At 39.1% G+C, this 127,139-nt stretch overlaps 2 protein-coding genes across 2 annotated transcripts; one reads left to right on the top strand and one right to left on the bottom strand.

Annotated features, from left to right (window-relative positions):
- Positions 1-40,497: 40,497 nt before the first annotated feature.
- Positions 40,498-118,898, top strand: uxs1 (UDP-glucuronate decarboxylase 1). The gene is made up of 15 exons (XM_017704673.2): positions 40,498-41,547; positions 54,575-54,599; positions 56,142-56,190; positions 59,540-59,583; positions 64,973-65,033; positions 66,845-67,025; positions 72,933-73,037; positions 74,417-74,476; positions 86,991-87,112; positions 103,783-103,902; positions 104,755-104,798; positions 116,561-116,621; positions 116,984-117,041; positions 117,188-117,291; positions 118,092-118,898. Exons 1-15 carry the CDS (start codon positions 41,457-41,459, stop codon positions 118,221-118,223), a joined length of 1,257 nt encoding a protein of 418 aa, XP_017560162.1. The 5' UTR covers positions 40,498-41,456; the 3' UTR covers positions 118,224-118,898.
- Positions 118,899-119,149: 251 nt separating this feature from the next.
- On the bottom strand, positions 119,150-126,526 carry ecrg4a (ECRG4 augurin precursor a). The gene is made up of 4 exons (XM_017704674.1): positions 126,374-126,526; positions 125,427-125,474; positions 124,665-124,828; positions 119,150-121,487 (listed from the first exon to the last, which is right to left on the bottom strand). The coding sequence occupies exons 1-4, from the start codon at positions 126,441-126,443 to the stop codon at positions 121,338-121,340; spliced, it is 432 nt and encodes a 143-aa protein (XP_017560163.1). The 5' UTR covers positions 126,444-126,526; the 3' UTR covers positions 119,150-121,337.
- Positions 126,527-127,139: the final 613 nt, after the last annotated feature.

Genomic DNA, 127,139 nt, shown 5'->3' with positions numbered 1-127,139 from the left:
CATGACCCTGGACTGTTTCAACCATGACCCTGAATTTGCCCAGAATAAATCTCGCTTTTCTCAGTGCATGCGTCCGCCTCATCGCTACGTGTCACATGGAAAGAGTTTAAAACAGCTGAAAAACAACACACATCACTAATGGCCAACTTGTATGCAGAATACATAAAGGTAAAAGAATTACATTAAAACATTACACTACATTAGCTGAGATTTTGTTATACTGTAATACAAACTCTTACCCAAAGAGGAACAAACACTGAACAAACCAGTCAGACAAAAAGGGGAGCTTTTTTAGATTAAGTAGAATTAATTGCCAACATAATTGACTGATATCTGAGGAAGGCTCAGATGATGAATCACTATAAATTATACAAATTAATCAATAAAAACCAGATCAAAAGCTTGCATCTCTTGTATGTTGTGTAATAAATATGCTGCTAAATGGTCTTTGAAGTGTTTAGATTTAGAGTGAATAATATCACAAATACGTCAGTAATTTACTTTAGTACATCTGTAACACAAGCTGTTTTGGTTAATTCTCTGTGCGACAACAAAAGCCTACAAAGAGTCTATATTTGAGCTAGCATTACTGCTATTGTTGCATAGCCTTTGGCTAAAGCGGCTTATTTTGCTTGGAATCATCCACCCAACAGCACAACCAACAAAATAAGACTATTTGTACAAAGTCTTCAAGTCGACATTCCTCCATCTCTTTTCCCAGGTTCTGATGGCCAATGGTGGTGCTATGATGTGCTGCTAGTTAGCCTAGCTGAGGAGTAGCTGTCCAGAGTCACTGCTTTACTCACAGGAGCTGTGGGCACAAACCTGTTTTGAGAGGCACATGCCGTTTCTGGGTGGCAGTTGTCACTGGCGAATGGCCCTAACTGAGTGGCATGAGTGGCAATTTAGCAGTTACCCATGACAGGTGCTATAGGAGACCAAATCCTACGTCCAGTGAGGCAACAATTATTTCATGCCATTGCCGATCAATGATCGGTATCATCACATAAGACAAGATGCCTTTATTGTCATTGCACAGTACACAACTAAATTGAGCAGCAATCCAAAATTGAGTGGCAATTTAAAATTAAACATAAGGCTAAAATAAATATATAATAGTATATACATATATAAACTTGCCTAAAAAAATAAAGAAAAAGACTGTAAAACTATATATTATACACAGACAATAGACAGTAGGCAAGTGAGGTAGCATTTAGTTATTGCACATTCCTTGGATAGCTAATAGAGTTTTAATATTGTACCTCTTAAGAATTATTGCACAGAAAGAATATATATTGCATACTTGAGAACAAATAGTGAAGTGAATAATAAATAGAATAGAAGTGGAGTGGAACACTGGAACAGTGTACAGTGTCCTATGAAGTCAGTGCCAGTAAAGAATTGTAGTTGTGTTGAGTTCACTTCTACTGAGCACAGTGTTCTATAAAAAGTCCTTGTCAGTGTGTGTGTTTGGAAGTGTCCAGTTCCCATACGGCTCTGGGGTAAAAACTGTTTTTAATTCTGTTTGTCCTGGATAGGTTTAGACCTAAAGCATTTACCAGAGGGCAGCAGGTCAAACAGATGATATCCCGGGTGAAATGTGTCCTTCAGGATGTTGGCTGCCCTGCTGAGGCAGCGGGAGCAGAACAGGCCCTCCAGGCAGGGCAGTGGGCAGCCGATGATTGTCTAGGCTGTGTTTATGACTCCCTGCAGTGCTCTCCTTTCTGCCGCTGAGCAGCTGCTGTACCACTTTGAGATGCAGTATGTCAGCAAACTCTTGATGGCAGAGCGGTAGTAGGACACCAGCAGCTTCTCCTGAAGGTTGTTTTTCCTGAGAATTCTCAGGAAGTAGATCCTCTGCTGCACCTTCTTGACCACTGCCATGGTGTTGGTGGTCCAGGAGAGATCTTCAGAGATATGTGTGCCCAGAAATCTGAAGAAAAGGACTCTTTCAACACAGTCCTCATTGATGTACAGCGGTGTGGGGGCAGTTCCTTTCCACCAGAAGTCTATAATGAGGTCTTTTGTTTTTGAGGAGTTCAAGGTGAGATTATTCCCTGAACACCATTCAGTCAGTCCCTGGACTTCATCCCTGCAAGCGGTCTCATCTCCTCCAGAGATAAGTCCAACCACTGTCATGTCATTTGCAAACCTTACTGTGGTGTTGGAGGAGTGGGCGGGGACACAGTCATAGGTATACAGAGCACAGAGAAGCGGGCTAAGCACGCACCCCTGTGGTGCTCTAGTGCTGAGTGTAAGGGTGGAGGAGTGATGGAGACCCAATCTTACAGACTGGGTGCGGTCTGTCAGAAAGTCTTTGATCCAGAGGCAGGTGGATTGTGAAAGTCCCAAGTCTGTGAGTTTGGTCACTAGTCTGTGGGTGATGACTGTGTTAAAAGCTGAGCTGAAGTCTACGAAGAGCATCCTCACATAGCTCCCCTGGTGCTCCAGGTGTGTGAGTGCTGTGTGAAGAGCAGTGGTGATGGCATCTTCTGTGGACCTGTTTGCTCTGTAGGCAAACTGGTGTGGATCAAAGGTGGGTGGGAGGATGGCTCTAATGTGATACAGAACCAATCTCTCAAAACCCTTCATTATGACCGGTGTGAGTACGACCGGATGGTAGTCATTGAGGTTGGTGACAGTAGTCTTTTTTGGCAGTGAAATGATGGTGGCAGACATCAGACAAGGTGGGATGATAGATTTGGACAGGAACATGTTGAAGATTTTTGTAAAGACCACAGAGAGCTGGTCTGCACATACCTTCAGCACCCTTCCTGTCACACCATCAGGACCAGTAGCTTTTCTGGGGTTCACTGCCCTGAGCACACGTTTCACCTCATGCTACTGCACAGGAAGATGTGGTTGTGGGAGACTGGTGGAGGCCTTGTGTCTGTATCTGCTGCTTTCACCTCATAGCGAGCAAAGAAACAGTTAAGTTCCTCTGCCAGTGAGGTGTCACCCTTAACTGTTGTGCAGCTTCTGGTCTTGTGGTTGGTGAGGTGCTGAATGCCCCTCCACACCAATTGTTGTTGAAGTGATCCTCAATTTTCCTCATGTAGGTGGTCTTAGCCTCCTTGATGCATCTTTTCAGGTTGGTTCTGATGTTTTTGTCCACTGTAACATTGTCCACACAGTTTTTGATGTAGCAGAATACAGCTGATGGTACTCCTCCATGTCCTGATCCTCAAAGACATATAAGTGAAATATAAACAGCAGTTACCATGACAACCGTAAACTACAGAGGAAGATAAAAAGGCCTGCATTTAACTGTCAAGTACTCCAAATCAGATGAACATTGTCTATCAATGATTTTGGCATTACTGCAGCAGCTGTTCTGGATGTAAATGCATAAGCCTCTACCTTTGATTTACTGGAATCTTTGTTTCTGTCCCAGCGAAACGCTGTGCAGCCTGTTAGCTCAATGGCTACATGTCTCTTTTCCCAGGTTCTGATGGCCAATGGTGGTGCTATGATGTGCTGCTAGTTAGCCTAGCTGAGTAGCCGCTGTCCAGAGTCACTGCTTTACTCACAGGAGCTGTGGGCACAAACCTGTTTTGAGAGGCACATGCCGTTTCTGGATGCCAGTTGTCACTGGCGAATGGCCCTAACTCAGTGGCATGAGTGGCAATTTAGCAGTTACCGATGACAGGTGCTATAGGAGACCAAATCCTACGTTCAGTGAGGCAACAATTATTTCAATAATTTAAAATGAAACATAAGGCTAAAATATATAAAATAGTATATACATGTATAAACTTGCCTAAAAATAAAGAAAAAGACTGTAAAACTAAAAAAAAAAAAGACTGTAAAAAAAAGATTTACTGGAATCTTTGTTTCTGTCCCAGCGAAACACTGTGCAGCCTGTTAGCTCAATAGCTACATCCGGGATGAGTGAGTGCAGTCACGTCTCCATAATGACCAAAATACAGCAGTCATCAATTAATTTGTTTACGGCAAATCAGCAGATTCAGTTCGTCCAGTTTGTTGGTGATGGCTCTGGAGTTGGTGAGGAAGAGTGCTGGCTTGTGTGGTTGTTTCTTTAGCCTAGCCGCTAAGCCAGATTGGCTCTACCTCCACCGCCTGCCAGAGCCGACAATAAACCACGGAGCGGCCAGTGTCCTGGCTATGTCCTCCAGTATACTGTGTGCGTGCAGACATTCACTGATAATGGCCCGATTATGCAGTAATTTGATACTCAGAAGATCCTGCCGGCTGTAGATAGGATTTGCGTTACTAAATGTGATAAACAATGATTTGTAATGAACAAACATATAAACAAAAACACAAAAGAAAAGCACCATAATGGAGAGCTTCGAGCCGCTGCATCTGTGCATGCCACCATCTTGTCTTCATGTCTTTGTCTTCACATAGACAAAATAAAAGTCTCTACCCAGTGGCTAGAGGTGTTATTTACGATTTGGTTCCCTGTAGTTTTATTACCATGGCGTGAAGGCGGCATTTAGACACACTTTGAATTTGGACTATTATGACAATCATGACATAAAAATCCCTTCAAGGAACAGGCAGGTGAAGATCGTTTACTTGGTACGACCAACAAATCAGGGGAAAAGCCAGCTGGCTGCAGTTAGGGTTAGCAAGCTAGCTGATAACCCTTCTGTTACAGGCCAAATTTTCTAACTGTTGACTTTAATATTATTAACTTGACTGTAACGAAGTGTTTGCACACAAGACTGGCTGGGTCCCACAGTTCACCATCTTCATCCTCTCAGCGGATGACCTGAAGCCACAGATCTCTCCTTTTGCTATCCTTCACTCTTGAGGAAGTAAAGACATTTGTAAAATAGTTTTTTTATTCTTAGATGTGCAAAATGCAACCCAACAACTTCCAGGCATGCTGCCATTAGTATTTCCAAATTGACAGGTACTCTGACCAGGTTTATTTTCTCCCAAAAGGGGGTGTGATCACTCAGACAACAAGGAAGTGATGCATGCCTGCCCTCATCTTTTACAAACTACACAGAGACAGATCAACTGTGTGCCAGTTTGACCAAATAAAATTTTTTGGCTGTTGCTACTCTAAAGGTTCATGATGAACAACCATTAAAAAATTCTCCTTGGGGACCAACATTCAACAAGACCCCCACCAAGCAGGGATGGAAATGAACTTTTTTGACTGTGGCTGGTTTATACCAAAATCTAGGTTTTTAGTGAAACTATTAGGTTCTGCACCAGCGTGTTGCCCCGGAATAGAATATTGTTAGGCTTTTCTCCTTGTAAACTAACTGATGACACGACTCCCCACTGACAGCTTTTCTTGACTTTGTCTCACAGGGGGTTAAAGTGTCTGAGTGAACAAGCTGACTGGCGATTCAGTCTGCATGTGGAATTTCACAAATTGTGTCTCACTGTAGTGCTGAGAATGATCCATTCAGGCATTTTCAAATGATGTCAAACATTTAAAAAAGAAACTGCTTGATAGGCCTGTATATTCATGACATTATAAAAGTGAACATAAATACAGATTTGTGTATTTATTCATTCTGTCCTATTGATTCACATTTTCAGATTAACTTTTAAAATAATGTCTGGGCAACTAATGCCTGCAGGCTAAAGGACTCAAATATTCACACTGAATATCTTCCCCATTATTCTTCCTACCTGGAACTTACAGTCCCGGGCTATTTTATGAATAACACCTTCCATACAGGTATGCTTATGATTACTGACTGTAGGCCACTGTAGACAGTTTATCAACCCCACCACCCCATCCATCAGCAGAAAAAGACCACCACAGGACTATTACTGACTAGTTTTTAAACTCACAAGGACTGAACTGAAACCCCCCTCACAGACATACCCTACACTCACACACAAACACACACACACCTATTTTTGAAGCTCTACTTGCACTATCTGGAACATTGCTGCTAAATCATTTTTCTTTCAGAGTTTCTGTTGCAACTATTATTTTTTCCGTTTTTCAAGATTTAATTGTAGAAAATTTTGTGACATCCACTGAGAAATATCTAACATACAGCTGTTTAGTCTGTCTACAGGGTCTTGATCTTTAGAAGGAAAAGAATTGTATAGCTGGGTATAATCAGCATAGCCATGAAAATTTATGCTATGCTTCCTAATGACATTACATTACATTTAGTTGTTTGAAAACAACTTTTTCTAAGACTTCTTAGAAAATGTAAGTGTAAAACTGGTCTAAAATTATTTAGTACAGAAGGATCCATGCTACTCTTTTTTAGCAAAGGCTTCACCAAGGCAGTTTTAAAAGCATCTGGAAAAACACCTGTTGACAGAGAACAGTTTATAATAGTTAAAATATCATTGTGAACACAATCAAAAACCATCTTAAGGAACAAAGGGTCAAGATCACATGTGGGTGAACTTAGTTTGTTTAAAATAGTTGTTAGCTCCTGATAGTTGATAACAGAGAAAGACATCATTACTTATATAGGTGGCATATCAGGAACATTATAGGAACTTGTTTCAGTCATTTGAGTTGTATCAGGTCTATTTTATTTTGAAAATGAATAGCAAACTCTTCACATACTTTAGAAGATAGATCATCATGAGACACACTAGCGGACAGGTTATACTGTTAGAAATAAAGATACCATGCAGGTACATGATTCGTTCATCAAGGTACAAACAATGTAATCGTTCCCTCAAATGTACAACAGTGGTTTTAAGGTCCAATTGTGTACCTTAAATAAGTTTTTCCTTGTGGAAAAGTAGAAATGTGTATCTTTTATAAACTAATGTTTTAAAACAGAACTATTTAATAAAAAAGCCTGGAGGCGAGATAGGGTGTGTGGAGTACATCTTAGAAAATATAATTTCAGTGGATTATCATACAGTTATGTTCCCTGAGTAATGGTACAGAGATTGCCACCACAGTGACAAGAAGGGTACTGCCCCAGTGACAGTGTCGTACCTTTTTTTCTGAGAGTGTAGGGTTAATTAGTCATTCTATGGGAGAAAAAAGGATTTTGGTATTACCTTTGTGTAATTAGACTGGAAGGGTATGACTGTCTTGATATTTTCATAGCATTATTATAGACTGACATCTGATCTTTGAGAATATCATAATGTACCTGCAGTTTAGTTTTCCTCCATAAGTGCTCTGATTTATGACAATTTCTCTTAAGCTGGTGTATTTCATTCATGGATTTTTAAGAGTGTGCAAGCTTTCTTTTTACTGGAGCAAGAATGTCAAGGGTTTCCCATAATCTAACGATTTGATTGGAAACTAGATCATTACAGGATGGAGTCAGATCTGTAATTGCTGAGCTATTATGAACAGTTTTAAACTTCTCTACTGTTTCCATGTAACATTTTTTTAAGTAACTTTCAGGCACTTTCTTGTTTACTTCTAAATTAATTTGAAAGAAAATACAGAAGTGATCTGATATGAAAACATCAGAGATTTGGCACACATTTGTGTTTAAACCTTTAGCGATGAACAGATCCAGGATGTGACCTAGCTTGTGGGTAGGGCTGCCCATGTGCTGATTCAAATCAAATGTCTCTAGAAGTCTAATGAATTTTAATGCATTACTATCTGAAGGACTATTTATATGTAGGTCCCTAGAGAGATGAATCGTAATTTGTGGGCGAAACTGATAATAATTCTACAATTTCTGACACAAACTTACTACTTTCCTTTGGAGGTCTGTATATCACGATTTCTTACACAGGCTTTTCATTAAAAAGACATGAATTCACAAATAGTAGTACTTTTGCAGTTAAAGTCACTATTATAAATGCAGGCCACTCCTCCTCCTTGTCTACCCTATCTTACTGCATGCATAAATCTGTAGTTTTCAGGAGTGGTTTCAAGTAGAGTTGCTGTGCCATTGTCAATAAGCCAGGTTTCTGTCAGAAACATAAAATCTAGCTTATGCTCTTTAATAAGATCTCGAATCAGCAGGGTTTTCTTATTTAGTGACCTTACATTGAATAGAGCAAGGTTTAATTTTCTGATAGTTGTACTATGTATTTGGGGGGACTGGTCTTTTTAAGGTCTATGCAAATTAAATTATTATTAAATTACATAGCTAGCAGGCTTTAGTTTTAAGACAGCAAAGACAAAGGAGAATGGTAGCAATTAAGGGGACACTGTCTATATCATTAAACGGCACTTTTTTACTTGTTGGATGAGATAACAGACCCACGGCAGCTTGGGAGGAAAAATGCCCATCGTTCCCAGAAAGCACCAGTTGCTCACATAGTCAATGCCATTGTTCCTACACCAGCAGTGCAGCATGTAGAACCTGCTGAATACCTCGCGTCCTAGGTGGTAGGTGTGCAGCGGTCCCTAGATGATGTTCCTGGCCTTGGTTCTCTTCTTAACTGTGTCTGAAATGCTCCTTGAGAACTTTGCTTTGACAGGATGAGATGTCATTCACCCCCGCGTGAATTACTATGGTACCAACGTCCCCATGTTTGCTCAGAACCATTGGAAACCGCTTGGAAATACCCAAGACCCGGGCGCCTGGAAAACAACGAACAACTGAATTACTTCCAGAGCAAGCTACTTTAAGATGTCTCACTACTGAGTCTCCAATTATAACAAAACTCACCTGACTCTCTCTCCAAGGCACTGAAGCAGCAGGGCTTCGAAGCGGTTATTGGAGGTAAAATCCAGTGGGGGATGAATTGGTGAAAACCTTCTCTTTCACCAGCCATACTGGCATTCCCAGCTCTGCTCCAGTGTGGGCATGAATATGGGCAATTCCAGTTTTAACTGTGAAAGTCACACTCCATCCAGTGGAATATAAGTTGCCACTGGGCTTGGCCAAGAGCCGTGTACGACGTGTCCCGAGCTGCTTCCAAAAACATTTTCCACACATGGAGCTCAGTCTGCTGCTTCAGGAGAACCCTGACCCAACTGCTGCAGCTCCCTGCTCAGCGTCTGGAGCTTACATTCAGTGGCGGCTGCCATTTTGTCAGCATCTAAACAACGAAATAAAGGTTAGTTTAAAACTAAAAACAAAAACTATGTTGTAAGGGTGCAGAAACAAGTTGAAAAATAAATATTCAGTTAAAGAAAGTAACTTGAAAGATTAACAACAACATAAAAGCAAAAAATAACAATCAGTGAACGAGCAAAAAGAAATGGTGACATTTCATTTTGAGCAATCTTTTAGATGAAACAAACACTCAATGCACTCTCAGTAACATGTCAAAAACATATGAGGGTTAAGGTTAGGTTTTGGGATGAGGTTGGGTAAGGTCAGGTTTTGCTCAATAGTAGTAACTATTAGTAGTAGTTTTTATGTGAGTGTCCTGAAATCAATCAGTCTGCTTACCCCTGTGGTTCTGGGCCCTGCAAATGTGATGAAATAACGTAAATCTAACTTAAGCCCTTAACCTACTTCTTCTACTTTTACAAGTTGAAAGTAATAACATTAGACTGAACAGAGGAGTGAGGAGTGATATATAAAAGTGATCAGTCCAGTAATTGCACTCAAATGAGAATGCACTCATATCACATTTGTATGATTTATCCAACTCCATTGTGTACATATTACTACATTAGTTTAAGTGAATAAAACCCAAAACATGAAAAAAGTATTATTCATCTAAACCAAATTTTACCTCGCATTTTATCATTCAAATTATTTATTTATGTGAAATATAATGGGATGAATTGCTTGTTACTACATTGTGTTTTTTTTCTGGGGAGAACAGTGATATAATGACAGTAGAGTGACATCACTGCTGCTTGAAAATTTCCAAGTTGACACGGGCTGCAAGAAATGATTGTTGTTTCTGTATGTTACAACATACAGTCTTGGATAAGGAAGTTTTGTTTAAGATTCCAAAATGATTAATTTTGGAACATTTTAATCCACATTCATAATCATATTTGAAGCTGAAAAGTGGGCCTTCTGTGCTGTCCATCATATTTTAAAAAATAATGTAGTGGAATGCATTAACATGAGCTTGTCAGACGTCAAAAACATTTATCTGTAATTCAATCAGCGAGGTGTGGTGTGCTTCTATAATACTCAGGGGCTATGAAATTGGTGATTGAGTTAATCTGACACACCAGTAATGATTCATGGTCTAAAATGACTGGTGATCTGCCATATCTGGCTTCTAGGTCTAACTTGGGAATGCTTTGGGCTATCTGATCAGTTCCAATTGCATCTTTCAATCGCCAGCCTTTTATAGAAACCCTGAAGGCTAACCTGTGTATTCATGGTACTGAGTTAATGTTAGTGCTGTCGGCAGAGCATTGTTCCCTGATCAGGGTTAGCTGAGTGGCTGTCGGACCACATGCATCCTCATAGTTTTCACACATTGAATAACTTCAGCATCACTGCCAGGACAAGATCTCCGTTTTTGTTGTTTTTAATTTTTTTGGACAAAATTTGAAAAAGTCTTTTACATTATGACAAAATTTCATGATGAACAGAAGTTGTCTAAAATCCCTTATTCCAATTCCATAATTTTTCCACTCATTTCCAATAAAAGTTTCTTCCTTGTCCTGGAAAGCTATTTTGCTGTTCTGAAAACTTTTGATTTAAAACAAATGTGGAGGTTTTGATCACTTGAACGTAGGCAGAAACAACCCAGTGTAGGTAATAATAATAATGTTTAGCTCCATGTCACAATTTGATTGGTTGAGAAGCATTTTGCAAGTAACAGCCCAGATAAGAGCATGTTTTTCTTTGTGATCACTATATTATCACTATTATACTGAACACCAGACACTAAGTAATCACTCACTTTACACTGCAGTTAGCTGTTACTAAATTTCTACTTTAGCACATACAAAAACAGAAAATGGGCAAAATGAATAACCAATAACCTACAAACTGTTCTTAAAAACAACAGCCTGACTGCAGGTCTACATCAAATTCCAAACCTGTCATTGCCTCTAAAAAAGCAGAGGTAGTTTCAAGTGTCAAGTTTATTTGTCATTTGCACAACATGTCACGACATTTCGACATTTATGCATTGAAATGCTTGTCGTGAGGCTCAGGTAATCACTCTACAGAAAATAAGTTTTAAAAAATTATATATATATATATATATATATATATATATATATATAAATTTAAATATATTAAATATACACAACCTCTCCATGGATCACCACTTTATCGTGGTGGAGGGGTTTGTGTGCTTGAATGATCCTAGGACCTATGTTGTCTGGAGCAAAAGCTCCGGGTATGGTCTCCCATGGCAAACTGGTCCTAGGTAACAGGACAGACAAAGTGTAATCCATAATCACCCCTATGAAAACAAGAAAGCAGGATTACCGGGGCCCCACCCTGGAGCCAGGCCTGGGGGAGGGGCTCGACAGCGAGCGTGCACGGCCAGGCCCAGCCCGAAGGAGCTACATGAGTCCCCCCTCCCATAGTAGTAGGGGTTCGGTGCATTCTGGATCGGGCAGTGTCCGAAGGCGTGGGCCTTGGCGTTCTGATCCTCGGTTGCTGAAACTTTTGGAACTTGGAATGTTACCTTACTGACGGGGAAGGAGCCTGAGTTGGCGCACAAGGTTGCACTGTAGATGTCAGTGCAACAGGGTGGTAGTCATTCAGGCAGGTGACAGACGATTTCCTGGGGACTGGAAAAATTGTGGTTTCCTTAAAGCACTTTCGAATCACTGACATTCTTAAGGAGAGGTTAAAGATGTCAGTGAAAACCTCAGCCAGCTGGTTGGCAAATGCTATAAGTACCTGGCTATGGATGCCGTCGGGACCGGGTGCCTTGCGTGGGTTAACTGCCCTGAAGGAACTTACCACCTCAGGGGAATGGCTAGAGTGTAGCTTTCCTCATCTACTGGGAGTTTCTCAGCAGGTGAGGTGTTTGAGTTGCCTCAAAATGACTATTGAGTTCGTCTGCAAGTGAGGAGGAAGAGCCCCTATCACAGATCACACCTACTTTGCAGTCAGTGATGGTGCATAGGCCACTCCACATACGCCTGAGATCAGAGCCAAGATAGTTAGATTCTACTCTGTCCCTGTAGCTCCTTTTGGCCAGCTTGATGGTCCTTTGAAGGTCATATCTGGCTTTCTTGTAGCTAGCCGGGTCACCAGAGTTGTAGGCAGCAGTCCGAGCTCTTAGTTTGGCATGAACCTCTGCATTGATCCAGGGTTTCTGGTTGGGAAATGATCTGGCATTGCTTTTTGGTACAATGTTTTCAGTGCATTTACTGATGTAGCTTGTAATGGAGTCAGTGTATTCATTGATGACTGTGCCAGCCGCGTCACAGAACATCATCCAGTCTGTGGATTCAAAGCAGTCTTGAAGTGTGAAGATGGCCTCGACACTCCATTGATAGACTGGTCTGAGCACTGGTTTTGCCTGTTTAAGTCTTTGTATGCAGGCAGGAGAAGAATAGAGGTGTGATCAGCTCTGCCGAAGGCAGGGGAGGGGTTTGTAACTGTCCTTGATTGCGGTGTAGCAGTGGTCAAGAGTCTGTTCACCTTGGGTGGGGAATTTAATATGCTGGTAGTATTTGGGCAGAACCTTTTTGTTCTTGGCACAAATTTCCAAGTGGTTTGCCCTGTTAAAGTCTCCAACGGCAATAAAAGCAGGGTGAACATTCTCAAACCCATTAATAGTTGTGTACAAAGCCTCCAATGCACGTGACTTATCTGCCTGAGGTGGGATGTAGACGGTGGTGAGGATGCCTGAACTAAAGTCCCTGGGCAAAAAAATGGTCGAACTTTGACTGTTATAAGTTCAGCAGAACAACTAGTCAGTAACAGCAGAACAACTAGCCAGTAATAAATCAAAAACATATACTGACTGGAACAAAACATAGTCTGGCAAATACTGAAAAATCAGAGCTGAACCTGATATTGAGGTCAAAAAACAGGCAAAGGTCAGAACCAAAACAAGCCAACAATATACAAAAATAACAAAGAAAAAATCCAGGCAGGCAACCAAAGCATAACAAGGGAACAGGCAAAAGGGAAAGTCGATAATGCAAACAATGGGTCAGAAACACAAAGAGTAGATCAGAACACGGACCACAACACTCAGTAGCTCCACAAAAGAAGCAATACCTCGCAACTAACCTAGCCTAAAGCCTGGGCTTGTAACATAATTGTATCTAGTCACATGACACATAAAATAGATGAAGAACATCAATGGTCAGGGGAAGCTGATCTTTGATAGATGTCGTGTGATCAGCCGCAGGGTTCTGGAAATTGGAGTCCTGAGAGTCATGGCTGGAGGGATGTCTGACTATGAGTTATTGCAACATCATATGCCACTGTCTCATGTGAGCTGGTCATAGGTGAGCATATATTCTCATCACACCCAATAAGATTTTAGGACCAAAACTAACCGTTTTATAATTCTTAGATAACACTTAAGAGATGTTTCTCTAAATGGTTCCTTAAAAGAATCTTATCCATTTTTAAACCACAGAACATTCTGCAATGGGCAATAATTTGGAGGCTTTTATTATCAGTTAAGGAACTTTTAATAATAGTCATTGTACAGTGTACTTTGGGAGAGAAGGTTTTGCTTTACTGTTGTTTTGAATAAACATTTAAGTTGCCCAGTAGCATATTGCATATTAATATGCTACTGATATGGTAGATAGAGATTGGGTTGTAAAAACACCAAAGTATTTTTTAACATCAATTAAAAGCAGAATCATTGCCAAGGTGTTTAATGAAGCATGGCCACCCTAATTAGTTATGGAAAGTGACTCAGTCAGCCATCATCAGTCAAAGCATCATGTATGCTTTGTGATTAAAAATCTGCCATCAGAGTAATAATTGATTAGTTATAAGTTTCTGATGCTGGGTTTAATTAGTGTATCTTGGTGTGATAGGGTAACTTAAGCTAATTTAGCAAACAGGAAGTGCACGTGCACTGTGTGTTCCTTCAGCAGAGCTGCTCTGTGAGATATATTGTAAAGTAGGCTCTGCAATGGTTAGTTAACTATCAACTGTCAAAAAGTAATCAGCTACATTAATGTATCATGTGAATACATGCATGTGTTGTAGGTTACCTTTAACAACACTGAGCTTCCTGATCATTAGACTCATATATAATCTGTAGTGAATGCAAACTATATGAATACTTTCTATGGCCTGTCTATGTGTAATGTTTTTCTTAAGGTTAAACATTGTGTCGTGAAAAAAGTGATTCAATGACATCATTTTTTCATGAATGACTAAAATATGTTACATCAATTTATATGCCATTTTAATACAGCTATTTTATCTAATATGGTATAATATATTTATTTCTTATATTTTATTATATTACAACCCATTTCCAAAAAAGTTTCAGTGCAGAATGTAAATGAACATAGAATGCAATGATATGCAAATCATGTAAACCATATATTTAAATGAAAATAATACACAGACAATATGTCACATGTTTAAACTGAGAAATGTTATTGTTTTTTGAAAAATATATGCCCATTTTGAATTTGATGCCAACCACACGTTCCAAGTTAGGACGTGTTTACCTCAGTGTGTCATCACCTCTTCTTTTAACAACACTCTGTAAGCATTTGGGACCAACTACTGTCGTTTTGAAAGTAATCTATTTTACTGTTCTTGCTTAACATAGGATTTTAGCTGCTCAACAGTTTGGGGCATCCTTTGTCGCATTCATTTCATAATACCCCAAATGTTATAAGTGGGCAGATCTGGACTGCAGCCTGGCTAGTTTAGCACCCAGACACTTTTAATACAGAGCAATGTGATTTGGCACTGTCTTGCTGTAATCAAGACCTTGTAAGCAAGACCTTACCTGAAACAGACGTTGTCCAGATGGCAGCATATGATGCCAAAATATGTAAATATCATTCAGCATTAACTGTGCCTTCACAGATGTGCCAGTCACCCATACCATGTGCACTAATACAGCCCTATACAATCATGAATACTGACATTTGAAGTGTGCACATGATTTCCAAAAAGAATTTCATATTTGTTTTTGACAGAAAACAGGACACTTTTTTTCCACTTTGCCTCAGTCCATTTTAAATGGTCTTGGGCCCAGAGAAGGTGGCAGCTTTTCTGGGTCCTGTTTATACAATGTTTCTTCTTTATGTTTTAGAGTTTTAACTAACATTTATGGATGTAGTAATGAACTGTTTTCACAGACAGTGCTTTTCAGAAGTGTTGAGCCCATGCAGTGATTTCCTCTACAGAATCATATCTGTTTTTAAATACAGTGCCACCTGAGGGCCCAAAGATCACAGCCAGAAAATACTTTTTTTGGCCTTGTCCCTTGCATACAGAGATTTCTCCAGATTCTCTTAATCTTTTAATGACATTATATACTTTAGATGATGAAATCAACCCAAGTTTTTTGCTATTTTATGTTATTCTTGGATTGTTGCACTATTTGCTCGTGCAGAGTGGTAAACTCCTCCTCATCTTTATATTTGAAAGACTCAGCCTCTCTGGGATGCTTTTTATAACCAATCATGCTAGTGACCTGTGGTCAATTAACTACCAGGTGATTTTTTTAGCATTACACAACTTTACCTATGACTTCAATCATGTTACCCACTTATCATGTCTAAGCACTTTCAGTCAGTTTGTGGACTGTAAGATGAGAGAGAACAAGACTCTGGACTTGCTTTATGCCAATGTCAAAGAAGCATATAAATCCACAGCTCTCCCCCCACTGGGTCGTTTAGATGGTGTAAAGCCTTGGTTCAGGGACAAGCAGTGACCACAAGGACAGTAAGGACATGGTCACCTGGCTGTAGAATCACTGAGTCTGGAGGCTACACAATGTGATGTGCTGTGCGAACCACATGGTGAGGACATTAATGTAATAACATCATGTGACTTACAGTCTCTGTTGAACCAGAAGAGAAGAGCATTTATGGCAGGAGACAGGGTGGAGCTAAAGAGGGTACAAAAAGGGCTTACAACTTCAATTAAGAAGGCCAAAGAGGAGTACAAGTTCAATCTGGAAAACAAACTAGAGCTGAATAACACTTGTGATGTCTGGAGAGGCCTACAAGACATCACTGGCTTCAACCAACACAGCCCTATTCCAGCAGAGAGAAAGCGTGAATGAGCAAATGAGTTAAACCAGTTCTTTGTGCAGTTTGACAATGACTCATCTTCCTCCACCACAGCCATTCACACTTGTGACCATCAGCAACCACTGTCTGCAATGGATGCCTCTTGCCCATCCCCCACAATTAGAATGTCCAGTGATAATACATTCACTGCTAATCAGGTGAAGAAGGAACTGAAAAAAAACTCAAGCTGAGCAAAGCAGCGGGACCTGATGGCATTGAACCTAGGGTGCTGAAACTGTGCGGAGCAGCTGTGCAGAATTCTTCAGCTCAATCTCAACCTGAGCTACAGCCTAAAGGGAGTCCCAGCTATGTGGAAAACATCTTGTGTGGTTCCTGTGCCCAAGAAAAGGCAACTGACAACACTGAATGTTTATCGACCGACACCCCACTTACATCCCGCTTAATGCACTGACATCCCACTTAATGAAGACACTTGAAAGGCTGATGCTAGCTCATGTGAGACCTCTGGTCAGAACAGCTCTTGACCCTGGCAGTTTGCATACCACGATGGCATTGGAGTGGATGATGCTGTTATCTACCTGCTGCAAGGAACATACTCTCACCTGGACACATCAGGCAGCACTATGAGGATCATGTTCTTCGATTTCTCCAGTACTTTCCACACCATACAGCCTGTGCTGTTAGGGGAAAAACTATGGCTGATGCAGGTGAATGACTATCTGTCATCTATCAATAGACTATCTGACTGGACGACCCCAGTATGTGCGACTGCAGGGCTGTGTCTCAGACATGGCTGTGTGCAGTGTTGGGGCACCTCAAGACACTAAATTAGCTCCATTCTTATTCAACCTGTACACCTCTGACTTCAGGTACAACACAGAGTCGTGCCATCTGCAGAAAGTCTCGGAATGACATGGCCATTGTGGGGTGCATGAGGAATGGACAAGAGGAGGAATACAGGAAGCTGGTGAAGGACTTTGTGGACTGGTGTAAGCTGAACCAGTTGCAGCTAAACATCAGTAAGTTTAAGGAGATGGTGCTGGACTTGAAGAAGTCCAAACCTGCCTTGTCAGCAGTCACCATTGAGGGAGTTGATGTGGAGGTGGTTGGGACCTACAAATATCTGGGTGTGCACTTGGACAACAAGCTGGACTGGAGCTGTAACACTCTCACCATGTACAAGAGAGACCAAAGCCATCTCTACTTCTTGAAGAGGCTGAGGTCTTTTGGTGTGTGCACTAAGCTCCTATGGATATTCTACCAGTCTGTTGTAGCAAGTGTTTTATTCTATGCTGTTGTGTTGCAGGGCTGCAGCATTAACAAAAGTGCTCTGAACAAAATAAACAAACTTATTAGGAAGGCTGCAACAAGCTGTTAGCCATATTGGATAACACCTTACACCCTGTGCATAGATAAATAGATAAATAAACTGGATAAACAGAGAAGCACATTCAGTGGCTGCCTGTTACAGCTGCTCTGTGTTAAGAAGCGCTGTGTGAGATCTTTCTTACCCACTGCTACAAGGCTCTACAATGAGTCTCCTTACTGCAGAGACGGTACTGATCTTGTGGTGTATAAACTGAACCATATCACTGTATCTCCTCTCCAATTAATACACACTGTGCAATATATCACAACTATTATTGTAATGACCCTCACTATGCACTTTAATTTGCACTATAATATTGAAGCAACTCAGTTAGTTATGTCTATAATATGTGCTTTTAGTTTACCTCATACAGAGCAAGATGGAGGCAGATGATCCGCTGTGGCGACCCCTAATGGAGCAGCCAAAAGAAGAAGAAGAAGTTTACCTCATACCACTTAGTGCTTGCTGTCATGTAAATACAACAAATCTGTCTCATATGCCATGTAAATATGTAAATAGATACTTTTATTTCTCTTCTACTTTAACTTATGTCTAGATTTATTTAAATTTTCTATTTTTCTGCATAGCATATGTAAGTTTATGTGTAATTTTATGTCTTGCACCTGAAACACTGCAATTTCCCTTCGGGATCAATATCTATCTGTCCGTCCATCCGTCCGTCCGCCCATCCATCATTTGCCCATGTGTGCATACATCAAAGTACACCACACAAAACATTCACAACAAAACAAGAGCAAAAATCATGTGATGACCAGACAGATGAAGCCTTTGTTCCGTCCACGGTTGTGAAGAGGCACGGATGAGTACAACTTTTTAAAACTGTTTTAACCAGAAAGAGAGAGAATCTAGCTGGAGAGCCTGTTTGAAGCACTGCCTATATAATTTAACTTTTGAGTGAAGAATAAGCCAACCACGAGAAGCACCAGAGCCGAGAGGGAACGAGAGCTTGACACTCCGCCTCCCCGTTACCACTCCGAGCTGGCAGCTCAGCTGCCTGGGTCAAACGTAGCGGCCTTGCTGCGTAACCGGCTGCATAACCGTAGCTCGGGACTTGTTCCTTGCTCTGTTGCCTCTCACGTTTGGCACCAGCGTCCTCGTCCTCCTCCTTCCGCTGCCACTCTCATGCCTCGTATCCGTCTGGGGAGCTCAGACTTTGCGCTCCATCCCCTTCCCACTCGCGGCTCTCTCCCCGGCGTCCCCGCCAAGGTTTGTCACCGCTGAGTGTTTGGCCCCGCCTTTCTGCCGGCTCTCTCGGCCGTCTTCATCAGGGCCCGGGGGGTGGGCGCATGCCACTAACATGTTCTCATTGGCTACTTACTATTCAGAAAAAGGTATTAGACCAAAAAAGTTGAGAACTACCAGTTTAATGTGTCTGTTTATTACATGCAGATGCTGTTCTCCTGTGGCTGGTTCCCCAGGTGTTACCTCAATCACACCATCATTTCATATTTCATTACTTCTTTGAGAACATCAGTCAATTTATCTGAGCTTTTGAGAGCACCAGAGTAAGAATGCCAAGATAACATGAAGGTCACCAGCTCATTTACAGTGACTGGAGAAGTCTCGTCATTTTGTCTGTACTGCATAACTGCATAAACATCACACCATCATAACAGGCTGCACATGTAGCTTTTTAATCTTTCAAACTGTTGTCTTCTTTTGTTGTATAGAGGACTATAACTTCCTCCACAGCTGGCAGCTTTATCAGAAACCTCCCGCAGTTATCAACTTCAGTCAGCTGTCCATCCGATCCTACTGAGTTAGATACTATGACCAAATTCTTAGAGGATACTCTTCGATCTACGTTAGACAGTGTAGCTCCATTAAAAAGCAAAATAGTACGGCAGAAAAAACTCGCCCCGTGGTATAACGATCACACTCGAACTTTAAAACAGACAGCCAGGCAACTAGAGCGAAAATGGCGTCTGACTAAATTAGAAGTGTTCCAGTCCGCCTGGAAGGAGAGCCTTATACACTATAGAAGAGCTCTTACTGCAGCACGTTCAGCCTATCTCTCCTCTCTCATAGAAAACAATAAGAACAATCCCAGATTACTATTTAGTACAATTTCTAAACTGACAGAGAACAAAAGAGTCACTGAACCCCAGATGCCATCAGCCTATAGCAGCAATGATTTTCTGAATTTCTTTAGTGATAAAATTGAAAAAATTAGACAGACAATTCTGAACACACAGTTAAACTCCACAAACCTGGTGGCTTATAATTCCAGTCTAGACCCTGAGAATATTAGAGTCACTCCAGATAGGCTGGAATCGTTTACATTACTCCAAGAAAATGAACTAATCAAAATAGTCTCTTCTGCAAAACCATCGACCTGTATTCTGGACCCGATCCCTACAGGTCTACTCAAGGAAATCTTACCAGAAATAACTAAGCCTATTCTGTCAATAATAAACTCCTCTCTTAGCCTCGGATATATCCCAAAAACTTTTAAACTTGCAGTAATTAGACCGCTGATTAAGAAAGCTAACCTCGATCCCTGTGAACTATCAAATTATAGACCCATCTCAAATCTCCCCTTCATATCTAAGATCCTGGAAAAAGTGGTAGCCAAACAATTAAGCCCTTATTTGCATAGGAATAATCTACACGAAAAATTTCAGTCTGGTTTTAGGCCACATCATAGTACAGAAACAGCATTAGTAAAAATTATAAATGATCTTCTATTATTCACGGACCAAGGAAATGTGTCGTTGTTAGTCCTCCTTGACCTTAGTGCAGCATTCGACACAATAGACCACGCTATCCTACTAGATAGACTAGAAAACCTTGTAGGGGTAACAGGAACAGCTCTTTCCTGGTTCAGGTCCTACCTCACCGATCGATATCAGTTTGTTAATGTAAAGGGTGAATCATCTGTTCGTGCAAAAGTAATTTATGGTGTTCCACAAGGTTCTGTTTTAGGACCTATATTATTCACAATATATATGCTACCACTAGGCACCATTATCAGTAAACACGGCATAAATTTCCACTGTTATGCAGATGACACCCAGTTATACATATCAAGTAAACCGGATGATAAAATTAAACTTGCCAAGATTGAGGACTGTGTAAAAGACATAAAAGATTGGATGTCAAATAATTTTCTGTTACTTAACTCAGATAAAACAGAGGTCCTGCTTCTTGGTCCAAAATTAGCCAGACACAGACTGTCTAACTCAACACTAAAACTTAACAATCTCTCAGTTTCATCAAGCCTATCTGTTAAAAATCTTGGTGTCATGATAGACGCTGATCTCTCTTTCGACACACATATATCTAATATCACTAGAACAGCTTTCCTGCATCTCCGCAATATCGCTAAATTAAGAAATTCATTATCTCTACAGGATGCAGAAAAGCTAGTTCATGCATTTATCACTCCAAGGCTAGATTATTGTAATGCCCTGCTGTCTGGATGTCACAGCAAAAGCCTTAACAAGCTTCAGCTAGTCCAGAACGCTGCAGCCAGAGTCCTCACAAGAACTAGGAAGTTTGACCATATTAGTCCAGTTTTATCAGCCCTGCACTGGTTACCAGTTAAATTTCGCATTGATTATAAAATTCTATTACTGACTTATAAAGCTCTAAACGGGCTCGCCCCTCAGTACCTGAGTGAGCTCCTCTCCTACTATGAACCATCACGCCTACTTAGATCACAAGGTGCTGGCTTACTACTGGTACCTAGAATAAATAAAGCTACATCAGGGGGGAGAGCTTTCTCATACAAAGCCCCCCAGCTCTGGAATAATCTTCCTGCCAATGTTCGGGAATCAGACACAGCCCCAATCTTTAAGTCTAGGCTAAAAACTTATTTGTACAGTCAAGCATTTGGTGATTAGTCTTCCCTGTCAGGTCTAGACCTGCTGGAGTCTACACTCTACGCTCTGTTTTACTGTAATCTGTGGTCAGCCACTCTTTACAGTATTAACTCTGTTTTTTTTTCTTCTCCTTTCTCTGCCGAGCTGATCAGCTGCCCATCCTGTGCGCCTGATGCTGTTGCCTCTACTGCCTTGATTGGTGCCGCTGCTCACCAGCCTTCTGGACCGGTTTGACCACCACTGAGCTTCTTGCTGTACAGCGCTGTGCAGTCCTCACCCTCAGATCTCTCTCTTTCTTTTCCCACTTTACTATAATACTTCTTACTAATAATGTTCGCTGTCCGGTGTCGACCATAGGAGGATGGGTTCCCCTTCTGAGTCTTGGTTCCTCTCAAGGTTTCTTCCTCTTTTAGGGAGTTTTTCCTTGCCACCGTCGCCGCTGGCTTGCTCATGGGGGCTCAGACCCGGAGTTTCTCTCTTCTTTTCTCTTCTCTCTGTAATGCTGATTGTTCTGTAAAGCTGCTTTGTGACAACACCTGTTGTAAAAAGCGCTATATAAATAAATTTTGCTTGCTTGATTTTGCTGTATAGTTATCTCATTGTCTTAACTGGTTGATAACCGTGCTCCTTACCTCTTTCCTGTTCTAGCCTAACTGACCTTAACTTTTCTCTTCTCTACAATTGCTGATGACATGCAATTATATTTCCATTCTTTCCGAAAGGATTAGAATCACATTCTGAAGTCTTGTCCCATGTGTAAACGCAGTCAATAAAGTAGCTTCTTGGCATTTGAGAAATTTTGCTGAAGTTCTGCATTTCCCTCTCAGAGTGACGGAGAGAAACTGTGTTACAGGCAGAGTTGATTACTGTAATGCTTTTCTTTCTAGACTCCAGAGAAAACAATCTGTCCTCTACAACTTTTACAAAATTCAGCAGCGCAGATCCTCATGAAAACAAAAAAGAGATTATATCACCCATGTTTTTAAAGAACTGCCCTGGCTACCAATATCTATGAGGATAAACTTTGAAGTTCTGCTGATGTACCTCAGAGAATGTCTGTCTGTTATGTTCCAACATATGGATCTTCTCATATCTTCCATGAAATACAGGAAATGTGATGAGGCCTCTTCCTGTTATTATGCTTCTAAAAAGTGAAATTCAATTCCACATGTCTATTTAATACCTTTTGTTTTGCTGGTAAATTAAATAATAATAACAATAATAATAATAATAATTATTATTATTATTATTATTATTATTATTATTATTATTTCAATTACAATCTAGATGTGATGGTGATAGTAGGATTACAGTGTTGGAAATGAGGTTGGGCCCTCATTATTAAAAAATAAGTATTATTAAATCCCAGCAATGCAATGTGTGTAATTCTGTTTATATTTAGTTTCTTTTGAAGTTTTGAAGTGGAGAGGTAGGTAAACTTGGCTTGTCTCACAGGAGAATAACAACTGCTTGACAACATGACTGCTTTTTTATGATATTTTGCATTTTCATATTGTTTTTATAAATGTGTTCATTCCAGTGTGTATACAATATCTACACTCATGCTGGATTAAACCCTTCTGTATATGAATTGATAAGAATCCCCACAAGGTAGATCTTAGAAATATTCAGACAATACTTCAGGATTACTTTCACTGACAATTACACTTTCATTTCCCAAAACAAAGCATAGTGTGTGTAGGATAAAAAACATCTTTTTATAACTAGTAAAACAGTCATAATCTTAAAGACTTTGTCATCTAAAGGATAATGCTTAAATGCAAATCTAATGTTTTTCTAAAAAAAGTTGGACAGTAGGTAAAATGCAAATTAAAACAGAACACAGAGGTTTATAAATCCAATGTCATCTGCATTTAAATTAAAACAGTACAAAGACAAGATATCAGATGTTTAACTTTATCAAAATGTGTAAATCTAGTCTAATTCTGAAACTGATCATTTAAGACTAGGAATGCTGTGAAATGTTCAAAAACATCTCAAACACATGAGACAATCAGGCTTGTGTATAAAGGAAACCATCTATGAAAGGCCTATTTCTGTATGAGCAAGAACAGGTCGAGGCTCACCACTTTACATAAATGTGTCAGCAAATAATGCAGTTTAAGGACAATGTTCCTCAATGAGCAAGTGCAAGTTTAAGGTATTTCATGCTTTTTAGTGCATAATATCATCAAATGATTCAGAGAATCTTGAGGAATCTCTGTGCATAAAAGAAAAGGCCAGAACTGAATGCTTATGGCCTTCAATACTTCAGACAACACAGCATTAAAACAGTCATGCGTCTGTGACGGATATGGTAGCATTGGCTTTGGGAATATTTTGGAAAACATTTGTCAATCAACACTGTCCTTTGCTGCATCTGCATTACTGTATTATATAGATTGGGAGTCATATTCTGCTAATTGTCAGAAACACAGCTGATTTCTCTCTCCAGCTCATTTTAAAAAGACTGATGTACAGTGGAAACATGTATTGTGGTCTGAGGAGCCAACTGTCCACATTGTTTATAGGAATGATGGATGTTGTGTTCTGTGGGCCAACAAAGTAAAGAAACATCCAGATAGTTACCAGTGCAATGTTCAAAACCTTTATGGTGTGGAGATGCGTTAGTGGGTAACTTGAACATCTGTAAAAGCACCATTAATGCTGAAAAATATATTTACATTTTAGAGCAATGTGTGCTGCCGTTAAAATATTCTTTTAAACAGTCTTTGTCAGGGATTTCCATGTTTATTTAAGCATGGTAACATCAACAAGCATGTCTATGGTGGTCTTGGATCATACTGTATTAACACATTGCAAAATTTCAAAAGAAAATGGAGGTACAAGGTTTTGTTGTATTCCCACAGCAACAATGTGCATTACTGTATGGTGCCCTTTATTAACCATCTAGTGACATATAAGTAATAAATAATTATTTTGAATGGTAGAAAATCATTAATTATAGATTAGTATAGTACACTAGTAATGATTTAGGTTTTTGATACTCATAACTACAATGTAATATAATAATTAAAATATTAAGCATTTTTGTTGTTGTTTTAGTGGTTAAGTAGTTATTTATGATACTTTGCAATGTGTACACATTGCCTTAAGGATTAGTTGGCCATTATTAAATGCTTAATATATATTTGTATAAACATCAGTAGCCATTGAGTCCCTATTATAAACGTGCGAGTTTATTTTGTATAAGAAAATAAATATGTATTTATAAATATGTATCATATTGTTTATTACACTTGAATATATTTCTGAGAAATATTCACGATGTTTGAATTATTTGTTTTTACTAAGTAAACACTTAACACATAATCCAAGTGGTAGAACTATCATTAACAAACTATTAGATAAAGAGGAAGTTGCTATTTATCAGGCCTGCTATTAGAACAAATTACCAAGCATTCTGCCCAACTCTGTACATATGTGTGTATATATATATATATATATATATATATATATATATATATATATATGTGTGTGTGTGTGTGTGTGTGATGCTTGCAGCAGTGAAATGCTGCAAGAGAGCAATTGCTTTTCTTCATTTTAAGTGTGTTCATCATAAGTGTACATGGAAAATAAAGAAAAGCATGCTGTATTGTGATAGTAAATGCCCTGTAGCAAACAGACAGAGGGTGTGTTATGTGAATGATAGAGTTATTGAGTGTGGGCTGTTGTCAGATTGTGATTTAAAGAAAGAAAGAAAAATCAGTATCAGAGATAAAAACAAAGGGAGGTCATGTCAAATGTCTGTTCTCGTGTGACGTACAAGCTGTCATACAATATTCATAAGTCTTTGATAAACTGCAGTTGATTTAACCTATCTCTCCCATTGAGGGAGCTAGACTGGTTTAATTTTGGTTCGCCCTTGATTAAATCAGTGCCACTCTCCCTCAATTTGCCTGTGAGGGTCCCAGGATCTTGGCTGTGTTTATAGTCACAGGCGCAATGTCAGCGCCTGCTGAGGTGTGGTGTGATTTGGCAGAACAAGTGGAAAGAGTGATGGAAAATCCAGACCCACAAGAGATATGACCATGCTTTCAGTCCTCTACACTTACACAACCCTTATAAACACCAAATCCTGCTTTCATTTTTTAATTATTTCAAAAGACATGGTATTTTAATGAATATTTAAAGACAGTGAGCCAGAAGAAGTGGCTTTAATTAACTATGTATGTTAGTGGTAACATTTGGTTAGTTAAGCCTGCCTTCCCCAACAGACTACACTGGTCAAAATATACGTCCAGTGCAGTGCAAAATTTAGAAACTGCCTTTTGTTTATTTATTTTCCAGTCAAAATCACCATTAAGCACAAGTTATTTAGTTTTCAGGAGATATTTCTGATGAGATTAGACGTAAGGACTAATCTAAACTAAGTTAGCTGACAAGCCAACTAGTTCAACCTGATAAACCGGCTCTGGTTTAACCTCACTTCATAATGAGTGTGAAAGTGTGAACAAACAAGAGAGATAGAAATAACGTTATTGACGGCTTTCTTAAAATGTTTTTTGTTTTTAAATTTCTCTTCAGTACTTAGAAACGATGACGCCAGTGTTTGCCATGTACTGTTGTTTGCAGTAAGTTAAAGTAAGTGAAAAAAGGACAAGGCTGAAGCTGCTTCCTGTTTGTCAGATTCTTGTTCTCTGCTGCAAAGTGTCAGAATGAAACTTTTGCATTTAAGGTCTAAAATTCAAACAAGGTCACTAAACTAAAAAAGATTATTGTAGCAGTTTTATATCCTGTAATAGTTTTATATTCCTCATCCTGGAGATGGAAATGAAGAGGCAGCAGCTCTGTCGAAGTCCAGTCTGATGAGATTTTTACCAGCTAAAAAATTGAATTGAGTAGGTCTTTGAGTTCTTGTAAATCTGAGTTTAATAAGATGAATGTATTACTAATCACAGAAGGCGATGGGGAGAAAGAAGCTGAAGGAGACCGACAGGACTGAAGGAGCAGACCTGATGTAGGTTAGTGATCAAGAAGAAAGCAAGGGAGGGTTATATTAGCTTTCGGTTAAAATTAATACTTTAATTTTAATGGAACTTAGCAGAGAAATTATAATATTTGTCAGTATGACCATGAAATTCTGTCACTCAGCTTATTAAACATGCCTACAGAGCACCATCACACTCTGATCACACCAATTGAGACTGAACTGATCTATAATGTTTGTGTTTGAATAATATATTTAGGATATTGCAGCTGATCTAAGGGATGATATAGGTTTGCTTGACTTCAGTAGTTTTGTTTGATCTGGGCCTGTTTAAGTGGATGAATATAGGGTTTTTATACTGGCTATGCGCTCAGATCTACTGCGTGCCAATTTGAAAAAAATATAAAAAATGTATATACTTACTACAGCTGATGTATTAAAATTAAAATTAAAAATTCAGACCCCACCAGTACAGAAATTGTTAGGTTTATTTGACAAAAATGGTTGTTCTATGACACCTATGAGTCTAATGTTTGGCTCCCTCAGTTAAGTGCACCAGGCTTTGTTAAGGATGTAGTTTGGTTTTTGTCCACCATTAACACATTTCTCAATGTTCACACTTTCCAAACAGATAAAACTCCTCATGATTCATTTCTGTTTCACCAATATTGGATCTCCAAGACCAGTTCTTTAAAGTACTTGTCTCACAGCTATTGGTCTAAGTGATCATCAAAGCAGTGAAAATAAAACTGTAGAAGAGAGTCTAATTAATAACAGGCGTTATGTGCATAGCATCCCTTGAACATTGTTACTGATGAATTAGAAGACATTTTTACACTGCTAATTATAACATTTATGAAAAGCATAAACACCTGCATTCATGTGTTTTGTGTGTGTGATTTTTGTTTGGCGGAAAAAACATAAAATGTGGCCTGTGTTATGTTATGGCATGTTATGTAATCTCATGTCAATGTACATTACTAGTACATTTCAGTTTATTATTTGTTCACAATTGTAATAGCAGGGTGCGACCTGATGGAGGAGCTATTGCGTCTGCTCTAAAGCAGCGCTGCGTCTACTGCACTACCAGAGATTGACTAACGTAGCATTCGGCCAATCATATCAGACCTCATACATTGTAAGCCAATTATATCAGGCCTGGGGGAGGGTCTCTGTTTCTGCACTGAAAAGTAATCGTTAACCGAGTTGAAGACAGGATTTTGGCTCAAAGCTCACTAACGTAAACATTGGACCTTATTCCGAATCAATATTATACAGAGTGAAGCAGTGTTGAACAGAGTGAATATCTGCCTACAATATGGATTATGGTCAGTATAGCTGGATATCTTTTTTTTACTTGCTTGCTTAACTCTAGCTAGCTAACTTTAGTTAACTTTGGGTTTAAGAGAGGTAAAGAAAGAGGTCAGGCTAACATTATGTAGCAGGAGGGTTTACTATTAACCCCACCTAAATTGCTCTTCTGCTGAGAAATGGTGTGTGGGTGCTTTAAATTGTCGGGCGGTGCCTTGACATGCTATATCTAGGCAGGGGACAGCCACCTGCAGGAGCATTACCTGTCGTTTCCCCCCTCACCTTCTGGGGCGTCTGACTTCTGTGCCAGCGGCGTTCATCGTGGCTGTGTTTGGCATGGCTGGATTTGGCTTTGTCTCTCTTCATGGCACACTTTTCAACAATTATAAGCTTCATTAGCTCGTGGCCTCATCACCGGCCCAGCGTTTTTCTATCCATGTCTGGCAGTGCAGTTTCACTTTCACTGGAGTGATATTAGTAGCTGTGCTGCACCCTGTGGCTGCTGTAGTTGCTGTGTCTGAGGCCTGCTCTGATCCTCACCATGGAGGAAACTGGCATGCAGTATGCTGGTCCTCTAGCCCAGATTGTGTTGGGTTGTGCTTCCAGCTCCCTGCAGTGCTGCTGTTTTGGAGCCATAGGCCGAAGCGGGAAGCAGACTGATTTGGTGGTGGATTCCTTTTCACTTCTCCTGTAGTGTAGAGCACTTCAGGTGTCAGTGAGGTGTGCAGTGTGGTCATGTGTGGCATGTAGTGTAGGAGACCCCCTTTTCTTTGCTGTAGTAAGCCCTCAGCCCTGTTCCTTCTGCCAAGGTTTTATTAAAATATAAATGGATCCATAGAATATTACATTCAATTTTGCTATTTGCTTTATCCTAATTGTCTGTGTCAAGTAGGGGGCTTGTGTCCTGACCTGCTTCTTGTGGGGGAAATTTTAAATGATAATCAATAAACTGTGATTAAGTGTTGGAAATATGTCTCTGGTATCCAAGTGTGTTCGAACCTGGGTGTCTCTCTTTTTGGTCCTTGAGTGCCATTAATATTTCCTAGGGGTGAAATTCCCCTGGGTGTCGTAGTCATGCTTATTAATTTACCCCTCCACTCTGCCACAATTAACATTAGCTAACTAAGTTAGCTGACAAGCCAACTAGTTCAACCTGATAAACCGGCTCTGGTTTAACCTCACTTCATAATGAGTGTGAAAGTGTGAACAAACAAGAGAGATAGAAATAACGTTATTGACGGCTTTCTTAAAATGTTTTTTGTTTTTAAATTTCTCTTCAGTACTTAGAAACGATGACGCCAGTGTTTGCCATGTACTGTTGTTTGCAGTAAGTTAAAGTAAGTGAAAAAAGGACAAGGCTGAAGCTGCTTCCTGTTTGTCAGATTCTTGTTCTCTGCTGCAAAGTGTCAGAATGAAACTTTTGCATTTAAGGTCTAAAATTCAAACAAGGTCACTAAACTAAAAAAGATTATTGTAGCAGTTTTATATCCTGTAATAGTTTTATATTCCTCATCCTGGAGATGGAAATGAAGAGGCAGCAGCTCTGTCGAAGTCCAGTCTGATGAGATTTTTACCAGCTAAAAAATTGAATTGAGTAGGTCTTTGAGTTCTTGTAAATCTGAGTTTAATAAGATGAATGTATTACTAATCACAGAAGGCGATGGGGAGAAAGAAGCTGAAGGAGACCGACAGGACTGAAGGAGCAGACCTGATGTAGGTTAGTGATCAAGAAGAAAGCAAGGGAGGGTTATATTAGCTTTCGGTTAAAATTAATACTTTAATTTTAATGGAACTTAGCTGAGAAAATATAATATTTGTCAGTATGACCATGAAATTCTGTCACTCAGCTTATTAAACATGCCTACAGAGCACCATCACACTCTGATCACACTAATTGAGACTGAACTGATCTATAATGTTTGTGTTTGAATAATATATTTAGGATATTGCAGCTGATCTAAGGGATGATATAGGTTTGCTTGACTTCAGTAGTTTTGTTTGATCTGGGCCTGTTTAAGTGGATGAATATAGGGTTTTTATACTGGCTATGCGCTCAGATCTACTGCGTGCCAATTTGAAAAAAATATAAAAAATGTATATACTTACTACAGCTGATGTTCTGGCTATGGCTACTATAAAAGTACGTTATAAATGTACTGGGCCATTAAAAATTCAGACCCCACCAGTACAGGCTTACCCCCCTCCTTTCTTTCTTGAAAGAATCAGAAATTGTTAGGTTTATTTGACAAAAATGGTTGTTCTATGACACCTTTATTTGTCAGAGTCTAATGTTTGGCTCCCTCAGTGAAGTGCACCAGGCTTTTGAATAGAAAGAGTGTTCATTGTTAAGGATGTAGTTTGGTTTGTGTTCACCATTAACACATTTCTCAATGTTCAGACTTTCCAAACAGATAAAACTCCTCATGATTCATTTCTGTTTCACCAATATTGGATCTCCAAGACCAGTTCTTTAAAGTACTTGTCTCACAGCTATTGGTCTAAGTGATCATCAAAGCAGTGAAAATAAAACTGTAGAAGAGAGTCTAATTAATAACAGGCATTATGTGCATAGCATCCCTTGAACATTCTGTTTTTTTCCAATATGTCAAACTTAGTAAAATATAGAAATATATAAAATGAGCAGAAGTCTATAGAGGGTGTGCTAACTTATTTAAACATAAGAAAAACAACAAAACAAATACAAATGTTTGTGATGAGTCATTATCAGTTATTATGCTGAATAGCTGTTGTTATTATATATGTTCCTATGATGAATAGATATAAAGACCAGATGTGTGGCATTGCACGTGAATAAGTTTTTTCATAATTTGTGTTATACAAATGTTTTACTTTTCCCATACATCCATGCATACATGTTATATTACAGAAGTGGTTACAAGTGCTGGAAATGTTCCCTCTGCTATTCTTATGCCTTGCTAACATGCATTAGTATGCTGCTGTTTCAGTCATTAATGTCAGGCTTTTCATGTAGGCTTATTTGTTCTTCTAGTGTCTTTGAGTGAATTATTCTAGCAGCTGTAATAATGCTCACTATGATGAGAGAGAATTTGTTACATGAAACGAATTCAGTCCTGTCTCCCAGCAGGCAAGCTTTAGGTAATAACAAGCTTTCTGTGTGCACACTTTACAGCATTTATCACTCTTTTGTCAAAACACACTGTTTTGACCTTGTTTTGACCTTGTATTGACCTGTTGGACACACCGACCCAGTGTAACCATATGGTCCAACGTGCAGCAGCATAAAATTTTTAACTTTTAAAACCTAAATGATGGAACTAACCTAACTTTGTGTAAATAGACCACAATATAGAAATATGTCTTTTTTCTGAATCTATACAACCACTTTATTTTATAGTAAATTTGTTTTTCCTAGTTTATGTTTATGAACAGAGACCTACAGATACAATATAGTAAAGGAAAACTAATTTGTGAACCTGTGTTTAAAGCAAGTTTTTATTAAGCTTAAACTTAAAATAAATCTTAAATTGAAACTCTGCTTGTTTGCAAAATGTTTTTTTTTTCAGAGCCACTCAGTTCTACTTAATGGAAATTGTTACAAAATGATAATAGGACATTAGAGTCATAATTAATCTTTTAGTACTTTTAGTACACAATAAATACTTTTTTTGCACTCAAGCAAAGGTCTAAAGGGAGGAACTTCAACTTTTACTGGAGTGATATTTTACCTTGGTATGTCTATTTTAACTCAAGTAAATGATTTGTATACTTCATCCACCACCCAATTTAAAACCCATCTGTGAAGCAGGAGGACTGTTATGTCCTGTTAGCTGCCTCAGTTGTGTATCAATCAGTGTCAACTAATCATGCTTAAAGACAATTGGTGATAGGTATAAAAATAACATAAAACACTGATCGGTCTCTCTCGACTTAAAGCTTCCCTTACGCGTTGTCCTGCATTCAACACAATACTGTTGCAGTTTTTTAATCAGTGTTACTATTAAGGTCTCTCTGCCTTACAAGCTTAAGAGTGTTGCAATGGTCATTAAATGCCCCATTAAGGATATTTATAAAATACCGCTGCTTTGTGACATTCATGTAGTAACATTATACAGTATTTACATAACTCTTTGACCCTAAGTTACAACTAATTTTGTATTCACACTCTGACTTGAAGGTATTTCCAAATGTTTCTCCTATTCTTCAGTTTGTACTCTTTGACAAATTCTTCATAAGACATAAATACTTCCTTGCAAAACAGGTCCCAACAAAATGAATCCCACACTCAAGTTAATTGTTTGTAGTTACTGTTTAGTAAGCCTTTCTGATGCCCACTGCAATGCATGCTAAGAGCAGCAACATTCCAATATTAATATATAATAATTTATTGCAAGAAAACTTAAACACAGTTGAGTGTCTGAATTTGTTTTGCATTTCAAGAATGAAGTTCATTATCATTGTTTTATAACATTACATATTTAGTTCCTTTTGATATGCATACTGTCATAGATACTGTATACATATATGCATACACATATTTATGGACTAGGTATGTGTTTGCATGCATTGTGTGCCATCGTGTGTCATTACATGTGCATGTATGGATGTGTGCGAAACATGTATTCAGCATATTGCTATATGATATTTGTAATTTTGGGGAATTTATATTATTACATAGTATTTGTTTTATATTTTGGAAGGCCAGTTTTCACTTTGGAATGGCTGACAGTATTTTTTGGGACAGTTCTGAAAAAGGTATGTCTGGAGCCCTGCCTTTGTCATGCATTGAGCTTGTCTCGGATGTTCTTGGATTTGCCTGTTTCTGGACTTGTGTTTTCCTGATTTTATTTCCTGACTCTAGTTCTCTCTGGTCTGGTTTATATCCTCATGGATTTTACTACACTGCTTCCCATAAATACTCACTAAAGTGACTAACCTAGCCTTTATTCAAATTGTGACGGGGAGCGAGGAGGCGGACGCATGTGCGGAGACAAGCGAGATTTATTATGGGCAAATCCAGGGTCACAGTTTAAACGGTCCAGGTTCAAATAGCCAATATGGAAAGCAGGAGAGACAGACATGACAAAATGAACACAGACATAAGCATCCAAACAACACAGACAGAGCTTCAAGCAAAGACCAGTAACCAGACAGGGGAAAACACAGGGCTTAAAGACAGAAGGGTAACAAGGGACAGGTGCAAACACAGGTGGAAAACAGGTGGAGACAATCGGGGCGGAGTCATGAAACATGGGGGCTAAACCAAAACAAACGCACATGGGCTAAACCAAAACACGAACACATGGACAGGACTGGGAGGGGCCAATCATGACACAAATACACAAGAGATGCAACTGTCCTTTACACATTCATGATGAATAGACCAATAGAAGTGCTCCAAAATTTAAAAAAGAAATTGTTTTGCCCTCTCCTGTAAAATTACAATTTTGGAGATATTATTATTTTTTTTGGACAGCGGCGATATATAGAACACGTGCAGTCAGTTTTTCTTAAAGATAAATAAATATTTGACTATAGTGTAGAGCAGCTCTAAACCATAATGCCTCCACACAATATATTGTGATTCTGTAAGTGAGTAAGTGAGACTGTAGATGAAATGTCTGTTTGCTATTTTGTGTACTGACAGCACTTTGGAAACATCCTCATTTTTACTTCCTCTCATTTCTTCGCTATAGACAAATAGAGAGCATTTTTTCTGCCTAAAGTGTCTCAAGTAGATCTCTGACCTGGCATACCTGAACAACAAAAGACCATAGAAATACACCTTTGGCTAAAGATTGTACTCTACTTTCTCCAACTGCTGTTGCAGATGAACCTGAAAGAAGTCTCCTGCTCATCTATGTAGCCAAACATATATCCATTTATATATTTATATATCCATTATTTATATGATGACCAAAAAATGCGTCCACTCAATAAACTCTGACGCCGTTCAGTGTTTACACAGAGCATTGTGTGAGTGAGAGCTGTGTTTCATAAAATACTCCATAAAAATCCTCTGCTCATATTGTAGTTGAATTAGGATGGCTTCATTCTAGATTTGGAGGATACTGCCAAAATTCCTCCTGATATTGCTGCAGTGACAGCTTCTACACTTCTGGGAAGGCTTTATACTAGATGTTGGAACATTGCTGTGAGGATTTGATTACATTCAGCCTCAAGAGCATTAGTGAGGTCAGATACTGATGTTGGATGATTAGTTCTGGATCACAAACACCACTCCAACTCGTCCCAGGGATATTGGATGGAGCTCCGTCAGGAGAACATAGATCCACTGCTTCACAGTCCAATAGTAAGGGGCTTTATATTCTTCTAGCCAAAGCATCTCACTGGGCATGGTGACTTCAGGCTCATTATGCAGCGCTCAATGGCATGCCATTCTATTTGCAATTCAGACAAAGAGGCTAGATGAAAATTCAGCATTCAGACTGGGATACTTGTGACAAGGAGGAGATAGGAAGAGGGTGGACATGTGAAAGAGCTGAAATCATTATTATAAAATTAATAAGACACTGAGGGAGAACAAATAAAGATGCAGCAAAGCTGAACACAAGTAAAGGTGAGAGTTCTTACTGAACTCTGATTTAGTTTAATATTTAGGAAACTGCAGAGTAGGGCTTTCATAAAATGCTCCAAAAATATGCTTTACTTATAGCTGCAATATGTGAGTTTCATTATATATTTTGGTGTGTTTTTAGACCAGCTCTCAGATAATAAATCACTATAGTAAATATTAAAAAGTAGATTTTTTTAAAAAAAAGAAAAGAAATCAATGCATACAATTGTCATGTTTTTTTTTCTTAAATAGTCATCTTGTTTTTAACATTTAAAGTGAACAAAGCTGTTTTGCCAGTGCCACACACTGTAATTGGGTATACATGTTATATATTTTCAAATAATGTGTAACTCTGGTTGGGATAAATGTACTAAACAGGTTTTGGTCACATACAAAAACCTGTTTGAAAATGTTTATACTTTATTTTCCTGAAATATACTTTTTCCTTCGTTGTAAATGCAGGCCTCTGTTTTATTGTTAAGTTTTTCTTTGTAGCAGCAAAGGATGATAATGTGTGGAGGGAATGTATGATCTTCAGACAGCCTTTCAAGAGCTTCCACTCAGCCTGTCTCAAGAAAGACTATTTATAGATCACGTCCTGTGGGTTAATTCAGTGATTAACCTACAAACCCAAGTGCTGACATTAACAGGCGGTTTACCATATTTAAATGACTGTAGGCTAATTAATTAACTAGGGTCCACATAATGGAAAGAATTGCATGTAGTGTGTAAACACCATTGAAGTTGAACTGTACTGCCATGTGGTCCATATGATTAAAAAAAACAGTTTTTGTGTTTTTTTTGTGATGTCACAGAAAACATTGCATTGATGTAACTGCCTGTTTACCCCACAGCAGTTTAACACCATCTGTTCACACTAAATCCCAGACAGTTTTTTAAATGAGGCACCAAACTGGACATAGGTCATTGCACATCATGTAAATACAGAGACTTAAAGGCACAGTTTTAAAAAGCCTGTTAAGTCAAGTAAAATTGAATTATGACTGTTTTTGGAATATAGACACCATAAGATTGTCTTATAATCACACAGTAACACTATTCACTGTTTTTAATTTTGAACAGAAAAAAATGTTATTGTGTAATTTAGGACCATCTCATGATGTCTGTATTATTTCTATACTGTGGCTCCTCATGGACATGGCAAGACTCCTTACAGTTCACTCTCTGAAGTCTGTCATTACTGGGGCAGGTGACAGTAGCAGTAGTGCTTCTGTCAGCCACCCTCTGCTTTCCCCACCGTCCACTGTGCTGTCAACACTATTGAGATGCTGGAGCCCCCATTGTCTGCCTTGACTCTGCTGCTGGTAACAGACCTGGCCTGGATGTTGATTGCTTTCTAGCTGTCTGACGTGCCTCTCTCGATATGTGTGAGCACAAAGTAGGGATAATGATGAGTCTGTATCAACAAGAGCAGTGAGGTGTTTACTGTTTATGCTGCTATCAACCCAAAGTCTGTGGCGTTCGCTGACTCTCCTGGCTGGCTCACCGTTTCTCTAATCTTCGATCCGTTTTTCCTGAATCAAATTGACAGGCAAGATTTTTATTTACTCAGTCCAGGAAAGCAGCCATCTTCATCAAAATGAGAAAAAAGTGTGATTTCAGTAAATTTATCACATTTGGAACAATTATTAAGTGGTAAGCTTTCAAGGATAATGTTTCACTTTGTTGAAAGTCTTTAGTGTTTCGCACTTCAGGATATTTACTAGTGATACAAACATAGAAAAATACAGAGGACATGAGGACAAAGCTTAATTGCATTAAGAAGAGGCAGAGTGAGGTGGAGCAGCCAGTGGGAGGAGCCAATCGTGACAGCCTCTTTATTCAAAAATCCCTGTGGATTTATCCACTATATAATTCACAAGAAAAAAAGACTTTAAATATGAACTTGATCAATCAATAAACAACATCACACATTATAACCATTTACATAACTGTTGATGTACATTATTTAGCAGGCGCCTTTATCCAGAGCAGCTTACAAAAGTGATTTGTACTGGGAAAGTATATTTTATAACAAGTGAACCAGATGGAAAACAGCTGAGAAGTGGTTGGTATAGTGTAGTGTAGTCTCTGCCCTCCACGCTGTAGACTGGGGTTCAATCCTCCCCCCGCCTGTGTAAGCACCCTACACTACACCAATAAGAGTCCTTGGGCAAGACTCCTAAAGCTACCTTCGCCTACTTGTGTAAAATGAAGACCACATTGAAAATCGCTCTGGATAAGAGCGTCTGCCAAATGGCATAAATTAACACAATTCAGCTCTTTTCAGATCTGTCTAACCATGATATTGACATTCGTGAAAGATCAAAATGTAACATATACTGTCAATAATAAAAGTGTGAAGTTTTTAATTTGACATAATTTATACAGGACTAATACCCCAAAGCCATTTTGTTGGTGGGGCCATGAGAATACAATTAAAATGTAAAAACTACAGAAATGTGGTAACCTCTAAAACTATGACTAATAACATGTAGTCTCTCAGGGTATAATTAACAAAACTGATGTTTTGTTTACAATTTCCAAGAGTCATGAGGGATATTTAATTTAAAAAGAGTTATGCTAGTGGAAAGAAAGAGCTTTTTGTTTTATCTTTATATAGAAGCAGAGGAGGGAGCTATTTACAGGATTTACAGGACTTTGCAGATGATGGCGCTGATACAACTCATCTCATGTCTTAGTATGAGGATTAATATACAGAATCAGCTGCTGCTCATGTGTATCAGCAACAACCCCACTAGAAATCTTAACTTATAATGGAAGTCAGTGTAACAGGATGTTATTCCAAGTAATTATGGATGGACTATCTGGGGGGCTTTGAGAACAGAGATGCGAAACACTGGTTTAGCTATTAGGACTAGACCGAATGGTATTTTACAGGATTTGAATACTCATTGGCATTTCTTAAGAAGTACCCTTAATAATAATAATTAACAATACTATTTGAAGATTTTTCCAGGGTTTTCTCCTAGATATTCTATTATTTTGGAAAAGAAATTGGGAATGTCTCACAGAGATCAATGAAAACTACTACCTTGACTTTCTGTGGAAGACAGCATCAGTCAAAGGATACATAAAATACATTTATCTGGCACAAAAGCTAATAACTCCAATGAATTGATTTTAAATTGTCACTGATGGAGTTCTGTATACAAAGCATCATTAATAATCAGTATGGAGAACATGTCATAATCTGCCCTGTATCATATCTAATGAAATAAAACTAATTTCGGAATTTTGGAAGATTTTTAGAGCTCAGTCAAGCATCCACTTTAATAAATCATAACCCACCACCTGAGGAGGCTGTAAAGTCTCAAGGTTTACAGCCATGTCATGTATAATAAATGCAGGCATATGATTCTTCAAAAATAATCTAAATTATTAATACCAGCTTTCCACATTTTCATTACCCATGAGTATTCTCTTGATTCTACACGAAAATGTTCACACCTAATGAGGCACGAAGCTGAATGCTCCTGTGGCTGATTCTAACTAGGTGTATTAAAACTCCTCTGATAGTGGTTCTGTATGAAGGCATGTACATATATACAGGAATAAAACTTGAAGTGAATGGTACAGTGCTTAGCATTTTTGTTGTATGAAATGATGTCAGATTGTCATACTAGGGGTTGACCGATATGTTTTTTCAAGGCTGTTAGTGATGCTAATTATTTTAAGATTCTTAAAATAAAGATTCTTATTATAAGATAAGATAAGATAAGATAATTTATTAGTCCCACAATGGGGAAATTCAGTGTTACAGCAGCAAAGGAGACAGCAAGGAAAAAAAGAGAAGACAACAAGTAGAGAATTAACAAGCAAGTAATTAACTTTGTTAAGTACTTAACAAGGTTTTTTTTTACAGTTTGTTACTTTTTATTATATAGATAATGTATGTTAGAACTAAATATAAAAATAAGATATAAAATATAAACTCTATCCTTCACAAAAAAAAATAAAGAATTATAAATAAATAAAAAAGCTAAGATATTTACATTGTAAGGATATTTTGACTGAAATTCACATGGAATACTGCACAAGAGTTACTGTTTTATATTACACATGGGATGGTGAGGAGTCAACAATATAAACAATTATAAATAGAAAGCTCAACACTCAGAAAAAAAGGTACGACGCTGTCACTGGGGCAGTACCCTTCTTGTCACTGTGGTGGTACCCTCAGGGGTATATCTCAGCACCTTTAGTCATGGAACATAATTGTGCCAGTCTTTTTATTACATGGTTACGTTTTAAAAAAATAGTTTATAAAAAGATACAAATATCTACTTTTCCACTGGGAAATACTTATTTAAGGTACACACTTGGACTTTAAAACCACTGTTGTACCTTTGAGGGAATGTTTACACTGTTTGTACCTTGATGAACGAATCATGTTCCTGCATGGTACCTTTATTTCTAACAGTGGAGTATTTACACTATAGAGATATTTAAAGAATTGTTTGCACATGGAGTGTTGATTATATTGCACACAGGAAAAGGTGATAAAATCACATTATGTTCTGTAGGTGTGTGAGGTCTATTGGGGGGTGGAGGGGGTTTCTGCTGGGAGCAGTGCGGGTTGCACAGTCTAACAGCAGCAGGATGGAAGGACCTGCAAAAGCGCTCCTTCACACACTTGGGGTGAAGCAGCCGGTCACTGAAGGAGCTCCAGTATGGATGCTAGTCTGGCTAACATCCTCCTGTCTCCTTCCTGAACAGGTCCTCTTAATGAGTCTGTCAAGTCTCTTCTTGTCTGCAGTTGAGATGCTGCTGCCCCAGCAGACCACTCCAAAGAAGATGGCTGATGCCACAATGGTGTCAAAGAAGGTCCTCAGGAGCGTCCCCTGCACTTCAAACGACCTCAGTCTTCTGAGTCTTCTGTCATCCTCATCTGTAATGAGTCTGATAATTGCTGAGTCATCAGAGAACTTCTGTAGATGGCAGTTTGGTGAGCTGTACATGAACAGACACACTGTCCCATGCCCTCACATACTGTGGTTGGTTGGTGAGATAGTCCAGAATCCAGTTTGATAGGTGGTGATCCACCCCTGTGTTCTCCAGCTTGTCCCTCAGGAGCCTAGGCTGTATGGTGTTTGAGGCACTGGAGAAATCAAAGAACATGAACATGGTTATCAAGGTGTTTTCTGGCAAATATGAGACTAACTTTTCTGTTCCTTTTGGTTATCAGTGGTTTTTGCCTTGCAGTGTGTAAACTCCCATATATGCCATTTTTTGTTCAGTCTTTTTCTGACCTCATCTAAGGCGATCAAGGCCTACAGTTTCTTAGGTCATTTTCACACTAGAGCTTTTTCCCAGACCCAGGACCACTTGCTCTGTGAGTTCAGTATGTTTGGTCAAGTATGGAAGCTGTTTTCAAGCCCGGGACACATCCAAAGAACCAATTTCTGGTCCTCCTGAAATCAGTGATCTGGGGTTGGCTTCCAGCGAACTCTGGCACAGTCTGCTCCGAGTATGGAAGCTATCCAGTCCCAGCATCATGTGTGGGGTTGTGTGACTGGTTCATTTTGCAATGCGACTGTTTTGATTTATTGCATTACTTCATTTTTTCACGTTACGTTATCGCAGGGAACTGACTGTTTTAGACAAAAAGTGCTGTTCTTTGCTGCTTGAATGTCTATATCCAAGGAAAATAATGAAAAGCAGCAAACGGATGAAGCTAGTACCTAAAATTTTGCAAACTTGCACAGAGGAAAGTGGCGTATGGAATTGTCAATCCATGATTTGGATGTAAATCTTGTGTGTGAAAGCAGTTTCTTTTGACAGTGTGCTGCTTGTTAAGCCTATTTCACATGCTGGAAAAGTTCTGTTTAAGTGATGTTTACTTTCAACAGGACTTTCAAATATTCTAAAATTTCAATAGATTCAATGATCATCATTATTATGATGATGAAGATGATGATTATTATTATTATGGATCTGAAACAATTGTGACAAATATGCAAAAAATAGAGGAACTCAAGAGGGCCAAATACTTTTTTACAGCAGTCTATGGCTCTGTAGCTAAGTGTGGAATAAGCACTTATTCTTTTACTAAAGGCACAGTGTCATAGACACTTATGGCTTTTCCTTATTCAGAATGGTAATGGCTATGGTTATTCATATTCAGAGTTTGTAACTGACTGCCACAGAATATTTTGAATAAAAGGAGAGATAGGTGAACAGTAAGTTACCATTCACTATTGTATGTGATTAGTCCCCTAAAAGTTCTTTAGTTTTTTTTTTTTTTACATCAATCAGGTCCTTCACATGACCCTTCCCCAGCTGAACTGAGAATAAAGAAAGGAGCACTGGCTGATATATAGACACCGAAAGAATCAAGGGGAGGAGCAACAGTGTGAAGTGGAAAAACATTGAATTATGAGGCTCTGTGGAATATTGCCGCGCTGTCTGGTCTCTATGAAAGGAACTCTGTTCTCATGGTGAACACATCTGCACTCGATTGCTTCGCCCTGACAATATAGTGTTGCGCATACCTACTAAAACAGCTTCTTAGTTTTCAGTTTTCTGCGCAGAGAAAGGTAAAAAAGCGCAACCGCGGTGTTTGTTGCCGTATCTGCTTTAAGGAGTTCGTGTTCTACGCAAATTCGATAAGCACACACGTCAACCTGTATTTCTGCTACCGCGACAGGATACGCAGTTGATAGCAGAGTCAACGCTGCGTTGCGTATGGCCCACTCGGAGAAACAGTACATCGTTTCACTCGTGTTTAAGTTGTTAATAAGTGCCGAGGTTGTTCAGAAAGTAGTTCGCCGATACACGGTGCCTGTGTTAGCCGAGCGAACAGTTTATCAGAAGAAACAGAGCTGTTACTCCGCTAGCAGGCAATATGCCTTCACTGAAGCCTGTGCTGACTGATCTAACGTTAGCTGGCTAGCAGTCGGGCTAGCTAACAGGCTATCGGGAACTTGTTGGCGCCGAGAAGAATGGGACTCTATTTATAGTCCAACTGAGCTGCGTGTCTCTTAACGCACATAAAGCCCAAATGACTCGGAGTACATGAACTGTTCTTTTACCAAGGTAACGGTTTTGTAACTGCTAATTTGCGAGATAGCGGACAGTTAGCTAGCTGGGTTAACTAACTAGCTGGCTTCACTAGCAGCAGCAGCCCCCCCAACCTGTCTGACACTACCTTGAACTCCAGATAAAGTCAGCCATGCAGGGTTTCACGTTTTAGATACGCTGAAAGCCCCTTCAGTTCTGTTCTCCACTCGGACACCTTGTTCACAATCTTCAGTTGAGCGACCGAGTTGCACTGTCCGTTTTAATAGAGGGTTAAGAAGACAAATGTCGTAATTTTATGAACTAACGTGACTTCCTAACTGGAGCGCTTGTCACTCGGACTTTAATCATGCAATAGTTGTGAGGGAGCTCGCTGCGGCTTCCCGTGTCAATGCTGCATTTCCTGGATGAAGATGCGGATGACCTGGCTGATTACAGTAATAAACAGAAGAATAATGAAACTCCTCGTCGCCCTCGCCCTCATCGCATACATCGCCTGTGAGTAGACCGCGCTTACACTCCTTGGCTGCACACCAGGGCTCATGAACTAAACCTAAATCTTTTCTGCTTCTCTGTCTCTCGAAAGTTTATAAAAGTTTGAACTTCTTGACTTTGTGCATCAACGGATTGTCCTACACCTTCAGAGGAACTTTGCAGAGATGATGAATGTTTTCCATCTGAACTGTCTTGTTTATTACAGAGGACCTTTGCAAGCAGTTATATAATATGATACAAATAAATATACAGTAATGCTGCAGTTAGAAGAAAAAGAGAAAAAAAAACGAAAATATTGTAACTTTTCCCCTGGAAAGCTATGAATAATAATAAGACTAGGTTTTTACTAGCTCTAGTCTAATGAAGTCTAACTAATGAAGTCCGTTTGTCCTGCCTTGATAAACTTCTTGAAACATCTAGTTAGTTGTAGTACTTTCCTCTAATTTCTTTTGTCTCATTTCATTACAAAATACAAAACTACAGTATTTGGTTGTTCAGTGTGGAGACTAAAGCCTTAAAGGGGAATTCTACAGAATTTTCTAAACTCCTGTGTCGTTCTGTCATGGAGATGTAAACACAGCCGTTTGGAGTGGCTTGATGTGAAGTAGGTAATTCTAGGCAGGGGTCTCAAGGTCTACATCACGTATAGCTATTTTGTTTACTTTCCAAAACCTCCAGTGAATGTACATGAGACTATAGCGTTTTTACATGTAATGTTGATGTGATAAATTATTGATATGATAGATGAATGAGAAAATAGTAGTAAATGAGAAGAAAAATGATTTAGTACTGTTTTGTCTTAGAACATCCTGCGTATAGCCTTCCACCATGAATTTATTTTTAAAAATATATGTTTTAAACCAAAAGTTTATTGCAAAACTATCATAAATAATGTCTCAGACATGTGCCATCATATTTAGAACCATTTTATGTAATAGCTTTCTATGAGGGAACTTCTAGACCAGTCCATCTTAATGATTTAACTATGCAGAAACTTTGAAAAATCAGTGGAATTCCCCAGTAATATCTATAGGTGTATTTATGTAGGAAAGTTGTGCATGTAAACTCACTGGACAAACGATTCTGAATCTCTCTCTCTCTCTCTCTCTCTCTCTCTCTCTCTCTCTCTCTCTCTCTCTCTCTCTCTCTCACACTTTCTCTCGCTTTCCTACAGCCTCAGAAAAAAATTTGTGGAGATGATGAATGTCTTCCATCTAAAGTGTCCTGTTTATGACTAAATTATATTAAAGTAGATAGAAGTAGTTACACTACCTTTTTAGTCACATTTTCAATGCATGAGACAAAAGGCAGTGCAGGGGTGTCACTTTGATTGAGGCAATGGCTTAAGTGTAATATTTTACTTTGTATTATTTATATTAAAGGCCATTTGCAAGCAAGTCAAAGACCTTTGATAATATGACATTAAACTTTGATTGCATATAATCTAATACATAGTACTAATAAAAGTACACTGAAGCTATAGTTTAAAAAGCATATTTTTCTCTCCTACAAACCTTCTTTGAGCTGGTAAGACTAGTTTTGAATTTGACTAGGAGATGAGTTCAACTCTAGTCTAGGTAAATCCTCTTTCTTCTGTTTGTCTTGCTTTGGTAAACATCTTGAAACATCTAGTTAGTTGGGAATTGGACTTGGACTTGGACTGTCTGTATGATAAACCCCATGAAAATATTGCGTAGTGATAGTGTTTTTTTTCCCTCCACTTTAACTTGACCTCGTCTGACAGCTTACAGAATACACAATTACAACATACGAAACTACAGTATTTGGTTGTTTAGTTTAGGACTAAAGCCTTTAAAGGGCAATTCCACAGATTTTCCAGAACTTCTGTATAGGTAAATAGTTGAGATGTAAACACAGTCATTCAGAGTGGTTTGAGGTGAAATTGTTTATTATTTTGAAATTTGCTGACTCACATTTCTTTACAGAGATGATAGGAACCAGGGGTCTCTCCACCATGAATGTATTTTTCAAAATGTTTTAAAAATACAGTAATTCAACTGCTTGGCACACAGTCATCTAAAACAATGAATGTGTTTACATGCACTTATTAATCTGGTAACTGTAGAAATTAAAATTTTGCCAGTAATTAGTTTATTGTAGTGTTTCTGGAACTGCTCCTCATGGCCTCCTGGATGGTCCACATTTTCTTTTCATCTCTGTATTCTGAGTTGAACTGTAGCAAAAATGTCAACTGTCTGGCGGGCCCTGAAGACTGCTTTGGGAAATGTTAACGTGCACTTGAGTAGTGATATACTAGGTAAGGTCTACATGTATGCTTTGCAGCCACCAGTAAACTCACAGAAGAAGGATGTGATGTAAAATTCAAACTTGCCGTCTTTAACAGCAAGCAAGATTTTCCAGCACAGCTGTATACTCTGCGTATAAGTGCAGAGTAGGAGAAACAACATAAATTGGAGTGCTCAATGCCCAAAAAGCCCAATTACTGACATAAAATCTAGATTCTGAGCTCTGTATTGGATTTCTTGAAGTCTGATAACATCCTTAATCTGATTCAGGAATTTAGAGTATGCGATTTACATGATTGCTTGAATAATTAGATAATTGCTGAAATCTGATAATGATTGTATTATTGATATGCATGAAAACACACCTGTCTTATGCATCAGGAATGTGTACATTTCATGTAACTGCCTTCTGGGAGGGAGATGTTACAAACCTTAAACACTGCTTCTGTGAACAATTCTGTTTCTTTAGAGTGAAACATTTCACATCAACCCAATTGGAATGATGGAATTAGTGGAATTCTCATTAACATCTGTGTGTGTGCATTGGCCTGTGTGTGTATGTGTATATACAGAAGGATAGCACCACTCTCTATTCACTGTTCACTATATAGCATTTGCTGAAACAAATGATGAGCACTGAGTCATATACAAGAGTTGTCAAAGAATTTTCACGGTTTTGTTATGCGCTCTTCTCAGAAATCTTTCAGCATATATCACTGTAGCTTGAGATCTGGCATGTTCTCATTTATCTCCAGAACATCTTAGAATGAAATGCTTATATTAAGCTCCTCTTTTTTCCTGAGGAGATTTCAGGAGGAATAGTTGATAAATTAGAGATCTGAGTTCTGAGGTCTGTTTCTTCTAAGACTAAGAAAATGTGATCTCAGAAGACATTTTCCTTTGGGAATTTTGACCGTCGAAATATAGAAGCATGCAGCCCCCTAGATGGTTTTTGCTTGAAAGCTGTTTGTACTTGTGAGTTTTCCCAGTTATGTCAACATTTGAGTAGTGTTTATAGTTACCTTAAGTGCTAAGATTATTCCGTCAGAGATATTTGTGACAGTAGGAAATCAGAGCAGTGAAAAGGAAGGTGTTTATGGTCAGCAGTTAAGTTATGAGGATAAATCACCACAGACAATGGCGAGTTTTCCTTCCAACAGTTTGCTGTGGAAGGAAAAAAAACTGAATGGAAAAAGCTTAAAATTTGAAGAAAAAAAAAGATCAAATATAGCAAAAAGAGTTTTACACTACAAGGTGGACATCGTTGGGGTGACATTGAGGTTTCAGTCCTCATTAGGTGGATCATTGCTCATTCTGCCCAGTGTCTCTGAGCTGCAGACAACACAGCCATAAAAAGATGGCAGATGACTTTAAAGATAATTCTACTTAAAGTAAAAACAGAGTTAAACATCTCCATTGTGTTCGTTTTGATGCAGGCCCTAATTGTGGTGGCTTATGTCATCTAAAGTGTCTTTGCGTAACTGTAGTGGATAGAAACATGACTTAATTCACTTTTTTTATGCCTAAATTTTGTAAATGCCAGAGATGGAGGATAATGATTAGCTATTATGCTTCATGAATGTGTTGATTTGTCCATGGGAGGACAGCCAGCTAGATGAACTCTTAACATCAAGACAATAGGGGTAGGAATCTCTAGGCACCTCGTGATTCAATTAGATTATGATTCAGAGGCTGCGATGCAATTTTAAAATGATTGTTGATGCATCTTGATGCATCTTTTTTTCTGTACAGGACTTTTAAAGCAATGTATTTGTAATAATCTATAATGAATTTACTTCCAATATCTTTCTATAATAAAACAAATGGAAGTGATGTGCCAAGTGAACTGCAAGACTCTCATTCACTGCTCTTGTTTGGAGCACATTAGACGCTGCTGCCACTCATGTGTGATAAAATGCGTTGGGTGCACTACGATGAAGAACAAGGCATGTTTTGCAACATGTTCCCTAATTTGGCAGAGAAGTAATTAGCTGCATTACTTATTTGAAGTTTTGAATTTTAGAGTGACCAGCTGCAGTGTTGATTTACCTCAGAATATTGTGAGAGAGAGAGAGAGGCAATACTGGCCATGCTTAGTGACAATGCTTGCAAACGACCGAAATTGCAAGTGTTATCTGTAGCGTCCAAATACCGGTGTGAGGGGAGTCAGATTCTGCAGGCAAGACGGAATTCAGCATAATACCTGCAAAGACAGCATCAGAAGCAAAAGATCATGTCAGCTTACAAGATGGAGTAATATTACAGGGTTTTATTATAGGAGGCTGCAAACTTTCAAGGTTTTTTTGGCATAATTGTATATTGCAGTTTTTTTAATAACATTGGCAGGGATCTACACTGCTGTCCGATTTTCATTGCTTTCATTGCTAGGTGTTCTGGGCCCGGATTGCCAATGACAGAGACACTATTCTCCCTATTACAAGTCAGTGTAACATACAATTATTTTAAAGCTGTTATTTTAAGGCACATTGTTACTAAATTTGGCCTTAAACTAGGAAGCTAATAAAACACTGTTTAAAACAGTGGTCACCAACTCTCCTCCTAGAGATATACCGTCATAAAGGTTTCACCTCCAACCCACCTGTAACACACCTAATTCAGCTAATTAAGGACTCTTGTTGGCAATAATTAGATGGATCAGGTGGAGTGATTAGGGTTGAAGCTTAAGTCTGCAGGAAGGGATCCTGGAACAGGTTGGTGACCACTGATTTAAAATGGTGAATACCACTTTTTCTAGATTTCGTTCTTAGTTTCTTGATGTGAGGCAGAGATCCATAGAGAAATTATGTTGCTATTGAACGTTGTAGAATATTTTGTTGAAAAAAAAAAAAACACCAAGACACTGTATGGAACGAGAACACTGACCTTCTTAAGCTAAGATTAAATCAGACGTTTCAGATCACCTAGCATGTGAATATTTTACCAAGCTTGCTAACTCTCACTGTTTCTAAGATTTAATCTAAGAAGTTAAATTGCCTATGCAAGAATGTTTACTCCAGAAATAATGAGAGAAATATGTCCTTATATGTTACAAGTGCATATACACGTGTTCGTCTCTGAATATGAAACTCCATAGATGTGATTCTCTGGAATGAACAGTAGAGCATCTTTTGTTAGTTTTGAGATGTCAGCATTCTGTGCTCTGAGAGATCAGAGTTTTTGGTTAGCAAATGCCTTCAGGTGCACTTTACCCCAGAGCTGTTTTGCTTTTTACATGCTTTGTGGTTTTTTTTGTCAAATGTCAGGCATTCACTGTACTGACAAGCAGTTGCTCTCCTTGGTGCTGAATGTAATTTTTGGATCACAGCGGTTTTCTTGTGTTTGGTCAGATTCCAGGAATGACTACAACAGCATTTACTGTGTAATAGCCTCTTAGGCACTTGGAACAGTCAGCTAATGTGTGTCCTCTCTCTTTAGCACTATATTGCCTGCGTTTGTGTTCTCATTTAAGATAATGACAGGCTGATGAGTGGCCTGGCTGAGACTTCACAGAGGAAGGGATAGCTTGTGTCAATAACCCTGAATAATTTGTGCAAGGATTAGAATCAATCCAGCTAGTGGCTGTCGTAACATTACCAGAAGAGAAGAGGGAGCAGTAGGAAGAATAGGCATGAGAAATCAACTTTGAAATGACGTTGACTTACACATGGGTGAATATTTTATTTTGTTCTGCAAGGGCTGCTGTTTAAGATGGCCAGAAGAGTCTTTTTTATTCATTAAAACTTCAATTTCTCTCTCAGTATGTTTTTTTTGCAGTCGCTCTTATTCAGTGGGGCCTAATTATGTTCAGTACCGTATTAGGAATTTTGCTTCCACTCTCATTTTCACTAGAGTGGAGATTTCTATGCTGGTCTCCTGTGTCCAGGGTGTGAACTTTTTGGCAGGCCACTGAGTTTTTGCATCATTGAATGAGAACCAGCTGAGAGAATGGGGATTTGACTAGGCCAGTGACAGAGGGACCTTACATCGCAGTGGAGGATGGCTGATGCCATTGAACATTTAGATAGCCGGATGGGCGATAAATAAAAAAAAATCTTATTTTTATCTGATAAAAAATAAAATAACACTTGAAACGCAGAATTCCTGAATGAACGATTACTCAATTTCTGTCAAGCTATCTAACTATTAAAACAGCAAAAATACAATGTTTTTAGATTAAAAACACTAAGGAAAAGTCATGGATAATTCCTTTATTCCAAGCACATTACATTGTAACTTATATGGTTATCTTAACCAGTAACATGCTGTTTATAGATGGAATTCTAATTAGTTGATGAAACAGGAAAAATACATTGGGTTATGGGATTTCAGAACATGACCGGTATTTAAGTGATCAACACATTAAAAATAATAACTTGTGATACGGCATCCATCCGTAACCCGGAGTCCAAGAGAGCACAATTGGCCTCGCTTTCTCTGGGTGGGTAGAATGGCCCCCCTTCTCCTCCCATCACTCAGCGCAATGCTAGTCAGTGCAGGTGTCTGTTAGCTGACGTAACAGATCTGGCGGTTCGCGCTTTCCTCCAAGCGCGTTCGGCTGTCCCGTGATGTTGCGTGAGCGGCAGTTCAAAAGGAAGTGGTGGCTGGTTTCCCAGGTCTTGGAGGAAGCCTGTGCTAGCCTTCACCCTCTTAGTGTTGGTAGCATCGTGTGATTGGGGGAGTCCTAAGTAGCGGCCGGAATTGGAGACGACTAAATTGGGGAGAAAATTGGGTACTAAATGACTAGAAGTTCCAACAATGTGACATTACATTAGCTTGGTGTACTGAAGCACGGACAAGCACACGCACACATGTGGAGAGGGAGAGACACGCATACAAGTGCAGAAACTGTACACTGTTGGCATGTTGATAATGGTAACACTAGATTTCATTCTCCTGTTAGCTTCAGCCAGCTTTTTGAATCTGCATGTTTATGCTTAAAATGATTATGCAATTGTCAAAAATGATTATTAAAATGTAATTGATCTTAATGTATTTTTAATCTTGAATAAAGCATTTAAATTGCTTTATCAAAGAAAACACCAAGCTAGAAAAAGTGGAAAATTTAAATGTAAACAGGAAACAGTGCATCTCCTCTTTGCAGGTACATATTGTTGCCTACTGCGTTTACTCATGACTAAACAGAAATGCTTGTTTGATGTGGAACGTAACCCACTCTGCTCCACTGTAATGCCACTCTATGAAAGGTAACTTATGTAGCATAGCTAGCTAATGCAGGTCATTTAAAATCACATACATTTCAGTGATTTAACTGTTAGGGTCCTTCACACTCATTTATTCTAACAACTACCTATTTCTAAGTAGGTAATTCTTTATGATATCAAACTTTTGCTGTATCAGCAAAAAAGGTTTCAGTATGTGTGTATGTACGTATATATCTTTTATACATACAGGTTTGAGTATTTCTGTAACTGCTGATCCTCTAGGATTTTCGCTCACAGCAATCTCTAGAGTTTACACCGTATGGTGCACTAAAGAAAAAACATCCAGTGAGCACAAGTTCTGTCGACGAGAGATGAGCGAGGTCAGCGAAGAATGGCTAGACTGGTTTGAGCCAACAGATAACCACTCTGTACAACTGCAGCAACAACATCTCAGAATGCACAGCACATCAAAACTTGAGGTGGATGGGCTACAACATCAGAAGACCATGTTCCACTTCTGTTAGCCAAGGCTGTAGTGACCACAGGCTCACCAAAACTGCAGTTGACGAGAAAACGTAGAAGTTCTGAACCTACCACACAGATGGTAGGTTCAGAATTTCGCACCAGTAGAATGAATCCATGGACCCAACCTGCATTATGTCAACAGTCCAGGCTATTGAAGGTGGTGTAAAGGTGTGGGCAAGGTTTTCTTGGCACACTTTGGTCCTGTTAATATGATGATAACAAAAACTTGATGAAAAGTTCAGTGTTTTTCGGGCGTTGGTAATTTATCATTGTAACTCAGCCCTAAAACAAAGTATCAGAGTGGATTATATTTGGGTCAGGAATGGACATTATGATGAATGACTGCCCCAGTTGCTGTCAGGCCCCTGAAGCATGGCTATCTCACATGGTACGATGTATTTCAAGTGACCCTGTCAAGACATTGTGCTGTTCTCACCTTTCTTAAAACCCTAGCCTAAATGCCTTAAATAAGAGGGGGGTGTGACCCATCAAAATATTAGTTATAAAACTGATTGTTCTGGTTCTGAAAGCTGACTGATTGAACCACATTTAAAGCTCTTGTAAAATACTCGGTGTATGCGCATTTATAACACCACATATGAACTAAATTCTTTATTAATGCACTGAAATATTACAAAATATTGCTTGTGTTGAATGTAGTTTTGATAGGTGGTGCTAGACATCAATGTGTATAGGTAACTAGACAGCTTTGACCCCGTTTTTTTTTTAATCCTGGGATGAGGGCAGGTGTGCAGTACATTTTGTTGATTTTTTTTGCTCAGGCACACTGGTTGACCTGTAACTACCTGACTGTTTGAGCAGCGAAGTAGACAAAGTGAGCAGGAATCTGGTCCCCTCACTTGGTTTAAACCAAATTAATTATTATATCTTCTTGATTATATGACAGCAAAACTAGACCGGAATATATATTCATGGACTACAGAAAGATCAACCACACTGTCCATAAACCACATTTCACAGCAGATACTACATTTATGTAATTTTTCATATGGTATATTGTTGCTTTTTTTCATAAAAGCAGTAAGCTCCTTGATGTAGCACCGTGTTTACTGTCAACATTGGTCAGCTTTATTAAATTGAAAAAATGTAAATGTAGCCTTAATATATTTCACCCTCATTACTAGCCCAGGTTAAAACAGACATGAATGCCATGACGTATGCTAGCTTTGCGTTCAGAATGCACGTTTACAGTTTGGCTCAGTGTACCTCAGTAGTTCTCAAAAGCCATGTGGTACATAATTGTAGCTGTGCTACTGCTGAACTTTCCACACTGCAGTGTTTTTAGCGTCCTTGTTTTTACTTTAATTGAAATTAACTCAATAAACCCTTTTAACCAACAGCATTGATCAGATAATTGTTTGTTCTTTAGTTAAGACCTTACATGGCCAGGGCATGAAGTTTTATTATACACTTCCATAACCTAAGAATAGCTCAACCAGTTAGCATTGAAGTCTTTGTAGTCACTGAATAATAAGCTTCAGTATGTCATAAGGCTGGGATTTTAAGAGGTTGATCATTTACATTCTTAGTTTTTAGAACATAGTTTGAGGTTAAGTTCTTTAAAAGTCAGTCTTTGTATTGGACAAGATGAATGTTGAGACTATGAGTCTCATCAAGACAAATTCTCTGCATGGTTTGCATTCTGTTGCATCGCTCAGCTATTTACTACTGTAACTATTTGTCATCCTTATGTCAAAAATGCTTCTTATTAGCCAGCTGTCAAATAAAAAAAAATGAATAAAACCAAAATTCTGTACTATGCTCCCTGCATTTATTTACATTTGTTTCATGTAAGGGAGTGCTGGCTGTGTAGGAGGGAGTTTGTCTTGAGTTGCAGTGACGTTTGCCATAAATCATCCAGATAGCAGGAATGTGTACGGCCAGATGAAGGGCTGCTTTGGTGTAAAGGCACAGGCTGGGGGCCAGAGGCTTTGCATAATTACAGATCTGTATTCAAAAAAATGGATTTGAAAGGAAACAGTTAAGAAACTGAAGTGAAGACTGTTTTAATTTCAGGGTATATGCATCCATCACAGGTGACCCATGAAAGATTTAGGCTGCATTTCATTTTACTTGGAATTCAGGCTAGAATGAAATGCACAGTGTTTGCAAATGCAATTTTTAAAATTTATTTGCTGAGTTTAACATGAGAGTAATAAATCACATAAAATAAAATGTACTGTAACTTATGCAAAGGCCACATTATGCTTTATTTTCCCTCAGTATGTTGATTCACTAAATAAGTAATAATTGCACCTTAAAATGTGTAGAAGTTTGTTCTCTGTATAGGATAAGTGACATAACAGGGCTGAACAGACTGTTTTGATTGCATTTGTTTTGGAAAAAAAAACTATTTAATGATACACAATAATGTACTCTTACCTGTGCCATCAGTTTAACTGCTATTTGACTATTCTCAGATATGTCTATTCTAAGTTTTTAAAAGGCATTTATTTTTGGAGTAAATTGAATGCATGCGAAACATTACAGTCAAGCTGTGCAAACAAGGTGTCACTGCAAGCTGTACAAACAGAATGAAACATGAACAGTCTATTTACAGGCTTATCTGTCTATGTGAGATGCAGCGAACGAAATGTAAATTCCACAAGAAAAGCAAAAGTTGGATTTTCAAGAAGTTTCTAGAAGTTGTCATTTTTACTTTCAGTTCAGTTTAATACTTTTTGCTGTAATTCTGTTGTTTTCCATTCAGTGTAATAAAACGTCTTATCATTATATACTGTAATTTGATTGCCCGACTCTGCCATCCATGTTTTTCTGTAAAAATAAAACATGTGTAAATAACTAGGTTGAGCTGGCAAAATGCTTCATAACATAAGACATACCCACCTGTAGTTTATGTTTTCAGTACAAGTCAATATAAGGCGTTCTCTTTTTGATCACATGGAATTTATTCATCATGGATGAATGACTGCAAACAGAACATATTCTCTTTTTTTAATTTATTTTTGGTGGTTGCAATGGTGCATTGTTATACAGTACAGAGAAATCTGATATGTAATATTCATTATTTTATTTATTTATTTAAGCTGGGATTTGAAACAAGTAGGCCAGTTAAATCTTCTAGTGGGCCACACAAGCCTTTGTGATCGGTAGTGTGGGTCATGAGGTGGGAAGCCCTGAATTTGACAGTTGGCTTGTTAGTTATTTCTAGCCTGGCTCGATGTTGTTGTCTCATTAGTTTATGCTTGAGAGAGCAAACTACAGTCTAGAGGTTTTTTAATGTACCATTAGAAATAATGCTAGTAAATAAGACCATATTGAATAGCAACAACAGGGAAGACCATAGGAGACCCATAGTTGAAGAGTTGAAGACTGATTGAAGAGAGAGAGAGAGAGAGAGAGAGAGTGTGTGTGTGTGTGAAAGTGTGAATGAGAGAACTCTACCACACACCTAAGCACTAACATGCCACCGAAGTGTGCACAACCATGGTTACTTGTCTTTATTGACCGCTTCTAACTGGTCAAATTCAAATCAGAAACACTTTTTTGTTTTTCAGGGCCAAAGATTTGAATTTTTTTGATCACCCTCCTAATGTGAGCCTGACTAAATGTGCATTTGACCTGCTGAAGGCAAAAGTGAGCAAAACAATCCTAAATCAGGAACATGAAATTACAGGCATTCCAGGTCTGGCAGAGCATTTCCAGGGAAGAAATGTGGTGGTTGATGTACAAAGTGTACGAAACAGACATTTACCATTATATTAACATTTTAAATTACTCTTGCTCCAGTGGCATGGCTTTGAATTTTGCTGTTGTCAGAAGAAATCCTTGTATCTCAATTTTGTCGGTTTTGAGTTTTTGACATCATTTGAAAATACCTGTTACCCTTTACATTATATGTAAATTTTATGAAGAATGGACTGAAGGAAATGACCCAAAGTGACTTGGAAGAAATTCTGGTTCCACTGACATTGTTAAAAGTAATGTATGTTTTTTTTTTTTTTTTTTTTTCCTCCCCTTTTCCTTCAAAGTTACCATTTTGGACATATGAGGTTTTGTTCCGACTACAGCGATATACAGGTTATATCCAATGAGCCTTAGCGCATAGCCGTATGCCCTGCAGAAGGAGAACATGGGAAACTTGTGCTCGCTTTTGACCTGGATTTTATACTACTTATCTCAGTTTCGTGGGCATTATATTTAAGACCTGAAGTCATAAGTGGTACGTGAGAGCTGGGGAATGAGAGCTAATTTATGTTTGTCTTTTTGCAGTTATTCTGAATTGCAGGTAAATCTAAAGATGGCACAATATCACATTTCCTTTCCTGAAACTGATATCGATACAGATGTCGATACTGAAACATTGAGTGTTGGTTGATAGTGATACTAATCCAATTTTTATACCTTAGAAGATATTGAGATTTAAAATGAGCTTTTTAATTTTTTTTTATTAAAGCTCTTTACTTAAGATGATCATTGTAAAGTAGGCCACCATGCTCAGGCTGCTCAAAAACTTTGCTACCCCACACGAAGAAATAAATAGATAACATCACTTTGTTATAGATTTGGATCAGATTATTTCTTTTTTTTCCTGCAATCCAATTCAGCATTTTCTGCTGATGTCAATACCCATCTATTCCGATATGCCATTTCCAGCCCCATTATTTTCATTATCTTTTTAATCGCTATTTGTACCATTGTAATGTTTCCTCTGGTATTTTGAACATGTGTGTTGATTTTCCATATTCATTAAATGTGACTGACTTTCTGAGCCACTTTCTGAAACACTTAACAGTGTATATGCATAGCTTTAGACATATTCAACTTGTGGGTACTAGGCTGTCAGTAATCAAGCTTATTTTTTTTTAATCATTCATACGTGACAGTCATTTATGGAGACTGCTTAAAACACCTGCATATTTACAGCTTTAATTGGCCATCATACGCTTGGTTGTTAAATTCTGACCATTACTGCTCACCCAAAATAAAGAAGACTTGTTGTTTGTGTTGTTTGCATGTGTATATGTTTGTGTGATTGTACTGCATCGTTTACTTTATATACTTTCTTGTTTTATTCCCTCTTTTGTTTTTCAGCTGTCTGGGGAACCTACAATATGAGGTAAAGATGCTCTTTTTCTGTTCTTGCAGATAATTTGCCAATTTAATCTACCTTTTTTAGTCCTCTACTCTTTTTCATTCTTTATTAACGATCCGATGCAACGACTTCATTAGTGTCATGCCTTTCTATTGTGTACATTCAAAAAAATTTTGGGGCCTGCCTATAATGCTGTTCTGTGCAAAGCAACGTGGTGTTTCAGACATAGAAATGAGCAAAAGTAAGTCTTGGATAAATGAGTACTTCCTACACTGGATGAAGAGGTACAAATAAAATAAAATGTGATTTAATACGATCAACTAGAACCAAATTATACAAGCATACAGTAACGGATGTGTGAGGGCACTCGACTTGTGACTTGTCAATTAACCATTCTGGGTGTCAGTGTTCAAATATTAAAATCACTATCCTAATATTTGTTATGCTGCGTTGTAAAAAGTCATGGAGAAAATGTACAGACCGACATGACAGTGAAGTGGTGTTGTGTGGAGTGACAGTGTTACTCATATTTGTAGTTAGGAAAGTGTAACCTTATATTTTTCTATCAAAAGTCACTTGACATGTTGCCCATGCAGAGCTTTTCATTGAAAAAGGGAGAGGCACTGTGACTATGCTTATGACTATGGGGATCATTACATGACAAAGGACCTGTTCTCTGCAGCCCCCCACACAAGATGCAAATGAGATTAACACTTAGGCCTGGGAAACAGACGTTACAAATTTAATAAAAGCAAATAAAGTGAAATGACATTTAACAGTCTGAAGCACAAAGAAATCTCCTTTGCAAGGTGCAGAGCAGGAGTGGAGTGGATCTTTATGAACAATGTTCTGAAGCTGAGACGTTTTTAACTCAATGTGGTGGCACTAAAAAAAACGTTCCACATATTGTTTTAGGATAAAATGCTTATTGGTCATCTTCTACTTGACATTTTATTAATATTGATAATTTAAATGACCTTTAATTAAACATTTTGACACCATAGTGCATAATCACATGGAGCATTTCCATCCAGTCTGGGACTACTTTTTAATTTAAACAAAGCTGTTGATAAAGTATTTAATTGAAATGTCAGTACTTGTATAACAACTAACAAATTAAAATGGCAACATTTGACAATAAATAAGTGGTGGGGTTAAATTCAAACATTGACATTTTACATATTACAATTAATTTTATTTTGGTACTGATACGCTTCCATGGCTGTAAACATGAGCATGTAGGGCAAGCAGCTTTGACAGGATGTTAGAGTACAATAGGGTGTGTTTCTTGTCAGATGTTTGTGTGTAAGAACAGATCTGTTGTCACTGATCAAACACATGGATTAGACCTGCTCGCTGTGAAGCAGTTTGGAAGCTGGGTGGGGGATCAGTAGAAAGCTAGCGTCAGATTGTCTCAGCCTGCAGCATGTGGCACTGTTGACTCTGAGATACCTGAATGTCCTTAGTAAAGTACACTGCATTTTAGTAAAACTGGCCTTGGCATCCTGGAGGGATTTTTATCTGCATGTTCGTCGATCACCAGCTGCTCCATTTATTTCCTCACAGGTCCATCCAGGAGCATGGAGAAATGAAGATTGAACAAAGAGTAGATGAGGTTAGTGAAGACAAACTGCTTCTGTTTGCTTCTTTTTTCATGTGTTTCTTTGTCTTCCATCGTGATTTTCGCTCTAGCACCTCTGTCTGTTTATTTCACACACACAATCTTTGCTTATCTTTCTGGGTTGTGGGGGGTGCTTGAGCCTATCCCAGTGGTCATTGGACGGAAGGCAGGAAAGCTCCTAAACAGGTGCCTGACATTATGGAACTACCTGAGAGAACAATATGATTAAGATTTTAATTAGCTGTGTTTCTCTTAAGTTTGCTAGTAAGCTAGAAACCAGCTGAGCAAACCTGGCCTGGGTCCAGAGAACCATAATAATAATGATGATGATGATGATGATGATGATGATGTTGATGATGTAGATGGCGATTCAGAATTTAATGTTTGAGGTGAAAACAAAGTAATTCAGAGTGGTTTAACGTGACCCCATCGGATTCCAGGGGACTATAAAATATACAGAGTGCCCTGTCACCTTTGCTCTGCGTAATGGCCACCAGGGTCAAACGTCTGGCGTAGTACAGTGATCTCGCTGTGGTTCTCGCTCAGGGCTTTTGGTTTGTCCTAATGCTGCCTTAAGCTTGCTGTGTGGCCATCTGACACACACCCAACTCAGGCCTTAAACATCTGTACACATCGTGGAGAGATACATGCAGGACATTGTAAAGCAAACAGGGTTTGTACAGAAAATCCTGGGAATGTCATGGAACATAGAAGCCTGGAAAAAATGTAAAATAAAAAGTACCAGACTTTCCCCCATGTGCTTTGTCATCTCATCACATTTAAAGCACTGCAGAGTCAAGATCACAAACCACACCAAGACCCAAGACTAATGTATCTGCACGTGGACTAGTTTCATGACATGTTGTTAATACGAATCTCCGCTCGCTAAGGTGTGACATTCAGGACGTGTGTGCTGTATGAGATGTTTTTGACATTTGAACATTGTAAAAGGCGAATTAACAAGCCGGATATGATAGGAAAAATTCACTGCTGCTGTTTTGCAACACCACTGTGACTTGCTTGCTTGCTGTGAGTCAAGCTAGGTTTGCACTTGATGCATTGCAAGTGAAATGATGCAAACGTGGCGCTTCTTACTGCTGTGTCACAGTGTGTGGTCTTGCACATCCAAATTTTTGTATCTTGGCACTTGCTGTGCACTCAGTTATTGATTTTGAAGGAAGACTTTCAGAGCAGGTTCACCTCTACAGGCGCAGGTAACTTTTATCATTTATCACAGAGGAAAGCGCTGGTTCTGCACTGCTTTGGCTAAGTGAAAATCACATGCTGTGACTACAATAAGAAATGACGAGCTAACTGCTGAGCTACTCTCACTGACCTGATTTAATACAGTCTTTGTTGTGCTCTGGGTACTCACAGACTCTCGTTATATCCCTTTCTAAATACTTTTAAAAACTGTCAAAACTTACTGACATTGCAGATTTGGACAGGACTAAAATCACTGAGAATCCTTTATAGTCTAATAAATACATTTCCTTATCACACCATGTAAATTTGATGTCTCCCATATTGAACTTGGGAAGGGTCTGGCTGCAGACATGCACTCTCAGGCAGCTGCGTCATTAATAGGCTGGCAGTACATGTCAGGCGGAGAGTGTATCTGTCTGAGAGTGCATGTCTACAGCCAGACTCTATAGATAATGACATTCACTGCCTAAATTTCACTGATGTTAAACAGTGAAAACGATGGATGTGTTTGCACCTGAAATTTTATAGAATGTTTTTAGATAATGTAAGTTTTAGGCTTTCTCTAGGAACTGTTAAATTAGTGCTGGGTGGTTACTGATAAAGTTCATCATGCTATCAGATGATATTAAGGTTTAACATTAATGAAGCTAATTAAGTCATACTTTTTGAGTTGACTTATTTTTATGGATTTTAAGTAAATAAGTTGAATGTAAACCATGAAGGACTGCATACCGTAGATCAAGTGCACAAAATCAAGTGGTCCTTATCTATCAATTATGTCACTAAAAAAATCACTTTAACAGGAGTTAGTATGTCAGGATCATAGTATACTAGTATATGTAGTCCAGCACTATGCTTAATGTTTGCCATGAAAATTTCATTTTACGTCATGGAAAAGTCATGAAAATGGAACCAGACCTTTTTTTTTTAATTTTGGGTAAGTCCTTTCATCCTGAAATTTGCATACAATTTAAAGGGTAACAAGTATTGTCAGATTATGTAAAAAGCTGAAAAAACATGAAAAATGTAGATACAAGGTTTTCTTCAATGGCGATATAAAACTCAGTTCTTTGTTTTGGGTAGGAAATAAAATTGGTGTTCCTATCACCACTGTAATGAATAAATCCAGGCAACACATTGAACCACAGATTTTTTTTTTTGTTGGAGGCATGGTTTGACTGAGTTTTTTTTTTTTCTACCCCACTGTTATGAGTTTTACACCTGTTCATAACCTTTGATTGTGTGGTTTTGAGAGCTGGTGTCTTTGTCACATACAGACAGAGAGGGGTAGATGGAGTTTGCTGCGAAGTTTTCTGTTGGTCTGCTAAATCTAATGTTTCCATTGAATATTTGGTGCCTGTGAAATGACTGTAAATAGAAATGAGCTTCACACATTAAAGCAAGTGATCACGATCTTATCTTTTGTGATCCCCTGATCTGCTCATTAGTGGCAGAGCCTCATTAGATGACTGCCTTCTCCATATCTTACTGACCTTAAGGTTCAAAGTGTTTGACATGCATGTGGAGGCTGATCTGTTGGTGTCTGAACTAGTTTTTGTAAAAAGGTTGACATTTGTATCCACAACTGCTGATGCTTGATATTTCATTAAAGCTGACCTACAACAGAAAATGTCCAGAGTCGCCAGTGAGAATGTTAATGAAGTCGAGTCTTTTTCTCAAACAATAAATGAAGGTTTGCATATTGATAAAACATTATAACTGCTTTCTTTCATCTGTTTTTCCTTTTCCATTTAATTACTTTTTCCTGAGTAGTATCTCTTTTTCAGTTGATCATGTTTCCCTTATTTCTTTTATAATGTCTGTCATTTGCTGTCTGTCACTCTTATGTTCTCTGCTTTTCTGGGTCTTAACTGACAATTGTATTATGCTTATGCCGATGAAGTTTATTTAAATGTGTCTTAGACAGAGATACATTTCCAGAATATCTGTTTACCTCACAATTTGACGAGGCCTTGTCTCTCATTGGTAATTGAAACAGTTCTGCTTCTCTGATAATATATTTTATGACCCATGTCTTGCTTTTTCTTACTCCTTTTTAACCCTCTTATCCCCCGCTGTGCATTCTTTTGTCCTGTCCAACATTTTGTTTATTAATATTTTTTCAATCTCATTACAGGCTGTGGCACCACTGAGAGAAAAGATTCGGGACCTTGAGCTTAGGTAGGTGATTGACGCATGTGTAAAGCAGTCAGAATGTATTACCATACATTTTCGCATACATTTCATGTATATTTACGTGATGATTTTCCAGTCTCTCTACTACGGAAGCATGTCAATAATAAAAATTAATATGAAAATGAAAAATGACTGTATTTCTGTTTGCATTTAAATTTCTCACTCATGTGCAATGTTGAGCACAAAATAAACATTTTATTTTAATTTGCCATTTGTTGTACTAAAATTTTCATTTATGCAAAGATGTAGAGGCTTTATGAGTAGCTTTATTTAAATTAAAATGTATTTCTAGAACATTTTTATGCCTTATGTAATAATACTTTCTGTTGCAAATGCTTTGCCGTTATGTATTGTTGCCTCCTGCACTAATTCTGTGTCAAAATGCATTCGATCAGATTGCATTTTCATTTTCACAGACTTCCCAACCTGACAGTCATCAACAGCAGAGCCTACTGTGGGCTATTTTCTAACTAATGTTGTGAACATCAGATATGGATACATTGCTGTGTGCCACTTTATCTGCTACCAAAAATGATTCAGTTGTAATTATACTGGTGCACATAGAGTTGAGTTGGCAGCAGCCGTTGTACTGTGTCAGGCTGTGTCGTATTTCAACCAAATTCAGCTAGGGTGTCTGTAATGTACTGCTTTACTTTTTTTCAAATGAATATTACAAAAAGTCACTGATATACATGTGTGACACAGTGAACTGGATTATATTAGTTAGATGATAAAAACAGCAGATGTGAGCTTTGTTTGGGAATGCATTAGCTAGAATTAACAGTGGCTTTTATCAGCTTAATTCTATGTCATGTAGAGTATTAGCAGGTGTGGTAATGACAGAGCAATGTATATTCTCTGATTCACTTGATGGCTCTGCATGGGGATTCTCATTTTCACAATATTCTGTTCCACCATAAATGGTGATGCTGTAATAATTGGCCACATTGAGCCACCGCAAGGTAACTGCTGCACTGTTTGAAGTGGACTGGAAAATTTGAAAAGGATGCTAAGTAAAGTTTTAATCCACCAGATTGATAAACCAGACAACTTTGATGAAACACCTTCTCACAGGGTCGTATATAAGGACATTAAGCATCACAAGGTGCTATGTTTCTCCACTTTACCTCATCTGCTAACAAAAGAGTAGTTATAAACTCTTCTGCCACCGTGTTTTTAGATGAAGCCTTTTTCATGGAGTGTGCTCTTGGGTAATTTGGTCGAATGTATTTTCAAAGGACACAGAATGAGCGCAGTAGGTGAGAATATGTAATTGCGAAGAGGAGAGGTTCTGTTTACTAAAGAGTAAAGATGCATATAAGATAAATTACATTTTAATAATGACTTTGACATGTTGCATAATCAGATTAAGAATGAAAATGCAATTCTGGAAATACATAAAAAAAAATTTATGTAAATGAACTATCAATAGTAGTGTATGAAATGGCAAATGAAAATTGCAGTATCAAATTCGAATCATCATTTTAACCTCATCACGTACATGAGTATGAAATTTAAATGCATTGATACAAATACATTGCCATTTTACATATTACACTTTCATTTAAATTTTGATTCTGATATGCTTCCGTGTTCATCCCTCAAAAACAAACAGCCTGTTTTTGCTACTGTACCTTTAAGGCTGACGCGCAGTAAGTCAGAGAACACAGTTCATCTATATAATTTTCAGTCATTATGTAAAAGTTATTAATTTTCATTATCTGGAAAAAGCATGTAAATGAGCTCTCATGATTGACTGGCACATTTTGGATCTGGAATTGAAAGTCTGAATTCCCTTTGCCTTTTCTAAATAAAGGAGTTTGAAGTAATATGTAAACATTGCTACAGTTTCAAAACATGCAGTGCTATGAAAAAGAACTCGTCCTTCCCAATTCTGTTGGAATGTTCTATTTTTTTTTTTTTTCACACTTGACTGTTCAGATCATCTACTACTTTTAATATTAGACAGAGATAACACAGATAATGTTGATTTGATTTATTGAAGGAAAATGCTCTTCAGCATGACCTGGCCCTGTGTGAAAAAGTAATCGCTCCCTAAATCAACCATTTAACCAAATTAACTATTGGGTTTAATTTCACTGACCACACCCAGACATGATAATTGTTAGACCCGCTGAATTTAAACATCACTTAAATAGAACCTGTCTACCTGTCTGATAGATTAGTTGGATGATCTGACACAATTGAATGTGACAAATTAGCAAAAATAGAGTAACACAGAGGTTGACGGGCAAATGCTTTTTCACAACACTATAATATTCACTATTCCATGCAGTCCTTATATAGAAATTATGCTGCAAAAAAGCTCATTTTAAATGTTTTTTTTTTCTGTAATGTAATGAGAATCAACTCATTAATTTACATCAGCCTACAGAAGTTTAAGATGTGTTTCAGCTACCAGTGATTTTGAATGTGGCACAATGCAGGGCAGCCAGTCAGAACAGAGATCTTTTATTTTGTGCCAGTCTTAAAGGCACAGTAATAAAGCAGCCTGCTCGATTCTAGAGGAATAAAAAGAGGTTGAAAAATGATTTTGTAAAAATTAATTACGACTATTTTTTGTATATGTACCACATAAAATGCTAGAAGTGCGCACCTCAAATGAATAAATAAAATACATTTAAATATACGTTATATGGCCTTTTTAACAACGTTTACGTAATACATAGCACTTCTTTAAAAAAAAAATTATGATTTTTCCATTAAGTCGGACAGTCTCCGGCAATCTTCTTTTAAAGTGTCCTAGCTTTGTCAAGTGTATGCATATGATATTCCAGTACCTTGTAGTCTGAAGCATTGAGCAACCCATCCTGATCTAGGAGAGTACTGCTGATACACCATTACATTAGTGTGAAATGTGCTTAGATGTGCAGGAATTGGATGGTAGTTCTTCAGTTTCACTGTGAACTTGGAACATAAGACACCTGGTTCATAAATAAATAAATTATACAAACAAATAAATAAATAAATAAAAACGAGCAAAGAAGAAGTGCAATGAGTTTGTTTGTACTGATGATTTCTTCACTTGGATGACTTTAGGCATGGTAAATGAGTGTGCAGTAGGCATAGCAAGGGTAGAATAAGTTGGAAAGCTGAGTGCTGCTGTGCTGTGTGGCTCAGAAAGGTCTTCGTTGTACTCACTACTTACTTTTTGATTAGCTGTGAAATCTCACACAGTGCAGTTCTCTCTCTCTCTCTTATTTCCCCACTAAGACCCCAGCAGGCTTAGCAGAGATTGCCTGACACACTATTAACAGGGCCTGAGGCATGATTACACACATACATACACACTCTTTCTGCATGTTTGAGAAGACTGATTGGGTGGACTCCTGCACCTTGCCATCAGGATGAAAAGTCAAATCGTTCTTCTAAACAGAAAAGGAAACACAATAAGATAACAAATGTACTGGACAAAAGACATTAGCTTAGATATTATGAGTGGGTTTCTTCTTTAAAAAAAACAAACAAACGTAGCACTGGTACATATTCATACACACAGATTGACAAAAGGTGAGCACAAATCCCGGTCATGCAGCCATGTTGTTTTCTAAACTTTTATGGGTGGATTTTTATTTAGTGCAGCTCCTTGAGTGCTTATTCATTTTCTAATCTAGAGAGCAGAGTGGTTGTTGCGTCTAACAGAGCGTTAGACGCAACAAGGCCCTTTGTGTGGCTGTTGCAGTTAAGCAAGGGAATTCGAACTCAGTCTGTAACTTCCCCTCCTCTTATTCTCACACATGTCCCAATGATTCCCAAGTCCTGAGCTCATATCTCTGTAGGCACACATGTAGCTGCGTCTGTAGCTGGTCAAGTTTTTCCACAGTATCAGTCCACAAAAACTACACAGATATTATAAGGCCTGGGGACTTTTCACAAAGCAAGCTTTCACAGTTTAGCCAATTATCTTAAACTCAAAATCAAAACTGTCAAACAGAAGAAGAGGCAAGCAGTGATTTACTGGTCTGATATGCTGGACCGGTATTGGTGCTGACCTTACTAAGCCGAAACTAAGATGTGACAGTCTCACGGTCAGTAATTTTGCTTATTTATTTTGGCTATTGATTAGATGTAACTGTTCTACATTCTATAATTCCAATTGCTTAGTTTAGTGCTGGAGTTACAAGGCTAATGTTGCTAACAAACACTGAATAGCCAATAGACGCCTTATTCTTTTCTAAAAATACACCACCAAAGCTCCTTCTAACCCAGTCAAACGACATCCATGTCATCATTAATGTTGTTCAGATGTGTCACTGTGGTTTAGGACACAGTATCACTTACTACGAGCTATAAAAATGTACAAAACATCAACATGTAGTTGAATGCTAAACGGGTGTTGTGCAAATTCAAATTACCATAGAATCCGACTGCCGTTCACATGCACGCACACCATGCAGGTATGAGGCAAAATTACATGTGATTTTCTGTTTTTATTTATAAGCATATCTTCAGTTCAAGGGTATAAGATTGATACACTGATTTGTAAAAAAGCAACAACAAAAATTGTATCATAATCTGAATCCAGAAATTGTACCTTTTGTCTAAAGTGGTCACAGTGTTCAACTGCACTGTAGTTTTGTTCACTTTTACAGTTCATAGTAAGTCATACAGTGCCCTAAACCACATCATCAAGTCTGTGTGATCTTAATTAAGACCTGGATGTAGTTTGAGGGGGTTGAGAGTAAGTTTGGGGTGTATTTGCAGAAAAGATTTGGGTAAATACTGACTTATGGTGTTCATTGGCAAAATTAGCCTTTTAGCTCCAGCACTAAACTAAAAGAAGCAAAATATATACATGTTTGGCTGAGATAAGTGGGGAATTATATAAATTTACATTTTTCAAATACAAAATGTACTTGGTAAAGAATCAGATGTAGCAGGTTCTTCGACATGGGCACGAACCATTCAACCATGCAGTGAGCCATTAAAAAAATAAATAAGCATTCAAATGATTATTTTGGTTGTAGTGGTTCTGCATATAACCACTGTCTTGACAAATGAACAGATGAGTTCAGCTCATCTGAACTGGTATGTATGCTGGACTGGTGCATCTCTGTGGCATAAGGGGCATCTATATGGCGATAAGGGGCATTTCTGTTGTATAGCTTCAGTCAAAAGGGGTTATCCAGCTAAGCTGAAAAATCCTGCGTTGTGAAATCTGCTTCTAAAACAAGTGGACTGCAGTTGCAGTTTCATGTGTCAGAACAGACTGGATTTTTCAGGCTATAGGAAGATCTGAAGTCTTTCGCTCATGTAACCACTTCTTCAACCACTTTGTTCAACTAAATGGTGAAAGATCTTTATAGTTTGTGTTACATCTTCATCTCATGTTTTTTCATTCCTTGTATTTCAGCTTTACCCAAAGATATCCACCTGTGAAATTCCTGTCTGAGAAAGATCGAAAGAGGATATTGGTGAGTGTATAACACTTTCTTCTAAAGTTTCCTTAAAGTCTTCTGCAAAGTCCAGATCCCAGGTCCAGAGATATAATATTGTTGAAACAGCAGTCAGCAATTAAGGAACAATTTTGTGCTTTAACGCAGACAACTGGATCAACCTTAAGTGGCAGTTCCAACACTGCCTTTTCTGAAATACTGAAAGAAAGTGGTGGGTGAGCTTGGAATACAAAAGTAAGTGTGTAGAAGTGTTCCTTAGTCGCTCAGCCAGGTAATGCCTGGTTCACACTACATGATTATATCAGGCTGATTTTGAGGCCAGTCGTGATTTCAGGAAGGTCATAAATGATTATGTTCCCTGATTATCCTCTTTGTGTGTCTTTGCATGCTTCAGAGAAGGTCGCCTGTTTGACACAATATTTAATGTAGAAATTTGCTTGATACAGTGGGGCAAAAAAGTATTTAGTCAGCCACTGATTGTGCAAGTTCTCCTACTTAGAAAGATGAGAGAGGTCTGTAGTTTTCATCATAGGTACACTTCAACTATGAGAGACAAAATGAGAAAATAAAAATCAGACGAGTTGAGTTTTTACCAAAAAGTTCTATTTTGATTTCATCTGATCACATGATATTCTCCCAATCCTCTTCTGGATCATCCATATTCTCTCTGGCAAACTTCAGATGGGCCTGGACATGTACTGGATTAAGCAGGGGGACACGACTGGCACTGCAGGATTTGAGTCCCTCTCAGCATAGTGTGTTACTGATAGTAGCCTTTGTTACTTTGGTCCCAGCTCTCTGCAGGTCATTCATCAGGTCCCACCGTGTAGTTCTGGGATTTTTGTTCACCGTTCTCATGATCATGTTGACCCCACAGTATGAGATCTTGCGTGATCGAGGGAGATTATCAGTGGTCTTGTATGTCTTCCATTTTCTTACAATTGCTCCCACAGTTGATTTATTCACACCAACCTGCTTGCCTATTGTAGATTTACTCTTCCCAGCCTGGTGCAGGTCTACAATTTTCTTCCTGGTGTCCTACGACAGCTCTTTGGTCTTGGCCATGGTTGAGTTTGGAGTCTGACTGTTTGAGGCTGTGGACAGGTGTCTTTTATACAGATAACGAGGTCAAAGAGGTGCCATTAATAGAGGTAATGTGTGGAGGACAGAAGAGCTTCTTAAAGAAGAAGTAACAGGTCTGTGAGAGCCAGAAATCTTGCTTGTTTGTGGGCGACCAAATACTTATTTTCCACCATAATTTACAAATAAATTCTTTAAAAATCCCACAATGTGATTTCCTGGACTTTTTTCCTCATTTTGTCTCTCTACAGACAACTACAGACCTCTCTCATCTTTCTAAGTAGGAGAGCTTGCACCATCAGTGGCTGACTAAATACTTTTTTGCCCCACTGTAAGTCTAGCAGTGATGGAAATCGACTTGACCAAAATCATAATACTCCTCTCTGTGCTTGTCCTTATTATGAACCTCTACTTTGTCAGTGCCTGCTTTGACTGTTGTCAGATTTCTTTAAAATTGCCTCTTATTGCTGTGGTAAAAGTAATGAAAACAGTTTTGTTGGAAGAAGTGTTCTTTTAAAGAAGTGCTATAGTACAATAATTGAATTGAGTGAAGCTACATTGGAAGATTAATTGGTGGTGAAATGTCATCATCAAAATTCCTTTCCTGAAACCCTGAATTGTTTCAGAAATTCGAGCATATTTCCCATTGTGTGCCAAGATGTCTTATCTTGTTAAAGATTGTGTTATTGAGTAGATTAATACAATATTTTTAAATGGGAACTGAAAGGCTATCGTCCCTCTGTCCATAGATCACTGGTGGTGCAGGGTTTGTGGGTTCACACCTGACTGATAAGCTCATGATGGATGGTCACGAGGTGACTGTGGTTGATAATTTCTTTACTGGCCGCAAGCGTAACGTGGAGCACTGGATTGGCCATGAGAACTTTGAGCTCATCAACCATGATGTGGTTGAACCACTCTATATTGAAGGTGAGTGTGCATGCAGTGAAAATCAGAATAAGTAACAGTTTGGGTCATTTTCCCTGATAACGGAATGAAAATATTTGATTGTTGTGTTATTATTATTATTATTATTATTATTATTATTATTATTGCATGGGGAGGTGTGTTCTTAATATGGCCTATGCACATTTTCAACCTCTTTTTTTCTTTTGCATTTTACCTCAGTTTTGGTCTGGCTACAAAAGTTTTGCAGTTTAAATTCTTTATATACTGCTATATTTGCTTTTCTTTCTTGTTTTTAAATAAAAAAATACCTCACCAGTAACTTTAATTAGCTTATTTATGAAAAGGTGTGTAAACCTGAAACACATCCATGTTAGGCTTAATTTGGATGCAAACAGACATTTAAACAAGTGAGTTTTGCAGACTGTCAAATATTTATGATATTAAAGCAGCGATAATTTATATTTGTACGTTTTCTCCAGGTAGATGTAGCAGTTTATTTCCACTTGGTGAAAAGTGAGTTTGTTTAAAGGACATACTATGTTGTTTAGCAGAGCAAATTATTGATCAAACCAATAGAACAAGCTGTTCTAGCTTTGAAATGGGATATACAAGATATACTTAACAATGGATAACTTTTTGTTTAACTTTCTCAATGGTTCAGAACAGTGTAAAATATCTGGTCATGCACTATGAATGCTGTTAATAAGTTACCAACTGTGTAGTTAACAAAGCGCTCTCAATAAGACAGGCCTTCTCTTTTCACATGTATTATCCAAGTTTAAAATGCTGTTGACCTTTCCTTTCCACATACTCACATACACTGTCAAACTGTTTCTCACATTTTTCACTGCCAAACATTTTCTTTATTAATTAATTTACGTACTTTTTTAGCTTTTCCAGGCATTGGTGGCTGTACTTGAGTACCCTAACCACATGAAAATATTGCTTCCAAAAGCCCTCTGGCTCAGTGAGGAAAAAAAATGAGATGTGACAGTGTTAGATGTGGGCGATGGACTGCCTAATGCAGTAACTATGCAGCTTCAGTGCACAGCAAGTTATTTTTGGTGAGAATCCTCTGCACAAGAAATGGACTTTTAACAAGAGCCTGAGTCTGTGTTGGCATGCCTCTTAATAGTAATGAATAAACATGCAGTGAGAGACGCAAGTCTGATATACATTTGTTTGTGGGTTTGATGCCAAGCAAGAAGGTTGAACAAAAACAGATAAACAATGAACATGAATAATGCTGTAAAGAAAACGTGATCATTTGATAATTACAACTAGATGCTAGTTTAAGGGTTTTTTTGAGAGCGTTTCCAGGAGAAAGCTTCTGCTGTCAGGGGCCAACAAAGTCAAGCACCTGTAGTTGGCCCAGCGTTACTGGAACTTTCAGTGGGACTGTATTCTGTGGTCAGCTGAGACCAAAATAGAGCTTTTTTGTGGTGGGTTTGGTGTAGACACAAAAATAGCCATGCAGAAATGTACTTCATCCCCACTGTGAAGTTGTGGTGGCTCTGTGATGTGGTGCTGTTTTAATTCCAAAGGTCTTGGAAAACTTCTTCAGATACATGGAATAATTAACTCCATCAAATCAAAATCTGAATGCCTCAGCAAGGATAATATACAGCATAATTAAGATACCCCAAAAACTACGAAGAGAAGACCACACACTGAATTTCAAAGGTCAAACAGAGCATAAAATGTAAGACAAAAAATGTTTTTCAAGATTACAGGAACAGTGAGGACAGGTTATTGTGTTCACACAAACACACATAACCTCACGCGCAAAAGCTTAAAGTCAAAAGCTTAAATAAAAATCAGCAGGCGTAAACTCTTAAGAGTCAAGAGAGAGAGTTGTGTCTTTCCTATCTAAGGCTGACTTGATCCAAGTAGTTATGGCTGCTTGAATTAACTCTGAAACAAAACTAAACACAGTGTCGTTGATGAGATTCAGTCAGCAATGATAGTGTCTCTCATGTGCATCGTAATGACGTCATCAAGCTTTGCTTTCTGTTGGGTACAAGGCCTTCCCAAGTGGTCACCTTTCACCCAGTAATTCCATCCATCCATCCATCCATCCATCCATCCATCCATCCATCCGCTTCTCTGGGGTTCGGGTCGCGGGGGCAGCATCCTAAGCAATGAGGCCCAGACCTCCCTTTCCACTATCTCCCTGGGGGGGATTCCAAGGCGTTCCCAGGCCAGCTGGACGATATAGTCACGCTAGTGTGTCCTGGGTCTTCCCCGGGGTCTCCTCCCGGGTGGACTTGCCTTTGACACCTCCCAAGGGAGGCGTCCAGGAGGCATCCTAACCAGATGCCTGAACCACCTCAGCTGGCTCCTCTCGACGTGGAGAAGCAGCGGCTCTACTCCAAGTCCCTTTCGGATAACCGAACTTCTCACCCTATCTCTAAGGGAGAGTCCAGACACCCTGCGGAGGAAACTCATTTCGGCCGATTGTATTCGCGATCTCGTTCTTTCGGTCATTACCCAAAGCTCATGACCATAGGTGAGGGTGGGAACGTAGATCGACCAGTAAATCGAGAGCCTTGCCTTATGGCTCAGCTCTTTCTTTAACACAACAGACCGGTAAAGAGCCTGCATCACTGCTGACCCAGCACTAATTTGCCTGTCAATCTCCCGCTCCCTTGTACCATCACTCGTGAACAAGACCCCGAGATACTTAAACTCCTCCACTTGAGGTAAGAGCTCATCCTCGACCCAGAGAGGGCTCTCCACCCTTTCCCGCCTGAGAACCATGGCCTCGGATTTGGAGGTACTTATCCTCATCCCGGCCACTTCACACTCGGCTGCAAACCGATCCAGCGAAAGCTGAAGTTCACGGCCTGATGTCCCCAATAGGACCACATCATCTGCAAACAGCAGCGATGTGACCTTGAGGTCACCAAACCGGACACCCTCCATCCCCTGACTGCACCTAGAAATGAGCCTAAAAAATTATGAATCGGTGACAAAGGGCAGCCCTGACGGAGTCCAACTCTCACTGGGAACGAGTCTGACTTGCTGCCGGCCATGCGAACCAAACTCCTGCTTTGTTTGTACAGGGCCTGAATGGCTCGTCGCAAAGAGCCATGTACCCCATACTCCCGAAGCACCTCCCACAGAATACCCCAGGGAACACAGTCGAATGCCTTCTCCAAATCCACAAAGCACATGTGGACTGGTTGGGCAAACTCCCATGAACCCTCCAGAATCCTGGAGAGGGTAAAGTGTTGGTCCAGTGTTCCACGACCAGGGCGGAACCCGCACTGCTCCTCCTGAATCCGAGGTTCGACTATAAGCTGGACTCTCTTCTCCAGTACCCCTGCATAGACCTTACCAGGGAGGCTGAGGAGTGTGATTCCCCTGTAGTTGGAACACACCCACCCGTTCCCCCTTTTTAAAAAGAGGCACCACCACCCCAGTCTGCCAATCCAGTGGCACCGCCCTCAATGTCCACGCAATGTTGAAAAGGCGTGTCAGCCAAGACAGCAACCCACAACATCCAGAGCCTTGAGGAACTCGGGACGGATCTCATCCACCCCTGGAGCCCTGCCGTCAAGGAGCTTTTTAACTACCTTAGTGACTTCGGCCTCAGTAATGGACAAGCCGCAGATTGCTTGGCCTGTCGATGCTTGCCAGCTGCCTCTGGTGTCCTACAGGCCAACCATGCCCGGTAGGACTCCTTCAGCTTGACGGCATCAAGTGGACCTGGGGTGTCCACCACCGGGTTCGAGGATTACCGCCCCGACAGGCACCAACTACGTTGCGACCACAGCTACAGTCAGCTGCTTCAACAATGGAGGAGCGGAACATGGCCCATTCTGAGTCAATGTCCCTCACCTCCCCCGATATCTGGTCAAAGTTCTGACAGTGGTGTGAGTTGAAGATCAATCTGACAGGTTCTTCTGCCAGACGTTCCCAGCAAACCCTCACTATACGTTTGGGTTTGCCTGGTCTGACTGGCATCTTCCCCCACCACCTGATCCAACTCACCACCAGGTGGTGATCAGTTGACAGCTCAGCTCCTCTCTGCACCCGAGTGTCCAAAACACATGGCCAGAAGTCCGATGACACGACGACAAAGTCAATCATTGAACTGCGGCCTGGGGTGTCCTGTTGCCATGTGCACTTATGGACATCCTTGTGTTCAAACATAGTGTTCGTGATGGACAATCTGTGGTTTGCACAGAAGTCCAAAAACTGATCACCACTCGGGTTCAGATCAGAGAGGCCATTCCTCCCAATCACACCACTCCAGGTCTCACTGTCGTTGCCCACGTGAGTGTTGAAGTCCCCCAGTAGGACAATAGAGTCTCCAGGAGGAGCACTTTCAAGCACCGTTCCCAAGGACTCTAGGAAGGCTGGGTACTCTGAATTGCTGGAACTTGGAATGTTACCAGTAATACCAAAATGGAAAATCCCAGTTCCAGCTCATGCACTACAGGTCACCACCATGTCTGCTATGATAGGTTGGAGATGGGCAAACAGTCCTTCTCTCATGTCATAGTGTCCTTCTCAATAAGAATAGCAAGCCTCACACAAGCCATGCCAAAGAGCTGTTCCTATGTGTAAATATTTTACACTTTCAGGCTGTACATTTCAAGTTTTACTACATGCTAAAAACACAGCTCTTACAGTAATGAGGCTATTGTTGTTGTAATGGCACCAGTAATGAGGCTACAGGACAAAGTAAAGCCAGAAGCAGCAATTAGTAAACGCAATGCAATCCCGTACACCCATCTTAACACCGATTTGATCCAAATAGTTATGACTACTTGAATTAACTCTGAAACAAAACTAAACACAGTGTCATTGATGAGATTCAGTCAACAATGATAGTCTGCCACCATGTCTGCTAGGATAGATTGGAGAAGGGTAAACAGTCCTTATCTCATGTCACAGTGTCCTTCTTAAGACAAATAACAACAAGCCTCACAGTGACATAAAAGCCAAAGAGCTGTTCCTGTGTGTAAAATAGATTTTCCTCGGAAAAATATTCTTTAATATAAATTATACATTTTTTAATCATGGGAAATATTTTACATCCCTTTATGGCTGTGCTTGGATCTTCCAGCAGCACAATGATTCAAAGTACATAGAAATGGTGTACTGAATCAAGGTTTGTAAAATAGGTTTATAAAATAGGATTGTCAACCAATTTAAATAATTAAGATTACTTGTTACTTTTGTGTAGTTAATCGTGATTTATGGCATTTCACTTATTTGCCCAAATTTTACAGCCTTCAGTCTTTACATATCAAATTTAACTAGATGCTGAAAGCACAGCTCCTGCAGTAATGAGGCTATTATTGTTGTAATGGCAAAAATAATGACGTGAAATAATGCACAGCCAGAGGCAGCCATTATTAAACATAGTACAAACCCCCACAACAAGGTGATACTTGTTTTTTTTGGCGGGGAAAATAACATAGTAATGACAGAAATAGTAATTATACTATGTGAAGTTTTTATTAAGAATTTTAATTACAATTCATTTTATCCTTACCTCATTTTCTCCAAAATATATGTCAGTAAAACTTGGAGATATTTCATGTTGGTATTAGATTTAGCTTTATCTCTTCATCAGTCTGGTTGACAGATACAGAGATCTTCCAGGCTTTGTGGACTGTAGTGGAATAAACTGGAAGCCCAGTTGGTCAAATAACATGCAGTCAATATTTATTTTCAGCTTTTTTGACTGTTCTTAATAAGATTATTTAATATAATACCAGATTTACTTGTTTTAGTGTTTGTGACATTGCATATTTATGAACTTATGAATTTGAACAGTTTTACCAACAGGTCTGCTACAGAGATGATGCACAGCCACTTCCAGTGTTGCATTTTTTAAATGTTTTTTTTTTTTTTAACAAAAACTATTTTATTTTTTATTTTTTGGGTTCTGTGTTTTTTTTTCTGCTTTAGTGGATCAGATCTATCACTTGGCTTCCCCTGCATCCCCACCGAATTACATGTATAACCCTATCAAGACCCTGAAAACCAACACTATTGGCACTCTCAATATGCTTGGTAAGTGTGTGTGTGTGTGTGTGTGTGTGTGTGTGTGTGTGTGTGTGTGTGTGTGTGTGTAAACCGATCAACCAAAACATTAACATTGGGTATTATTTAGGTGGTGGACCTTTCTCAGCGCTGCTGTGACACTGACATGGTGTTTGGGTGTTTGTGTTGTGCTGATATAACTCATTGTCCACTCTATTAGATACTCCTGCCTTGTTGGTCCACCTTGTAGATCTAAAGTCAGAGTCCGAGGTTTGTTAATCGTCCCCTGGTCCTTTGTCAGTGGTCACAGGACGCTCTTGATGGGATATTTTAGGTTGGTGGACTTTGTGTATTTTACAGTCCACATCCCCCAATATGCCAAACTAAGCTTGTCTTTGCCAGTCATGGCAGTGGTCAGTTTTGGATGAGGCTTTAATAGAAAATTTCTCTCTCCAGTGTCAGGGACGATTAGTCTTCAGGCTTCTGAATAAACTATTGTTTTTATATTAATACTTGAACATGTTTTAGATTTTGTATTTCAGCGAGAGCATCAGCACCATTTAAAAGCTTGTGTCCGTGATTGCTCTGTAACACGGCTGTTGAGCAAATAGAAATTATGTTTTGAATTGACAGTATTTTCAAAAATGTTGCCATTCATCCTCTCCAGCTGTTTAAACTCTGTAATTGGAACGCTAATCTGTTATGCAAAAGGTCAAATAAGTTTATTTGAATTTTATGCACACACAGCAGCAAATACACATAGTGCTACACATAGAGAGAGAGTTACTTGAGTTACCAAATGTAGCCTCATAGTAGCGTTCATACTACTTGTACCAGTTGAGCATCTGGTTCATTATATTAATTGTAATACACATTTGACAAAATTTTGAACTCATTTTGGACCAAGTAAATTTTGTTTAGGATTCTGTTCTCAGTTTATTATTTTTTCAGATGAATGTTTGAAATTGTCACATCAATAAATATTTGCAATTTATTTCTTAATTAAAGGCTGATGTCCTTGTTAGTCCATGTCAAGAGTACTGACTGACTTTTAACAGAGCTGGAAGACCTGTCAAAACTTGGTTAATATGATGTGGCTCAGAAATGAGCTGTGGTTAGAAATTCAAGTATTTTGTGTTTAAATATCCACAATGCCTTACATCATATCAGATAATTGAGGTGAGGAGGAATCAAAAGCTGACCAAAAGCTAAAGCAGCTTTACACTGGCCTGCTTTAAGAGTCTAGTGTCTTTTGGACAGTCTTTCAGTCTTGATAATTACAACAGACCGATCACTGATTGATTTTGTCTGCTTGATATCCCTTTTTTATTTACTTATTATTTGCTGATCACGTTTTATCTTGAGCGTTGAATAGAGGACTGATTTTCTTATTTCTCTTCATTTCTTAGGTCTGGCTAAGCGAGTGGGTGCTCGACTGCTGCTTGCTTCCACATCAGAAGTTTATGGAGGTATGGGCATTTACACTGGATGCCATCATTATAATAAGTGTTGTCTTGAGACTATTAAAGCAATTTGCAGCACAATCAAATAAGAGCAGATTCACAAGTTTTTCAGTTTCTAACATAGTGGTCAGTTAACATTTGTTATTATAATGTCTGTCTCTGATGCTAATGACCAAAATGTCTTGTTAAGTTGGCCTGTGACTGTGACCTTTTTGTGTCATGCAAGTGAAATAGTTTTGCATTCTAGGGTGCTACACAGTGTCATTCTCACTTTTTGTCCTCCTTGTCAATCTTCAGTCCTCTGGGGAATCTGCATATGTCACTGGCTGGTTGAGAGGCAGGAGAGATTGGTGTTTTGATTTTTGTCTGTTCACTAACTAGGGTTTCTAGACATCTGTACCAGGGCTTGCAGGCAAAATACTGCAGATAGGGCTAAACTGGAACAGGAGCTTTACCATTGTTTTCAGGATTTGTGCAGGGTTCACAGGATGTTTAAAACCAGGTGACACTGAAGAATGGCTCGTGATAGTGATAATTGCTTGAAAAGACTGGTCATCTTAATGTCGATGGAATTGATCTGCTTGGATATTTACTTCAGCCCTCTTCTTGTGCTATTTTTGTCATTTGTCAGAAGTCTTCTGGGGCAATCTTTACTGCTCTAATGGAAAATAAATAAATGGCCAGGGTGTACAAGTAATCAGATCCAAAATTACATACATGCCTAAAGTACCACTTAGTGTAGACATTACCATGACAACGAGCATTACATGAGTCCAGTGAGAGCCGGGTTTACCATTTTTGGCTTAAGGCTTTGTAATATGCCAATTTGAGCAACTTCAATGTTTTTAATTTACTCTTTAGTTTGTGCAAACCTGCTTTTGTTCATTTGCTCATATACTTGTCTGAACAGATTGTTGTTTTAAGGTTTACGGCCTTCCATCCTGCTAACAATTATTAGGTCTTTTAAAATTTGTAGCATACTAAGTGTCCTCTGCTGACTCCCACCATGCTGAATGTTATAGACTTTTGTTATGACACAAATGCACATGCACAGAATGTGCTTAAACATTCCTATTGGGAATGTAATCAGAAACAGGCGTTTACATGGCTGTTACTCTTTCGTTTGATGGATTATTTGCAGGATTACCTGCCTTCACTCAGATAGAAATTATATTCAAAATGGCCTCGATCAAACTAGTCTATTCCAACTGAGATGTATACATATTCTCTTCTGATTTATGGTTGCAAACATATTTTAGTTTTTAGCCATTCAGTTCTGTTCACCACCATTCTTTGAGCTCTCATTCGCGGGCACCCTCTAGTGTTTAGCAGTCATGTTTTTGAAATAGTGTGAGAAATAGGAAGTGGAGAGGCTCCACTTAAACTGGCTTTGGTTGAGCTGGCTTTAACTTTATGCAGGTTCGGTCTGGATGACATGGAAAAAAAAGTTGTTGTCTGGATTCCTCATTCTTTTTGATCCAAAACTTAACAAATCCAAACCAAAAGTAAAAGAAATACCACATGGCTGTAAGTCTGTAAGACATTATCTGTGTCCCCATTAAGTTAAAAGATGTTGCAGAATCGCAGTTCTAGGAGATTATTACATATATTTTTGTTGCTTGATGGCATGTGTAGCCAGCTAACATATACTGAACTATAATGAACTTGTGATACCAGTACCAGTAAACTGCTATAGACAGTCATCGGTCAGCACCTGCCATCAGAGAGATTTTATAAGAGTACTGTACTTTTACCAATATCTGTATTTTTCTGATATCCCCCTAATCCCATAAATTTGTTTAGTCATTAGTCAAATACTGTGAGATTGAAACATACATTGATTATAAGTGATCATGGATATTTATGATGAAGCTCCTACTGTGTGAGCTAAGTGCTCAATTTTACCTGGTTCTGTATTTAATATTTATAAACTATGTTCTTTTCAAGCCTTAAAAATGTACTCTAAAATACATTTAGATAAAGGCCTTTGTATACAACAGTTATTTTTTTTTTAATACATGGACAATTTTTAATGCTACTTATCTGAGTGCCGCATGCATCCAATCCACACTGCCTCCAGCTCAACTTCCTCACATAGTGTCTTCAGACAGAAATCAGAACTTTTTTCCCTTTGTTTTTTCAATTGAAACAGTTTTGTAGCTGTTTTTACCACTGTATTAGAGAAGAGTCTCTGCCACACACTTTTAGTACAACACAGGTGCTGATCTGCAACCACTACATTAACAAGATCATGACATTTTAGTAAAATATCATTTTAAATATACTTTAGAACACTTTAGACAGTGGCAGCATGATTTTAATGGATCTCTATGTTGTTTATGCTTCATCTAAACCGTTTAATGTACTGTCAGCTGGTCTATCTGAAGGCCATCGTGGTTTAGGCTAGAATTTTTGTAGCTTTAAAAATGTCCATCCATCCATCCACATCCTAAGCAATGAGGCCCAGACCTCCCTTTCCCCAGCCACTTCCACTAGCTCTCCAAGGGGATTTCCGAGGCGCTCACAGGCCAGCTGGGTGATATAGTCACGCCAGCGTGTCCTGGGTCTTCCCCGGGGTGTCCAGGAGGCATCCTAACCAGATGCCACCTCAGCTGGCTCCTCTCGACGTGAAGAAGCACGGCTCTACTCCGAGTCCCTCCCGGATGACCGAACTTCTCACCCTGTCTCTGAGGGAGAGTCCAGACACCCTGCGGAGGAAACTCATTTCGGCCGCTTGTATTCGCGATCTTATTCTTTCGGTCATTACCCAAAGCTCATGACCATAGGTGAAGGTGGGAACGTAGATTGACCAGTCAATCGAGAGCCTTGCCTTATGGCTCAGCTCTTTCTTTACCACAACAGACCGGTAAAGAGCCTGCATCACTGCTGACCCAGCACCAATTTGCCTGTCAATCTCCCGCTCCCTTGTACCATCACTCGTGAACAAGACCCCGAGATACTTGAACTCCTCCACTTGAGGCAAGTGGAGTTCATCCCCGACCCAGAGAGGGCTCTCCACCAATTTGTGGTGATCAGTTGACAGCTCAGCTTCTCGGGTTCAGATCACAGAGGCCATTCCTCCCAATCACAACCCTCCAGGTCTCACTGTCATTGTCAGTCCCCCAGTAGGACAATAGAGTCTCCAAGAGAGCATTTTCAAGCACCCTTCCCAAGGACTCTAAGAAGGCTGGGTACTCTGAACTGCTGTTTGGTGCATAAGCACAGACAGCAGTCAGGACCCGTTCCAAAACCAGAAGGCGTAGGGAAGCTACCCTCTTGTCCACCGGAGAAAACCCCAACATACAGGCACCGAGTCGACAGGCTATGAGAAAGCCCACACCTGCCCACCGCCTCTCACCATGGGCAACTCCAGAAAAGAGTAAAGTCCAGCCCCTCTCAAGGAGATTGGACCCAGAGCCCAAGCTGTGTGTTGAGGGGAGCCCGACTATATCTAGCCGTTATCTCTCAACCTCGCGCACCAACTCAGGCTCCTTCCCCGCCAGTGAGGTAACGTTCCAAGTTCCAAAAGCCAGTTTCAGCAACCGAGGATCAGAATGCCAAGGCCCACGCCTTCGGACACTGCCCGATCCACAAAGCACCCCTACTACTGCCACTCCCATTTGTGGTGGGTCGATGGGAGGGGGGACTCATGTAACTCCTTCGGGCTGGGCCCGGCCGGGCGCCATGAGTAAATGCCCGGCCACCAGACGCTCGCTGGCGAGCCCCTCCCCCAGGCCTGGCTCCAGGGTGGGCCCCGGTAACCCTGTTCCGGGCAGGGTACACAAGTCCTGTTCTTGCCTTTTCTTAAGGGTTATTATGGATCACACTTTGTCTGACCTGTCACCTAGGACCAGTTTGCCATGGGAGACCCTACCAGGAGCTTTTGCTCCAGACAACATAGCTCCTAGGATCATTCCAGCACGCAAACCCCTCCACCACAATAAGGTGGTGATCCATGGAGAGGGCTTTAAAAATGTAAAGCTTCCAAATATTAAATACAGAAAAGAATACCACTGCCAATACCAAACTAATATTTCAGGTATTCTAATATTTCTGGACAGCCCTAGAGCTATTTACATTACTGACCATTGAAATTGCAACTCGAAGAAAGATATAAAATATTAAAGTGATGTTTATTTAGCTGATTTGCTCATGATACATGACATGCGTGATGAAAAATACATCATGGTCAGTCTTGCAGGATACATAGTACTCAATATCTGATGTATCCACCACAGATGAAAATGCATGTTTGTATAATGCAAAGTTTGTCTATGTTAGCCACTAGTGGTCTCTGGCACATCAGTCAATGTGCAATCGGGTGACTATGTAGGCCCAGGAAAAAGTAGCACATAGTTATTATCCAGGACCTGTAAGAATTTCAAGCTGCTTGTGATATAGCACTGTACAGTTGGAATATTGCCCCAGAGCACCTCTTTATATATGGTGCCTCCTCTCACTTCGATGTATTACTGACTGGTCAAGGAAGCAATGATACATATAAGGCAGAAACGGCAGTGCAACCCACTGGCATCCCAAACCATGCTGATGCATAGGGCTGATTGTTTTTGTGAGTATTTCACTGCAGGGCTGCCATATACAGATTCATCCATCATGGATGTCAGAACTAACTTTGCTGAGCTGCCCAAACTGTGTGGTCTTATGCTGTTGCTTCATTTGCCGGATGCCCACTGCTTGCCCATCTCCTGGACCAGTTTGTGCACCATGAAGCTTCCTACTGTACAACACTGTGCAAACTTCACCTGCCTGTACTGACCCTTCTGATGTGGCACAGACTCAAACTATTTAATCATAGCCATGGGTTCACCTGCTTTTCCCCTTTTTTGTATAATATTTTATACTAATGTTAAAACCTTATTCTCTCTTTGTATTGCTCTTTTGTTATTGTTTGCTCTCTTATGCTGACCAGAGGAAAATGGGTTTCCCTTTTGAGTCTTGGTTCTTCTCAAGGTTTCTTCTTCTTGCTCTCAGGGAGTTTTTCCTTGCCGCTTTCGCCACTGGCTTGCTCATGGGGACTTGCACCTTGCTTTTTCTGTAAAGCTAGCTTGCGACAACACCTAAAAGGAAAAAGCACGATATACATAAACTTTGACCTGACTTTTTTTTTTTTTTTTTTTTTTTTTTTAGAACTAAAATTTTTTATTGAATTTTTAACAACAGAGCAGATCATACAACTGTACTTCAGATGGTAATTAGAGAGCATTGTGCAGACATTCAGTAAAATACAATAAACATCTCAGAATAGTGTTTTACAACAGGTTCCATTTGGTTTCAGCATCACATAAATCAAGAGTAGGAAAAATAAATGAATGATTAAATAAAATATCTACTTGAAGTGGCAAGGTCGCGGCACCCGACATTCCAGCAACAAGTTTACTAACTGGGGCATTACCTGATTAGAGCTCTAGCACAGTCCCACCGTAAACTGAAAATATGCTTTTGGAGTCTTAGTAAGTATGTTATTTTTTCCATTTGGTACAGTTCGCCAACTTTTTGGACCCAAACATTGTAGGTGGGTGGCTCTAATTGCATCCACTTAATAGTAATGCATTTCAAGGCTGCTACAAAAAAGATATTTAAGAGATATAATTTAGCTCTACCCTGTATACCTGCTGGAAAGATACCGAGTAATGCAACGGTGGGATCCTTTGGTATGACTTCCTGGAGGATCTGATTTATAGTCCTATACACCTTGTCCCAAAAGATTTGTAATTTAGGGCATGACCAGAAGATGTGTGTGTGGTTAGGTATTGCTGTGCCACAGTTTCTCCAACATAAGCTCGGTACTCTAGGGTCCATCTTAGCGACAACATCCGGTGTCCTGAAATATCTGCTGATAATTTTCCACTTAAATTCCCGCCACATATTTGAATTTGTAGTTTGATGTACCTCTGTCCATGCCCCCCCCCCACATTTCATCAGTAATGGTTTTGGCCGTCTCTGCCTCCCATCTTTCTTTTGTTTGAACAGGTTCATGTTGGCTCATTGATAAAAATACCTTGTAAAATTTTGTTATCAAATTCTTATCCCCTTCACCTTTTTGAAATTGGGTTAAGAGATTTTCTATTGGTGTGGAGTTCAGCACTCTTTCCCATTCTTTGTGTGTAGTCAGAAAAGAGCGCAACTGTAAATATCTAAAGAAATCATTTTTTTGAAGTTGAAAATGTGTACGTAGTTGTTCAAAGGACATAAGGTTGTTTGTATCAATTAACTGATGAATAGACATGAGCCCCTGATCAGCCCAAAGCCTTTATCTAAGCTGTTAGGAGTGAAGGATTTAATATGTCCAATGCTGGTTAAAATTGAAAGTGCTTTAGGCAACTTAAATGCAGCTCTAACTTTATTCCAAATGTTGAGTGTGGTTCTAGTCCACAATGACAGACCCTTTATTGAAATATCTAGAAATGGCAAGACCTTTAACGGTTCAGGGCTCATTGTTTGTTCAATGCTCAGCCATCGTGTATGAGTGTCGTTTTGGATCCATGAGATTAATGGCTTTAATTGAGCTGCCCAAAAATAGTATTTTAGAACAGGAAGATTGAGTCCCCCTTCTGCCTTACTTCTTTGGATTGTTTTGTATTTTATCCGGGGGCGCTTATTTTGCCTTATAAATTTTGAGATTATTTTATCCAATTCAACAAATGTGGATTTAGGAATTACTATTGGTAACATTTGGAATAGATATAGCAATCTTGGAAGAACATTCATACGAATAGTTTCTATACGGCCAAAAGGGGAGAGAGGTAACGCTGCCCACCGCTCTAGATCATTTTAGATTATGTCCAATATTTTACTGTAATTAGCGTGAAACAAATCATGTAATGAAAAAGGGATATTAATACCTAGGTATTTGATGCCCTCTTTAGACCACTTAAAACCACTTTGTTGCTTTACCATCAGTGGGACATTGCCATTGACATCCATTGCCTCCGTCTTATCAACGTTTATTTTATAGCCAGAAAAATGTCCATATATGGAAATCACTCCCTTTAAGTGTGGTATTGATGATGCAGGCTCTGTCAAATATAATAGAACATCATCTGTGTATAGTGAGATTTTATGTTCTTCTGTGCCAATCAAAATTCCTCTAATGCCGTCATCATCCCTAATAAGTTGGGCCAGCGGTTCAATACTTATTGCAAATAAAAGGGGTGACAGAGGGCATCCTTGCCTACAGCCGCGCTCTAGGTTAAACCTTGCCGATCTAAAACCATTGACTCTGACAGCCGCCTGCGGGGATGAATAGAGTGTGTGTATCCAATCTACAAAATTGGGCCCAAATTTAAACCTCTTTAATGTCTGAATTAGGTATTTCCATGACACGCGATCAAATGCCTTTTGGGCATCTAAAGAGATTATAGTTGTGTTAGACTTCTTCTCTTTTTGGTGAGATATAATGTTCAATAGACGACGTAAGTTATTTCCATAGTGCCTCCCAGTAATAAATCTGGTTTGATCTGGATGTATAATTTGGGTTATTATGTAATTTAATCGTCTAGCGAGTATAGTTGTTAGAATACGTACGTCTCCAATAAGCATAGACAATGGTCTATATGAACCACAATTAGTAGGGTCCTTACCTTCTTTATGCAACACTACTATTGTTGCATCAGACCACGATGGTGCCATTGTTTTGGTTTCTAGAGCATAGCGATATGCATCCAGCAAAGGCGGAGTGAGGATATCTCCAAAACATTTATAGAATTCATTTATGAAACCATCTGGGCCAGGACACTTATTATTCTTGAGGGATGAAATGACTTGTTTTATTTCTCCTTCCTCAATTGGCCTATCCAATTCTTTAGCTACTGTATCAGGTAATTCAGAAACATTTATATTTCGTAAGTAATTTGCTATACTGGCCTCATCAGAACAGGTATCAGTATCTTGGTACAAGATTTTATAAAACTCTGCAAACATTTCAGCTATATCTCTCGGTTTTACAATAGATTTATCTCCTAGATTTAACTTTTGAACTACGTTTGAGGATTGCTGTTTTTTAAGTCTAAAGGCTAATAGTCTACTTGCCCTATTTCCATTTTCATAATACTGTTGTTTGACAAAACGTAGGTTTCCCTCAATCTTTTCTGATAATAAGGCCTGGAGCTCTCTGCGGGTTGTATTTAGATCATTCAAAATATTGGGTGATCTACCCTGTTTATGCTTATGTTCCAGAACTCTTATTCTTTCCTCTAATTCTTGCTGTTTGGCTGCCTTTTGCCTTTTTCTTGCTGTTGCATAAGAGATGATACTGCCTCTTAAATAAGCCTTTGCACAATCCCACAACATAATAGGGGATGTTTCAGGTGTTCTATTTGTATCTAAATAATTCTTAAACTCTGTTTTGATGAGAGCAATGAAATCCTTATCATTAAGAAGGGAGGCGTTAAGTCTCCATTGCCTACATGGTGTAGTCAGGCCTATGTCCCACTGGATCACAACAGGTGCATGAACAGAGATTGTAATGGACAATATTGTAATGTCTTCGATTCTGTGTAACTCAGCTTTAGCCGTGAAAAAGTAATCAATCCGAGAGTAAGATGCATGTCTGTTCGAATAAAAGGTGAAGTTTCTCTTTTTGGGAAATTTGGACCGCCATATATCCACCAATCCGGCTTCTGTGGATAAGTTTTTAAGCATTTTACCCATTCTAGATATGGGTGTTTGAGAAATGGGTTGTCTGTCTAAGTTTGACATGACACAATTAAAATCTCCGCCCATAATCAGCAGACCGGAACTGTATTCTGCAATTGTGTTAAATACTGACTTGACAAACCCCGGTATGTCTTCGTTGGGAGCGTAAACATTTATAAATGATACTGCTGTTCCATCAATTGTCCCATTTACCAATATAAGTCTGCCCTCCCTGTCTTTATATACCAATGTTTCGGTGAAATTAATTTGCCTATGTATTAATATGGCCACACCCCTTTTCCTACCAGAACAATGTGATGAGTAATAAACTTTGTCAGCCCAAGACTTTCTCAAATTCTTATGTTCATCATCTGATAGGTGTGTTTCCTGTAGAAACGCTACTTGACACCTTGATTGGCTGAGTTGCAATAATGTTTTCTTCCTTTTGATTAGACTATGGAGACCCTTCACATAATAACTTATTACGGTTAATGTGCTCATGGCTATTTTATAAGATATTTGACATTAAGAAATTGTGTTGGAGGCAAAGACCACCAGCTGACATACAGGACTGGTCATTTGGGTAAGGTAAATGCCAAAGACCAAAATAAAGACGTAAAATGCGGGTGCCACGACGTTGCCAAACAATACTTCCAAACCTTGCAAGAGTGACATACAAATGCTCTGTTGCTTGTTTAAGTGTAGTTAGATCCTCGGGGAACAGAAGGATCAGAACGCAAAAAACACAACTTTCTCTAACTTTACATGTTGCTAACATGATGCAGAATGTGGGTTTAAGTCCCTAGCCACTACCCTAGAGCGGCAACAAACACAGGCCACAAAGATTGGCTGTGTGCAATACCAGTGATAGGAGAAAATATAAAGAAATAATGTATAGGAGTTCAAGCTCCTGCAGATATAAGTAAATGTACATACTTTAACGACATATGAGATCTTCAAAAAATATTCATACAAAACGTGTAAGGCAATTCTAGCTTTAACTGTACATAAGGGGAGTAGTTAAACGCAACACTGTTGAGCATTTTTCCTGAAACTTACCATTATGGAAAAACAAAGCGTTCATACTCACAATTATTAGTTGAAAAGGCAACTTAAAACAAAGGCAAAACAATGTTCGAGCATTAGGGTGCAAGTTGCCTCAACGTAGCTTTTAGTGCAAGTTTAAGTTTCAGTGTCTGTAGTGGGGAGAATAGTCTCTTTGATGTAATCCATGGCTTTTATGGGATCTCGAAATTCCTTACTGTCCTCTTTATAGGTGATTTTAAATCTTGCTGGATAAAGTAATCCAAAGCGCACGTCGCCCCGTCCTCGTAGAGCTTTCCGTGCCTCCGTGAAAGCAGCTCGAGCTTTGGCGACGCTGGCAGTGTAATCTGGAAATATCGCGATCCTTTTGCCATTGTAGGTTAGCGGGGCGTGGTCCCTGGCTCTTCTCAGAATGTCAGCGGCATCTCCGTCGTTATGCAGCTTAGCAATGATAACGCGGGGACTGTCTCGCGGTTTCTTGGATGTAGCTGTTCGGTGTGAGCGGTCAACTTTTACGTCCCGATCCATCTTCAGCACTTCTTTGATAATTTTGGAGACCTCGTTAGGGCTGGCGGAATTCGGCCGCTCGTCAATGCCGGCTATGCGAATGTTTCCGCGCCTCATTCTTCCCTCCATATCCTCACACTTGTCCCGTAGCTTCGCTAGCTCGCTCTGGAGTTCAGTTACAGTGGTCTGCAATGTAGATACCTCATCAGACCACGCTGATAGTCCACTTTTCACGTCTTCAATGTCTGTTTTCATAGAGGTGATTTCTGCTCGTGTTGTGGTAGCGTTGCTAGCAATTTCGGCTCGCGCTGCTTTAATGTCGGCCTTAAGAGCATCGAGGTCTTCAGACAGCGCAGCCCGTATTTCTTCTCTTATGATTTTGGAAATGTCACCTCGTATGGAGGCTAAAATCTCAGCTTTTACCTCCTCACTCATGCCCGAGCTTTTGCGTTGTGGGTCTTTCTCTTCTGGTGTGCGCTGCCTCGTCGATCTAGTGCTAGCTGCTAGCTTTGATGTGTTGCCGTCGTACTTAAATTTGCGAAGTTTATCTGCCATTTAGCGACGAGCGTGAGATATTGTTTATCCTTCTGAAGCTCGAAACTTTTAACGACTGATGTTGGTCACGTTCTGTATGAATTGGTCGTTTTTAACAGTGAAATGTTAGGAAATCTGCCGGAGCTCTGAAATACTCGTCTCTACTCCATCTTGGCTCGCTAGCGCCCCCCTTTGACCTGACTTTTGACATGGTGTAGTAAACTGATGCTGGACTTTCTGAAAACGCAGGTATAGTAATGTCATCCTGCCATTTGTGAAGTTCTTGGTACCATTGCAGTCGCAAACACCTGTGGTCGAGGGTCAAAAATAGCTGTGGGTGTTGAACAGTGCAGGCTGACGCCTCTTGACGTGGCAATTTCAACTGTTGGGGCAAGGATTGTGATGGGGCTTTTCAGTCTTCACAACCAGACGGACAAGATGTCGTTTCTCCTATTTCTGTGTAATTGGGCAGTCTAGACCATTCATTTCAGTTAATCAGACCCTCCTTTATGCACTCACACCATACAGTCTTAATTTAATTTGCATTCTATTGAACTCAAGCCTGGGAGGATAATTCAGCTTCTCACATTCCTACAGTTCTACCTCGCTCAAAGGCTGAAAGCTGTGCATATGGCTGTTGCGCTCTTTGTCTGGGCCCATATGGTGCCTAAAAGAAAGAAAAATGAAATGTGGTGAAGCTGCTCTTTATTGTTTCCTTTTATTCTAAGTCTTTTTATAACTCACACACATAATTTGCATATGTACTGTGCTTGTAGTTGTTGTTTTCATCCTCCATCATGGCCTACCCATTCTGCATGTTTCGGACATATATGACTCAAATTTATTGGTCAGCATTGAATCTGCAATGGTTGTATAAAGGGCAGCTCTTGCCTCCAGCCAGATTCAAATATTGCTCAGTATGCTGCACTGATGGGAAAACCTCACTTGTGGTGTAGACAGGCTATAAACTGTGAATGCTCTCAATGCACACAGTTATTTAAAGTAAGTTTATGATGGAGTTTGTGCTAATACTTCGTAATTGTGTTTTACAGTTAAATAATGTATATCATGTTAGTATTTGTGTATCTGATGATGCAGTATCAGTGTATCAAAGTGCTTTCACATGTACCTTGTTTGCCATGGACCTATCAAACCTTTTCTTTAGTTCATATTTACCCTGCAGCACAAGCTGCTGCTAATAATTGCAGATGGCACTTTAGCTATTGCAGTGTGAAACCAACTGAACCAAATGAAAAAGATATTATGTCACAAAAACCTAAACTCTACCAAACTACTTAGGAGTGAAAACAGCCTATGACCTGTTATGCTTGAGCATTCTTTTATATCTTTGAAGATTAGCAGCCTGTTGTGTAAGGCTTAGCAGCAGTTGTGCGACTGTGCGTGTAGTAGACAGTGATGTAAAGCAAACAGACCCCCTAGGGCTGAACACTCATCTAATGATGATCTCACTCAGGTACTGTTGACTACTCTGTTTGACACCTTATAAACTTATATCACACACACTGCATTAATTCCACTGCTTCAGCTTGCTTGCTGTTTTTCTGGTTCAGAGTTACAGTGCATCACCCTGCTGTCAATGCCCAGCCGGATGAGTTAAAGTGTGATTCCCAACTGTGAGGGCTATAAACTGCATTTACATGTGTATGCATGTATGTGCATGTTCTTGATTGTGGCCACATGTGTTAGTAGAACATCATAATTGGACAGCTTGTCACATCAGATTGATGTTGAGATAATTTGTTTTTGTCTATGCATACAGACCCGGAGGTGCATCCTCAGAATGAAGATTACTGGGGTCATGTGAACCCAATTGGGCCGAGGGCTTGTTATGATGAAGGGAAGCGTGTTGCTGAGACCATGTGTTATGCCTACATGAAGCAGGTAAGCCTGAATGTAAAGGTACTTAGACCTGTATTGCTGGTTTCCATCTGTGTTAGTCAAAAATTAAAATAACACAAGAATGCAGTTGGCTTTTTGTTTACATGATGGGTTACTGTTTAAATGAGTTTGTTTTGATATTTTGCTGGTAGATATACTTTATTATTGTTAATCATTAAGTAATTATCAGTTTGTTTAGGCTATTTACAAATGAGCTAAATTTCTATGGGTCTAAATGGCTTCTCCTGTGAGAAGACTTTGTAATTATCTGTTAAATACATAGCTTTTAATGTTTTATCTTTTTTTTTTCCCTGACGCTAAAAAGAGAATAACTTGCACTTAATGGCAATTTTGATTGGAAATTATATAAATTATAAGGTGGTGTCTGGGCTGGGAGGCTTTGACACAATACTGTTGGCTCGCTTCCTACAAGAGCAGTTAAATATTATTACATTATTTATTTTGCTTAATTATTCAAAGATTCAGTGATGTCTTCAGGACTTCAAAATTATGTAGTAGCAGGTTTCAAATGTAGGGCTGTCCCCATAAATATTTTCAGTTGACTAGTCCAGATGTCACAAATAAGTGGACAACTGTCCGAGTCCGGACCGATAAACTAAGGAGAATTATTTAATTTCAACAGGGTGGTCCTATTTTAATCGGCGTAACTTTTTTCTAGCATTCACGGTACAGCTTTAGCGGCCTGGAAAAACTCAGACCAATCCCATGCGTTGTAAAAATCACACGTGATGCTACTCAGCCAGTCAGATCTGTGCATTACGATGAGAACCGAGACTTGAGTGAGGCACACACGGGGAGGGACGAGGTGAGAAATAGCAGTCGTAGAGAAGAACGTGAGTCAGATCATTTTGCATGGCGCTCTCTAAAAAAAGAGAAGTGAAAATAAATATTGTTGAAATATTACTGAATTGTACTTTATTTGATTCACCATTCAGTTGTTGATTACATAAGATGTTGATATAACCACTAATCCAGTATATAGTATATGGCACTGAATCATAATGCAAGTTATACATTATGATGTTCTAGACCTTTGCTTGAGGAAATTTTCTTTGACTGGATCTTACTGAATTTTAATTGAAGACTTCTGGACTAGTCTTATCAATTCTTGTGACGATTAGATTAAAAGATTTAATTATAAGTAGTCACGAGAGTCCAATTTATTGTCATTAGAATAGACATATGCTGTAGGCATCTTCACCCCTCTTGTGCAATCCTGCTCTACAGTTTGGCATCACTTTACTAATAATTTGTGTTATTTTATATATAGTAATAACAGATGCAATGTGGATTTACATGTTACAAACTATGCACCAAAAGATATTTTAAGTGTTTTATTCAATATTTCAATATTTCTGTGAAGCAGGAAGGTGAATAAAATGATATACTCTAACTATCTGCATGGTTATTGGATTTATACTTTTAAAAATATAAGGCTTTTTAAAATATAAGGCTATAAGACGTCTTACAATCATTTGATGTAGTGTAGTGAATTGAGAATCAGAGTATCATTTACTCATACTCAACATCATTAAAATTCTTTTATACCACTTAATACCATTTGACATGAGCTAGTGTATGCTTACAAACAAAAGATACAGGGTCTGCTTTCAGAGTTACTGACTCTGTAGTTGGTGGTTGTTTTAAATATTATGCCTTGGAATTTTCCCACAAGCAATATACTGTTTGTATTTTAGCGTTTTTTGTATTAGATTTAAGCACACAAAACCCAATCATAACCAGTTCCCCTCGGGTGGAGGCACTTAGTCTAGTTGAAAAAGTCAGCATTTCCTATCAAAGTCTATATATGCCACCTTTGCTCTGTTTAACTGCATATAACAGGGAGTTATAAACGTTAATACGTTGATTTTTTATTTAAAAAAAATATTCTACTTTACAGTATGGCTAGCCGAGCTGTTCAGGTTCTCTGCGTATTTGATCAGTACTTTGTGTGCAGCATGTTATTTTGAATAAAGACAGAGCTGTCTGTAGAGGCTGTGCTTTCTGTAGCATGGTGTTTTCACACAGTGTGAATCACAAAGAACAATGTTTCTAAAATGGCATGGTTTATGTCTGGCTTCAGAGCACTGTCAACCATGGTTCAACCAACCAGAAATACTTCAATAACACAAAACATGAGCTCCCCTGAATTGCCTGAGGTTTGATTACTGCTGTCACTGTGTTATAGAGACAGATGTTGAGACACAGGAAGAGCAGCGATCTGTGTAACTGATCTGTAAATGTACTTATAGCTGTATAGAAGTGCTTTTCTAATGTGGTGCAAAACTGGCTTTTCTCCACTGCAGCTCTACACGATCCAAGGTAACAAATTTAATAAAGCTAGCCAGCAACTGCCAGATGAAGCCAGTTCCTCATCTGTCTTTGTCCAGCAGTGAATTTGCAAGTGTAGACAGCTGAGCTCTCAAGGATTAAGTGTCTGGGTCTACCTATATAATTTTGTTCCTGCTGCTTTGCTCAGTTTGAATCATGTTTTCTTCACCATTCTTTTTGCCTAGTTGTAAAAACTCTATTGTCACAGGCTTTTATCTGGGTGCATTGATTCAGAGAACATCAGTCCTGATATCACTTGCAATTTAGTCTCGTCTGAGACTGCATTAAAGTGGATGGATGTTTGCCTAAAAAACAACTTTGCAGCAAAACTGACTATAGCCTCAGAATATCAACTACAAAGTAGCAGAACAGAATTTTGTTACTGTATGGTGGTGTGTTTTTTTTTTTTTTTTAGACAACAGGTGGAAATTATTGGCAATTAGCAAGACACACTCAATAAAGGAGTGGTTCTGCAGGTGGGGACCACAGACCACTTCTCAGTACCGATGATTTCTGGCTGATGTTTTGGTCACTTTTGAATGTTGGAGGTGCTTTCACACTCGTGGTAGCATGAGACGGACTCTACAACCCACACAAGTGGCTCAGTTAGTGCAGCTCATCCAGGATGGCACATCAATGCGAACTGTGGCAAGAAGGTTTGCTGTGTCTGTCAGCGTCGTGTCCAGAGACTGGAGGCGCTACCAGGAGACAGGCCAGTACACCACCAGACGTGGAGGAGGCCGTAGGAGGGCAACAGCCCAGCAGCAGGACCGCTACCTCCACCTTTGTGCAAGGAGGAACAGGAGGAGCGCTGCCAGAGCCCTGCAAAATGACCTCCAGCAGGCCACAAATGTGCATGTGTCTGCACAAACGGTTAGAAAACGACTCCATGAGGATGGTATGAGGGCCCGACGTCCACAGATGGGGGTTGTGCTCACAGCCCAACACCGTGCAGGACGCTTGGCATTTGCCAGAGAACACCAGGATTGGCGCCCTGTGCTCTTCACAGATGAAAGCAGGTTCACACTGAGCACATGTGACAGAGTCTGGAGACGCCGTGGAGAGCGATCTGCTGCCTGCAACATCCTTCAGCATGACCGGTTTGGCAGTGGGTCAGTAATGGTGTCGGGTGGAATTTCTTTGGAGGGCCTCCATGTGCTCGCCAGAGGTAGCCTGACTGCCATTAGGTACTGAGATGAGCTCCTCAGACCCCTTGTGAGACCATATGCTGGTGCGGTTGGCCCTGGGTTCCTCCTAATGCAGGACAATGCTAGATCTCATGTGGCTGGAGTGTGTCAGCAGTTCCTGCAAGATGAAGGCATTGAAGCTATGGACTGGCCCACCCGTTCCCCAGACCTGAATCCAATTGAGCACATCTGGGACATCATGTCTCGCTCCATCCACCAACACCACATTGTGCCACAGACTGTCCAGGAGTTAGCGGATGCTTTAGTCCAGGTCTGGGAGGAGATCCCTCAGGAGACCATCCGCCACCTCATCAGGAGCATGCCCAAACATTGTAGGGAGGTCATACAGGCACGTGGAGGCCACACACAATACTGAGCCTCATTTTGACTTGTTTTAAGGACATTACATCAAAGTTGGATCAGCCTGTAGTGTGTTTTTCCACTTTAATTTTGTGTGTGACTCCAAATCCAGGCCTCCATTGGTTAATAAATTTGATTTCCATTGATGATTTTTGTGTGATTTTTGTTGTCAGCACATTCAACTTTGTACAGAACAAAGTATTCAATGAGAATATTTCATTCATTCAGATCTAGGATTTGTTATTTGAGTGTTCCCTTTATTTTTTTGAGCAGTGTATGTTATTATATTACCTGCATTTGGTATGCGTGAAGAAATTAGAATATAGATTCTTAGGTTGCTCTAAGTGATTGCTTTTGTTTTTTGTCTCAGTTAATTGAATGTAGATAAAACTGTATGGGAGTATAGGTTTGTGCATAATGCTTATACAACCCCAATTCCAATGACATTACAAAGACATTTAACGTTCAGATGGATAAATTCACTCATTTTGAATTTGATGCCTGCAACACGTTCCAAAGAAGTTGGGACAGGGGCATGTTTACCACTGTGTTACACCCCCTTTCCTTTTAACAACACTCAGTAAGTGTTTGGGAACTGAGGACACTAATTGTTGAAGCTTTGTAGGTGGAATTCTTTCCCATTCTTGCTGATGTACAACTTCAGTTGCTCAACAGTTCGGGGTCTCTGTTGTCGTATTTTGCGCTTCATAATGCGCCACACATTTTCAATGGGAGACAGGTCTGGACTGCAGGCAGGCCAGTCTAGTACCCGCACTCTTTTATTATGAAGCCATGCTGTTGTAACACGTGCAGAATGTGGCTTGGCATTGTCTTGCTGAAATAAGCAGGGACGTCCCTGAAAAAGATGTTGCTTGGATGGCAGCATATGTTGCTCCAAAACCTGTATGTACCTTTCAGCATTAATGGTGCCTTCACAGATGTGCAAGTTACCCATGCCATGGGCACTAAAACACCCCCACACCATCAGAGACGCTGGCTTTTGAACTTTGCACTGATAACAATCCGGACAGTCCTTTTCCTCTTTGGCCCGGAGGACACGACGTCCATGATTTCCAAAAACAATTCGAAATGTGGACTCGTCAGACCACAGGACACTTTTCCACTTTGCGTCAGTCCATCTCAGATGAGCTCGGGCCCAGAGAAGCCTGCGGTGTTTCTGCGTGTTGTTGATATCTGGCTTTCGCTTTGCATGGCAGAGATTTAACTTGCACTTGTAGATGGAGCGACGAACTGTGTTCACTGACAGTGGTTTTCTGAAGTGTTCCTGAGCCCATGTGGTAATATCCGTTACAGAATGATGTCGGTTTTTAATGCAGCTCTGCCTGAGGGATCAAAGGTCTCAGGCATTCAATGTTGGTTTTCTGCCTTGCCGCTTACTTGCAGAGTTTTCTCCAGATTCTCTGAATCTTTTGATGATATTACGGACTGTAGATGATGAAATCCCTAAATTCCTTGCAATTGCACTTTGAGAAACGTTGTTCTTAAACTGTTGGACTATTTGCTCACGCAGTTGTTCACAAAGTGGTGAACCTCGTCCCGTCCTTGCTTGTGAACGACTGAGCCTTTCAGGGATGCTCCCTTTATACCCAATCATGACACTCACCTTCCAATTAACCTGTTCTCCTGTGGAATGTTCCAAACAGGTGTTTTTTGAGCATTCCTTAACTTTCCCAGTCTTTTGTTGCCCTTGTCCCAACTTCTTTGGAACGTGTTGCAGGCACCAAATTCAAAATGAGTGAATATTTGCAAAAAACAATAAAGTTTATCCGTTTGAACATTAAATATTTTGTCTTTGTAGTGTATTCAATTGAATATAGGTTGAAAAGCATTTGCAGATCATTGTATTCTGTTTTTATTTACGTTTTACATAACGTCCCAACTTCACTGGAATTGGGGTTGTAATCAAGGACCATTTTGGAGAACATATGTACTCATTTTGCACATACTGAAGGAATTGATGAATATGACTCACAGCATGAAGAATAAATTCAGTGGTCATCTGTGAGGGCTCCCTTCATTTGTTAAATAACCTTCTGTTTTGTGACTGCTTCATTTCCAGTCTTTTTAAAAATAAGCCCTTTTCTGAATACCCAGCCTGAGTGATTGGCAACAGCCTTTAGTGAGTCAGATTAAATCTGTGTATGTCGACCCTCAGTACGTCTCTGATCTCATCTTTTATCTCGTTCGCTTACTGTGTAATGTCATGAGAATTCTCCCCCCACCACCCCTTCATATTCGCATAGAATTGTGCTAATGTCCATCACAGAGATGGTGTGATTTGAATGTAATCTAATACATCAGCATTTTCCGTTTAATTGAAATTTAATGACATTTCCAAAAAGATAAGTGAGTTTCCAAATCAGACAGGAAAATTTATCAGTCTGTCTGTTTCTCTTTTGAATAACATTTCCTACTGGTTTCAGATGCAGAGCTTAATAAGTAATAGCGCATTGGATTTCTCCTTTTGATGATTGCTGTGTAATTTAATGGTTTGTGTTTCAGTGGATAAAACTTAGTTACAGAATCCACAGGTGACTTCACATTTGTACAACAATAGGGCTGTTACATTCACATGATTAAACCTAACTACTTTATTAAAAAAATGAAAATGTACTTTCTCAATGAATAGTGATTCATTTTTAAATGTTATTTTAATAGTATTTTAAATTTTTGTGGTTTAAGTTTAGTCACTAAAAAGTCACAATAAACACAAACTGGTTTTGTTTAAACTGAAGAGTTGACAGTTTCTAAAATACAGCAGGCTAAACAGGCTAAGCTGCTGTTCTATAAATATTTAGCCTAATGCTTTGAATTGAAATGTTTGCTTAATGGTAGACTGTAAAATTGCTAAATAAGTAGTAAAATATGTTAAATATGGAATGTTTTACATGCTTCAAATGCTCATGTTTTGATTAAATGTGCTTTAAATAGTATTCAACACTGTATGGGAAATTAAACAGTGTGCTTGATGCTAACGACACAGGGAATCAAAGAGACATTAGCAGGAATTAGAATTATTGTTTCTGCATGAAACACTTCCATATTATAATCTCCATTATGGACATGCACATGAGGCTGTGCATTGTAGGTATTTTATCATGGATAAAGCATTCTAGGAGACACCCCTAAGAACTCCCCTTACCCTTAATAAAATGCTTCAGTTGAATCAGGTCAGATTTACTTAATTCATCCTCAAAATAATAAAAATTACTGGATTACTGCAATAATAGACAGACAGAATCTTTTGCTGTAAAGCCAAAGTATGTTAATTTCTTTGTTGGGAATGAAAAAAGTAGGCAGGAACCTCTTTGATGAAACTTGGGCTTGCTTTGGAGAGGTGTACCAGCTAAAAGAGAAGAGGCAGACTTCTGTTAAAAAGTGAGGAGCAGAGCTTTGGCTGAAAGGGTGAAATTGCTTCCTCCGGCAGACATCTGTGTCTTAACACAGGGACGTCTAATATCAGGCACAAAACTGTCTCTGCTTACCCCCTCTGATATGTCTTCACTAAGAAACATGTACAGGAAGGTAATATCCTCATGCCAAGTTGTACATCACTTTCTTTTCTGTTTACCAAAAATAATCAACACTCACAATCTCACAATATAGCAGGTGCAAAAGATCTTATTTAAATTCTTTGCCCTTTTAGACTCGTCTAGAATCATGAAATGTGGCATTAACAGCGCTATGCCATGCAAATTGTGTGTCACGATAAATAAGGGCTATTCTCAAAGTCACTGTAGTTTTTGGTTAGCATACTTCAAAATGTGTCAAAAAAAGACTAAATTCTCAGACACAGCGCTATAAATTTCAAAGGAAGAAGTGCTGACGGTACTGAATTGTTTGAATATGTACCAAAAATTACACCACAGAAAAGATACGGCAGACGTGTGGAATATAATTTGTAAATGCAATAGAAAATGCAACACTGTCAAGTGTCAAAAGTGTTGGCAAAACTGAAAAAGAAAAGAAAGGAAAAGTATTCAGGTGTTACTGGCAGAGGTATGGCAAACTTTACACTTTTTACAGAAAATATATAGAATATCAGAATAAGTATACATTTATAAAAAATCTAATTCCAACATCCTAATTAAACTTGTAAGATTTTCTGATTAACAAATGCAAATGTGTGTTGAGTTACTTGAATGTGTGACCAAATGTTTGGAAGCAGTGTAGAAAATAACATGAACACCACCCAAGGGATTTTTGTACTAGGTGGTCTGGTGGACTCACTGCAGTACTATTTTTTTATTTTTTATTTTTATTTTTTTTTAAATCAACACAGCTATATATATATTTTTAAAATTAAAATACCAGATGTTTAAAATATCACAAGTGCCCAGCATAGGGTTCTCCTTCAGCAGCAGTAGCCAGTAAGCAGCCTGTCAATGTTGTCCACCCTCACACACGTATAAACACACACACACACACACACTAAAAGTAGGCCATATAGGAGGAGAACAGAGTGAGAGGATACAGACCTCCACACTTTTATGTACAGTGTGAAGTAATTGAAAATGCGTTATTTTAGATGTTCTTCATAGAAAATGAGCAAAGGCCAAGGAATCTGAGGTTGAAATAATAATAAATTGCATAATTGTTTCTTTTGGTAAACATTGAAAATGGGTCCCACAGACCCGAACACCACAAAAGGATTAAACTGCATCGGATTCTTACTTGGAAAATTACTGGCACAGTGATTCAGGAGTTATTTTTTGCAGTATTAAGTGTTATGAATCACTTCTGGTGCTTGTAAGTCACAAAAAGCGGCATATCATGCAAGCAGTAAAACAAGCAGCTAGAATTTATAAACATGTAAATATAAACACCACCACACTGTTTATTCTTAATGTCAGGAAAAATCTGCTGGTGAATTTTGTAAATCTGGTCAAAGACAGTTAAGTCAAGGGTATTTTGTAGGGAGGGTTAATAGAATATAAATGTTGAAACTGCATTGTGAAGACATTCAATTAGTTGGTGATAATTAGACAGCTTGTCAAATCACATTAAAGCTGAGATGATTATTTTGCTGTCTCTTTGTGCGTGTCTCCAGAGCAATTAGTTGAATGCAGTGGCACAGTACTAGAGGGGAATTTCTTAATTCAGAGTTGCATATTGTTTGCTGGCTACTTGAAAATAGTTCTATGTTTAGTATACAAACTTGTCCTTGTACTTGTTTGTGTGTATTTGTGTCATGCATATTGCTGACTCTGATTAGTAATTTGGTAGACGTCAAATGTTTACATGAATGCAATGATCTGACAATTGCAGAAAATCTGATATTATTCAGGACATGTACATGATCTTAGGTAATCAGATAATGGGAAAACTCCAAGTATACATGAGACAGGCAATAACCTTTTTCTGCTTTGCAATATACCACTAAACTCACAGAATAAGACGTGGCATAAAATTCAGGTAAAATTTAGGGTCTTTAGCAGATAATATGAATATACATCATCTGGAAGATAAAGAATATTCAAATTCTTGATTTTTCCCAGTATGTAGTTGGTTTCAGCGTCACTCCAAAAAATGTTCTGTTGCTGTTATGTGGGTGTGGCTTTTAAACCCTGCTTGCTGTTTCCAGGATTGATGCGTGACCCACTTATACCAGCGCAGCAAACACTAACACACCACCACCATGTTGGTGTCACTGCAGTGCTAAAAATGATCTATCACCCAAATAATACCTGCTCTGTGGTGGCCCTGTGGGGGTCCTGACCATTCAAGAGGAGGGGTTGAATGGGGGCTAACAGTACAGTTTGTAATTGCAGAACTGCAAAGTTGTTCTTTTTTATTTTACATGCTATGTAATATTTTTTGTTGCTTTGGTTAAGATCCTTACTTTACAAGGACTTTAAAATACAGAAACAGTTAAAAGTAATACAGACTTTTTTTCTAACCAAAAACAGCTAATCAGTGATAAATATCTGTAATAAGAAGAAGTTTTCAAAAGTATTCACTCGCCCATCCAAATCATTGAATTCAGGTGCTCCAATCACTTTCATGGCCATAGGTGTATAAAACCAATCACCTAGGCCTGCAGACTGCTTCTACAAACATTTGTGAAAGAATGGGTCGCTCTCAGGAGCTCAGTGAATTCCAGTGTGGTACCAAGATAAGATGCCATGTGTGCAACAAGTCCAGTCGTGAAATTTCCTCACTACTAAATAGCAAGCAAGCAAGCAAAATTTATTTGTATAGCACTTTTTACAACAGGTGTTGTCACAAAGCAGCTTTACAAAACAATCAGTATTACAGAGAGAAGAGAAAAGAAGAAAGAAAATCCGTGTCCGAGCCCCCATGAGCAAGCCAGCGGCGACGGTGGCGAGGAAAAACTCCCTAAAAGAGGAAGAAACCTTGAGACGAACCAAGACTCAGAAGGGGAACCCATCCTCCTCTGGTCGACACCGGACAGCAAACATTATTAGTATGAAGTATTATAGTAAAGTGGGAGAAGAAAAGATCTGAGGGTGAGGACTGCACAGCGCTGTACAGCAAGAAGCTCAGTGGTGGTCAAACCTGTCCAGAAGGCTGGTGAGCAGCGGCACCAATCAAGGCAGAAGAGGCAGCAGCATCAGACGCACAGGATGGGCAGCTGATCAGCTCGGCAGAGAAAGGAAAGAAAAAACACAGTTCTGTAAAGAGTGGCTGACCACAGATTACAGTAAAACAGAGCAGTGGAGACTCCAGCAGGTCTAGACCTGACAGGGAAGACTAATCACCAAATGCTTGACTGTACAAATAAGTTTTTAGCCTAGACTTAAAGATTGAGGCTGTGTCTGATTCCCAAACATTAACAGGAAGATTATTCCAGAGCTGGGGGGCTTTGTATGAGAAAGCTCTCCCCCTGATGTAACTTTGTTAATTCTAGGTACCAGTAGTAAGCCAGCACCTTGTGATCTAAGTAGGCGTGATGGTTCATAGTGGGAGAGGAGCTCACTCAGGTACTGAGGGGCGAGTCTGTTTAGAGCTTTATATGTCAGTAATAGAGTTTTATAATCAATGCGAAATTTGACTGGTAACCAGTGCAGGTTTGATAAAACTGGACTAATATGGTCGAACTTTCTGGTTCTTGTGAGGACTCTGGCTGCAGCGTTCTGGACCAGCTGAAGCTTATTAAGGCTTTTGCTGGGACATCCAGACAGCAGGGCATTACAATAATCTAGCCTTGAAGTAATACATGCATGAACTAGCTTTTCTGCATCCTGTAGGGCTAATGCATTTCTTAATTTAGCGATATTGCGGAGATGCAGGAAGGCTGTTCTAGTGATATTAGTTATGTGTGTCGAAGGACAGATCAGCGTCTATCACGACACCAAGATTTTTAACAGATAAGCTTGATGAAACTGAGAGATTGTTAAGTGTTAAGTTAGACAGTTTGTTTCTGGCTTATTTTGAACCAAGAACCAGGACCTCTGTTTTATCTGAGTTAAGTAGCAGAAAATTGCTTGACATCCAATCTTTTATGTCTTATATTCCACAGTCAGCTATGAGTGGTATTATAACACAAGTGGAAGCGATTGGGAACGACAGCAACTCAGCCATGAAGTGGTAGGCCTCGTAAAATGACAGAGAGCAGCAGATGCTGAGGTGCATAGTGCGCAGAGGTCGCCAACTTCCTGCAGTCAATCGCTACAGACCTCCAAACTTCATGTGGCCTTCAGATTAGCTCAAGAACAGTGTGTAGAGAGCTTCATGGAATGAGTTTCCAAGGCTGTACAGCAGCTGTGTACAAGCCTTACATCACCAAGCGCAATGCAAAGCAGAGACTGTGAGCCAGTGTCTGACCTCACAAATGCGCTTCTGGAAGAAAATATCAAAAATTCCCATAAACACACTCCTAACCCTTGTGGAAAGCCTTCCCAGAAGAGTTGAAGCTATTATAGCTGCAAAGGGTGGGCTGAGTTTGTGTGACACAATTGTATTCTTTATTAGTACTTATTAGTAATTGTGATTCAAAATTAAGACTTAAACTTCAACCACTTGAACTGCGCTGTGATTACCTTTTCTTTTTTCGCCAAAGATTTAACCCAAAGTCCTTTATAGGAAAGCCTGTTCACTCAGCAACCATCTTGGTAATGCCTCCAGAGTTATTCCCAGACATACAAGACCAGCTTCCCATCTCATTGAATGGGGAGACACCTAAATACTTGAAGCTATATTGAAACAATGTTAACAATATTGTAGACCTTCCTCTGCTTGCGGCCTAACCAGCAAGGTGATTGTTTTTCTTTTCTTAAAAGATGGGACTCTGCAAACCGATGCCGTGTTGACCATTACGAGCGCTCATTCATATTTTAACCAGTAGCCAGTCTCCCTCTTTATAATGTGTTTGGATGTATTGAACGTACATGGTTTGTAGAAAAAAAAATTAGTCCCTCTCTCTCTTTCTTTCTCTCTCTCTCTCTCTCTCTCTCTCTCTCTCTCTCTCTCTCTCTCTCTCTCTCTCTCTCTGTCTCTCTCTCTCTCTCTCTGTCTCTCTCTCTCTCTCTCTGTGTCTCTCTCTCTCTCTCTCTCTCTCTCTCTCTCTCTCTCTCTCTGTGTCTCTCTCTCTCTCTCTCTGTGTCTCTCTCTCTCTCTCTCTGTCTCTCTCTCTCTCTCTCTCTCTCTCTGTGTCTCTCTCTCTCTCTCTCTCTCTCTCTCTCTCTCTCTCTCTCTCTCTCTCTCTCTCTCTCTCTCTGTGTCTCTCTCTCTCTCTCTGTCTCTCTCTCTCTCTCTCTCTCTCTCTCTCTCTCTCTCTCTCTCTCTCTCTCTCTCTCTCTCTCTCTCTCTACTCACATCTTATCCATGTCCATCACATTGCTGAATGTGTTAGAGCAGCAGGCCAATAAAAGTGCAGATCTGTCACCTTTTAATCCCTCAGGTCTGCTAGCCACTAATTAGCAGAATGTGGTCACATACTTCAAGTTTTCCTGTCATCTCCTTGTCTCATTATATTAGCATCTCATATCACTTGGATTGTCTCAGCTCTAGCAAGTCTATATTCATGCACACACCCACCCTATAAATATTTGGCTATCTGTACATCACCTGAGGTTATATATCTGTTTTTCATCTCCAAGCTGTCTTGCTGTGTTTCTCTTTTATGGTCCATTTATATTCTTTTCCATGCATTGTCATCTCCTCATCTGTATTTCTCTGTTCTTGTAAGTAAAGTCAGACAGTATGGATGCAGCGGGTTGTATTCAGTACAGAATGGGTTTTTCTGAGCTGCAGCTTCTATTCTTGCCATGGATCTGATGCAGCACTGCCACATTAGCATACAAATCCAGCCTCAGGGTCAGCATTGCACTTAGAATTCAGTCTCTGGTCTTTTATCTCTTCAGCCACTTTTTCAGGATTCACACGCGAGGTCTCTTAGCCTGCCCTGACCAGCCATAGATACAAAAGAAGTTCACAATAAAAATATAAGTGTATTAAACACATATTTCTATTATAATGCGTATGCTGCATGCTTCTTTGAGCTTTTTTTTACTGACAAGAACTCATTGAACACAAGAAGCACATTTCATTAGCATGGTAATGCAAGACTGAATTAGGCCTTAGACTTCACTGAACAGAGTGAGAGGTGCTGTACACACTAAATCATAGCGCATTCACAACACTACCAAATGGTTATTTCACATAAGTGGTCTAAAGGCTCAGTGTCACATTTATGCACAATTTACTGTAGCACTAATGGGCAAACCTGCATACAACAGGCTGAAAAATGACAAAAAAAAAAAAAACAATTTAGTTTAAGATATCTCTGTTGTCGGAACAAAACCTTCTATCATTTTTATTACCTTCAATGTCCTTGAGATGTGTGCTGTGTGGCTGTGCTGTCTGAAAATACAAATGAGAATCTGTCAAATGACACTCCATCTTAAAGGTGCAATAGGTAAAGTGAATTAGAAAGAATAGCATTTAAATTCTTTTTTTTTTTTTTTTTTTTTACTCCTTGAATTCGACTCACATCCCCTTCCAACTACATCAAGCTTGAGAAGTGAGTCACATCAATTTCCCCACAACCTGGAGAGTTAGCTCATGTTGTGGTGGCACTCCACCTAGGTATTGCCTGAACCTGCAACCCCATCACTGAAATGTGAAATAGGAGCCACTATTCCCTAATGTTATGACTTTACTCCACCTTTTGTAGATATTCTGCTGTACCTGGTCTTAGAACATGGATCAGCATTCATAGCTCTTTGCATTCAAGCGGAACCCCATCCCACAAATTCTCCGGAACATTTATGAGCCAAACTGGATCTGTGTTGTAGTTTCTCATGTATAGTCTCATTAGCTACAGCTTATTTTAGCCAACAGGAGTTTGCAATTATGTAACATTACTTACACTTTATGAAGAAGATTAATGCAAATGTTTATAATCATAAGAATAATTAATAATAATAATTACTACTACTACTAATTAATTACAATTATTCTCCAAAGTAATACATGCAGGTGCTTCACATGGTGTTAAAAGGATTGATTTATCTGATTAGCCAAGTCACAAATGTGTGTAAATGAACCAGTTTATATTCTGACATCTAATCAAATTGACTACAGCTTTTGGCCAACCATGGGCCAAATTTTACATATTTATTAGTGTACAATGGATTTACAAAGGAATTCAATTTTAGCAAAACTAAACTTTCACTACTCAATAGTTAATATTTACTAGTGGAGTTAAATTTTTCACATTTAAATTCCTGAGATTCCAGAAAATGCCATGTTAAACTTTAATTAATGGTAATTAAAAATTGCTACAATTATAATGAACAGTTCTTATATAATTCTAATGAAAAATCTTTCAATTGTATCAAAGAGAATAATAGATAGATAAAATGTAATTCCTAAGATTTTTAAGCATGTTTTGTTTAGTTTCAGTAACATTTTCTGATAAAGAAACTCCTGTTAATATCTAAATGCTTTTTCTTTAATATTTCCTTTTTTTTTTTTACCTGTCATCACCTTTGACAGCCAGAAGTAGTTTGTGTTGAATTTGCTGCTATATGTTCCTGAATTGTCTCCCATATCTTTTTTCATTGTGTAATTCAGCTCATATTTACCAAATAAATTACTGTTATTTGTCAGCACTTCTTTTCTTAATATGTGTAGCTTGGTGTGGGTCTTTAACACATATGAAATCAGTTCCATGTGAGGTTTGATTGACTCTTGCAACAAAAAAGACAGCAGCACAGAGAGTTTATGAATAGCTCTTACTTACCATGCTGCATATTTAGCATGGTGTACCACCGCCATTCGTTATGAATCTGGTCTGTTATCTATTGTTTGCTGGTTACTGTTATCTAACATGAAATACATCCATGAAGATTGCTCATTAACTGGCATTGCTTTAAATGGCTCTTAGAGCTCTCTTGTGTTTTGTCTTTTATTTATTATGAAGTTTTCTAAAGAATGCAATGAGTTTTCAATTAAGCTAAGCTAGGCATTTATCACTTGGTTTACCCATGTGTTTGCTATTATGAATGTCTTGCAGGTGGTCCATATAATCACAGACTTCCATCAGAATTCAGAATTCCATCTTGGACATAAGTTTGTGAATGTTTTTAGGCATATAATATGCTTGCATTGTTGGATTGTTGGTTATCTGCGTGATTATTGTTTTTCCTCTCAGTTCTCAAATTCAGTGCTTTTCTTTTAAGGACATCTCAATCCAATCCGAAGTCCAAAGGCAGTCACTAACTGTTGACTTGTCAGTTGTTTCCCATCAGCTTTTAAAATCAAAGTAGCAGTAAAATAGCAGTCTGTTGGAAAGAAAAGTTGTCTGATTAATTCATGCATTTGTTGTTCAAAACCTATAACTACAATCAGAAAGGTAGGACCAAACGTTTTGTGGTTTAAAGGCCATACACACCACAGACACTACCTGCTGGCTACACCAGTTCCACAACAGGAAGCTGAGAAAATAGGTGTGTTTAGTGAATGATCAGTGCAAGTAAATAACGTCCCCATCCTTTGCAAAACATGCAAAACGAAGTGTATATTTTTGATGATGGTTAATTGTTGCTGCTGCTAGGCACCTGTGTTTCAAGTATGGCTCCTTTAGCGTCTATGAACTCCAGTTCAGCAGAGCAAGGAAACATCCCAGTGTTGTCCATTAGTACTTGTACTTGTTAGGCTGTACTCTGGATATGCTTAACGGTCCATCATGAGGTCATCTAGATGGATGGGAAAACCTAGCCTGTACGAAAAATAAGTACTCCCTCTCTTTGTCCATTTGCTTAATTAGCAAATTGTTAGTTTTAGCCCTGTTTCTCAATTGGGCAGGTGATACAATTAGCCTGCACTAATATCCCTTTAAGTACTGTGTTCCTCCATCACCAATGCCTTCCATTTCACACTGCCCTGTGATTGAATATGTGATGAAAGTGTGTCTTGACCTGTGATCACCTTTGCTGGAAATTGCTTTACGTAAGTGGACTGCATTTGTATGCTTAATGTATGGTTCTTGCATGACTTTAGTTGAACCTTTGGTGATAAAACAGCTCTTCTTGGAAATATGAATGATTCATGACAGCTTTAATGGTTTTATACATGTGCAGAGTTAGGCACAAATTATTTCTTTTAAATCTCAGAATGGAGCACCCTGTTCTGAGACCTTTCTTTGGGCATGTACGTATGTTGCTGTCACTGTATGTCATTTTATGATTTGTTTAATCTGTACTGATTCATATTGCTTTGCCATTTTCAGCTATGTGTCCATCCTTTAAACTAGCATTCCAGTTCTATTATTTTTCTGTCCTTCAGGAGGGGGTGGAGGTACGAGTGGCACGAATCTTCAACACTTTTGGTTCTCGTATGCACATGAATGATGGTCGAGTGGTCAGCAATTTCATTCTACAGGCTCTACAGGGGGAGCCGCTGACGGTGAGGCTCACATACTCTACTTCATTAACTAACACACTGCTGTGCACTAGTGCTTAAAATTTTTGTCTAAAATGGCTTCAAACATCATTTCTCATGTTATGCTCAGGTCAGGTTCAGATTGCACAATTTGATTATCTCCCACTTTTAACTGATTTTAGAACAAAAGGACATTCAGACTGTCAAAACTACTATACTTGTAGTTTTAACACAAAGCTGAAGTTGGCTTCCCATCTGCCAGCTTCTTGTTTGAATTTCCTCGTTCCACCTTAAATGGTGCAGCAGTTATTATTACAGTGCCTGAGGTGGCAGTATGTGACTGCTGCACCATTTGAGATGGAATGTGAAAATTCAAACAAGAAGCTGGCAGATAGGAACTTCAGCTTCAGTTTTAATGCTGACAGCATTTTTGATAAGGTGATTTAGGCTATAAAAATATCCTACATAGTGTTTTATATGCAGAACTACCTATATATATTCGCTATGGTATGACCTTTTGAGGTAGCGCAGTTTGTCATAACACTGGGAGTCTGCACTGAAGAGGTAGGTGCATACATGCTGCACTGCTTCAGATTTGTACAGTGTTGTATTTCTAAGTGTTTCATGAGGTTGCTTTTGTCACCTCCTTTACACGCAACTACTGCTTGATGCAGTGATTCATTTAAAAATGCAAATTTTTAATCAGTGACTTTTTGTTTAACATTTCACATGCTGTGTTCTAAATCGATTTAAACATCACTGTCTTTCTAATGAAGCATACAGTATCCACAGTATGTTCAGGAAAGATCGTATCGTCATATTGTCCATCCCTGCTCTCTCATTTTGTTGCATATTGCTCTTTTCTGTTTTCTTCAGGTTTATGGTTCAGGATCTCAGACCAGAGCCTTCCAGTATGTCAGGTAAGCCTGGCCACACTTCAGTATGTTATTTTGAATTCAGTGAAGTCTGACTTATACCCTGATTTACTTGTCTCTCTTCATCAAATTAGCTTATAGTAAAATCTGATCATACAAAAATGTATGTGCAGACCGTTTACCAACAGTTTAATTTTTATGGGTTCCATCCTCATGTTTCTGTACAACCAAACTTGCATCTGGTCAGACTAATAATATTTTATCAGCCTAAAAATGCTTGTTTTGTGTTTTTGTCATTATTACTATGTTGTTATTGTTGTTGTTGTTAATTTATTAGTCTTTTAACGCTAGTGCCAGGTATAAATGATAGGAATGTCCAGGTCTACCTTTTGTCCCCAGATCTGATCTGAGTCTAATATTGAATGTAATATTTCTTCACTGAGTTATAGCTGCAGTGTGTGCTCTCTGACTAGATTACCGTTAGTTAAACAATTCCAATGTGTTAATGTGTTCTAGGTTGGCAGTTAGTGCTGTGGTAAAATCACTATGTTTTTGTGTTTGAGCACTGTTTCTAAGGCTGGCTTTAACAGGAATAGCACACTATTACCAAAAGTAATTCCTCATTTCTCAGAAGGACGGTTAATTTTTCAACTTTTTAAACTGTTTTCAAAAGTCCACTGTTTGAGACACCTTTGCTATTGGCTGAGGAGAGCTTGTAGTGTTGTCTGGTAAAATGTTCTTAAAGTCTCACTATCCTGACACATCTTATTTTGATTGGGTTGTTCTATTTACTGTGTCTTAATATTGTACCCAAGTGGAACCTTACACAATATTGTAAAAGGTACAAAAACTACTTTTATTTTATTATTTCTTTTAGCTTTAATGTGTTTTGAACTGCTCTCTGTTTTTAACACCAGTACTGGTAGAGACAATATAATCACCAGCATTAATGCACAGCATGTGCCGTTCAGGTGTTTCTTGTGTAGCTGTGCACATTTAGGATCTGTCTTTTTGGACTGAAATGGATCACTGGTAATGGATTGTTCTGAGGGATATTTTAGGACATTCTTGGAGCTGTAATGAGATTTCAGATAATTCTTTCAGGTGCATAGAAAGACATTTAAAAGGCAGGATGGCTGTTTTGATTGAAAAAAAAAATTGTATTTGCTTACAGAATGATAAAGCCTTGCTTGCGTGTAAAGGAGTGGTTTATTAGTGGTGCATGAACTCCTCTCCAGATGCTTTCTGAAGGCTGTCAGGCTTTGGGGACAAGGAAGAGGGATCTCATCAAACCTTTAGCATCTTAATTTCTAAAGAACTTTTCACAATATCTTTAATTACAATTACAAAATCTTTGCTTTGTTATACAGATGACTCTTGTTTCATTAACACCCCACTCCCTCTGTAAGCTGAATCTTTGTAGGTGGACAGGGACTTCAGAGAAATCTAGAATGAACGCTGCATGTGCGGAGGCTCTTTTGAGTGTAATTTAATCAAGCACCTTTCATCCATTGAGCTGTGTAAGGCAGAAGCATTTCCTTGGCAAACTTGAACTCCTGATTGGTGATGAGAGATCAGAGCCATCACAGGCTGTTTGAAGCCTCGCTGTCTAAGCAGAGCAAACCTTTACCAGGCGGTGCAGTGTTTGCGTAATTAGAGTTAAAGAGAGGCTACCAAGGACCTTGACTTCGTCTTCTTCTGCTCAGATACTTCAGTGATGGACGCAACACCTGCTGAAAACACTTCTCAAACCCTGAGCCAGGTTTTTGACTGGAACTCAAGGTTTTTACTTTTTTTATTCATATCCAAAACCTTTTTCAGTTTTTCAGTCTCTGTTTTTAGTGTAAATTGGCTCATTGATGATGTACTCAGTTTGACTAAACTTTATCTGCTTTGTTGTATTTTTCAAAGGGTAGTTTCTGATTCTGAAATGTGAATTTTCCAAAATTTGTGCAATCTTCTTTAGACCTAAGTAGTCAATGAACTATTCTAAGGGTTGTATTTTTGTGCCAGCACAAGTGCACTCTTACAGGATAATGCCAGAATGTTACTTGGTTAGAAACAAGCGCAGTTATTTCCAGTCTCCTTTTGCTGTTTTGGTGATCAGAAACGATGGTGCTTGGCAAAATAACAATATTTTTACTTGATGTTATTTGTTTGTTTTTTTTTCATTGTTTAGTCCTTTTTATTTATTCGTTTTATTTTTTGTCAGCTTTTTTAACATGACTGCTAGTATCTTCCTTTATTTATTTTTGCTTTATTTTTTCACTTTTTAAGAGTGAGCTGTTTCAGTTGTAAAGTGCTATATAATAATGATTTTATATTGCATTATCAGTGCTGATATTACAACTGTGTTATAAACTTGATACTAAGGGCCCTATTTTTGTGCTGGCACAAGTGCAGTCTTAACAGTGTAGTGCCAGCATGTTACTTGGTTGGATGCAAGCTCAGTTATTCTCATTCTCTCCAATTTGCTATTTTGGTGGTCAGAAATTACAGAGCCTGCAATGTGGGTGGACCCAACATGGGTTGTGACATTCATGTTTTTTGAGCCCATTTTGCTCCAAATATGTGCTTACGTAACTGCCTCCTCAGTCGTGTTCTTATCGCAAACAGGTGCAAAACCTTTTTTTCCTAAATATTACTCTTTGTCACCCAACTTAAATTTAATTAGGTAACTTCGCCCGCTTTCTAACTAAATACAACTGATTTAACTCTTTTGTAACAAATGAGGAAAAAACAAAAACCCTTGTGGCTACTAATGTTCAACAAAACTAAAATCTGTTTGGCTGAGCCACATTCAAGCGTCGTAAAATACTGGCTTTTTCCCTTTCCGTTCACCCATGGAGCAGAAGATAAAAGAGAGGAACATAAGGGCGGGTCATTACAGAAGTGGATTTTCTTTTCCTTTTATCTTCATTTCATTCACTTTTTATTTTTCGAGTTGAGACACTTCAAGCTGTTCCACCTTTATGTCTAATGCCTGTGAAATTGCCTCTGTATAGTTAACAGACACAGTATGTATGCTCATTTTCTATATGCTGATCTCTGTACTTTATGAGAAGTCAGCACTGAGAACAGGAGCATGCAGTTTGTCATAGGGCTTCTGTTTACTCCTCCATATCTGGTTTGCATCATGACATTATCACCCTCTCATTCATATCAGCTGGACTTTTCTCAGGTTGGTTTCTACTCCTGAAAACTCTCTGGAGAGGCCATTAAATGAAGATTGTTCAGCTCCTGATGCTGATGAACTGAAATAGCTCAGCAAATATGTTTGCACTCCCACATGGGTCTTGAGATCATTGCAAATATATGTTTTGAGTCCTACCTGAGAGTGTATAATAGGAGCAGTATGTATTACTGGAGCAGGTGGCCTTCTCCCACCTTCACCACCACCTCAGAAATACATTCCACTTATAGAGAAAGCATTGTAATATTCAGTCTCATGACTCATTCAGTATGGCTATAGTTTGTTCAAGGACATTTCTGATGCAGCGCTTTGTCTGTTTTTAAAGATGATCTGTATATAACTATTACTGATACTAGGGGTGTGGGAAAAACATTGCAATACATTGTGATGCGGACATGAATGATTCTGAATCAATCAATTTTTACAATCAATGTAAAAAATCGATTTTCTAAATATTTAATTTATAACGTAGTGTTGATGGAACATAAAAGGCAGAACTTAGAAGTGGGCAAGTGCAGCTCCCAGACAGTCTCTGGCGGCACATAACAAAAACACAGTTGGATGAGCGACAAATCCGACCGGCTCTGCATTAAAAGCCAGGTTAGGTCAAGAGTCACAACCCAAATGTTAAGAAGAGCCATTTTGGACTTTCAACAAAGTCAAAACACCTGGGGACCACAACATTTAATGTCCAGTGTGTCTCAGTGTGTGATAATGTCCTAGTATAAGTTACGTTAAAAATATAAACGAAAACGCGGATTTACTTCGCTCTGCTTTAAGCTTTAGCTCAGCTATAGTTTTTCTTCCATCTCCGCCAGAAAACTTTCCCTCAAAACCAGAAGTTTCTTGTAAAATGTCTCTCAACATTTGGCTGTTTGAAGTTGCTACACCAGGTTCTTGTTCAAGTTTTCCCGTTCCACCTTAAATTCTGCATGAGGCGCCGAATGTAACTGCTACACCGTTTAAGGTGGAACAAGAAAATTCGAAAGGGAAGCGACTTCATCTTTGCAACTTTTTAGAGAGAGACGGACTCTTGTTGCAGAATGAATGTACCAGGAAACCAACTGTGCTTATAATGTGAATAAGTCCGTTCGTCTCCAAATGTTTGTCTTTTCGTAGCTACAGGCGAGGCAAGACTTCACTGCTATGTGACCTGCAGTCTGCTTCTCAGTTGTTGAGAACCAGGACTTTCATGCTATGAAAGTAGCATGAAAGTCCTCCCCCCCCCCCCCCATTGCGTTTACATTATGGATCATTACAAATACTTTGCTTTAAAGATACTAAGTCCTCAGACATTAGAAAAATAGAAATACTGTATAGAAAAAAAACATGCATCAATATGCATTGATGATCGTTTTATAATGGCATAGCAGCCCTCTGAATCGTAATCGAATCATGAGGTGCCTAAAGATTCCCACCCCTAACTAGTACGATACAGATGTTTCAGGCTGTCTCAGAATCTTTATATCATTCATTAGTAGTGTTTTGTTTTAGTGTTAGAATAAATACAAATAAAAATTATGATTTTTGTTCTTACTGCAAACATACTGCAAATTACATACATTGCTTTTGACAATGTTTTTGCTATCCTATGTTACAACTAAAAATCAATATTTGATTGAAAATATACATTGGCAGAAGGAAATGTGGAAATAAATGAGTGACTCTTAAAGCTGCTCCCCAATGTGTTTCTACTGTTACCCATGTACTCTCCATTAGTCATCTGTAACACTTGGAACGTGCTCTTTCCAGTGATTAATTGGATGAGGAATCACATCTCTGGTCTAATCTTGCCACGTGTTTGTGTTATATGGGTATGTGTTGTGTTCATGTGTTCAGCTAAGGGCTGTGTAACCCAGTTACAGACTGTCCAAAGCAAAGTAACATCACAAAACGTTTTAAAGTTCTTATTTTTACCAGCTTGTTTTCACAAACCATCATGTTTAGCCAGCATGGATCTTTATATCAATTTCTTAAAGAAACTAGTTTTAGCTACACTGTTACTGTTCCCATTGAAACATTCCCTGACACATAGAGACTGATCTTATTGAGTTGCACGCCAGTACAAGATTATAAGTGAGTCCTGCTTACATGACGCAGTGAGAGGGGCTCTGAATAAGAAGACAGGGGATTATGTAAAACACTTGGGAAAAGAGTAGGCGTACAAATGAGGGTCAAACACGCAGCCTCAGACATCTACTGAACAGTATTTTTCTGTCTAACGTGAACTCACTGGACAATAAACTGTTTGATTTCAGAGGGATATTAGGAACCACTCTGCTTTGTACTTTATAGAAACTCTCTTCATATGAGACACATCAATTTTTGCAGTTTAGCTGCAAGGCTTCTCCACACACTGTGCGGATCAGACAGAGGAATTGGAGAAGAAAAGAGGAGGTCTATGTTTTTACATAAACAGTGCTTGGTACACAGATATACAAATGGTCTCCTAGTTATGCTCACTGAACTTGGTGTACTTTGTAATCACATGTAGACCATTTCACCAGCCTGGAGAATGCACAGCTGTTTTATAGCTGCTATATATATATATATATATATATATATATATATATATATATATATATATATATCCTATCTTATGGAAATTGTAATACTAACAATGGATTATAAAACTGTATTGAACCAGCTGTACAACATTGTTTCTAAACTTGAAAATTTCTATCCTGACACTCTGTTTATCATTTCTCCGGACTTTATCAAGTTGAATCTCAACAAACAGACAGACATCCTTGATCATTTCTACACTCCAAACAAAGGTGCATACAGTTCTCTGTCTCACTGCCAACGCAGATGCTCTGACCACCACTCTCTGCTTTTGCTCCGTTTACGAAGACTGGTGGAAGGAAAGTGGTTCAGTCCTGGACTCAAGAGGCTGCAAAAAAACTTCCAGCCTGTTTCGATTGTGTAGGCTGGGCAGTGTTTAAAGACTCTTCATCCTATCTGAATGAATATACAACAGCTTTTAGAGACTTTATTAGAACTGTGTACTGTTAAAACAGTCTGTACATTTCTGAACCAGAAACTATGGATTATAAAAGAAATCCACAGCAAGATAAAGACCCACAAAACTGCTTTTCAGACTGGAAACATAGACTTGTATAAGAAATGCAAGTATGATATCAGGAGGGCTGTAAAACATTCAAATCAATAAAACAGGATAAAACCGGAATCACATTCCTGCTATACTATAGATGCTTGATCGATATCAGGACATCCAGACACCTACAGGCTATGAACCCATACAGGCATGGTCAGAGCATCTAGTCCTTGCCTGCTAAAAAGCTGATGCTTTTTTATGCCTGTTTTGAGCTCACCAACAAAGAGCACCCAGGTCCAGCTCTTATGACTTCACACAGTTCCAATTTTACCATCCTGTTCTAAAAACACTATTATCCTTCTGCCTTAATGACAGTTGACAGGTTGCACATACTTGTGCAGGTGCACTATGGAGTCCGTCCTTACAGGCTGCATCACATTCTTTGTGCCAGCTATTCAGCACAAGACCATAAAGCTTCGCAAAATGCGGTAAAGACGGATCAGAGAATCACCGGCACACGCCTCCCTACACTGCAGGACATTTACTATGCATGCATCTCAGCAAGACAGCCCGCATGCTGAAAAACATGATTCAACCTGCACACACTGTCCTCCCTTCTTCCATCTCTGAAGTGGGACAGGAGAATCAGCACTTAAACCACAATACTCAGAAGCAGTTTCTTACCCCAAACCATCACATGGCTTAACATGCACAAAGTCACTTACTTTAATTTGCATAAGCGATTTCAAAACTGCAATAGGCTCTAGCCAAAAATACAGTTGTAATTTCTAGTGTGCTGTACTGTTCTATCATACATTTACATATACAATTCCATCTGAATAAGCACAGTCACTTAATTGACCATTTGTTGGTCAATTGACCACTTATTTACCATGTTAACATGTTTACACTGGGTGCTATGTACCATTTATTCATGTTTTGTGCTTAATCCTGTTTAGTAGTTTTTACATATTGTATTGTTGGTGTTGACGTCTGTAAAAAAAAATGCTGTGCAACTATGATTTTCATTGCATTTTGTCCACCTGACAATAAAGAACTTGAACTTACACTATATTGCCAAAAGTATTCATTCATCCACATAATTGAATTCAGGTCTTCCAATCACTTCCATGGCCACAGGTGTATAAAACCAAGCACCTAGGCATGCAGACTGCTTCTACAAACATTTGTGAAAGAATGGGTCGCTCTCAGGAGCTCAGTGAACTCCAGCGTGATACTGTAAGTCCAGTTGTGAAATTTCCTCACTACTAAATATTCCACAGTCAACTGTCAGTGCTATTGTAACATAGTGGAAGTGATTGGGAACGACAGCAACTCGGCCACGAAGGCGACTTAAAATGACAGAGCGGTGTCAGCGGATGCTGAGGCATATAGTGCACAGAGGTGAGCAACTTTCTGCAGAGTCAATCACTACTTGCTGCATCCAAGCCTTACATCACAAAGCGCATTCCAAAGCGTCGAATGCAGTGGTGTAAAGTGCTGCCATTATATGCCATCCGATGGATGAGTCTGGATTTGGCGGTTGTCAGGAGAATGCTACTTGTCTGACTGCATTGTGCGAAGTGTAAAGTTTGGTGGAGGGAGGGATTGTGGTGTGGGGTTATTTTTCAGGAGTTGGGCTCAGTCCCATAGTTCCAGTGAAAAGAACTCTTAATGCTTCAGCAGACCAAGAGATTTTGGACAATTTCATGCTCCCAACTTTCTGGGAACAGTTTGAGAATGGCCCCTTCCTGTTCCAACTTGACTAAATACCAGTGCCCAAAGCAAGGTCCATAAATACATGGATGAGCGAGTTTAGTGTGGAAGAGCTTGACTTGCCTGCACAGAGTCCTGACCTCAACCCAATAGAATACCTTTGGGATGAATTAGAGCGGAGACTGTGAGCCAGGCCTTCTCGTCCAACATCAGTGTCTGACCTCACAAATGCACCCTGGAATAATGATCAAAAATTCCCATAAACACAGGGTGGGCCCACATCATATTAAACACTATGGATTAAGAGTGGGATGTCTGTGAAATTCATATGCATGTGAAGGCAGACGAGCGAATACTTTTGGCAATATAGTGTATGTATAAAGGATTAGTGGAACTTTTCAGTGTTGAATTATCTAGTTTGTAGCTCTGAATTTTCTGGTTTTCAGTGTGATTATCTTTGTTATTTACATACAGGTCAAATGTTTGCAGAGAGCACAGCACTCATGCACACACTCACTCAAATGCCTGTAAGATGTTGGTAGATAACTATACAGTTTAAAGTGATAGTTTTTGTTCTGGTAAGAGATGATTGTTTTGTATGTGGGCAGAAGGATGAAGGGCAATTTTTTTTAATTAATATTTTATTTATTTTCACCCGTTCCCTCATTTTCAGTCTGTGTGAGTGATGTTGGCTCAAGTTAGCTTGTTTTAACAATCAAATTGAAGGACTATCTTTGTTAAGAACTGTTAGGTTGACAGCAGTTAATGTTCAAATATTCATGCATGGTCTTTGTTTACTTGAAATTGTGTGCACTGTATGGAAGCACGTTCCCCCAGTTAGAGAAGAACAATAATCACCAGTGTTTTGCTTTTTTTTGTTTTGTTTTGTTTTTTTTTCTTTTTCTGCCAGTAGTGTATGAAAATATTGACCTAGTGTAAGATAACTTATTTATAAATATTGACTTGGTGTCTCATAATAATGATTTATTATCCCAATTATTATCCAGAGAATTACTTTCTTGAAATTGAATAATTCATTATTTCAAATTAAAATCTCAATCTCATTTTCTAATTGTTAGCTGTTATTCTTTTAAAAAACTTCATTATTTAAAAAAAAAAGTCTTCATTGTTTTGAAATATTAAGCAAGTATTTCAAGAATGTCATATCAAGGCAAGTCAGTATTTTAGGTTTCAGATGTAAACAGCCGTTCAGAGTGGTTTGTTGTGAAATTGTTCACTGTAGAGAAACTTACTGATATCTTTACAGTGGTGGTGATAGGAACCAGGGGTTGTGATGTGTACAATGCAAATGTGCCAACTTTTATGTAGCGATACAAAACAAACCAGCTCATGTTTTCTGAGTGCCCCCCCCCCCCAAGGTTTATATGTTGATAATGGTTAAGTAACAGAAAAGTACTAGGTGCTTTTTACACAGATGGATTACGTTTTTTTTTCTCTCTCAATACAATGGTTCAAGTAGCATGCTGGGTATTCATAACCATTTTATGTATTCACTTTCAAAGGTAGCTTTTAGAGGCCAGATGGTTCTTGTCACCACCACTGTGAATAATTCTGACTTGGTAAGGTTCTCTAGAACAGAGCGTTTCACACTAAACAACTCTTAATGTCTGTGTACTCATTGGGTTAATTTTACAGTTGTTTTCAAAAATCAATGGAATTCCCTTTTAAAAAGGACATTTTTTTCTGCTATTGTTAGTGCATTGTTTCTATTTTATTTAATCATTTAACATACTGGAAAAAATAAAATGCTGACTGTGTACGAAGTCCCAATCACATGTGTAGAAGGACTGGAGAGGAAAATCAATAAGTACCTATGAAAGTGGTTGGGAATCCCTCCAAACTTCACTGCAGTAGGCCTCTACATAAAATCAGGGCAGCTCCAGCTTCCTCTGTCATCTGCGGTTGAGGAATTCAAAGTTGCTAAGTGCAGAGTAATGACACAGAGAGACTCCCAGGATGAAAAAGTCAGAAATGCAGGCATCATCACAAGATCAGGGCGCAAATGAGCAGCTGACTCATCTGTTGCACAAGCTGAGAGCATGCTGAAGATACGTGACACCATGCATAGGAAGACAGGGTCTTGGAACCTCCCATTTCCAACAGTGGAGGTATGCAGGAACCAGTGACAGAAGAGCCATGATACAAGAGGAGGTACGAAACATGGAGGAGGAAGGACGAAGGTCGAGGGCAGTAGAGCTTGCTTCCCAAGGAGCCTGGACAAAATGGGACCTTCCCAAGAGGAAGATCACTTGGGAGGACCTATGGAGACTGGAGCCATTCTGCATCTCCTTCCTGCTGAGATCAGTGTATGACACTCTCCCAACCCCAGCAAACTTGCATAAATGGGGCATAAGAGAGGACCCATCGTGCAAGCTTTGTTGGGAAAGGGGCACCATGGTACACATCTTGTCCGGGTGTAAAGCAGCACTCACCCAAGGAAGGTACAGGTGGCGCCATGATAAGGTGCTCATGACACTTGCTAACACAGAGCAGGAGAGGAAGAAGAAACGCCAACCACTTTGGAAATTAACATCAATCCAGTTTGTAAGGGAGGGGGAAGAGCCACCAACCACAGCAACAAGAAAAACCAGTCTGCTACAAATGGCCCAATCATGGGAAATGAAGGTCGACCTGGGAGGAAGGCTGCAGTTCCCCCAGATTGTCCAGACAACCTTGAGGCCGGATGTGGTATTGTGGTCTGAAGAGGCGAAAAAGATCATCTTCGTAGAACTTACAGTCCCATGGGAAGAGGGGTGTGAACAGTCCTTTGAAAGGAAGAGCACCAAATACCAAGACCTTCTGCATGACTGTAGGGGGAAAGGATGGTAGGCTTGGCTGTTCCTGGTTGAGGTTGGCTGTAGAGGATTTCCAGCCCAGTCAGTTTGGAGAATGCTCACAGCCATTGGAATGACAGGGAAGGAGAGAAAGGCAGCAGCTCGCAGGATGGGGGAGGCAGCTGAAAGAGCCTCTTGCTGGTAATGCTGCAGGTGAGAGGAGTTAAGCTGGAAGCCAGGAGGAGGTGATGGGCACTGACTTGGCCACCACTGCCAACCCACCACCGGGAGGGTGTCGTGGTTGAGGGTCGAAACACCCGATGAACTGTGGGTACCGCCTGATGACATCAACTCCTCTTGGCCAGCCTATATTCACTTAAGGTGAATGAAGGAGAAGCATCTTCAGATGTATTGAATTTAAACAATACCAAATCAATATTATGGATGTAATTTTGTTTTGTTTTGTATATGTCAAATTACACCAATATGGTAAATTCAGCAAATAAACAGTAATGGTGCATTACAGTGTGTTCTCTGTACAGGATTTTGTCACTATTTTTTTTTTATTTAAAAACAATCAACAAAACGTCATTTGACAGGAGAGGTACAACTTACATGCAGCATACAAATGTATTTATGTATGGATGTATGTATTTAAGGTGCTAAGTCAGTATGTTGTCAGTAACAGACCTGGCAGGAATGGGCTTCTGCAGTTTTGGGAGAGATGTTTGTTTCAGAATATTTATATTTATACCGTCTCTGCATTAATTCTGCTTCTTTGTTGTGTTACTGTTACTGAAGAGTAGGTCAAAAAATGTCCATGTAGGAGCAGGTCTGTGTTACTGCTACAGCAGAGCTCACACTATAATGTGTGATAATAAATGTCATTTTTAGAAAATTGACCATAATAATACTGTTACTGTGTGAATTGAGGCAAATTTGATGAATTCTCATTCACTTCTTCCTCTTATATTACAAGATCACTTAAATTATTTGTTATGCTTAGTAACATGTTTATAACATGTTTACTGTTTCTCTGTTTCAGTGATCTTGTGAATGGTCTTGTGTCCTTGATGAACAGTAATGTCAGCAGTCCTGTCAACCTGGTGAGTTTTTGTCCATGTTGTTGCATTTGATAAAAGACCACTATCATGTCAGTAAATGTCTTTTTTTTTTTTTTTTTTTTTTGGTTTTATTTTTAAAATTGGCTTTTTTTTCTTTTGTTTGTTTGTTTGTTTTTTGGGGTTTTTTTTGGCCAAAAGACATTGATTATCTATGATTAATGGCTGAATCCTGTTGTGTGCAAAACATAGTACAGTTTATATTTGTCCACTAATCACAACCATTTTTTCTGTGTAGAAGCAGTCTTATCTTGTCCAAATAACTGTGATGATTATATTATTGAACACATTGTCCTGAGGGTAAACTGCACTGCTGTCTTGCTGTCTTATTGATTTATTTGTATCAGGGAAACCCTGAAGAGCACACCATATTGGAATTTGCTCAGCTGATTAAAAGCCTAGTTGGTAAGTAGCAAAGCAATGCAGATAAATAGCATTTTTCAAAATTGTATTATTTTAAACTAGGCACTCTCTGTCTCTTTCTCACTGTCTGTTTCTCGCCGACTGATTGAAAAAAGCTCTGATACACATTTAAACCCCTTTGTGTTCAGGGAGCCGCAGTCACATTCAGTTTCTCCCAGAGGCGCAAGATGACCCTCAGAGACGGCGACCAGACATCCGAAAGGCAAAAATGCTGCTGGGCTGGGAGCCTGTGGTGAGTGCTGGTCCAACCATCAAATTTACTAAGCTCGACACATAGGTGGAACAGCCCTCAAGGGGCATGGAGTAAAAGCTTTGATATATAAGTAATTAGAATCATAAGTGGATGAATTGGCAAAATAGACATAGACTGAATTTTGCATTAAAATGTTTAGACTGACTGTACCCTGCCAATGGTACACAAATGGGGTAGTCGCATCTTCACTACACTTGAATATGTCTAGTCATAGTGAAGTGTGTGTGTGTGTGTGTGTGTGTGTGTGTGTGTGTGTGTGTGTGTGTGTCAGAGAGAGAGTGTATATGTCTGTCTGTCTGCCCTGCGATGGACTGGCGACCTGTCCAGGGTATATCCTGCCTTCCACCCAATGACAGCTGGGATAGGCACCCCCTCCACAACCCAGAAGGATAAGCAGTTTAGATAATGCGTGTATGTATGGTCATAGCGGTCATAGTGACCGTTGACCATAAAAAGGCTCTTTTTTCATATGAATTATTTTTACACGTTTATCAAGAAATGGGAATTTGTGGATTGCCCCTCATGACTGTAGGGTTTTGGCTCATGTGGGTTTGCTCAGCCAACTAAAAAGCATCATAATGTTCTGATTGTATTTACAAAATAATCTGTATTTTTTACTCTGCCATCACTCTGCCATGATGTTAATGCTACAGCACCTCAGGGTACACAAGAGCTGATCACATGCTGTTAAAAAGATCTTTGTTCTCTGTTACTGATCCCTTCAACTTCAAAATGCTGATAGTTTCTAATGATGCTTCTATGAATGTTTTAAACTGAAGGTACCATTGGAGGAGGGGCTGAACAAAACTATCCAGTACTTCAGTAAAGAGCTGGAGCATCAAGCCAACAATCAGTATATCCCCAAGCCTAAGGCCGCCCGCATGAAGAAAGGCAGACCAAGACACAACTGAAGAACGGGCTTTTTCTCTCAGGGATGCTGGGATCCTGGAGATTCTGGAGCCTCTAGCAGCCATTTTACACGAGGGGCTCTCCCCTTCAAAGAACACATTTCCTGGGTGTTTTTCTTACTTTTTTTTTTTTTTTGCTTATTTTTTTGGAAAAGCAGCCGTAGAACTATCTGTGCCACACTTGCTTTTCAGATGTGCCTCAGAAAAAAAAAAAAGAAAAAAACAAAACAATGAAGTTCAGTCGCTCAGAGTCCTTGCCTTGCACTTTGGATTCGTCAATCATCTGTTATTTAAGAAAAAGTGACTCCATGTTATTATTTTTTTTTTTTGCATTCATGCTGTGCAGTTTTGACTGTTGTAATAATTTTTATTAGTGTTTATGCTGAGTGTCTTTTTGAACAGACACTTCTTTTCAATGTTCAGATTTACTATGGAGGCTAATGATTTTCTGTTAATTTATCTTGAATGTGCAGCCCAGGATAGGACACATGATCAGGCCTGTTCTTGACAACACAGAAGAAAAGAAGAAACTATGGGAGATGCTTTTCTGCTTTATTTTGTTGTGATTTTGAGCAGTGTGTAGTATCGCCACCATCACACTTCACACAGATCTCAGATCCTTTAATGAACTTCAGGTGGAAAAAAATATTTTAATAAAATATTTACATTGACTGCTAATTCCACATTTTTTTCTTAAACACCATCACCCCATGCATATCATACTTTCCCTTCCATGAGGGAAGTTGGCACATGTGCGGGTGCCAACAGCTGTAGTAATTAAACTTTAATATTAAAGGTTTGTATGCTGACAGTTACAGCTGCTTGTGTGAAGCTTCAGCAGCCCTTTCAGGTCGTGTTATTGATAGTGGTGTCGGGAGCAAAATTTACACAGAAAAAGATGCGATGAGGCATGACAAATAACCCAGATGACTATTAGATGTGGCAGCAGTTTTATTTCTTTTACCTTACAAACTGTGGTCTACTTAATGCCTCTACCAAATATGTATGGACACACAAAACATATGATGATGGATTTTGAAGCTGAAGGGCTTTATATGCTCTCTGAAGTACAATTTTTCTGTATTCCTTTAACTCTTAAACAGTTCTTTTACATAGTCTTTTGTGTGGTTCACCAATACTAGATATGCATCAGCAGATGATTCTTCATTAGCAGCACTAATATAGGTGGTCACTGGAGTCAGTATCAATAAGTGTGTTTACATGCACTTACTAATCTGATGACTTCAGAAAATCGGGTTTTGTCAGTAATTTGATCAACACGTTTATATGAACTTTAGTAATCAGATAATGGGAAACTCTGGGTCTGGTCATGAGGCAGCAATCTGATTTCTGCTTGGAAACTGCCCAGTAAACTCACAAAAGAAGATGTGATGTAAACATAAAGTAAAACTTCAAGCTGCAGCTTTCTGTAAAAAAAAAAAATGCAACTCTTTACCTGAAAATATGAATTATATGAATTGCTTATTTTCCGGTACAGCTGTTCTGCACATGCACGACTGAGAAATCCTAAAGAAATCTAAGTATACATGCAATGAGAAATCTGATGACTGAGCTAAAATCCAGCTCCCTTCATCAGTTTTCTTAACTGGATTTCTAGATCGGAGTATGGTGTTTACATGACCATTTAAATAATCGGATTAAACACACTCATTGTTTCTATGGCTCCAAAACCTTGCATAGACCAAAATGGTACGCATTATTTGAAGACTGTTTCAATAGGGACTAAAACATAAATAGGGACATAAAACATGCATACATACTGAGGAATACATTGTTAAAGCTACTGCATATTTCTGAATTCTGCTCTGTATTCCTTCAGGTTATGCCATTAATTTAGGACACAAGATGTTAAAATGACATTTGTACCGATAGAAAAATCCTTATGACAGATGTGAGCAACAGTTGTAACACTGGTATGAAATGGAACTTGTAAGGCAGAGGCCTAATTAAAAACAGTGTATATCAGTTCTCCATGTTTCTACATGAGTTAAAGTACAGTTTCTATTAAAGAGCGCTCTGTGGCCAACTAACTCTATCATGTCTGCAGCCACACAGTCCTACTTAATAGAACTCTTTCATTAAATTAGTATTACACAGTATCTAGAATAACTCAAAGTACTTCTACAGTTGATATTTGAGTACATTTAATAGCTAGTACTTTTTATCTCAACTATAAGTACAGACAGGGAACTTCTGTTACTGAAGTAATATTTTACCAAGGGTCTTTCTACTTTTACAGGAATGTATTATAGGACTGTTTGCTTATTTATATGTATATTCACATTGTCACTGAAACTGTGCAGAAACAGCAAGTAATATCACTAAAAGAACGTTGTTGCATCTTCTGCAAAGTTACAGTTTTGAAGATGCTTGTTTTCTCAGTCATATATGAAACTAATGTATGTGGTGCTGTTAAGCATCTGCATAGTCATTACTTGGGAATGATTCTTCATAACAGTGTTATAAACGGAACAAATAAATGAATAAGAAAAAAAAAAAGATTTTAATGTGGCCCCTTACGGTAAAGCAATGTCTTGAAACATTTTATGTCAACTTGCAATTACTGGCATAAGCTGTTTTCAAGTATTACTTTCAATACTTCATACATTATAAAGTCCTTATGTAGGCAGCCTTTAAATGAAGCGTTAACTCTAAGGTCATCTCTGCTGCTGGGGGGCACCATGGTGGCGCAGAGCTGCAATAGAGAGTTAAAGACTGTTGAAAACGCTGATGCCCACGCATACGGCATCAGTTAGCGGCTGCATTTAAGGTTATTCATAGCACGGAACACTTGCACTTCTACTGGTAGTAAGGATATACATGGTATACATGAGGGTAGAGGGCTTGTGATTATGTTTAATGCACACAGAGTGGTGGATTAGATTTCTGCAGTGGGAAAAAATGTGTTGAAGCTCGTTCTCGGGGAAGAGCGTGCAAGAAAAAAAGTAAGAAAGATCAGAAACCTGCAAGGCTGCCGTCTGAAGAGGTGAAGGAATAGGAACAGAGTGTGATATTGCTTTTACACAAGGGAGAACTCTCGCCCACCCCTTCACATTCAGTTCCTGGAACCAGGTTGTTTTTGAAGGGGAAGGGAAGTTAATAGTAGTCGTAGTTGACGTTTGCCCCGTGTCTGTAATGACTGGGGTATCGGGGGCCCAGGGGGGAATTCTCGTCATAGTGATGTTGCCGTGCTGGGTCACTAGAGCGGGCTTGGTCCATCCAGTAAGACAGATCAGCTTCCAGTCTCTGAAAGGAAAACATTCTTTAGATAAAAGTATCCAGAGACACTTTGAGATTAGTGAGTTTTACTACTTTAAAGGGAGATTCTGGCCTATAGTTATTAAATAGCATTTAGTATTACCACTGTAAAAAAACCTACAAAATAGTACCTGTACAGCAGAAGGCAAAATCACTCTTTCAATGGAAGTTTATGTAATGCTGTGTTTTTGGAAGTTTTAGAGCATTTCTGTTGTTCCATTCATTATGACACTGTTTCCAAGAAGAATTGCGCTGCTTCAATGATATGACAAAAAATAGAAATATTGTTAATCCTTTTTTTGGGGGAGGGGGAGTGACATTGTTATGCAGCATCTGAAGTGCACTGCATCTCAGCCTCATCAGTTCATTCACAGTTTTGTCAGATTTTTGTGTTATTATTCATTAGTGTTGCACTATACAAATATTTAACACAGCTACTGGAAATGCCTACAGCACTCAGGAAATCATGACAACGAGCCAGGGATGTAGAAGCTAGTAAATACATCTGCAGTGCTAGCTAGTGATACAGTACAAACCGCAGTAGGTCATCAAAATAAAAGCAATAATTCAGCCAGCCAGCAAAAAAGAAATTATGGTAAAGACCCTGGCCCACCCTAAGTACTTATAGGTTTTTTGTTTGTTTTTTTTTTGTTTTTTTGTACTTCCACCTTTACATAACCTACCTTTAACTTACCTTTACGCAAAAATACAAACAAAAATTTTGCTTTGGAGACTTCCGCAGCACCATGATGAGACAAGTTTACAACCAAGAACAGGATTGGTTCTTTGTCATTTTAGCCAGGATGTGATTTTTTGGCTTCACAGCTGCAGGTTAGAAGCGTCTGACTCTCTGAAACGGTACTTCTTGGATAAAAAGTCTATGAAAACCTTAAAGGTCAAATGAGCACTGTCACTTACCTGTGCGTTTCAGTGCTCGTCTGAAAAGGGCTGTCGGTCTGAAGCATGTGTAGACAGTGAGGCAAACTGACAAGTTAGAAAATTGCACTGTTACTCACAGAGGAGCTTTTTTGTCTGCTTGATTTGAACTGCAGTGACAGGGGAGACCTTTGGAAAGTAGCTGAACTGGTTGTCTACAGTCTGCACTGCTCTATGGAAAGTGCTCCCATCACAACCATCAGTCTGCTCAAACCAGCCCTGAGAAAATGGCTGAATGGAGAGACTAAATGTGGAGGACAGAGGGTAGACAAGCCTGAGTCACTCAGAGAGGAACTGACTGACAGCAGGTTTGTCACCAACGTGGTGTGCAGTGAAAACTTGAAGAACTAAAACTGTGAAGAAAAGTAGCGACCAGATAAATGATGCTGTCACAGCCCCACTTTCTACCAGCAGTTTAAAAGCTGTTCTTCTGAGCTCCTATTTTTATCTATAAGCTGGCACTGGAAAGGCTTTGTTGCAATACTGCCACAGATCTCAAGGGGGACAGTAACCTTGGCAGTTCACCCTACTTTGTACCTCATTGGTCATTGTATCAGGTAAACATTCCATGTTGAACTGCTTATTTGTTGCTGCACAACTTATCAGTCACCCTGTAGCCATCTATTGGGGGTAAGGGAGCACTATAGGTGACCAGATATTATTTATGTTGTTTTTGTCAGATTTTTACCAGTGATTTATGTTAATGGGGCTTTTAATGTCAGCGCTCTGGGTCTCATAGGCTACGTTTACACAGCAGGTAAAAGTGGCCCAAATCGGATCTTTTTCCTTCTATGTGACACAGATGTGTCATCTGCGTGGCTGTGTGAACAGCAAAACACGCATTCAATCTGACGGTAATTCCGATTTGAGACGCTTTCATATGTGGTGCTGAAATCCGATCTGCGGCGATGCGACTCAGTGTGAATGGTCAGATTGGAATTCATGCGACTTTTACATCAGTCCAACTCGACACTGGACATAATCTTGCGCTGCTGAAACTGATGTTTCTGTACCAAAAGAATAGAAAAGACTCATCCTGTCTGAAGAGGTTTCGAACAAAACCTCGAGGCTGCAGCGTCAGAGAACAGCTAAAGAGGACCGAACTAAAGTGGTGCGGCCGAATAACACGCGCCCTTTTTACGGCGAACTCGACACTGTGTTGCTGTCAGTCATTGGAGCTTTCATCGCTCCTGTGATGGGACAAAGATGAAACTGAAGCTCCGGGAGCGACTGACGGTCTCCGGCCGTCATGACTGTTTACCTACGGACGGCCGCGATATGTGAAGCTCTGTTCTTCTGCGCATGCGGGTCGGTTTAGGAGCTGATCTGTTCAGACTGATGTGGCATACAGGTCACATTGAAAAGACAGTGTGAACAGCCAAACAAAAAATTCGGATTTGGGCCACATTTACCTGTAAACGTAGACACAGAGTGGACAGACTTTCCGATTTGGACTTTGCTATAGCTTTTCTTTCTATTTTTTTTTTCTTTCCATGCAATTTGTGTTAATCCCTTTGCGCCTTTGTGGTCAGTTTCTGATCCCAACACAACTGCTGCTGAAATGGTTTTGTTTGGTGGACTGTTCTTAAAAGAGCTGTGCCCTTCACACTCATACTGGCACAACATACACTACCACGGCACTACCATGTCAGTGTCCCTGGTGAGTGGTGTAAGACCAGTGGTGGTCTTAAGGTGCTCTCTTTCTATTGATGGACAGGTAGGAAGGCTGATGTGCGTCAACAGATGGGCTACAGTCTCTAAGTAAAGTCGAACTAAGCGTTTCTGTTAAAAATGGTCAGTGAGCGCAGTGCAGCAGTGATAAACTAGCAGTATAACCACTGTTCAAATATAAATTATTTCCAAATTAGTAACTCTACAGAAACACCTTCTTAACTTTTAATGTAAGCAATTGTAAAGAGATTTTATTGCAAGTGATTTTGGAGCATTTCTATTCATCATGACATTTTTACACAATAGAAAGAAAAGGATTAATTTATTGTTGTTTTTTTCCCCCCTTGGAAATGATGGTAGACTAGTTAGACTAGATAATACTTCATCTTCACTGGAATGGGAACATATGACATAAAACACATACCTAATAGGACCATATAACAGAGAAATAGGTGCCTGTTTATCTGAGGGTACAGAGCAAAGGATTCAATCTCAATGTCAGACATAAATAAGGCATTAAAAAGAGTCACTAAGCCCTTAACCCTACAGTGGACTCACCGCCTCATCAAATCCCATGTACATGAACTGCTGGATCCACTGCTGCACATCAGGACGACTGCGATCCCACAGGTTCCTCTTAGGCCTTCGTAGAGAAGCCAGGAACTGCTTGGCCTTGGAAGCTGGCACCACCACAGCAGCTGCTGACTTCACCTTATCTTCCACTAGTGGGAGACAGAGAGCAGAGAGGACAGGATAACAAAGAGGTGAACACATTGATGATGTTATAGCCATGAAGACAGTTAGGTAGCAAATGGAACCAAAAAGGGTTTTGTAGAACAGTGCCACAGAACAACCACCGAACCTTATCCTAGACCATTCAGGAGCCTTCAATTTTAAGATGTTATATGAATGACTGTGCAAAGACAAAGATGTTCTTTGGAATAATGTCATTAAAGACCCACCTTTAGTTCAATGAATTGTCCTTTAAAAGACTACTTGGTCAATTTCCAACCTAATTTCTATGCCTCAGCTGTAGCACAGTTACTTACCACAGACCTTTCCTTTTTTTAAAAACACAGTTATTAAACAAACATCCTGTTCTTTTAGTAGGTACTACAAAAACTGTACCTTATCTAAACTGTTGTCTGTGGTACACTATGCATATGATTTTAATTCCATAGCAGTTTCTGAATAATGAGTATTATGATTAATAACTAAACGATACGTCTAGAGTTTAAGCTATGAATTAGGGGAGGGTGCAAAGTTGTGCTCATACACAAAAGGCTATGAAAAGCATAATAAAGTAGAATACTCAGTCACCTTCTCTCTTCTTCAGAATCCTGTGCAAAGTGTTCTCACTGGACACATCTGGAAGGTATTTATGAATGGAATGGAATTAGTTTTACATACTCAGCAACAGTAGTCTGAGAGAAATCACAGACACACTGTAATTTGAGCACATTACCTTACAGCCCCCACTGTTTTTCCATTGTTTACTAGAGCAGTTTTCCATAAAAACCCACATAGTGCACATTCCTCAACTGCATACTCAAAACTGCATACAGAGCCAGTGGAGACTGGCACATGGAGAAATGCAGCGCATAATGTTTACAGGTTCTTCAGACATGTCTGATCAGTAAACATATTTCTGAAAAAAACAAAAAAAGCCTAAAGGTCTGTCTACGCTATGCAATGTGCAGATCAGTGGGGTCTTTGTTGCGGTTGCTGTATTCACAGAATGTCTGACTCATTCTGTCTGGCATGTCATGGAAAGAGACAAAAAGCTAACAGTAGGGCAGAGAAGCTAAACTGCAGTGACAATCTTGAGTTTAAAGGCAGATGTTTAGGGGCTCTGTTGACATGTTACTGTGACTTCTTTAGTAAGTCTCTGAGATTTGATCATTGTTGACATCAGAATGTGTTTTTTTCTCCTGTTCTCTTTTACTTCTACAACTGTTCAACCCCTATTTCCACAAAAAAGAAGTTTTCTTAAAAGGGCACATTTACAGGATTTCCCAAGGGAAACACTAACACGAAGTTAGACACAAATATGTATGTAGTAAAACTAAAAGACACCCACAAATAAGCACATAAAAACACAAACTTGGTCAAGTTTATCTAACATTTGTTAAGAGCAGCATATTTCTGCATATATTTGTCTGAGACATTTGGAAGATACAGAAACAGCCCGTGGGCGGAGAGAAAAGCCTATGAAGATACCTCTGAGCAAAGATCTCACAAATAGAGGAGGAAAAAGAGAATATTACCTGTGAGAGCTAGTAGAGTCAGCAAGGTAAGGAAGGTGAACAGGCGTAGGTAAAGGTTTGGGGACACCATGATCTCTCAGCTCTTTTCCTTTTCTCCTCTGTCTGTCTGTATTCGTTCACTGGGGTTGCTGAGGGTCCAGATGCAGTCGAGAGGAGAACAGAGAGGGGGAGAAGGAGAGCAAAGGACCCTGGAAACATTCCCTGTGGTAACGTGCCTGGCCGCTGGTGGTGAATTACTGTAAAACCAAGCCAGCCATGTGAAAAGCCATGTGTTTGTGGTTTTAAGTATTTTTCCACATTCAGCTGAGCTGCAGCAGTTTTTTGATACTTGTACATGCGTACATATATAAAAATGTTATTTCGTGGTTCTGCAGAATTGAAAAGGTCCTTTATGTTCTAGGTGTTAGCCAGGTAAATACAAAATCAACTAAACTGCCAAACAAGTTCTTCACCAAGAAAGCTTTAATCACAAAAGTGCTCTGTAATTATATTTTGATACAGTGATAGTACAACCCCAATTCCAATGAAGTTGGGATGCTGTGTAAAACAAATAAAAACAGAATACAATGATTTGCAAATCTTTTTCAACCTATATTCAATTGAATACACTACAAAGACAAGATATTTAATGTTCAAACGGATAAGCTTTATTGTTTTTTTCAAATATTCTCTCATTTTTGGATTTGATGCCTGCAACATGTTCCAAAGAAGTTGGGACAGGGGCAACAAAAGACTGGGAAAGTTGCGGAATGCTCAAAAAACACCT

The sequence above is a fragment of the Pygocentrus nattereri genome, chromosome 6 (genome assembly GCF_015220715.1).
Source record: "Pygocentrus nattereri isolate fPygNat1 chromosome 6, fPygNat1.pri, whole genome shotgun sequence".
In the NCBI taxonomy this organism is placed as follows: Eukaryota; Metazoa; Chordata; class Actinopteri; order Characiformes; family Serrasalmidae; genus Pygocentrus; species Pygocentrus nattereri.
The sequence above is the reverse complement of the archived record's forward strand: the minus strand, read 5'-3'. Positions and strand labels throughout refer to the sequence as shown.

Bases quoted from the DNA above. Each gene is read 5' to 3' on its own strand.
- uxs1 (XM_017704673.2), top strand. From the start codon at position 41,457: ATGAAGATGCGGATGACCTGGCTGATTACAGTAATAAACAGAAGAATA. The intron at 73,038-74,416 runs GTAAGTGTGTGT...TTCATTTCTTAG, and splicing joins TGGCACTCTCAATATGCTTG to GTCTGGCTAAGCGAGTGGGT. The intron at 104,799-116,560 runs GTAAGCCTGGCC...TCTCTGTTTCAG, and splicing joins AGAGCCTTCCAGTATGTCAG to TGATCTTGTGAATGGTCTTG.
- ecrg4a (XM_017704674.1), bottom strand. From the start codon at position 126,443: ATGGTGTCCCCAAACCTTTACCTACGCCTGTTCACCTTCCTTACCTTG. The intron at 125,475-126,373 runs GTAATATTCTCT...AATACCTTCCAG, and splicing joins GACTCTACTAGCTCTCACAG to ATGTGTCCAGTGAGAACACT. The intron at 121,488-124,664 runs GTGAGTCCACTG...TTTTCCTTTCAG, and splicing joins ACATGGGATTTGATGAGGCG to AGACTGGAAGCTGATCTGTC.